Genomic DNA, 124,589 nt, shown 5'->3' with positions numbered 1-124,589 from the left:
ATCGATTGTACCAAAGTTGTCAGATCTAATCAATTAATCTTAATCGTTGAATTTTAAACTTATAAAAAAATCAAGAGAGCTGGCCTTGGCTTGTAACCTTTCACATGTATAGCAGTTGAAGGAATCTTTCTTCCGGATGGCCAACTAAGATTATGTTTGAGAAATAGTGAACAATAAAACTTAACAAGCCTTGGATCTAAATTTTGACTTTTAAAATGACTAAAAAATTACATTAAAATAATTCATTGGAATATTTTTAGATATAATTAAAGGAAAGTTTTAAATTTCAGTTCAAAAGTGATGTAAAATTAAATATAATTTATTTAAATATATTTTTAACTAAATAAATAACTTAAATTATTAATAATATACATTTTTATAATTATGAACATTTATATTTGTTAAGATATTTTAAATTTAAAAAATGAATTTACTATATTAATTTTCATATGGTGATTTTAATTTAATATTTCAATTTCAATTATAAAATTTAAATTTTATATATTTTCTTATATTTTTAAGTAAATATATTTTAAAAAATATTTTATTTTTTAGATAAATAAAAATTCAAAGAAAAAAAAAACCACTCAAAGCAAGTAAAAGATGTATATGAGAAATATATAAACACCATGAATGTATTTTAATAAAAAAAAAACACCAAAAAATAAGTTCAAAAATAGCTGAAAAGCACCCCCACATAATATTAAACTAATATCATGTGAAATGCACTTATAAAAATATATTTTTAATCTCACTCATTAGTTACAAATCTTATTAAACTCATATTTATATTAATATTTCTATCATTGAATCATTAGTATATCGTAATATTTTCTAACAAAATGATAATATTTATTTTAATTGATGAGAAAACCATCTAATTTTATAGCTCACTTCTAAATTTAATTGATATTATTAAATAAAATTATTCCTTGAAATTACTTTTTGTATTTTGTACTTATTAAGTATTATGTTTAATGATTTTGCATCGGAATAATTAATGTGAAAGTAAAATATAAAAGATCTAATATTAAAATAAAGTTAACAAAGTCCCCTATTTTTGAATTTTTTTGTGAGAAATTCTTTATTAAATATTTTTTTAATGCTATTTTCTATTTTTAAAATTTTATTTTATATCTTTTATATTATTTATGCAAAGTGTTATTTTTTTCATTTACTACCATATCCCAATGTCTTTTATTTTTAAGTTTATTGATCTGAAATGTTTGTAAAAACAAATAATCTAATTAGATATATCCATAGTATCAGTATTAGTTTGTCTTGCAATATTCTATAACGTCATTTTCAGTATTTTCTAAGCTAAAAGTATAGTAGTTTTGTTACAGGCAACATGTTATAAAAATCATTAAAAAATATTATAAAAATCATTCCAAATTAGTAGCCATATGAATATGTAACGGTTTTTGGGTCGACCAATTTGAAATTGTTACAGCAACTGAAATATATTTGACACTGATACAAAAATTTTGAGAAAAATTCAATATTTATAATGACTTGTGCTACCAAGTCCGTTCCAAATATCCATTTCAAAAGAGATCAAATTGTAAAACCAGTTCTAATTTTTTAAAAACCCATTACTAAATATATTGACAAACCCATTAAAAAATATATTGACATTACAAAGCCCATTACAAATTTCGAAGAGACTTATCAAACTTATTTCTTTGGTATGAATCTCAATATTCGTAAGCTGGATTTGTACCAAACTTCAACTCATATAAGATTTTATCTCTTTAATCATATCTAATGGTCCGTTTTAAAAATCTTATGGTTTGGTTGAATGTTGAGTACATTCCACCAATTTTTTTTTTGAAATTGTAGCTCTTAATGTTTAATAATATTATTAAGATTTAATTTTATTAGACATATCTTTAACTCTTAAGATTAAAGAACCAACTTAAATTTTTTATTATATATTTAAATTAGATAAGTTTTATAAATTTATTTATAATTTTGATATTTTTTTAAGTTAAGCAGTATGTTAATATTACGTTCATAAGAGTTCAAAGTTTTCATTTTTCATACAAGATATTACATCATACCATATAAAAATACAAAAAAATGGTTTACTTTCTCAAATGATAATTTTACAAACTTAAGGAACTAAAGTGACAAAATAAAACTTAAATTGACCATTTTACCCTAAAAAATGTCAAACTCTAACCTATTAATTTTCATCGGAAAATGATCAGCAGGACCAAAATGAGATAAAAATTAAAGTTTAGGGATGCTAAAGTCAAGAAATGAACTTGAGTGACTAAAACGATTTTAAGCGAAAACTTAAGGGATCAAATAAAACATTTACCCTTTATTATTTTAGGGGTAAATGCTACTTCGATAATAGTTTAGGGGGCAAAGTGTAGAACCCTTTTAAATATTAGGGTGCATTTTGCAATGGACTTGAGACCAAAAAAGTCAATGCTCAACTACCGCAAAATACATCATACATGATGTCACAAAATCCGTCTAGAAAAATCCATCAACATTCCGAGGACGCTTGACGCAAATTTCGTCTCGAATTTGTCCCATCTCTTTGGTATTTGGAACGGAAGCCCGTCTCAAAATTTTGGATGATAAATCCGTCTCAAAGCGGATGCAAATATTTTATGTTTTTATAATTTGTTGTGTTCTAAACTTCATTGCAAATTTAAATCAACAAATCATCCATCTATTGAACAACATTTGTAACGGTCAGACTTATCCGTCTCTAGTCTGTTGCGAACTTGGGACGGTTATATTTTGCCCACCTTAAATATTTTTTGAAACTTTTGATAGTGACAGGAGTTTGCCCGTCCCAAAATGCGATACATCATTTCAAAATTTTGCATATCCGTGCCAAAAAACAATCCTAGAACACAATTTTGTTTGTAGTGCATGAGCGTTGGGACTTCTTCTATGAAGTAGTAAATGATAACATGGCCCTTTTGGCGTTGATAGTATCACAAACTTCCTCTACGTGCAAAGAGAAGATACTACTTACGGAAACAATTTCTCAAAAATTCAGGTGGCTTTGGAGATATCTGCATGAGCTTGTGATTTTGTTACCGTTTCTTACGAGATGTTACGGATCTTATGAGATATTCAAACTATTTCGGTAAAATATTTTGGTAAATTGTGGGTTCGAGTCTCATTAGAAGTGTGGGTGTTTGTTTCATTTTTATGTGAGTTTATTATAATTTATTATTTTATAATTCTGAATAATTATATTAATGTATTAATTGAATTGATGTACTGCTCAATTTATTCAAACATTAATGTAATAATATAATTACTGCTTCTATTTTAAAAACAAAAATGTATGCCATATATAAAAATATGAATGTTGTGAGAGTTTGCTCTGATTGTAAAAGGATACTTTTATTCTTATTTAGTACTTACATCAACAATACATTTAATAAAAATAACGGTAAATAAAAGATTAATCAATTACACTAAAGAGTCTAATATCAACGTTATATAAGTTATTTATGCAATTAGACGTTCAAATAAATAAAACAACACTCATTTATTTGTGTAAAAAGATAAATTTTTTTTAGTACTTATTTGATCATTTTCAGATAACACATTGGAAATTTCAGAGAACACATCATTCATAAAAAATCCGTTACAAATAGTCGACGTATTCAATGTGATATATTTTCCAATGATTAGCGACGGATTTCTCCCCAACCAAATCTTCATCAAACTGCATATGATTTTCCAATGAATTATTAATTCCCAACGAATTCGAGTGTTGAGTTGCCGATTGATAGCCGTCGAAGATCCTTCTAAAATCGTCAGTAATTGTAATGGTTTTTGGCCGTGGAAAATATCAGTCGCTATTAAATTATTTTTTTTTTAGTGAACTCTTTCTACAATCCATAATGCTTTACAAAATTAGATAAATGAGATTTAAACTCCTCTTCGAAATACATCCAAATTAACCACTCTTGGAATAGAGCAAGACCTCACATTAATGATTTTAGCATGACGTTATTAATTGTATTTATCCGTAGCAACAAACAATAACACACTTCATAATGACTGCATCACTCAAAATCTCAAACTAATTACAATCTTTTCTACAACAAATAAGACATACATATTTCGTATCGGAAAAAACGCAAGCAGCTTCCTGTGATATTAATATAAATGAGCAAATTACTCCTGATAAGAAGAAAAAAAAAAAAAAAAGCAATTTATTTCACTGTATTTTTCAAAATGCAGCAATTTACCCCCTCAGTATTTTTTAAAATGAAGCAATTTACCTCCTTAGACAGTGAGGTAAATTACTATTTTTTTTAATCATAATGAGATAATTTACTCATTTACAATATCAAAAAGGGTAAATTATATTAAGCCCTTTTCCTTATAAATCCCTAGAATTATCTTGGAAAAAAGCATTAACTATGAGGAAGAGGAACAAAATGGTATTTCTAACCCAAAAATCCTCCACACCACAACCACCGTGAAAAGATAAAAACCCTCAATTTCAACATATTTTTGCATAAAAATCATCACTTAAGCAATGGGTTGTCAATCGGAAGCATCGCTTTTAGTCATCTTCATGGTGCTGACTGTCCGGGCGTTTTCTTGGAAGCCATCTTTCTCAGCCCCTAAACCTTTCATTTTGCTTCATGGTATAACCCTAATTCTTCTCCTTTTCTTTTTTATTTATTTTTCTCCCTTATCTTTGTACTATTCTTACATCCCGTGTGGGAATTTTTTATTTTTTTGGTAGGTTACATTTTGTCATTCGAATTATGCCCATTTTTATATTTTTGCATTGAATTTTTTAATTTTTTGCGAAATTTGCACTTCGCCATATATGATATACTTTTTTATTGATTTTTTGTGCTGGAAAAACATCACATGCTTTGCATTATGTTAAAAATATCACGTCACATAACCTTCAAATATCACATCATGCGCACTATATGTGATGTTTTTTAGACAAAAATCTTGGTTGAAAAAATGTTATAAATGCACTGTATGTGATGTTTTTTAGAAAAAAATCTTGGTTGAAAAAATATTATAAATGGAAAAGTGCAAATTTTGTAAAGTTGAAATAGTAAATTGACATAAAAAAAAATAGATGCAGAAGCGTAAAAATGATCATAGTTCAGATGGCAAAATGTAACTAACCCAATTCTTTTTTTGGTCATGTATATATATTTAGTCCTATTGCTTATGGAATTTCATAAAATAATCCCTTAACTCGAAAAAGTTCTCACTTCAATCATTCTATCAACTTTCCTTAGGAAATTGATGGAAATATTACGTGCAAGTCAAGTAGTCATTTTCCTCCATTTGAAAAAAATAAAAAAAAAACACCGGCCATGTGACTTGCACGTGATTGTTTTCGTCAAATTCCCTAACAGAAGTTGGTACAACAACTAAAAACCAGAGTTTTTGCAAGTTACTAGATTATTCCCAAGAATGCTATAAACAATAAGACTGAAATTAGATCGGATTTAAATTTTTTTTGTTCTTTTACTGGATCTAAATTATGAAACAAAAATGATAATTTTTTCCATTCCATGTCATTCAACTTAAGTCTAACATCTATTATCTGTAAATAATTAATTTAAAATATATATATATATTTTCCAATGTGCTTAATTAGGGGTGAATACTCAGTGCTCCAATCCAAGGCCTACATGGTACATTACGCGACTAACAGAATGGTCACACTCCAAAGGATTCTGCCTGTATGCTACCTACTTCAATTGTTTCTTCCTTCTTATTTCTTTTCCGGTTGTGCTTTTCTTTCTTTTTTTTTTTTTTTTCTGGAATATTGAGACAGTTCTGTATGTAAAATACTCTACGATATTACATATATTTTAGTACGTACATAGAATTCGGTGATACTTTTAGTACGTACCACAATTTGGGGGTGAAACGGAGTGACTCTTGTTAACAAGAACAAAAAAGTCGATTATTTTAGTTTGATTAAATTGAACTCGTAGCACTTATGGGATGAGTTTAATGCAATTTATCTTCCTGTGATGTTGCAAATTAACAAATTACACCCCCTATAAAAAAATAATGACAATTACAGGGGGTAAATTGCTGTATGTTTTAAATTACAGGGAGGTAAAGTATTGGTTTTTTTTTCTTTATATTCATAGGGAAATAATTTGCTCATTTATAATATCACAAAGGGATTGCTTGAATTTTTTTCCTTTTGGGACTAAAAATTTATATTTCAAAAATTCCTCAATGTTCCGACTGTTGAATTGATAGAGACAATAGAAGAAAATAGGGCTACAGAAATTAAAATAAAAGACAGAACTAAATCTGCGGATAATTTTCACATTTTATATACGGATTCAAAGTCGAGAAATATTTTCGTCTTAAAATTATAAAATAAAATTACAAATCATGGATCAAACTTTTTGACAGATTCGAATTTTCGTAGAAAATCAAAAAATTAAAAAAAAAAAAAAGGATTATGATATTATGGTCCGTATTATCAGTGAACATCCATTATTCATAAATGGCCTCAACTTGCAGGGAGATAGGAAATGGAACTTGGAGTTCATGGTTTATTCCCCTTGAGAAGCAGGTAATTAGTTATTGTTATTTTTTTTTGGGAAAAGTATTATTTTAGTCCGTTAAGTATGTCTGATTTTAATTTTAGTCCGATAACTATGTTCATTTTTGTTTAAATCCAGTAACTTACGAAATTGCTTACGTTTAGTCCTCTGTCAGATTTTCGGACAATTTTACCCCTATGCAACTTTGAAAGGCAGTTTTAGTCCATATATACTCATAGGGGTAAAATTGTCTGAAATTCTGCCAGAGGACTAAAAGTAAGCAATTTTGTAAGTTACTGGACCTAAACAAAAATGAACATAGTTATCGGACTAAAATTAAAATTAGGCATACTTAACGGACTAAAATAATACTTTTCCCCTTTTTTTGTTTTTTCTTGGCATCTACTTATTTTTATTTTCTTCTTGGTTTGATTTTTATTTTCCTCCTCCACAGGTTGAAGAAGCTTGTAAGAAAGTGGGCAAACTCTCTCTCTTTTTCTTTGTGATAGCATTAATTTTTTCAAAAAATTATAATTTTAGACCTATAAATGTAGAGATATTACATTTTGGTCCATTTGAAATTTATCTTGGTAATCGAGGACAATAATTGAAAAAGAGGGTAAATTACGATTACCTCCCCTAAGTTTGACATAATTATGAATATCATCTTATTATTTCAAAAATTATAAATACAGCTATGTAATTATGTCAGACATTAAGGTAATTGTAGTTTATTTATACAATTGTTGCCGAAAATTGCCAATTTAGCTGACGTCGATCGTGTGACACGTACAATGATTCTTTTCTAGCGAAATTAACAATTTGTCTTCAACGTGTCGTTTTTTCAAATTATTGTACGTACTTACTACCGAAATGAATTTTAAGTGAACTAAAAAAGAAATTCATACTTACAGGACAAAAGAATAAATTCTGACATAATTCTTCAGTATTATTAGGTTTTACCCAACTGACAATGTTAATTTTATAGGTGAAGTCGATGAAAGAACTGTCAGGAGGATACAATATTGTTGGCCTTTCCCAGGTAATATAATCAAAAGTAATCAAATTAATTGAAATAGTCTATTTTTAAATAAAAAAAATATATAATTGGACTACATTTTTTCGATTTTAATCTATCATTTATTGATTTAATTAGTTGTAATGCAGTATTTTAATTTGCTGTATTATTATTAAAATTCTACATTATTAATAAAATTATTGCTTCTTTTCAGTTCTATATTATTAAAAAATTTATTAAAACAAAATAACTATTATTAACTATGGTTAAATAAAATCGATGAAAAAATTAGGTTTTTTCATCATAAAAGAATTATTTGTTACAGCGAAGAGTTATGGTAAAAATATTTGCCATGTCTTTTATCCACCCTCACAAAAATCACGGCCAATTACGTGGCCGTGGTCAATAACTATTTGCTACAACTATTTATTATTAATTATGATAATTAACCATAGCTATATATTATATTTCTTGTACCTACTCAAGAGGTATGATCAAAATATGAAGAGCTTATGGATCATCTATGATATATAGTTTACTATATAATAGTTTTTATTTATTATTTTTTTAAAAAAATTCATGATTCGAAATTTTAATATACTTAAGTACCCTTTAAGATTTAAATGATTTATATAAAAGAAACAAGAATAAAATGAATTTCCAAAATAAATAAGTAAATAATTAACTTCATGAGCTGGTGCACTTTGCGTAGGACAACATAAGCAAAGTAAATTTTATTGCTTCTTGATTTGTATATATATAATAATTATATCTTAAAATAAAGCACATATATATATATATATAATATGGTCCAATTTTAATATTTGCATGCTCATCAATTTAACATTAATTCTAAAATGTAATTTGTGTCGTTTTAGGGCAACCTTATTGGCCGGGGCATTGTGGAGTTTTGTGAAGGGGCACCTCAGGTGAACAAAGAGAAAAATGCAAGCAATCCTCATGTGGTATTGTAAATGAGCAAATTACTTTATACAGAAAAAAAAAAAAGACAATTTACCTTCTTGTGCTTTTTAAAATGCAGCAATTTAAAAAATACAAGGAGGTCAATTACTTTTTATTTTTTCTTCGGTACAGAAGTAATTTGCTCATTTCCAGTATCACATAGGGTAAATGGCTATTCACCCAAAAATGTGAATTTTGGTGATGTATTTCTGAATTTTTTTCTGATTTGTGTTTGGCTAAATTTATTTATAAGATATTTTTTGATCTTATAAATTTATCGTGTTTGTTTATGTTTTTATTTTCATTTTTTAAAGAAAAATATGTGTTTAATAACACATATATTATATTCACCAGAATAATTATTATATATGATTTTTTATATTTATATATGCACCAGGTTCAAAATTTTATCTCTATAGGAGCACCCCAAGCTGGAATTGCCTCAGTTCCCCGCTATGTAAGTTGATATTTCCTTTCTGTCTGATTAAATATATGGGAAAATAATCGCCACGTTCCTTGAAATTTAACATAATTATAAATATTTTTATTATTTAAAAAATTAAAAATACCTACTCTAATTTTAACGTTTGTCTAACAACAAGTTTATTTCTTTAGCTTTCGTTAATTTTTATAGTGAACTAGTCAGAATGTCCCTTTTGATTATATATTATAATTTTTATATATTTTTTTAGAATTTTTCAAAATATTTTTATGTACTAGTATCTCCTTATGGAATATTTACTTACTCACCCGCAGCTCAATTTTTTTTTACATTAAGTCAAATGCTTTTTTAAAAAAAAAAAAAATCAACAAGGGCAATATAGTAATTTCCACATCGCCGTTCAGGGTCTACATGATTATGTTCTATTTGAGGGATATTTATACTTTCTAAAATAATGAAACGTATTTGTAATTATGTTACAATATGACAGGAAAGATGTGTGTAATTTACCTTTAAATTTATTGAACATTTATGAAAAGTTATTAGTTGAGAGTAATTTCATCACAACTTTTTAAAACATAATCTTCGCTTTGTTTCTCGGTAATTTCTTGGAATGAATTTTGTATTTGATATATATATATATATATATATATGCAGACAGGGCCCTCTCGTGCTATAGCAGATAAAATAATGAGAGCTGGCATTTACTCCGACTATGTCCAGGTATATACATATATGGGTAAATTATATTTTTTCTTTCAACGTATAGTCGTTTTTATATTATTTCATCATTTTTTTGTATCAACTTATTATCTCAATTTTATAAAATTTATACTTCGCCATATATGACCCTTTTTTTTCATTGACTTTTTGTTGTCGGAAAAACATTGCATATTGTGCATATGCGAAAAATATCACATCACATAATCCTTAATATTACATGTGCAGTGCATGTGATTTTGTTTTAACAAAAAACTTGGTTAAAAAACAGTTATAAATGACAAAGTGCAAAATTTTATAAAGTTGAGATAGTAAGTTGATACAAAAAAAAGTTTAGATATCAAAGAGTAAAAAACGATCATAGTTTGGATAGCAAAACATAATTAACCCTACATATATATATATATATATATGTATTCCTTTGTTTTTTCCCTTGTGAAACTGATATATGCATGGGGTTAAATTCAAGTTGCCTCTGTGAAAATTGAAATAGGTACAATATTCTTCTAAATAAACCCCCTTTTTACTGTTGTAGACTTAAATTCTTAAATTCCAATCCCGACACGCTGAAAAATGAAGTCCGTTGAGATGGATAGAAAACAAAATTAAGGGCTCGATTACTTTCGCAGTTTGGATAAATGGTTTATAGGGCTCGAATGAATTTGTTGTAAGTTTGATAAATTAATAAAAAACTATAAATTATTTACTTGATTAGATTGAGTGATGGATGAAAAAGTTTTAATTGTAACAAAGATAGGAAAAAGGTCCGCCTGTCTGGATTTCTCAATCAAAATCACATGTGGTCTGATTTCATATCAAACCCAATCAGGACTTGTAGGATTCAGACTGAGCCGATATTATGAAAAGAAAATAGTTTACACAATTAAATAAATGGTACAATCTAGACGTATATTTAAATGTTACCTTATATATGCTATGTTTGCACGTTGTACTTAAAAAAAATTACTATTTTCCACGGCTTTAGTGGCTTTGGATTAAATAGTAAATAACTATTATTAATTACAATTAAAAAAATTAATATGGAAAATTTAATTTACTCACAATGAAAATTATTTTTGTCATGGGTTCAAATGTTTCTGTCATGACAAATATATTATCCACATTCACAAAAATCACAACTAACAATTATTGCATGGTCATAATTAATAACTTTTTATTACGACTATATTAACAATTTCAGCCATGATTAAATGCTATATTTTTTATAGTGTCGATTTTTGTAAGGGAAACGAAAAAGTAATACAAAAAATAAAAATATATGAAAAATTAATAAAAACCATGATGCATTTTTTTTTTTTTAAAAAAAAACAGGTTTGTAAGTTGATGTGTTTTTCCTCTAAAAATAACTATAATCTATATATAATTTGCAGAACCGGTTTGCTCCCAGTGGATATACCAAGTTACCACATGTACGTTACCTTTCCGCTTTCAAGATTCATATAAATTATACGTTTACTTACACTTACATCCATCTAAAAATACTAAATTATATTTTTTTTGAGAATTTTTGGAAGTATATTTATACCCCATTAAAAAATTTTCAATTTACATTTGAACCCCTTCGATTACGTTTGGAGGGAAAATACTGATGTGAGCGAAAAAAAAAATTACATAAACTTTAAATTTCGACCCTCATTTTACATGTATATTTTTATACTTATAAAGGGATAATTTTTTTTTTAATTTATTAACTTAGCTCTAAGTCAAAGCTTGTTTTTATGAAATTTGACCATTTTTTTTATTTAAGTATTTATGTGGGAGAGAAGAGATAAAAAATATCGGGTTAAATGCAATTTACCCCTCTGTATTAATTATGTGAAATGAGTAAAAACACCCTCTGTGTAAAAAGAATTAGCAAATTACCCCCTATCAATGGTCTAGATAGGGGGGTAATTTGCTGTTTTATTTTTTATAGGGGGCTTTTTGCTCATTTTTTATATCACAAGGGGATAAATTGCATTTTTTCCAAAAAATATCTACTTTAAGTGCCAAGGTATTCTTTAGTGCCGCATGGGACAAATTAAACCATGGACAAAATTAGTGGACTAAAAAATATTATTACTCAAGAAAATAAGTCCACCTCATCTGCCACATCAGACTTTAATTTATGCATTTTTTTTTCTAATGTAAACATTTTTCGTCTAAATCTTAACAAAATGAGATTTGATGTAAACAACAAACTTTTAAAAGGGGTATAAATATAATTTTAAAAATTTCATTGAGAAAAGTATAATTTTATATTTTTAAATGATAATTCAGATATAATTATACTCATACAGTAAGATATTAAATATTAAATAATTCTTGTCTCGGACAACTTAAACATTTATTTTGACAGAATATTCCAGACTACTTGGAGAAATGCAGGTTTCTCCCAAAGCTCAACAATGAACGTCCTGATCAAAGAAACCCTATTTACAAGAAAAGGTTTAGCAGCCTGAAAAACCTTGTGCTTATCATGGTATGAATGTCCCATTTTCATGATTTGGAGTATGCTTCCTCTCCCTGTCCCTCTGCATGCCTTAATTAAGCTATCTTTTTGTTTCTACCTTCATTTGTTATAACATCTATACTATTACAAAAAGAAAATTTTTTGTCGTCTAAATTTTTAAATACCCAAATTTACCCTTCATTTTATTTCTTCTCTTTAAAAAAATTTGGTCAAATTAATAATTTTAATTTTTTTTAATAATTTCAAAATTATATTTTTTTTCTCTTAACTATCCACTACTGCATATTTCTCTCTCACACTATGCTCATGGAAATCGCGTGTGACAAAAACTAATTATTATAAATTTGGCATTCAAAACTTAGTAGTTCTCTTATTATTTTTAAATTTTAGAAAATTAGATTATTTTTACTTATTTTACAAAAAATAAAATTATCAAATGTAGATTTGTTTTATATGTATATATTTATATACAAAATTTACATAAAATAAAAAACTAAAAAAAAAAAAGAAAAACTGTCGTCTTCTTTCCCAAGCTTCCACCATCGCCTTCTCCACCGCCTCTTCATGGATCTGGGCGACCCAGACTATGTGAGGTCGCCTAGAACCTATTTTACTTGCAGGGGCAACCCAAAAGATTGGCGGTCTTTGTTATAATATAAAATATATATTTAAAATACTGGATTGTTCATTCTTATTTAGTGAAGATCAATGGCTATCATCACAAGAGCATAACGGTCAATTCTTTAAAAACTTAATACCGTTAACCTAATTAACGGAGGAGGAGATTGTGCATTATTTTAAAAAATACAGGAATTTTTTTTTTATAAAATTAACTCAGGGGTTTTTTACCTAAACAATAAAAATATAGGGGGGTCTATGCAATTTACCCAAAAATATTTTGTCCAATCAAACCTTTAATTATCTTTTGTACCTATACATTTATTGTTTCCTATATTACTTGTTTGAATCATCGCTTTACCGCCAATGCTTTTTTGTCTCCACAGAATGCAAATGACACCGTGATCAAGCCCAAAGAGAGCTCATGGTTTGGATATTATGCAGATGGGGGCTTAGGAACAATTTTACAGCCTCAGGAGGTACCTGCCCATCGGATTCAACTTTTTATTCAAAATTTTGTTACATTTTTTATTTCAATTCTCATATACATGTAATGCGTATAAAATCTTTTATTAAATAAAATAAAAAGTTAACTATACTTGCATCATTTTTAAACATACGAAATTATATTTTCTTTCAGAAAGGTTTTGAAATTACATTTGTACCCCTTCTGAAATTCATCGTTTACCCCTGATCCTTTTTGTTAGGATTTGGATGAAAAATGTTGAAGTTAATTAAAAAAGTTGCACAAATTTCTAATTTTACCCCTCAGTTAGTGTTTTCATGTAACAATTTTGAACTTATGAAGAGAAAAATATAATGATGTTAATCTCACTCTATATATATATATATATATATTATTTATCCCTTTATAAATACAAAACTATATATATGAATGTTAAATGAAGGGCAAAACTAAAAATTTATGTAATTTTTTGTGGTCATATCAGTATTTTCCTTCCAAACCATAATGAAAGGTGTTTGGTATAAATTGAGAATTTTCGGAGTCGATTCACCTATTTATAAACTTGGATCTTGTGAAATAAATTATATCCTAAGGCTAGTTTTCACCTTCAGACGAAGCTTTACACCGAGGACTGGATTGGTTTGAAAAGCTTGGACAAAGCGGGAAGAGTGAAGTTCATCAAAGCAGCAGGCGCTCATATTGATATGTCAGATGCTGATATCAAGAAGTATGTTGTTCCATACTTGCGGGGCAGCAGGCGTCGGCCGGATGTTCATGACAGCGCCGCGGCTAAGGAAAGCACTGGCTCTGAGGAGGTCACCACCATCGGAAACTAGACTTTGCTTGCTAGGGCGATCAACGAGCTAGAAAAGTGTTGGTGATGCATGGAGGAATCATGCAGGCAGCAAAGAGCTTCGAGATGTAGGTGTTTAGTTAGGGTGTAATTGTGTCGAATCCGCAATTAAAAGAGTATGAGAATAAGGGCAATGCCATTTACTGTAAGCTTATGGAAAAATCTCTCATCCAAATCACTTGATCTTCAAGCTGAGGTAGCTCTTAAATAGCTGCACAGACGCCTGGAAAAAAAGAACAATCCTAACTGCCGATAACTACCTCTACACGTCAGCCGCCATATAATCATATGAAAAGTGCAATACACTTGTTGTGTGATTAGTATAGTTCAGGTTTGATTGGGCCAAACATGATTCAGACAAAAATTTTCTGCAAAATACAGAAAAAGAGAACAGAGCAGAGAACATTAAGCCTTGCTGCTGGATGGTTGTGTAGGCTCATTTCTCTAACAACAATCTCTTCGGACATTCTACTTATCAATAATACGTTTGGGTGCTAAAAAATGTTCACTTGTGATCATAACTACGCAACACATATATCACTCGTCCAAGAGATCCATGAATATTAAGGGTCTGATGGATGTTTGTGACATTAGTGAAAAACAGATCACACATACAATGTTTTGTGCCTTGGAAGTCACTTAATTTGAAATTCTTGCATCTTCATTCATGCAAAAGCTATGATCAGGGGTTTAATATCAGATAAACCATAGTCAATTATCTGCCTGAATTTTAGTAAAAAGACCCCAGCTGGTACATCACTGAAATCCATCTATACCACTACCCATAATTTGGGAAACAATAAGGGAAAAAACCCAAAAAAACAAAGAAAAAGTATATTGCATGTTGCTTCATTCCACCATTTTCACCTCAGTGTCTTCCCAGCGCGCTGTGCAGTCGATCTTCTGATTGACTCGATTCTCTGTAACCTGATCTGCTCCCGGAATTTCGCTATGAATTCATCAGCTTTCTTGTCCACATCGGGTCCAACGTCGTTAACGCTGTTATCAGCTGCAGCTTCTCCATTGCCTGAACTTCCTTCAAAGTAATCATCCTCAGTTTCAGCCTCAGAGTCCTCATCGGTAGTTTCCATCAAAACGTTATCGACCAATGCGTTCCTCTCCTCCTTCGGGGACTTCACATAGCTCTCTGTTGTATCTACATATCCCTTTTTCTCAAGGGACTTCGTCTTGTAATTTATAGGTTGTTTCTCTGTCCCTATGACCAATTCATTAGGCCTAAATGTCCGAACGGATTTCCCCCCGCTGTCGATTTGCATTCTGCCCTTGAACTCCACCCCATGATTCATTCTTCTCCAGGGCTCCTCCATTTCACTCTCACTCAATTCCTCTGTAGGCACACTCCTCACACTTCGCCTCAATAACTTCTCAGGCGCGGCTGCATTGTTCGTGACACTGGAGTTGGACTTAGTCAGCACTGCTTTCCGAAGAAACGGTGGTGGGGGTGGTGGTGGTGGCGGTGGAGGCGAGGAAAAGTTCTTCTTCCTCACCGCGTCTTCCCTACTTTTGGCCTGTGATTCCGATGAGAACGACGTCGATGGCGACAGCTTCTGAGGTGTCGGCACAGATGGTGAAGGTGACAAATTCTTGGATGATGTATTAGACCTAGATGGCCTAACAGATCTTGAATCAAGCCTACTCAATTCGGGCTCCTCCAAAGAAGGGGAGAGAGTGCCATCCTCATTTTCCTTCATTTCCATCCTTCCAGACCTTGATCGCCACGGAATTGGCGACGGAAGGACGACGTTTTCCTCCAACTTCTCCTCCAATTTTTGAACATTCAACCCTCCAAGCTCTCCGTTTCTTGGTTTTCTTGAATTGCTACTGTATCTCTTTGAGCCTGAACCAGAACTAGACCGAGTAATAGACCCATTTGTCCGGCCAGATTCATCACCTAAATCGGCCTGGTTTTGCTCAGAAACACGCTGTTTCAGGCTCCTGACGGGCAAAAGCAGAGGCTTCTGGCTGATTTCTGAACTGACGCCATTCTCCTGTTTAACGACAGGGCTTTCTTTAGCCACTACAACTACAGGTTCCCCTCTATAGTACTGAGAACTCCACGTCTGAACCTTGTTCTCATCAATCACAGTCTGGTTCTCAGACTCATCATCAAAAACTGATGAAACCTGAAGCAGTTTAGACACGTACGACTGTGCATTATCAAGCTTGGCGCTGTTATCTTTCTCAGTTTCATCGTTTTTCTTGCTGAATAATCCATAAGAAACAGCTATACCCACAAAAATAAGCTGGAGAAGCTCCCAACTTCTTGCATGTAAAGTTTGGTTGATGAATTCAGGCGCCAGTGACGGGAAAAACGGAAGCAAAACTAGAAAGACCGTAACAAGGACGGCCTTGTACAGAAAATGGGTGAAGAACTTACTGGGATTTGCATGCTCCGACGGGAGTTGAGGGGCTCGCATTTGGGGTTTGGAAGTGTGGGAAACTGCATCCGCCATGGAAGAGAAGAGAGAGAAACTTGGGTTTTGGATCTTGGCAATGGACGCAGAATGTGAAAGAAAGAGATGGGGGAGATGAAGGAGAGAAGAAGTCTTAGGCACTAAGGAAAAGTGAAGAAAAGTGGGGAGAGTGATGAGGAAAGTTTTAGGGAGTTGTGAGCTTATTTCAAGCTATGCTTTTCCTCTTTTTAGCCATTTGATGCCCTTTCCTCTTCTCCATTGCACAAATTCAATTTTGATTTAATCCAATCTGCTCAAAAAATTAGGTCTTTTTTTTTTTACTTAATTTTAAATTGGTAATATTTCTTTTAGTTTTGCATAAGAAATGAAAATATTTTTTATTAATATATTTTGTAGAAAAATTCGATGCCATCTATGTGAATTTGCATTTACATAAATTATGAAAGATCGAAATAACAGATGATGATAATATAATATGCAATCTAAAGATTCATAGTTTATGTGTGTACAAATACGCATGGACTGCATCACCAAACTCTATTTTATGACAAGTATTTTTATAAAAAGACCTGATAAAATGTGAAAACGTTTGAATGTTAGATGTTTTGTAAGGTTTTAGATTTAATAGAATGAAAATGAATTTGGATCATAATATTTTGTGATAATTCTTATTAAAAAAAAAGACGTAATATTTTTTAATAGTATTTTTGTACCAAAAAATTGAAAAAACAAAACGAAAGATCCCTAATGTATTTGCGTGCCCCTCGGATAATTTAAAAATAAAACCAAACAAATTAAATGAGAATTCCGAAAAAAGAAAAAAAGGGATAGCTGCACTGTCCTCCCTTAAGATTTGATAAAATTACACGTAGATTTTTTGTGGTTTAAGAAATTACATCTAACATCCTTGAGACTTGCTTCTGTCTAATAAATAAATCCGTTACTCAAAATTTATCGAATTTATTATTATCTAGAAATATATTTATATTTATCCCAAATTGACTTATTACTAATTTATTGCAGGTCAGATAAATCTTTTTATGACCAAATTACCCTTATACTTATTCATAGGTGAATGAACGTGAGGAAGTATATCTTTACTGTTAGAAGGGTAGTTTAGTTAAAAAAAAAAAACTATTTGACCTATAATAAGTTAATAATAAGTCAACTGATGATAAATATTAATTTTCATTCAATTTTTATATTAATATCAACAAATTCAGTGAATCTTGATTAATTGAGGAACTTATTTGTTACACGAAAATAAATTTAAAAAATATTAGATATAATTTGCCAAATCACATATAGCTACGTATAATTTCATCAAATTTTAAATATATATATATATATATATATACACAAAAACGCGTAAGAATATTAGGAGTACGTGGAAAAATAGAATCACACTATAGTACAAGAACACGAACAACTACGCATTGACGTTGTATACAGAATCGAAGGTATTCGTATTGTTCTCTATGCAAACAAGAGTATAAATTAAGAAGTACTTTGTAGGTAGGTAAATGAGATGCCATGGCTGATTTCATGAGTTCAAATGTGCAGCAGTGAGGGCATTTTGGTCATAAAAGGGGTGGGCAAATAGGTTGCGTGGGTGTGGGCAGGATTCTTCTTTTGGACTGCGTACGCTAGCTTTTGCTTTGATTGAAAATTTGCATGTCTTTTGGCACTTTGAAGCGTATCCTTTTCTTTCTTTCTTCCCTTCCTCTCCTCTCCACATTATTCAATTCCTTGGTTTTGGAGTTTGATAAGATGCTCTCAGACAACGAAAATTATAATCCCGACTCAATTTTTTGATCAAATTTATTATGTGGTAAGTGCAGTATATTTTTCTTATGATTAGTGTACGATTAAAGAAAAATGTGCAATCACATATAACAGACTTGTTTTCTAATTGGTTTGATTTGATCAGATCCAGACAAAAAATTTTCCAGTATTGTGTGTGAATGTGACTTGGGAAAAAGGAGACGACATCAGAGAGATTCGAGCAAGAAATTTTATCTTGAAGACAACCATATTGGATAATGAGAAAAAAGAGTTTGAATTTCAATTATGTCGGAAAATAAGGTATAAAATGAATTGAGACTGATTGTCTTTTTACTATTTTGGTTGTGTTGAAATCAATTTTCGGAATTTGGTTCTATAAGTTAGAAAAATTCATAATATTGGTCGGAAATTCCCAACTAGTACGCCACGTTTACTACACATCCTATATTATGGTGCAACTGTTCAGAATTCGTGAGGTTCAAAAAATTACGGGATCAAATTGTAAAAACATATTCGTACAGGGTCATAAAATATCACTCTGCTATACCTACAGGACAAAAATTATAATTTTTTCTAAAGTAATATGTTTTCGACATTGGAAGTTGTTTCAAATTTATTTAAAAAATTTTATAAGTTCGTACATCATATACGATGTTTTTAAAATTTATAAAATAGATATTATATTAATAATAACTTCTTGAAGCATTTAGATAAAAATAAGCTCGTTGAGCTTATAAATTGTCGGGAATGACAATTTTATAATTAATACGAGCAGGATTACAGAATCTTGCTCAAATTTTAAAAATAAGTCATGAACTCGTTACTTCTTCTTCTACTTTTTTTTTTTTTTTTAAATGAGCTTATACTCTTAATTATAATATATATTTTCTTATATAATTCTAATATCATTTTTTTTATAAAATTTATTAAATGCATCGTAGAATTTTATATATTTTATAAAATATTTTAAAGAGCTTATAAACTAAATAGAACAACTTGTTATTATATATAATTTAGAGTAGTGTGGTGTGGGTGATGATGGAGGAGAGTATGGCATATATTTTGAAGAAGAATGTGCAATAGAATCACTTTTGTGCATCTCAAGTAAGCAAGAGATATGCTTTCCACCTATACTTAAATGCTTATCTCTCTCACTAACTCTTAGCTTTACCTTGTGCTTAATCCTCTTCTTATTCTCACATAAAGAAACACCAAACAAATACTTGGAAGACTAATTCTATCTTCTATCTAATATTTCTTCTTTTTTTTGTTTTTGTTTTTTTTTTGGTAAGTCACCGGAGATTTTTCTGAAATTTATTTTAATTACAAATACATTTTTGTTATTTGAAAAATTACAGATATCCTAATAAGTACTCTCTAGAATGAACTATCACAATGGGGTATTTGTAATTTCAGATAGGGTATTTGTAATTTTAGAGGGGGTATTTGTAATTTTTCAAATAATAAAGAGATATTTGTAATTGTAACAAACCACATTACAAAAATTTATAGTAACGACATTTGTAACAATCAAGTTATTATTTTGTAAGAGTTTTTTTTAATTTGTGATGGCCATTGTAACAGAACACCCTAAATCGACTTTTTCGGGCGTTACAAAATATTTGTAATGGCTTTTTTGGAAGCTGTTACTAATTGTAACGGCCTATGGAGACCATTATAAATGTAGTCCAAGTTCAGAAAATGCATTTGGGCCTAGTTTTTTAACGACTTAATCAAATTTAATTTAATTATTATTATATCGGCATTTGTAACACGTATATATATGGTTGTACTTCAATATAGGAGTGGTATTTGGAATACTGTTTATAATGGCAGTTAGTTATGTTTCAATGGTTGTTGTATCGGTTTTTATATTTCTTTCTTCAACTGTTTATGTACCGGCCTTTGTAACTCCTTATGCGTATTGGAAAACTATTTGTAACGGCAGTTAGTTATGTTGTAATGGTTGTTATATCGGTCTTTGTATTTGTTTTTTCAACTGTTTTTATAATGGCCTTGTAACTCCTTATCCGTATGTTGCTTTTATTTTTGCCACTGTCTTTTTCACTGCTTTTTAAGCGTTTTGGACTGCCACTTTCAATATTGATAGCTATCTTTTACGCGATCGTTGCAACGGCCACGTGACCTTATGATAGATATACTTATTCCAAATGTCGTTACAAAAGCAATGACAAATTTTTTTATAACAATTAATTGTATTTAATCTATTTTAATATTTATTTTTATAAAAATAAATTATTGATTTTTTTGTCAAATATGCAATATTATATAAAAAATACATAATATAACAAAAAAATAAAAATAATTTAATTATAAATATAAAAGTATTGTTTAAAATTTGTATCCATACAAATAAAAAAGAACCTAATCTAAATCAGCACCTCCTCCGATCGTGGGTTTTTCGTCGTCGCCGTCGGGTACAAGGATATCAGCTGGAGGCTGGGGCGCTGGAGGATCGGGCCAGGTGGGATCCAGTCGCTGCATCCACTCCACGAGTTTCGCTACTTGATCATCAAGGTCGGGGCGCGACGATTGTGGTGGCGAGGTGATGGAGCAGTGGACCTGCTGGTGTCAGATGATCCAGCAACAATGTGGTGGGTCTCGGAGCCGAGATCGAAGACTCAGCCCCTATTCCGGCCGCTCGCTACTGACAGACACACTTGTCACTCGTTCGGGGTTACCGAGCTTCAAGAGGACAAAAGAGGGTCTTGATTATTGTTGTGCTGACTCTGACGTTCCTCCACCATTTTCAAGAACAGCTCCCGATCGATGACCCATCTGTGATCGGACCCACTGGCATGGTCTATGGCAGGTGCATGCTTCGCATCAATGGCTGGAAGAGGACTGGGCAGGCTATGATCGCAGCCATGACCATGTCCTAGAGGGGACGAACCACCGATTATCATGGATCTACAACTTTAAAAAAGTTATACAATTAAAAGCTTCTAATTGTATTATATTATGTACAAAATTAATTTTTTCCTAATATATTAAAGTGTATTATTATAAAGTATATAAATTATTATTATATTATTATTATATTATTATAAATTCCATAAATTATTATAAGCTTTACTATAATGATATGAATATATATTATTATCATTTTATTTATTATAAAGTATGTTAAATCATTGTATTATAATTTGTCTAAAATGAGACTAAACCCAACATTTTTTTTTCTAAAATCAGACTAAAACCTATCAATTGTTTTAAAATGTGTACTAAATTCTATATTTTTTTTCAAATTTGCATTAAATTTAATAAGTTTTAGAAAATGTGCACTAAATCCTAGTCATTTTTCCTAAAATGAGACTAAAACCAAACAATTATATATGCGTACTAAATTTAAATAATTTTCCTAATTTTTCTACTATTTTTTTGAATTATCCGAAAATGTCTTAATAGTTTGTAAATTACAGAAAATTACCAAAAGTTACAAATAATTATAAAAAGTTACATAAAATTGAATAAAATTATCAAAAAAATAAAAAAATAACAGAAATTAAATAAAATTATCAAAAAATTAAGAAATACTTATTTCAAAAATTTACAATCATTGTTATCTTAAAAAATAAAAAATTACAAGAATTTCACATATTTTCTTAAATATCCTAAAATTACATAAATTACACACATGATTAACAGATTTTCAAAAAATTAACAGAATAAAAAAAAATAAAAAATTATTTTTTTCAGAATATATTATTTTCATAATAATACATTTTCAACAATTTTTTATAAAATATATAGACTTATTTTAAAAAAAATTACAAATTTTCAGAAAATGTGTACTTTAAGAAATTATTATTTTAAAAAAATAATGAAAAAAAGTTTTTATCATCAAAATATCAAAAAAATAATTAACACTAAATATATCAACAATTAACAAACAAATAACAATTAATCCAACAAATTACTCTAACAAATAAAACCCAACAAAATATATCCTCCTTCTCCTCCTCCTCCTCCTTAATAAAACTAAATAGAATTAATGGATAATTACATTCCCTTTTCTTAAAGTTTGATATAATTACACATAGACCCCTTATGGTTTAAAAAATTATATTTAAAACCTATTAGATTTGCTTCCACCTAATAAATAAGTCTCTCCGTCAGTCAAAATTCATTGAATTTGCTGATATTAAAAAAAGATGGATGAAAATAGATATTTACCCTCGATTGATTGATTATTGACTTATTGCAAGTCAAATAATTTTTTATGTGGAATGGTATAATTAATATATATTAATTATCATCAATAACATCCCAATATCATCGATAATATTACTGTATCGACGATGTCATTATATATTATCGAATATATATTTTATTGATATATATATATATATATACATATATATTCAGACCATAGTTATATTGAGGAATTGGAACGGATAACCACTCCAACCCTCCAGACCCAATATTTATTTCATTTTATATGGTCCGTAGTAAAATGTGAGCCCATAATAAAATATTTCGCAGGCCCAATAAGCAAAAAGATCAAATTTTCACTCAATTGCCCCCACCTCTCTCTCTCTCTCTCTATATATATATATATATATACACACACACAATAAAATATATAGATATACTAAATAAGACATTTATCTATTTTCTATATATTGGTATTTAATATATTTATATATACTATACAATAAAATATGTATAAAAGAATATTTAGTGGTTTTAATTAATTGTTATTGCACATTGCAAACATATATACGACAATATTTATCTAAATACTTTTATCAAATAACATATTTTCGACGAATAAAAAGACTGAAATGATAAAAATTTAAAAGATGTAGGACCAAAATACTAAAATACTCAGAGAGCTCTTGTTTGGATCTATTTTCAAATGCTCCATTTTCAGTTTTAAAAGCCAAAACTTGTTTGGATTGCCCATTCTCAGTGAAAATGGTTCTTTACATCCAACAAAGGGAAAATACAATGATTTTCTTGTGATACGAGAAATAAGTAAAAAAGCTCATGTGAAAAAAAAATAATAAAAGAAATTATCCCCTGTGTTTTGAAAGTATGAATAGGGGTAATTTGCTTCATTTATTAAAACACATGGGATAATTTGCCAAAAATATTTTTACAGGAAGATTTTTTTACTCGTTTCACATATGAGATAGATTAAATTGCATTTAATCCCATGCAACGATATCTATTGCCCAAATGAAACCTAACTAAAACACATTTTCAGGCTACTTATAAATCACCTATTCTATAATACAGTTTGATACTTTTTCCATTGAATGCCTTCGTCTGTCTATCAATATTTTACCTTCTTGTGATATTAAAAATGAACAAATTACTCCCTTATAAAAAATAAATAGCAATTTACCCCATTATATTTTAAAAAATGAAACAATTTACCTCCCTACCTGATTTGGACCGTCATGGTCACAAATCAAAATTAGGCCAACACTGTTTACCGAGGTAGTTCGCCCTCCGTCGGCCAGCATAGAAGAAAGTTGGTAAGTTTTAAAACATTAATCAATTTTAATTTAATTTATTTGAATTAATAAATACTTATATACATCCTATCTTTTAGCCTTTTTCATTTTGTAACGTCTAAATAGGGAAAAAAATTTGTCCGACTCAAATTTGGTCGAATCAAATCAATTATAGAGTAGGTGTATCACATTTGCTATGTGATTAATCATTTTTACTGAACTGTACACTAATTACGTGACAAGTGTATTGCACTTGTCATATAATTGATTCAAATTAGACGAGTTGGATTCAAATTAGAATTTTCTATAAATAGGAACCCAGCTAAGCAGGTCACCAAAGTTCATGGAGATTTCACCGAATGTTGGAAAAAGAAGGCCAACATTTTAGCCACCTTAGCTGCCGAGCCTCTAGCCGACTTAGCCCCATCCCAATAGAGTAGCCTCTTGATGAAGACGATTAGAAGCTAATGGACCTAGATAAGGATTTATGTATTCATTTATTTTTTAAATTATAATCCTTAACATACCCGTTGTAATTATTTACATTAATTTAAATTCAAATTTTAAATTTTTTTACATGCATTAACTTTTTTTCTATGGTTAAATTTCTTATGCAATTTATAAATCAATTTTAAAAAATAAAGCAAAATCTGTTGCAAAGTCATTACAAATTTGCAAATTAATAATATGAAAAGGGCAGTCCGTCGCAAAATGAGAGACGAAACTACAACCCTAACCCGTTGCAACATTTACACTATCATACACTATAAAAAATGGTATGGCCGATAAATGTTTTCATCGAAATGGTGGACAACATTAATTTGAATTTGTGAAGGCTTATCATCTCACATTATTGTCGTCCGTTATTTTAACCATCCTCCATTTCAAAAACGTGGTCGCAAAATAAGTTTTTCTATGTCTTTGAAAAAAAAAAAGAAAAGAAAAGAATTGCGAAGGATATGAGATTCTATTGCAAGAAAACATTGTGATAAGGTCTCTTGAGATTTCCATCAGGAGTATGCAATGTGTTTTCTTAATTTTCCTGGGCAAAAGTCGGTTGTGTTATAAATTTAGAGAAATTTTAAATTTATTAGCCTATCACTCCTAGTATATAAGAAAAACAAGATAAGTATTCTCTCCAAATCACTTTTCTTATTCTTCAAAAAGCTTATTTTCATATAGAAGACATAGTGGTATTTACAAATCACCAAAATGGTTGTTACAAACTATACTATTAGGCCACTTTTACTTTAAGTTACTAGTTGGGTTGTTTCACTTAATCACATCTAATTTTTTATTTATTTTATTTTGTATTGGCCCTCTATTAGTATCTAAAGCCCGCTACTATAGCTAATTATGGCTGGATTGCAATTTTAAAGTTATCTATACTACTTAAATCCCATCATGCTAAGTAAAGGAGGCCTAAAAGATTATAATTACAAATGTTATGGGGATACAAAAGGTTATGAGCAGTAGAGGGGAATTCCAAGAGGTATGTGCATACATGATTAATTATATGTATTTACAATATTCCCCCTTAAGTACACACCTCTTATCATATACATACTGCATCATTCAAAATCTTGCCTGAAAAAATCAATAGGATAAAAATCAAGGCTAAGAAAAAGAATACAATTGTATAATCTCCCCCACGATTTAGGCAAGTATCTTTTATACATCGCTTGCCAATATTATGTACGAGTTGTTTGAATACTTTTATTCGTCATGACTTCGTAAACAAATCTGCTAAATTCTGACTTAATAGATACTGTTTAATATCAATTTTGCCTTCCACTTAAAGTTCGTGAGTGGAGAAAAAAGATGGTGATATGTGCTAGGTTTCGATGCCTTCAATATTTTTCTTCCTTAATTTGGTGATGCAAGCCGCATTATCTTCATTTATTACTGTTGGAATTTTCTCAATTGATTTTAGTCCACATGATTCACGAATGTATAATATCAGTAATCTAAGCCGCATATATTCACACCCAGTCTCGTATAAATGCAATTAACTCTGCATGATTTGATGAGGTGGCTACCAAAGTTTGTTTGGTTGAACGCCATGAAATAGCAGTTCCACCATACATGAATAAATATCCAAATTGAGATATAGCTTTATCTGGATCATATAAAATACCCCGCATCTGAATAACCAACTAGATTTATTGATTTGGTATCATTATATCGTTCAAAATATAGTCACATGTCATTTGTTTCACATAAATAACGTAGAATATGTTCGATATTATTCCTGTTTCTCTTTGTTGGTTTTGAATTATATTTTGCTAGTGGATTAACTGAAAAGACTATATTTAGTTGGGTATTATTACCAAGATACATCAATGCACCAATTGCATTGAGATATGATACTTTTACACCCAAAATCTCATCATTATTTGCTCGAGAACAGAACGGATACTTCTTAACAGCAAGCTATCGAACTACCATGGGTATACTTAGTGGATTAGTGTTGTTTGTATGAGCTTAAGGACTTTTTCTGTATAGTTCGATTGGTGAACGAAATTCCACCTTTAGTATGTTCGAACTGCTGACCGAGACAATACATTGTAGTACCTAAATATTCCATCTCAAACTAACTTTTTAAGTAATCAACTGCTTGTCGAATCTCTTCAAGAGACATCAACATACACAATTATGAATACAAATCCCCACTTTGTCCTCTTTTTGAATAAACAGGGACTTTTCTATTATTACAAAACTCTTTCTTTATTGAGCACTCACTAAGACGATTATACTTATTTAAGTTCGTATATAGATCTTTTCAATTTGATGGCGGAATACATGTGATGGGGCTTTGACTTCAATTCTTTGAGCATTTTCAATCCTTTTGGGATTATCATGTATATATTTGTATCTAATGACCCATATAGATATGTAGTTGCAACATCCATGAGTTGCTTTTGCAATTATTCAATTACTACTAAACTAATTAAAAATCTAAGTCTGATTGCATCCACTACAGGTGAAAACGTTTAAGTACAATCAATTCCTAACTTTTGAGAAAAGCCTTGGGCCACACGTCTAACTTCGTACCTTACAACTTTATTTTGTTTATTTTTCTTTCGTATAAATTCACTTATAACCAACTGGCTTCAAACCTTTTAGTGTTGGAGTTATAGGTCCAAGTATTTCTTGCTTATTTAGCGAGTCAAGCTCAACTTATATTGCTTCCTTCCAAGTTTTTCAATCATTTTAGTGTCTACATTCCTCTATAGTTTGACAATCATTTTTACTTTTGCCCATGATTTTAATGGCTATAGAATACGCAAAAATCTCATTTATTTTAATTTCTTTTCGGTATCAACCTAAATTATTGTGAGCAAACTAATAGACATCTCGTAACTGCCTTCGAGATCTTGCTCATTATGGTTAGGTTCTTTAGATAAAACATCGTCAGAAACTTTATCATCAGGGATATTACTAGTGGTCACATTAACATCATGATCAATTGAGAGAACGTGGTTCTTTCTCTTTCGAGGATTTGTATATTTAAGGCTAAGTGGTCTACCACGCTTTCGAGGCATTCGTGATTCAAATGCCTTCTATTGATTAAGAATAATTTTAGAGACTTCTAAACGAGCTAGATTATTTCTATTGGCATATGTGATTTTATCACCTTTTCGGTATCTATAAATGCATCTAATAGCATATTTGCAACACTTTGCAAATGTATGATCTATTGAAGTTCAAGTTCACTGTCATTAGTCTGTGGTACAATAAAAGAAATCGATGTTGCATTCCATACAATATCTTTTTTCTTTTTAATTTCTTTATCTTCTCACCCTAATGGCCTAATGTCTGGATATTATCTCAATGGAATGACAATCCAAGTACCTAGTAGTGAATTGATCACCGGTCATTGATCCAAGATAAGTAATAATCGGGATAGACACAAAACTAACGTAAATTCTCAATCTCCTTTGTGGCCCCATTTTAGTTCGTCGGGGAGTTGTTTGGCCCTAAACATCGTCCCAAAGTGTTGTCCTTTAACAATAGCCTAATTTTTTAGATACGACATATGGACATTTGTCATCCAGATTAACTTGGAGCTTCAAGAAAAGTAATATAGCATCAACGTGATCATATCCAACGGACTAATATAAAATTGGATAGTTTGATCGAATTATTCAATGTAACAATTGTTGATTACAACAACAAGCTCTTATTATAAGTATGAACATTCAATTATCGTATTTATTTTTAATAAACATATAAAAAGAAAAATTAATATGCAATTTGATTGGGTTGCAACATAAATTTTAATATTTCATTTTAAACAATTAGGTTCCCTAGAAGTAATTTTTAGATTTTTTTTTCAAATTTTTCAAATTGCTAAATAATTTTAATAAATTATTTTGGGACGGTTATTGGGATGGTATTATTATATTTTGGATAGGGTTTGGGACGCTTGTCACAAAATGGCACCGTTTTATTTATTTATTATATTTGGGATAGCATTTGGGATTGCTCTGGCCATCCCAAACGCCGTCCAAAAAACCTAATATTTTTTGGGATCGCCCACTCCAAGCACCCTTGACGCATATTCGCCAAGCAACTACTCACTTAGGCTTACCAACAACTTTCATCGGCAGATGCTGGATTCCACAGTCTTAGAGTTTTAGGCATAGATCTTTTGTCGTGCACACTTGTAAATACTTATGGTTACTCATGAGGGACTTTGTGCCTCTAGAGGTGCGAATTTCAACCTTTCAATATCTAGAGTTGTAAATTGAAAAAAAAAATTAAGATTATTATAAGGAGAATAAGTATTCGAAGCTTGGTATAGTCGACGTGTTACTGTTCCCCTCAAGGCGATTTCCTTGCGCTAGCATCGCTTATAATATTTATTACTTTCCCTATCAATGAAATTGACATTCTGAAATTGCACTCAATTTACTACTTTCGTACTGCACCTTACTTGCTTATGTTGTTGCTGTCGAATTTCATGTTGCCATTCTTGTCGGCTCCCTGTGCAAGTGATAATGGGAATTCTGTTGTTGTTGCTCTAGGGCGGAAGTAGTCGTTTACTGTGAATTACTTGCCAAACGATGCCCCTTTCCTTGCATTGTGGAAGGTGCCCCACGAAATCACGTCACCACCTCCTGCTGCACCACACCCTGCTTGTCCCCACCTCTCTCCATCTTCAATCTCGACTACGCTCTTTGGCCCTTGTACTTAAAATGACAAGCGAATTGGATTGAGAACGCACTAGCGAAAGCGAGAGATGAAATTATAGCGTAAAAAATAAACGACTTTACCAAGGGGTGTACTCCTTGATGTTTCCGAATGTTTGATGTAGTATGAAAAACAAGAATAGAAATATTCATACGAGGCTATGATTGTAAAACGAGATGAGATGCATAAACTTAAAAACGAAAATACCTCTTGAAAGATTCAAGTTTCCAACCAGCTAGGTGTGTTGAATTGTTCATCCAAGATTCCAATATAGGAATCCTATAAAGAAATTCCACACCACACCGTAACGAACGAGACCTTGATCCCTTTGCTAGAGGAGACCAAGATCAAAATCTCCTCAAATGAGAGAGGGGAGGGGTGGCCGAATTGTTGGAGAGAGGTAGAGATTTTTGTGTGTTGTGTATTGTGTAATTATTTCTTAAATAATTATATACAATACATATATATATAGATAAGTAGGAATGTGTCTAGATACATTCAACTTATTTATAAGGTAACCCATCCATCTATATCGTATGATCCAATCATGCCATATAGAGAGGGTTCTAATTATGGCCAAGTTTGCACTTTCCAAAAGTGTAATTTCTTGGTCAACTCTCCTTCCATTAGTGGGCCTCAATTACTGTGCCAAATTTATATAAAATAAATTAAAGGTCCAACGAATTTTAATTAAATTCAATTTAATAAAATCCAACTAATTTAGCCCAATAGGTATTTAATCTAATTAAATACACAAGCCCAAAAATATCTCTTAATTAATAAATTCAATTCATTAATTAATCAATACAAGTCCAATTGAATTAATTCAATTAATTTAAACTTGGCTATCCATCCAATAGATCCCTCCGGTGTGAGTAATCTAATTACTTACACCTTGCAGAATTCCAAATTAAATTCTTATTCTTTCTATGTGATTTGTGTGTGACATTTTAAGTTCACATTTCAACTAGACTTGGACTACTGTCCAACACTATCGATTTATTAAATCCAATATAATTAACCGTTCTTGATCAACCCCTTGATCAAGAACGGCAACTATCATGGGTGGTCGTCTAACAACGGTCCATGGCACTAAAGACTAGGTAAATGTCCATGTTAGGCTCTCGATTCCATACATGTGCAGTCCTTCCGTCTACCATCTCCGGCCTTAGTCTAGGACGTGAAATTTGGCGTTTATTCCCATCCTTGATTAGGCGTCTATGCTTTAATATTTGAAACCTCGCCACGCTTAATTTTTCGACATTAAAACTCTTTTTCCTATTCGACCAATCACTGTGGTCGATTCTTAAGGCGTAAACGTATCTCCAAGTGCATAGGAGATATCTCCATCATATACTGACAGGGAAAAGATCCTATTCTTGAAGCTCACCGTCCTCCCGACATACTCTGATTGCACTGGACAAGACTTATAATAATCATGTCTGTAACACAATCACCTCTCATCAGATCTAGATACAGTCGTTGCACGCACGTGACTGTCATGGTTCATCAAGTCTGGGGACTACTCCCATACTATTAGAGCTGGGGATTCAATTCATACCAACCAAACCTCTAAGGCTTCTATATGACGATCCCCGCGAGTCAGTTCCATCGATTTGACACCTAGCCAATCAACCCACTAGGATCCCATAGACGTCCCATATTTGTCGCCGATGAAATGCGGCACTCATCAAATGAATGCGACTCTTAGCGCAAGCCTCCATAGGACACTCAATGCCCATTCTCGAGGTACTCGACTTGGAATGTTTCAAGCCCAATCTCTTAACGGTTGATTTCATAAGCACCACCCAATGCGCGGTCCAACTGCACGATTGTCTAAATGGTTTGTGGCCTCTGTTGTGATGTTAAGCGAATACGAACATACAGAATGAGCACAACAAAGAAAAAGGTCAATTGTGAACACTCATTTTATTTACTGAATAATATCATGTAATATCGAGAATGTCAAAAATAGATTACATCCAAATCAATCTAATTAACTTTTTGATTTAATATTACTTTTTCTCTTTTCTTGTATTACATTTTTTCCATTAGTCTTATTGTTCGATTATTTTTATGTGATAGAAGTTGAATTGTTTGTTGATTAGATGATTGAATTCTGAAGATTGAAGGCGTGATGATTGAAAACATTTTATCAAGAGAAGGTGAAAATTAGGCTGAATTTTTTGTGTATACGTGGTCTGCGATGAAGAGGATTTTTTGTTTCTGTCCGCAATAAAAACATGGTTGTGGCCTACTTTCTAAATCCTAATATGGGTTTTGGATTTCACCGTTGAGCACTTTTCAGCTCTCTGTTTCTGTCCTTAATGGAATATATATAGAATTTCAAATTCAGTTCAAACTCAAATCTCTTACTAAGGTAATTAATGCTATTCTGAAAATATTGTGTCAATGGACAAAAGTTCTGCTGTAGAAGCATTTATAGTATGATGTAAACTATTTTTAACTGATTTGGTACTTATTATTTCTCATCAACTGATTTCTGATATTGCCATCTTATGTTCAGTTCTCTTGTCATACATTTTTCCATTGCTGAAAATCTTCTTATGATAGAAATTTTTGCTGTCTGTGATGTTTAGCTGCTACATATTTGTTTAATCCCTTTCATAGAATGAGAAAATGTTTGTTGTTTTCTCCATCCTGCAGAGCAGTTAAATTTTTGACAAAATTGCAATATTAGTCATGTATGTACGATGTGGCAAAATTGGTCTCGTAATTATAGCATTACTGGCAATTTTATCCTTTATATTTCAAATTTTTAGCAATTTTGGTAGTTACCTTCTCCTTAAGCTAGTTCTTCTTGAAAGCACCTTTTATTCCTCTGGAGGTGTTTCAATAGTACCCACCAGATACCAGATTCATAATATCCATTGATGTGAACATTATTTGTAAAAGGCATAAAGTTGATGTTTGGGAAGAGGAGAATCTAAGTTGATTGGTTATGTTTTCATTTTCAGTGTTTCCAAATGAATTTTCAATCTTGTATTGATTTTGGTCAAGAAAATGAGAATACTTGCTTTGATGCATTATTACATTAAATTAGGCTGAAGTAAACTTGAATTTCAATTGCATGGATTTCCAATGTTTGAAGCCATGTCAACTTGAACAAACTTGATTAATTTCACATTCGGTTTCTAGAAACTATCCTACAGTACAGTTTGCTTGTTTGGATTCTAGAAATTATACAGTTGTTGAATTTCTATTCATTTGTGTATGAGTGTACTCTATCGAATTCTATTATAGACATTTCTAAAATTTTTAAATATACGTACAAGAGACTCAGCTCGACTGCCTAGCACAAGGAATGGAGGTATTCGCTGACTGCTACAAGAAGAAAACAGAAAGCGTTGGAACAGTCCGCGGGTAGAGAAGGTGGCGATAAGTTGCATATCTTTTTTTTTTTTCTTAAAAGAAAAAATTTGATTATCATACATTACTTATTTTTATGAGATATATAAGAAGAAGTTCGAGGAGCATGCCTCGCAGTCGACGCCACTAGAGGGTGCCTCATTAGCTGCCAGTGTTGCACCATTAGAGAAGGAGCAACTTTGCGCCGAGGTAGCCAGGGGGAGGAAATGGGGCCTAGTCTTCGGCATGGGGTCCGAATCCTTAACATCAGATGCTACTAGCCCATGGACCACATACCACAAACCGTCAACATCCACTGTCGCCCTGCCGCTACCTTCAAAACCCTCACTTCTCAACACAACTTGAGTAAACTAAGCTTATGTTGGGCGTGATGTGCGATAAGATGGGGATTCCGATGCTATTCCCCGTCGACCTACCACCGGCAGCCCTACCCCCACCCTCGGCTACTGACACCCTAGTCGAGGAATCCACGCAGCAACCAGCCGAGGATGTTACAGACCCTGAGCCCACTGACCAACACCCTTCCTAACCGTTAGATTAGGATTTTTTCTTTTAGATTCAAACTATAAATAGTACAATGTATTTAAATTATTTTTAATTAATTAGAATTTCTTTCATACAAAAAATAGTTTCTTCAATTATAAATTTAATACAATATTTAAAAAATATATAGAAACAAAAAAAAAGGCAATCAAAAATATTTTTTAAAATTAATTAAAATTTGGGATGACATGCGTCCCAAAGTAACATCCCAAGTTCATAAAACTTATCAAGAATTTGGGACGACAATTCATTCTTGGGAGGGGATTCCGTCCTAAATAAATAAAAATGAAAACATGTCACAGATGGCGTCACAAAAATACTACATTCAATTTAAAAAATGGCGTCCCAGATCATCCCTACGGCCGTCCCAAACTGTTATTTCAGTGGACAAATCTCTAGACAACTTTCCAAAGCAGTCTCTAATTCTATCCGAAATTTGCGACGATTTGAGGAAGCCGTCCCAAAATAATCCCCAAAATTTTAAGACAGATCTTTTTGAGGCGGCCATTTTTCGTCTTAAATTCCATCCCAACATAAAAATGGGATGACCGATCATCACAAAACTCTTCCCAAAATTCGTTTCATTAAACCCTTTTTTCCTGGTAGTGACTTGACACAACTTTGAGATATAGGCATTAACTTTTCTTGTTGTTTCTTGACTGAGATAGATGTTAATTAGTTACACAACCATAAGCACAAAATCCTTGACTATTTTCAACAAAAATATCTCTAACAAGAACGAACAATTAGTACACAAGATCGATCAATCTATTAATCTCACTAAATGATATTGGAGCAAATTAAGTACAAGAGATCCATCAAACACCATTAATTCTATAATTAACCACCATATCTTGACCCCTCCTAGATGCATATTGCCTTACAACATTTCTTCAAATAAGCTTTCCTACATGAAGAAAATCACGATCGAGATTGCAGAGCGTCAAACAAGCGGTGGGGGATAGGGGTGGAAGCAGGCCATGGATTGAAGGTGATAGGCCGCGGCTGAGCCGACCCCATTTGAAGCGGTCGTGGATCCACCGCGGTGGAAAGTTGGGGCGCCGACGATGGGGCCGACGGCACTGCTACTCGCTCACAAGAGGGGCACATCGTGAGGGTTGTTGGAGGGGTCATTTGCATGTAGAGCTGTGGTGATAGCTTGAGCGCCCGGAGTTCTTGCACCTCCTTTTGCAGCCTCCTGTTTTCCTCTGTCAAGTTCTCGCAACATCTTTTCAGGAACTCGCAGTCGACCTCAGTTTGCTTCAACTTTGTCCTGCAAATCATCAGTTGTCTGACCAGTTAGGAAAGCTCTCATGTCTGAAACAAGTTGTGATAAAGGGATTAAAGACAGGTACAACAACTCACCTAGCTCTCCTGTTCTGGAACCACACTTCCACTTGGCGGGGCCTGAGCCCCAATCTCTTTGCCAAAGCCATCTTTTGCTTCTGCAACAAAACAAAGCACAAATGCACCCATATTTCAGCAAAATGGCCCATATATGTCTGATCATTTCATAGCGCGCAGCACAAAGTGGGATTCACCATAGACGTCGTGGCGTCATCCTCACTATTGGTTGGAAATGAACAAGAATAGAGTATACGATTTTCAGATGCTTACCGGGTTGAGAGTGTTGTGCTCTTTGAAGCTTTCTTCAAGAATGGCGGACTGATCTTTAGAAAGCCGGAGCTTCTTCCTCGAGTTCTCGGCGTCTTCTTCGTCGCTGATCCCGCGAGAGGAAGCCCTCTCGATGTCGTGGTCGTCGCTGCCGCCGGTGGCTTCCCTCTCGCTCCGCTTTCCGCTCACGCTGGAGATCGTGCTGTTCGGGGAGGAGACGCCAGCCTCTTCCTCCGCATCCCCCGCCGTCGGCAGGCAGTTGACGTCGATTCCCTTCAGAAAGGACCTCGTCTCCACTCTGCATGTCTCAGAGCTCCGATCTGCATGGAACAAATCACATCAAAATTGAATCTATCAAGATTGAAGTACCCATGTGAGATCTGCACATTCTCAGATCACGCACAAAGAAATCAAAGAAAAAGAAACAGGTAAAAAAAAAAAAAAAGGGCTTCTCTCTTTTCTTTCCCTCCCTCTTTACTGGGCCAAAAATGTGGAAAAACAAAAAGTTGATACCCCATCAACAGATTAAAAGGAAGTGTGAAAAGGGTTGAACAAAGATGTTAAACATGAGATCTGAAATAAACAAACCTGAGGAAGGGAAGGCATCAGTCCAAGAACTTCTGTTGATGATGCTGAATGGAGAAGGAGAAGGCGAAGAGCTGAGATTGAGATGCAGTACATTTGAACTGGGATTTGAAACAGCCCTCTTCTCAGGGAAGCTCAAGCTCAAACTCAACCCCAAATCTTCCTTTTCCACCATCATTTTTTCTCTGAGAAATGAGGAAGAAAACCAGTTCAAAACCACCTTGATCTTTGCTTGACTATACACTTACTTTCTGCAAAACCCGTGCAAAGAGAAGTAATTTCTTGCAAGCTCTTCCGGGAGAGAAGAACCAAAAGGTGTGCAAGTGGGGTTTGATTGAGAGGAAAACAAACAAGACTGCTTTACAGAATGTGGAATGGTGCAACCATAAAGGGCTGTTATTTATAGAAAAAGATGGGGATGGATGGATTATATATGCTAATTATTAATTCTACTGTGTGTGTTTGTGTGTGTTGACAGTGTGTTCTTTGTGGGTGTGTGGGGTTGGGAGAATGAAATGATGATGAGCATGAGCAGGGACTGAGACTGGGACTGCCATATTATCTCATCAATCATGGGCTTTGCTTCCCCCTAAATGCAACTCCATTATTTTTTTACTTCTTTTTTTTTCATTCTTTTTTTTTTTTAATTTTTTTTGGGTAGATGTTCATAGGAACAATAATGAGCCAAAAATGATTTCAGTCAATTCTGTATTTGTTAATTATTACATCTTTCCCTCCTTCCACTCCACCAGTATTCTCAGCTTTAGCACCTACAATAATGTCTCTTAATCCGCAGTCCAACTATTTGAGTTTTAAAATCTCGAAAAAATTACAATTTTAGTAATATAATGAGACAACAAATTTAATTTTGCATAAATTTATTTTGATAATTTTATCTCGTAATTTAAAAAAAAATCGTATATTAAGAACAAAAAATGACAAAAATTTGTCAAAATAGTCGGAGAAGTGCACGTGACCAACTTAATTAGCTTACTTTTCTATCCTTAGTATGCTTTTTTTATCCTTAATATGCGAATTCTTTAAAGTTACAGAACAAAATTGATAAAAATATATTTGTACATAACTAAATTGATATTATAATTTAAGTGAGAGACTAAAAAAAGTAATTATTTATGCACAAAAATAGTACTTGAGAACAATTAATGAATAAATTTTGGAAAAAGTAAAAATTGATAATTAAATTGTTGTGGAAAGAACCCTAAAATGTTAAAAAAGAAATCTTAAATTACCTATCAAACGCTCTTACATTATTAAAGTAGTAGTTGTTTCAATAACCAATGGTTCTAATTAAGGAAAACGCGACGGCTTCAAGCCGATATGCAATAATTAAGTATGTACAATAATAGTCGTATTATTTTCTCCTTATAATTAATAAATTAATTAGACCTATAAATGGATTAGAAGATAATAATTAATGACATCTAATGTTTATTTTTTTTAAATATTCATATATAATGTTATTTCTTGATTCTATAATAAAAAAATTATATTTTATGCCTCATTAGAAACACGTTATTAATTACAAAAAAATATATAAATATTATTTTTTTAAAAATTATACACATGCATCAAATGTGCCCGACTATTAATTAAGGGTGAGACTCCTAAAATAAGTAACTTGATTGTAAAATATTTATCAGTAAAAAATTCTTCTAAACGTATTTATTTATTCACAGAATATCTATTTTTTTATTCAATCAATCATCCTCACAATTTTCTATCATGTATATTTAATATTAAATTTATTTCATCAATTTTGATCAATTATTATATTTATTTAATTTGATAAAATAAATATTAATGTCTAATATTTATGGGTTGGATCTTCTATTAACTATTGACCATGACCCCCAAACTACTATAACAATAATAAATTTCTCCCATTTATTATTATTATTATTATTATTATTATTATTGATTAATTAATTAATTAATTTTGTTGGCATTTATTAATTTATGATTGTGTTTGGTGTGTGTTCCCCCCCAATCTGCAAGAAGTGCTATATGAGATGTAGATATTATTGGATGTCTATGACATTAATGGGAAAACATTAATCACTATGTTGACATTTTTATCATGAAAAATAATAAATATATTTTTTTATTAAAAAAAAAAAAAGAGCTTCCTAATTCTTCACAAAGAGAGTTTTTGCATGTGCTTTTTGAAAATAATGCAATAAGGGCTTATTTATTTATTGGTATCGATTCTGATATTTCTTTTTAATTTCACTCTATTTTATATTTATTTAATTTTGACCCAACTCAGTCTAAAGGGTTCTAGTCGGGCATTCTTATCCGACTCATGAGAGTGGTATTAGCTATTCCCACCCGTCCATTAAGTTGATATAAATTTTAGTTACCCAATTTCATCCTCGTAGCATTAGATTATTTCTCTTCTTTGCCCCTCATTCTTTCGAAAATTACCCAGCACCCCGGCTTGGTTCTTTATGACATGTTAGAAGCTGGTTCAAAGTCGTGGTATCAGCAATAACATCGGTGTGTATTGTTTCACATCTGTCACGGTGTATCAGGATATTATCAAACGATACGAAGCAAATACGTTATAAGAGCAGAGTTGATAATTTCATACCTCTATTTAAGGATCACATAATTTCATCAAACATGATGAAGGATATTTATAATTTTTTAAAATACGAGAGGTTTCGTAATTATTCAAACCTCAACAGAAGTCGTCTTAATTTATCAAAATAAAATTATTATAAAAACACACATATATACCTAAATTTGTAAAACGAACATATACAATAAGGGCAGAGTTGATAATTTCATACATTCATTCAAAGATCAAATAATTTCACCAAACATGAGTAGGAATATTTATAATTTTTTAAAAATATAAGAGGGTATTCGTAATTATTCAAATCTCAACAGAAGTCATCGTTATTTACCCAAATGAAACTATTATAAAAACACACATATATACCTAAATTTGTAAAATTTATACATACAAATTTTTAGGATACCTCAATCTTACAATTCACGAAGTCTGATCAGTCAAATGAACTTTCTCCAAAATGCTACCCCCCCCCCCCCCAACCCCAATCCTAGCCCCCATGCTACCAAAAGAAAGGGTGAAAAAAGGGCAAAACAGAAAACATGTGTAATACATCTTTACTTTATCTTCTGAAAAATCTTTGGTATGGAGATTCGACAAACTTCCCACGCTCTTAACCTCTTTCATCTGTCGCATATTTCTTTGCAAGAAAATGATGATGGCATCCTAGGTTCTATCTAATTCGACCAAACCCAATTAAAATACCACAATCATCGTTATTAAACTAATTAGCCGTGGTTAATAACTATCTTGGTCAAGAGGGTGGTTTTATATATTTAAATCTTGCATGCGGAATATATTTTAAATTCATTTTAATTGTGTATATTCTGCATCAACGACATGCTAAATAGGGATTACCATATTATATATATATATATATATATATATATATGTCGAACATGCAAATGGAGGACATAAAGATATATCTTTTTTTTCGTTTAATAGAAGAGTACATTAAAATTTTAAAAATTAATAATCAAGCATATAAATTTATTTGAAAGCATATATATATATCAATTCGAATAATCTTATTCAATATTACCTAGAATTATTGAAAAAAAAACCCATAAATATTCTTGATTTAATAACCGGTTATGACATGATGTCCAAATTAAGGATTAGGTAGAGGGGTTTAGGTCCTATCCTCGATTCAGGTGATGGTACCTGCACAGGCAAGGTTGGTAAATGCAATATTGATCACTATGTCGGTTTCAATACTTATATCGATAAGATTGGTACAAAAAAATAGTTCGAAAAAAATTAATGGAATAAAGAAATGTACATAGTATTTTACAGTTATGTACTTATGAAAAGGGACCGAATTGTACAACCTTATGTAAATCGTTAGCCTGTGAATGATTAGATAATTGGAGATCAGGTACATCACTGAATCGGATTTGAATCGCATTTACCAGGATGAAAAGTATACGGGCCGTTAGGATATTTGACCATTTTATCGGCGTTTGAGAGCACTGTAATCCTCACATCAAGTTAGTGGGTGGGATTTCTTATTACCTCTTATGGATGAAAAAATATACTGACCCTTACGATATTTTATATATATACGTTATGTGTATAAAGATTAATTTATTCTATTTACATATTTAGTTCTTTTCTTGAACGGATTTAGTTTTGAACATCTCACATTTTGTCTTTTTTTGACAATTTGGTCGTGTGTGAACAATTTTGATCCGAACGGCCTATAATTGCAGGACAAAAGTTAAGATGTATTATAATGTGAAGAAGATCAAAATTGTCAATACAAGACTAAAGTTGTCGAAAAATATCGGAACCACATATAGTTACAGGATCAAAAATTAGATGTGTTACAGTGTGAAGAAGATCAAAATTATCAACACATGACTAAATTTGTCCAAAAAATACCAAATATCAGATGTTCATGACTGAACTCCTAAAATCCAAAAAAGACCAAATACGTAAATAAAAATAAGTTATAAGTCAAAAATGCTAATAATCTAAAATTACAGAACTAAAAATATAATTTTGGGTGCAATATAAAATAAGAATAGCTAATCCAATCAAACCAAGCCACAAAAAATGTGTTGGGGGAAGTGTGTGTTATCACAAGTTGAGGGGCCAAATGTTTGAGACAAAGGAGAGTGGAGTTCACGTGGGACAACCAACTCAAGAAGCCACTCTTTCACTCTATAAAATACTTACACCTTTTTTATTTTTCATTTTTTTTAATTCTTTCCAATTTAAAAGCAATTAATTTGGCAGACCTCACGTGGACCTCTCACCTCATGCTCCCAACACGTGCTCTTACATATCTATGTCTCCTCTCTTTCTCTCTCTCTCTTCACTTTCTCTCTCCTGTTTTTGTGTAATTATTTTCTTTTTTTTATTATAAAAAATAAAAATAAATTATTTTTTAAAAGTAATATCTTTTCTAAGAAAAAATAACTATCACATTAAGTTGATCTTAGAGCAACATTTTTTAAATCATATTCTTTATAGAATCTTTCGTATATTAAAAAATACAGAGAAATAAATTAATATCTTTTAACAGGAGATAATTTGCTCACTTGCAATATTACAGAAGATTAAACAATCAAAGAATTATATTTATGTCATTATTTTATTTGAGACAATAATCGAACAAAAAATAATTCTAGAAAATTAAATTTTAGTTTAGGAGGCCAAAATAGCAGAATAATAAAATTTAGGGTAGATTACAACTACCTCTCCTGAAATTTGGCATAATTACAAATACTCCCTCGTTGGTTGAAAAATTTTAAATACCCTTCTAATTTTAATGATTGTCTAACAATTAGACCGATCCGTTAGGTTTTCATCTATTTTTTTATGGTGAATTGACCAAAATATCCTTGTGGATTAAAAATTCTAATTTTATATATTTTTTTAAAAAATTATTTTTATGGACTAAATAGATATTTTTTTATAATTTTTAAAAATATTCATCCATCTCATTCAATTTTTTTATAAGTTTTTAATTTAAAAAAAAATTCAATAAGGGCAAAGTTGACAATTTCACATCTTCATCTAAAGATTACATAATTTCATTAAACATCAGGAAGGTATTTGTAATTTTTCAAATAACAAATGGATATTCGTACTTATGTCAAATCTCATAGGAGGTCGTTGTAATTTACCCTGAAATTTAAGAAGAAGAAAGGAGAATTATTTTTTTGAATTATATTTAAAGTTTCCAATAAAGTTTACATACAAAAGGTACATATTTTGGTTAGTTTAGAATAAAAAAGAATGATGGTTTTCTTCATCATTTATTTAATTATAGGGTAAATTACAATGTACCCTTTTGAAATTTCTCTCGATTACAAAAAGCTCGTTGATATTTAAAAAATCACAAATATCTCTTTTAAATTATAAATACTCTAACAAATATCCCTTATGATGAGTTGTCATAAGAAAATATTTGTTAAAAAGTATACGTAATTTTTGATAAATATTTATAATTTTTTAAATAATAAAAAATATTTATAATATATAACAAATTTCAATAAAGCCCGTTATGATTTGTTTCTTTTATTTTACTCAAATTTTAGTTAAAGAGAATAAATAAATATATATATATATATATATATATATATTTGGAGTGGCATCCAAATGATAGGGGCATGAGAAGAAAGAGAGTTGAGAGTGTTGTGGGCAAGAGGATCCAAAAGGCAGGCGTGCGTGTGATGTTGTCTGTAGCTGGGGCGACAGCCACACTCACTACAATCATTTGAACTCAATCATTCTCTGCATCATCACTTATTTATTTAAAAAATAATGCAAAACAAACCAGAAATTACGAAATTGGTGTTGTTTGACTTGCTAAATTTTATTTTAATTTTAAATTAATCCCTTTAATAAATGATTTTTCTATATTATCTTTCTGAAATTATATTTTTAATTATAATTTTTATTATGTATTTGCAAATTCAGAAAAATATGATCGTTTTAATTGGAATAATTTATCATTGATAATTATTCAGATCATGACTTAATTAATAATATATTATTGTAATTGTTGTGGAGTTAATGAATTTATTGAATTTTTTAAATAAAAGAGCATTTGAATAAATAAATTGGAGAAAAAAGTTTGAAAAAAAATAAATAAATATATTTAAAATAAAAAAAAACTCTAAAATTAGAACATAATAAAAATAAATAAATATATAGACTAAGATATTAAAAAATGGGATATATAAAACTCATCCCAACGTTCTTTTATTTGAAAATTTCAATAAATTCACGATGATTATGTTGATATGTCATTAATTAAATTATTATTTATATTTTTATAAAATTTATTCTATTCAACTTTTTTTTTCTATTTTTAAATTATTTTGTTAATTTGTATTTTTTTGTCTGATCCACTTCTATTTCTCTAACTCTTATTTCAATAATTTTTCATAGCTTTCTTCTACTTTTTATATTTTTTTATTTATCCAATTAATATAGATTTTTTATAATAATTTTTTAAAAATTATTTTATTAATTTTTATTTTTCTCTCATTCTCTCTCTTCTCAACTTCCTATTTTTTCTGTTCTTAACTTTCACATCCCTATTTCATGTATAATTTTTTTCAATATTTTTTCATAGTTTCTTATAGTTTTTAATTAACATTTCTTCATTTAATTAATATAGTTATAGTTTTTTGGAACGTAAATTAATTATACACACATTTCAATATCCCACATGTACTAATTCCATAGAACCAATGATGTCATCCTTTCTCATGAATCAGTCAACGATTCTTTTATGCATATTTTATTTTATTGCAAAAATATGATAAATATTGATATTGTTATATACTTTGGAGGCCAACGAATTGATTCAGATGATTGCGGGTATATAGAGGTCCGGGCTACCATATCACGACCTTTATACAAAATGAAATGGACAGACCATAGACCGTGCAGGCCAATGGTACCGGACACGTTGAAGGAACTGCCAATTGTTAGAATATTTATTTCTTCAAAACGTTCGCGGGTCAACAAATTGAGTTAATAACATTGTCATAACGAAAACAATAAAATACATAAATATAAAAATCAAATTAGTAAAGTCGATGATAGTGTCGCGGTTCTCTAGTAAGAACTTTTCTACATTGTTGGTACTAGTAATATTACATGTAATAGCGGTTCTGTATAAATTTTTAAATATTTTAAAACAATATTTCGGGTTTTTTTTTTGTATTATTTAAATAATTTCCCCCTTCTTCCCTCTATCTCAACAATTTTGTACTCCTTCAATTTTTTATAATAAAATAAAGCAAGAACAACACCCATAAATTCGTTAGAGAATAATAATATATTTAGGGCTCGCTTGGTTAAATTTTGATTAAATTTGAAGCCGACTCTGACCCACCCCCGATCCTCCCTACTTCCACTGTCAATGGAGTCGGAACCCACTCCGCCCCTCCTCGAACCCAGTCCAGACCTGCCCTGACTCTGGACTTCCTGGGTCGGACTCAGATAATTTGGTTGAATTTTCTTTTTTTCTCAAATTAATGGATATATCTTGTAAAAGAATAAAGTTATTGTTCATGAATATTTAGCAAAATATTATTATTTAAAAATATAACTATATGATAAATATAAATATTATATAGAAAAAGTTAAAGGAATTAAGTATATCTAAGGTGGGCCCGTCATAGATTTTGAAAAAGATCCGAAACTTATCCCAGACAGAAGTTAAAATCAAAACTCGTCATCAAAATCAAAATCAAAATCTAATTACATGAAAATTAACACAAACAGATAACATATGTTTAACCTAATCTAATAGCTTGACAAGAATTCAAATCTACAATAAATGTGTGCCAATATTCAACCCTAACCCAATGTTTTGCTGGTTTCTATCCCTTTCTCATAAAGTTCAAATTTCAATTGAGCCAGAGAATAAATGTAGGTGCATTTATTGGTGCTTTAATCTCCTTAAAATATATGTTTAAAAATAGTATTCACATCACTATTATAATTATTTTTTAAAATTAAATAAATAAAAGGCACATTTAGTCCAAATATCATTAGAGCAAAAATGCAACATCAATAAAACTGGCTATAAAATTAAAAATTCCCGAATTAAAAGGGTAACGTGCCAAGTATATATGTGCTAATTTCCCTTAAATTTAGCATTTTTCTGACGACATCTAAATTAAATGTACTAATTCTTTTTTTTTTCAAATACTAGCCCTTGTTGCACGTCGTTCCTACATGCATACAGTAAATAATCTTTCACGTTTTAAAATATATTATAAGATAAGAGTAAAATATACAAATCAGTACATTACATTATTAAAAAGATAGAAAGAAAGAAATAATAATTTAACAATTAATGTAAATTTTAAAAAGTTGAATAAATTAGTTATTTAATCATGAAGGGTATTGTTAACTTCACAAAAATTGATGGGCCGGTGTCATTATCCGCCATTAGTGAATGTGGAGGGATTTTTCTTTTTATATTAGTATAGATAACCCTCAACCGCAAACTCAAAATTCGAGAGAACTAAAAGTGTCATGCACTTTCTATAATTATAGGACCAAATTGTATTTTTCCTACAAAATTTTCCAGCCACACTCACCTACTTATTTCCTATTTCAGTTTAAACATATATACTATATTAGGCCTTGACTGGAAAAACCCAAATTAACATATGATTTGATACTTCTATTCAACACTAAGTTGTAAAAGTACCTTAACATTATTATCGTTTTTTCTACTTACATGAGATTTGGTTCTTATACATACCACCAACAGTTCAAAGCTATGAATTATTATTAATTGAAATAACTCGATTATATTCTTGTCAAATAATCGTTCCTGATTAACAATATCAAATAAATAAAATCTAAACAATACCTACTGTACGGTAAAAAGACATTCCACACATGTAGCGGGGTTCGAACTCATAACCTCTAAGGTCATAAAGCCTCAACTTCGCCAATTGAGCTAAGCCTTATTGATAATTTGCAATATTAGTTTTATTTTAGTCATGTCGTTTTTTGGTTTTTTTTTTTTTTTGTGGTTACAAAATTTATGAAAATTAAACATATATGATATGAGATCAAAACAAACGGACAAAACAACCTGAAACTAAAATCAACTTCAATTTTGAACATCATTGATGTAGGCAAAGTGTTAGGTATTGGTTGTAGACGATAAGCTTAAGTAGCTTATAAGCCGCAATACCTCTTCCCTAGTGACGCACCTTTTCAAAATAAATTCGTGAGGCTAATACAAAGCTAGAGCAAACAATAAATTTTTCAATGGGACACCAATTGAATCACAAACCGCATCATTGATATTAGCACAATTATTACATATAGGGATAATTAGAGTCCCGCGTGTGTAATTACAAGTAGACCCCTTATTTGAAAGATTACATCTAACACCGCTAATTTTTACTTCCATCTAACAAATAAATCCTTCCCATTAATCAAAATTCATCAAATTTGTTGATATAATAAAAAAATAAAAAAGAAAACTGAATAAAAATAGATATTTATACTCAATTGATTTATCACTTACTTATTGTAAGTCACATATTTTTTTTCAACTAAACTACTTTTATAACGGTGAAGATATGCCTTCTCTCATGCATTAACACATAAAAACATATAAAAGTAATCTAATAATAAAAATATTTATTTGATTTGTTGTAAATCAGTAATAAGTGGTAAAAATATAGATTTCTTATTAATTTTCTATTAATATCAGCAAATTCAGTGAACTTTAACTCATACGGGAACTTATTTATTAGATGAAAGCAAACTCCAAAATTGTTAACTATAATTCTGCAAATCACAGAAAATTTACATATAATTACACTAAATCTTAAACTAAAAAAGTATAATTATCCTTAAACTAAAATCAACTTCAACATAGAAACCTCAAGATTAACACAATTATTAAATATATTTTCTTACTTTATAATTATAGCTGTCTTTGAATACAAAGTCTATGAGATTATGAGTACATGATTGTGTCACCTCAAACCAAAAATTAAAAAAAAAAAAAAAAGATAAAAAAGGAAAATGAAATTCTTCTTTTGAAGTGAAGATAATTGTAGATTCCCAATAGGAAGATGATTGGGTATGATGAAATGATTGTGGAATAGATGCCAATTTTGAATACTATAATTGACGTGGTCCGACAAGATGTCGGGTGATGATTGAGTGTGGCCGCGTGCAAGCTGTCCCACGTGTTCCCTACAACTCTCCCAATCATGACTCCTACTCATCCACTGTGTTAGGGTCTTCCCCCACGTGAGGTGCACCTGAACTCGCTCCCCCCCTCTCTTCTTTCTCCTGTCCCTCCACTCATAATTCTTGATTTGATTTCTCATTATTAATAAGTGTCCGCCCAACCATACATCTTCACATGCTCTCCCAGCACTTGTTATGCTACATTTCTATTTTGTCCATTTGTGTCAATAACATCACATCAGCTTGTAGTTCTCGTCTATTATTTTCTACGCTATAAATTATTTTTAAAATAAATTATAATAATTATTATTAAAATTTGATATAATTATAAATATTCGTTCGTTATTTTTAAAATTATAAATATTTTTAATATTTTATGACATTATGAAATTTTTTAGTGGAGGTAAGAAATTGTTAATTTTGTTTTTACTTCTTTTTTAAAAAAAACGTAAAAAAATTGGATGGGGTGGATAGAAAAATTTGAAAAATTATAAAAAAAATTATCCACTTAGTCTATAAAAAATAAATAAAGTTATAGTTCTAATCGCATAAGGGCATTTTGGTCAGTTCACCATAAAAAGTGGATGAAAATCTAAAGAAGACTAATGAATTCGGCTAATTGTTAGACGTCCGTTAAATTAGGGGATATTAGTAATTTTCAAACAACAAGAGAGTAGTCGTCATTATGCAAATCTCAGAGGAGGTCGTTGTAATTTACTCTTATTATTAAAATTGTAATAAAGTTATACTATCTATTTAAATATAATTGTTGTAGAAGTTTAAACTTTTTTAACTACGATTAATTAATATTCACAGTGATTTTATATATGGGCAATGCCATAATTTTTAGTTGTAGCTAATGTTTTAACTTCACTTGTAGAAACAACGACTAAAAAATCGTTGTGCACTCATGACTAGTATTGTCACAGTTTTTACCTTTAAAACATCGTAACTAATTAACCATAAAAAAAAAATCATTTTTCTTCTAGTGTATTGAAGAGAAAAGAAAAAATTATTTTAGAAATTAGAACAAAAAATGTATAGTTTATGTTGTTTGAAAAGATTTTAATGGAAGAAATGTATAATTTTTTATTGTAATTAATTACTATGATCAAAAAGTAGAAAATCTAAATCACAATGTGCAACGGTTATAAACAGTTTGTTTTTGCAAGCTGGGGCAAACATTGGCGGTTGCTAAAAATCATTACAAATATTTTAATTATAATTAAAATTTTGACAAATATTGATCAACAACTTTCCGAGCCTTGATTTTGCAAATCATCATCTAATCCGCTTAGTCCCTTTTTATACCTGGGTACTCAGTTAGTACACTTGTATTGCTTGTTATGCAAGTATGAATGTGTCATCTTTTTGGTACACCTTTTTTAAGTTTACATCAACGAGGTGATAGCATGGTGTACCTTCATGCCTCTTATTGGATCGAACCAACGACACTTGAACAAAACGATGTACATGTTTTGAATAAGTGGATATGTCAATTGAATGATCTCTCGATAATTCCATAGAAGTCATTGTCCTCGTCTGTATATGTGAACTTTTGACACACACCCCACAATTCATGATTGACTTGCTGGCATTGTGACGTTCCATATGAAGTTGTACTCGTTCACAAAATATCAAGGGACCGAGGCCACTTCTACACTTGGACCCCAATAATGACACTTCAAGAGCTCATTGTTTGTGTAGTTCAACTCGGGATGTATCTGCAAGGTCATATATTAATCAGATATTTTGAATTTGGATACAATATACTTTTAAGAATTAAAAAAAAATGTATTAACTTACACGTCTTTTGAACCAATCCTTGAACTCAATTGATACAAGTCAATCAATAATTGAATTGACCGAATGGTGGTGCTGGTACAGTTTGTTCAAGTATGATTTGTACATATATTAATCAGATAAATTATATATATACATATATGTATATTGAAAATAATAACTTAATCATAATATGGCGTGACTACTTCACAAGTGGTCAAAATGTACATCTCGATGATGTGCCATTCTGGTCTACTGAGTCATCTCTTCTTTGAGGCACCATTAGCTCGACGAGGATAGCTGAAAATAGACACTTGATTTCCATCGCCACTACTCGTACTCTCATCATTTCTACGAGGCATGCTTCGTTTGAATAGCACGTCCGGCTCAAAGTACTATGAAGAAAACAAATCGATTTCCTCAGTAATGTATGCCTCGACAATTGATGCTTCAACATGTGTTTTATTTTCACTTTTTTCTTCAACTCACATATGAACATTTCAAATGGATACGTCCACCTATACTGCACTGGCTCCCCCATGCGAGCTTCATGCGACAGGTGAATAATGATGTGCTCCATTAAGTTTTAAGTCCATCCTCAAACTCCGGTGTAAGACCTACCCTCCTTAGGAGGTTCTATATCACTGTATTCATATATATGTATATATATAATTAATTTTCTAACTTGACGACCAACGAATTTATAAATATTACACTACACTATTTAGGAGAATACAAACCATAAAATTAAAATAAATAAACTATAATTAATTTAATTAAACACAATAAAGTATTAAATTAGTCTCTATTACCTAGTCAACTAACTTAAGTGATGATCAGCATTAGTTGATAGTCCAAAATTTGAGTAATAATATACAAGCTAATCGAATGTATATGCACGAAAATCAGAGTATTGAGAGTGTGTATGGTTAGTAAGAATTTCTACAACAAATGAAATAAAATGAAATGAAAATAACTTGCACATATATATAATTTTTTTGTAGCGGCTTTTGTAACGGCCTTTGGAATTCTTAATATAGTCATTGAAAACGAGCCGTTAAAAAATATAGTCGTTATTTTGTGACGAATTTTGTAACAGTCATTACAAAAATATTGTCTCTAATGTCACAATTTCTGTAACACCATTTTTTGTATATTTTTTCACTGCCATTGTAACGGCTCCTTATTTGACCAAACAACCGTTACAAAAATAATGAGCCATTACAAAAATCATAGTAAATTAGTAAGGCCAATAAATTATAACGGTTAGGCATACAGAAACTTGTAACTGCTATTGTGATGGTGTTGGCCGTTATAAATTAAATACATTTTTATTACCCCCTCAATAACGTCAGTACGTCCAATCTATTACAAAAATGTTATAAAGCCCATGTGTATTGTAACTGTCATATGGCCGTTACAAAAGAGTCGTTACAAATCCTGGAATTTTTTGTAGTGCAGTAACCCTAGTTTTCTAGTAAGAAACCATGATGAGATAAAAAGATGTAAACTCAAGCTAGTAATTAACTATCAATGTATCAATAAGATATTAAAATTTGATGGTTATTACATTTTGAGTATAGTCCACTTAATTGCATGCATTAAAAGGTGCAAAAGTATTCTCTAAATGTGATTACAAATTTGATTTTTATCATACCAAGATGAAAAATAATTCAAAAAAATGCACAACATTTTCCACACCCCAAGAATAATATATCTGGAATATACTTCCCATGGGACTTGCAAATGTACCTGAAATATTTCAGAGAAAGATGGATAATCATTTCAAAGATTATCTAGAGTTTACCCATAGGCAATATATCTTGATTGCAACTTGAATTATGTAGGATCTTATTAGACATCTTGAAATATTATCTGACACATGGCATAAAGAATGATTAGTGATTTTTAAAAAGAAAGTCATTAGAGCTGCCAATAAGATTGAATTTTTAGGAATTCTTATTGACAAAATATGTATCAAATTGTAGGAGCATATTGTAGGAAAAAAATCATAATTTTCTTGATATTCTTAAAGGTAAAAAGCAACTTGAAAGTTTCTTGGGAGTTGTTAATATTGTAGGAATTTTCATTAATGATCTTGCGAAATATCTTAAGGATTTCTGACCGCTTTTTAAAGGAAACTGAAAGCTCGAAGTGGAAATGAAAGGAAATTCACACTCAAAGGGTTCGTGAGTTGAAACATATTTGCAATAACTCATCAAAGTTTGCAATCACAGTATGAGAATGAATTGGTAGTATATACAAACGCCAACAACTACACATGGGCAACATTTCTCATGAAGAAGACAATTTTTGCTAAAGAACCATGTAGATTTACAGGAGGGGTTGTTCAATGAATAACAAGTCAGAGTTTGGCATATCAATGAGAAATAGTTCTTTGTCGTTCGGGAGACGTTCAAAAAAATGGTGTTTATTTCTACTAGCCTAAAATTTTACTTTAAAAATTTAATAATACGGATGTTAAATCTTTCCTGAAAAAAAAATTTGAATCAAAAATTGAGAAAGCTCGTACTTTTAGATGGCAAGCAGACTGCCAGTATTACTGGTAAACTATTGTCGTTGTTAAATCTCATGAAAATATTCTTGCGAATTTGTTGACAACAAATGAAAGCATCTAAAGCAAACTTCATCATCCTGAGGCTTAGGCGTTTTAGAAAAAATCTTAAGGAGCTTAATAAGAAGTTTGGATAACTGACGGTTAAAGCCCAACTAGCTAGATAAGTGCAACAAGCTGATCTTGATACTGTCCAGATCACCATTAGGAGTACCAAACTTGCTTCTTGCACACTATAGGACTCATTACTAGAACCAATTTGAAAGGCAACAACATTGGTGATGACCAGAGAATTGCGAGGGCAGGGCTCGAAACCTGCACTTAGAGAACATGGCTCTCAACCTGTAGCGGCAAATTCAAGTACTGCTTGCACGAGGCCATCATTAGACTCTGGTAGAAAGGCAACAATTGAACTATAGGAAGTGCAAACTCCTAATAGTTCAAATTAATCCAGCATCTCTAGAGCTAAAGAGGTAGATATTAACCTTAGACCAGTTACAGGTACCTCTAAGGTTAATACTAACGATTCAAATTTGTTTGGCAAGTAAACCAAACAATGTGGGAAAAACTGGTTTTCATGCCAGAAATCAATCCAAGCAAGACAATCATGTAGACACATCCGTAAAATATAACAATCCTTAGATGCTTGAAGGGTCCAACCCAAAAGAAGTGAGAGAATGGTATGATTTTGGAGCACTCGAGTTGGTTCATACTATGTCATTAGGATTTTTCAAAATTTCAAAACTTTCGAAATGGATCAATGGGGCGGTTTATGACTTATGGCAAAATAATCCCCACCTTAAAGGAGGAGATATTTTGAAGCAGAAGTTTATTTTAATGGCTCCAGAAAAATGGTCTCATCTAGCATTTCATTATATCAAGTTACTGAAGAACCTGACATGGTAGCATTTAATAAAGTCAAAGCTGCACAAGAAAACCTCCCCCAGTATCATTCCTCGGTGAAGATGAAATATCTATTAGAAGAGCTTGGGGATTTTGATCTTTCTCACTGAGATGGACAACGTCAATTATCCATTTAAAATATTTTGAATAAATTAAATAATCATTCCTGTAAACTCCATGGTAGGGAAAACACGAGCTTGTAGAAAGTTTATTTGAAAAGAAAAGATGCTCGTTTGAAAAAAAAAAAAGAAGAAGTTGCATGCAATGGAGGTTATAAGAAAGAAAGCATGCAATATGATGTATGTCGGACAATACAATAACCACATATGCCCTTATTGCAAAAAACAGGAAAAACATGTTCAAGACAAAGATCCGGGTGACCCTAAAGAAATCCCAACCAAAACTAAAAGAAAAGAATTTTACAAAATGAGGTAAAAACCTCAAATGTAAAAAATCTAAAAGGAGATTGCTAGCAGAAGAGGACATAGGCGCCAACAAGCACAACAACAAAGGACACCAGTTGACAAACACTTGGCTGACAAGCCATATTGACTACGGTTGGAAAGTGGAGAGCCAAAATAGGTAATGAACGCAATAGCGCCATCTAAGAAAGTTTGAAGTCCGTGTTTTGAAGTTTGCGGACTATTATAAATAGAGAGGTTGGAAGCAGATGGAGGATATTAGAAAATTTTTCCAACGTTTCAAAAAATAAATTGAGTCTTTACATTTTCTAAGTGTTGGGGTTCTTCACAGTATGGAGATTTTTCCAACAAGTCATCTTTTTTATGAAAGGCTAAATAGTTGTCTCCTCCAATAGAGTAATAAATACCATGTAACATATTAGATAAGCTTTTCAATAAATTAAAGGCTTTTGTTTAACTTGATTATCCAAAATTTTATCAAGTCTCTTTTTTGGAGTATCTTTTATGCCCTAAGATAGAAAATGAAATAGGCTCTGCAATTTGTTGCTAGATGAACCAAGTACTTGCGAACCATCTGCTGCAGTAGTGTGGTTGGAGAAAGTTCATAAAATCGAGAACTTGGAATATCCGGTGGCAAGACGGTCAAAATAAAGTATCAATTTATGAGAACTAAATTTTATTTCAAAAGCATGTTCGGCCTGATCAATAAATAATGTTAGTACTATTTCTGCTAGGAAAAAAAATAAGGACCAAAACTGATACTATTACAAAGATTAGGGGCTAAAATAAAAATAAGATACCTAAAGTGCAAATATCTACAAAGTACAATATCAAAATCAACTATTTTGTAAAGTATGATCCCAAACTTGCAAAGTCCCCTATATTATAGAATTAAAAATATAATTTTCTTAATATACATATATATATATATATATATATATGGAAGGGATTTGACAGTCCATCCACAAACATTGGCCCGGATTTCCCGGGGTACACCTAAAAGCTTCAACATTTATTGGACATATTCTATTTCCTCTCATCATTGCATTGCCCACCCCACCCATTACTTTATTACAAGTGTGCAATTGCATCATTTTATAAGGACCTGTTCGTTTCTCATTTTTCTCTTTTAGGCTTCCCAAAGCCTCTACTCCTCAATATAAAGCACCAGACAAACAGGGATTTAAAAATTGGATACAAAACCTGGTCACATGCATGCTTTAAGGGTCAACTTAGTAATTTGACCCACGACTCCCTAGCTATCTCAATCATCTTACTTACTTCCCCTTTCATTTCCTCATTTTAATATCATGTTCTGGTTGTTTAAATGTTACTTTCACACACACACACACACACACAAAATATATATATATATATATATTCATATTGGTTTTGAAAAAAAATACTTCAATAATATTTTGAGATAATTACACTTGTCATCTTTGAGATTTGGTAAAAGAACACGTAAATTATTGATATTAATAAAAAAATTAAATAAAAATTATTATTTATTCTCGATTGATTTATTGCAAGACAAATATTTTTGTTTTTAACTAATTAACTACTCTGATTATAAAAGTGAAGATATGCCTCCTCATATGTATTAACGTGTAAAGATGTATAAGAATAACTTGATCATAAAAAAATTATTTGACCTTAAATAAATCAATAATAAGTCAATTGGAAAAATATAGGTTTTTATCTGTTTTTTTTTTTAATATCAGCAAATTCAGTGAATTTTGACTAACAAAAGGAACTTATTTGTTAGAAGAAAGCAAACTTCAACAGTACTAAATGTAATTTTCCAAACCACAAAAAATTTATATATAACTACACCAAATATTAAGATAGGAGAGCATAATTATCCCTAATATTTTTAATTTGTGTAGAATTATGAAAAGTATATATATATATATGTATATATGCTTCAAGCATTCATTGTGTCATGAAAATCAATGAGATTACGTTTGGATGGTATGCTTTGATTTTGTGGGGAAGGATTTAATAAATATATTCCAATACCTCCATATTAAAATAATTTAAAATTTATTGATATTGTATAAAATATAATTCAAAATGAAAGACGAATGTACTAAAATTCTTTATAATAAACGCCTTCCCCGTTCGATAATATTTTATTTTTAGAAATTGGGTAGTAATGTTTCAATTTAAATGCAATTAAATTTTAAGATACAAATAAAAGTATTTATTTTCAAAAAATATAATAGTATTTGATTCAGAATATTTAAAGAAACAAAATTAATTTAATAACGGGCATAAATTATAATCACAAATATAATTTACACACACGTACTACACCTTTGATAACACAAAAATAATATTATAAATAAGTATTCGATCGTAGTTTATAATACCAGCTAGCACAAAAACAATATATATATATATATCAAGATTAGACAGTGAAGATTCGAAATATCTTTTGTAATTTACTGTTTATAGGAAAATGAGATTTTATTTCCATAAACAAATCATGGTACCTAATCATATGCAGGTTTAGGGTAGTTAAACGAGTCTTGTAACACATGATTACCTCTCATGTGCGTCCGAGGTGGCTATGCCAGCATCCCCACAACAGCCCAACTACAGCAAAGCACACGTGTATCGTGCGTGTACCCACACGTGCACCTGCGGTCAAAACCCACTTTTTCCTTTCTGGATCCGGTCAAAGGTCCGACACCTCAATTATTTCCCTATTCTACCCTCTACTTGCCATTATTATATATAAATAAATATCAATTTGTAATAAAATATTTTATTATTCTTTATGCTGATCATATACCGTTGTTATTGAATTCAATTATTTATTGATTTTTTTTATTTAATGATTTAGTGAAATAATTCTAAACTCATTGTATAAGTCTACGTCATTTAAAAGGTGTTTGGAATAACTTCTATTTTATAATAGGAATAAATTATAAAAAAAAATATAGCAAGTTAAGCAGTAATAAAAATAAAGCAATTTATCTCCCTATTTAATGCGACTTGCGATTCGATCAGTGGCTCATTACGCGAGGCATTATCTGTTTTGGCTTAGCATGAGCCTTACGAGTTGGTCGTAAAAGGCATCTCTCTATGGAGAGTAGGTCTTGAGGCTTATAAACCACTCAACCTCCTTATTTGCAGTTAATGTGGGAAGTTGGCCTATATCATCAACCCCCAAGACGAAGGGCTTGGTAGAGGCACATGACCTCGATTTCCACATATGACTCCGAATGATGTAGTTTGTGACTCGATCGGTGCCTTGTTGTGCGAGATATCATTCGCTTTAGTTTCGTATGAGCCTCAATAGTTTGTCCTAAAAAGGTGCATCGTTAGGGAGTTTATAAGTCACTCAAGTTCCTCGTCTGCAGCCAATGTGGAATGCTTGCTTATATCACTATCTACAAAGGTAAATCGCTCATTCTAAAAAATATAATAAGGTAAATTAAATTTTTTTTATAGGAGGTAATTCGCTCATTTACACTATCAAGGGGAGTAAATTACATAAAACCTAAAAAATAAATAAAATTTAATTTAATTAACAAAATTAAAACCTCATAACAACGAAACCACGAGTATAAATCCCCCACACACACATATATATATATGAACAATAATTTAGTTTAATTTTATATGGTCTATTAAATAATAACAATTGACTATTAAATTTCCAATATCATTACAAATGATACATTCAAAATTTTGATAGAAAAGTGAGAGCAAGTAATAACCAATGATACAACAATTCACAACCCACCCACACGTGCAAGCAGCTACCATGTGGAGAAGCATTACCTCGAAGCAACCAATGGGGGGGGTAGTGGGGCCCTCCCATGCTTGGGCATTCGTGTGTAACGTGGGTCCCGCATATCTGGCTGCCATGTGACTGCCGAGCTGGCAGCCATGTGATTATACAGATATTAAACACCTTTAACAACACAGAATCTCTACTTCAATCCCCTCCAAATTTAGGGCTAATCAAATCACAACTTGAGTTCGGTCCGCACGTGCGATTGGTACGGACTGCCCCCCCCTTCTTTTGAATGGACGTGTTTGCCCCTATGGGGCCAATAGACGGTACCCTCAAGGGGTAGGGGCAGTTTTGTAATATTGGGCCGCCATTATGTGGAAGGTGGGGGAGCTTACATGAAAAGCATGTTTGATAGGTTGGAATATAAGTATATGATTAGGGGAATGATTTAACATAATTAGATATGATTATTATGTGATTAATTTAATTTTTAGCCCCTAATTATTATTTTTTTTGGTGCCTAATGATGAGAAGCAATCCCACCTATAATTTTTAAGTATTTTTTATGATTCTATTCTTTATTTTTTTTTAGACTATTTCATAATGACACGGGTTGTATTTTTTGAAAAAATCAGTGATTTGAAGTACGCTCGATCCGTGTGCATAATTTAAATTTCTGTTACATTTATTTCATTAAATAAAAAAAGTAAGATAAAAACGAATAACTTATCAGAAGTGATAAAATAAATTAAGATTAGATGGTATGAATAAAAAATATTAATAAAATTAATTAAATGAAAAATAATTAGTTAAATAAATAAGTATAATTAGAGATGTTTTAAAAAAATATTTTATTTAATTAATTATGGTAGTTATTGTAGGGGTTTTTCCCTCAATAATTGTATAGACAAGCAAACAAAATTAAGAGGTTTAAAGCATAGAATGATTATTAAAAGATGATGGACCAATTTGGATTAGTCCATTAATACCTCATTGAAGGGCCAAGGTGTGGTTCTTGATATGTTGATTTGGGCCCCTTAGTTGAATAATATAGCCCCATTTATGGCTGTCAACCAATATAAAAAATAAAAAATCTATATTTAAACTCTGTACGTATTATTAGACCCAAGCCCAAATCTGGGCTAGGAATCGTTAAAAAAATATAGATTGGGGTAGGGTTGAGTCTATACTTATTAAATTGGACCTAAAAAAATAATTGTATTTTTTTTCAATTCAATTGGATTATTATAAAACAATCTATTTAAATTCAAGTGAATAAATTTAAAATGCTTAAGATATTGTATAGTTATTTATCGTATAATTCTTGAACTATGTATATTTTTAATCTATAAATAATTGAATAATTTTTATAAGTATTGATACTTTCCCAACATTTTTCTCCTTAAGGCCCAAAGAAATGGGTTCCTATCTTAGGTAGCCCAGTTGGTCAAGACTTGTTGACCCACGAGCAAGGTATTGATAATTTTTTTTTAAATATTTAATTAATTTTTAATAAATACTAAATTAAAAAATTTAGAATTAAATACATTTTGCCTCTAAAGTATGTTACCCTTATCACTTACCTCTCTAAACAAAAAAAAAAAAAAAAGGAAAAATCTTAATTTACCCCCTATCTTTGTATAATCTTTTAAATTAAATAAAAATTGATAAAAATACTATTGACTATTAATAATATAATACATTCACATTAGCACTCTTTATTATTAAATATATCAATCAATTTGAAAAGTTTATTCAACTACAATATTTATAAATTAATTAAGTATAAAATAATTACTTTAAATTTGAGTATATAAATAGTCGTATTGATAAATTCATTAATTTTAAATTAACAAATAAAGATGTATTTTTCCATATTAAAATTTTACCCACAAGTATTTTAGGGTATAGGCTCTACCCAAATCCAAAAAAAAAAATTATTACAATAGTGTGTTCGCGTCTAGGTATTGCACACTAATTTACAGACCTAACATGTTAGGTCAAAAGAGGTGACATATAATTATTACATGAAAAGACAAAAAAAAAAAAAACCTCAACAACTCCCAAGTTACCGCACTTGACATTTGAGTGTCAAAACAACAGGCTCGACGACCACTTGTAATATTTTTGTTATTAAAATTATATGCCGTGTAATGCACAAACATAAATTTATAAAATTATTTTAATTTAAAAATACTAATGTTGATCTTATTGATATGTGATTAATCCAATATCAATTTATTAACATCATAAATGAATAAAAAAGTTGAAGTCAAACTGATTTATATATTTAACTACAGAGGACTTTAAAGTGAATATATCATATTATTAATAGTTAAGTTTTGTCCATTTTCATTTAATTTGAAGGATTATCAGAAGATAAGGGCGGTAATCGAAGGTCTCTTTAGTTTAGGGGGTAATTAATGAGGGTGGTATACTTAAGGGGAAAAAATGTATTTAACCCAAAAATTTACATACATATAATAGAAAGAGTAAAAATTATTTTGGTACCTGAGTCTTAGCATTATTATCAAATTGATACACGAGTTTTTGTAAATTATCGAATCGATACCCGAGTTACTTCATAAATATCAAATTGATACACGAATTTTTACAAATATTTGGATTGATACTGGAGTTTCTCCACAATTCTCGAACGGATACTTATGTCTATCCTGAAATATTTTGTAAAGACAAAAATATCCTTTAATCTAAAGGTAGTTTCTCTTTTTCTCTATTTGAATTAAAATTAGTTCTAAGTATGTATTTATTATGGTACATTTAATTAACATGATGTAATATATAAACATTTTGTCCTTTACTGACCAAAAAAATTAAAATTGCACTTGATGGGAGCCACTAGTTTTATAAATAAAAAGGCTACAATATTTTAAAACTAAAAAAATATAATATAAATTTTAATTACTTTAAAGTTACAACTTTTAGAAAAAATAGTAGAATAATGTAATTTTATTATTATATAAAAATAACATAACGAATTACACGATAATAAATAATTAGATTGAGAAGTATAATTAAAGTTCACAATTTAAAATAATAGATAAAAATAAAGTCACCTTCATAAGATATTTATTCAAAATATAAAAGAATAGATATAGGAGATAAAATTTTATATTTAATTTCTAAAAATTAGAACATAAGAAAAAGATTGGTGAAATTATTTTTTTATTATTTTTTTGTTTGTCTTACTATATTTTTTTCTTAAATTATGATGTTTTAGAAATTAAATTCAAAAAATTATATTTGGTTAAAATGTTTTTAACTTTTATTTTGGAACCATCATTTCCTACCCAATCTATTAAATATTAAATTTTAGTTATTGAATGAATATCCACATATATCAAACTAATTTACTATCATTCATTGTTATCATTGAAAATTGTTATAATAATATAATTTATTTAATCATAGGACTATATTGTGCTATAAAATAATGAATATATACAAAGATTAATTTATATTAAATGGGTAATTTTGACATTATAAAATATTCTAAATAAAGATATGCACCTATTTAATTTTTATGTAAAAACTCAAGTACCAATTGGGGCATTTATAAAAACTCATATCAATTTAATAATTATGGAGAAACTCAGGTATTAATTATATCATTTGTATAAACTCATGTATCAATCTGACAATAACGCAAAAATTCACGTACTAAAATAATTTTTACTCATAAAAGAAATGCAATCAAGTATTGACTTCATTATTTTGCCGTCTACGACCAGCCATGCTAGATCGCCCCCGACGAGTAGAGCTACGAAGTGTAGTATTGTGGACCAACTGAAAGTATGGGATGTCCAAATATTCTTTTGTCATTAAAGGTTGGAAAGACTTATGTCATTCTATAAGGCTTTAAATAATAGTATTGCTTACCCATTGATGCAATATTAAGCTTATATGCATACCTTTTGAGCATGAGAGCAAGAAATTCCAAACCAACTCTATTTGCCACATGAATACTTCCGCGTGGCAACTTTGACAACGTAAATGTTACGCCCTTATCCACGATATTGTTTTGTAACCATTGAGTGGACTGTTCAAACTGAATGAATGAATCTCATTACCGCACACCTTAAAGATACTTTAGACCAATGTTTCAACAACTTATATGTATAGTCTGTTCATAGTTGATTGTTGTGTAATATTTCATTACTCTTCGCCATCTTCTCACAAAAACAAAGGACGGAATGAATAAATATCATTTGGCGGCGAGCCCTTTTCCAAAACTCCACAGATGCATTCTAACATGTTGGTTGTCATAATACTGCACCGCCATCCACCATCACGAGAAACTGTCCACTTTTCCTTTCCAATCTAGTCTAAGTACATGAATGTTTCTAGCTTTATACTTCTTATCTCGTCCATAATTCAATTAAATCATTCAATTTGATATTTAGAAGTAGCTTCCAACAAAGATCCTTGAACTGCATCTTGTTATAACGATCGTTAAAGTTAGAACACATATACATCAAACAATGTCGGTGCACACCTAAGGAGAAATAAAGTCATAAATATCGTCTATTGCTCCCATAGGACCCTAAGGACGGACAAAAATAAGGCACATCTCAGACATCTTTCTTATATATATTGTTCAATATTTTGAAGAAACCATTCCAAAAACAAATATGTTGTACCATGGCTTGGTGACCTTGCAGTTGAATTGCTTGACGAGGGATTTTGCCAAGAGCTACTCATATTAGGCATTTTCTTAAAACATGATTTAATATATAATATAAATTGAAAAGATCATATAGGAGTAACGCTAATTCCATTGTATTGATTTAATTTTTCATTTGAGTTCGTTTTTCGAGGTGTTTTCTCAGTAAAACTGAATTAAATTATTGTGTAAAAAATTCGATGGCCAAAATCGCATATCGAATACCAAATTGGAATGCTCGATAAAAATCGAACAAATGACTTTGATTTTTTACTGAATTAACCAATTTTTGTCTTAAAAGATTCCTAAATATTTATATATAAGTATATAATATTTTTATTCATAATTAATTATTTATTGTATTTCCATATATAAATATTATATATGATTATCATATATTCAGTAGGATATTGTATATTGATATAAAATATCGACACCATATTAAATACTAAAATTCGCCAAAATTGATTATCAAAACTAGTAAGTATCGCATATTTTATGTATGTTCATAATTTTTATTAAATATTTAAAATAACTTTTTAAATTATATATTTACTTTTTATAGAGTTAAAAATGACCTAAAAATTATATAACATAAAAAAAACTAATAGAAAACTATCAAAAGTAAATTATAAAAAAATATGATGAATGACAAAATTAAATATAATTAGTTAATTAAAAAATTAACACATTAATAAATTAAAAATATCAATTATATATAATATAGATATCAAACGAACGGATGGAATTTTTGTTTGGATTCGGGTCGGTTCGATTTACAAAGAGTGCACACCCCTCGCATTGCTCGGGTCTGACCCGAAAACGAACCCGAATACTCCAATTCATGATAGTAAGGTGGAGAACCCGTTAAAACCCCACTACGTTCTAAAAATTTGGTTCAGTTCAAAAACCCTCTCTCGTTCTCTTCCTCTCTCTCTAGGCAATTGCTGCTTCAGTTGTAGCAGACTGAAGGAGCTCTTACATTTTGCCTTTGTTAAAATTTATCAATTCGGTCTGATTGTTACTTCTGTTCCCTGCGGTTTGCCCAGACATGGTTGGTCGGAAGTTCGACGAACCGACTGCCTCTAGTAGCCAGGTATTTTTCCATTTGGAAATTTTATCACTGAATCAGTTTTGTATCGATGTCCATTTTTATTTCTTTTCCAGTGTTGTGCTTCTGTTTTCCTTCTTGGAGTGCTGAATTTTATATGGGTTTTATGATTTTGGCTGTTGGTCAACTTCATATGTTACGAGTTGCTTGACATTTGAGCTATTGCAATGGTTTTAGAAGGCATTGGTTCGCTTGGCTTCGATTGATCCAATTGAGCTGTGCAATGAAGCTAAACTGGAGCGGTGTAGGGCGACTAGGGATTTGAGAAGCTGTGGACGCTGCGTGCAGAGGGTTCTTATCTCTTGTGGTCATGCTGCATTGTGCGAAGAATGTAGTCAGAGATGTGATTCTTGCCCCATATGTAGAATAGCCTTGCCAAAGGGAGCAAATGAGCTTCCTCTTCGTCTTTACTATGAGTGCATCGAGGGAGGTCTTATCTCCAAGAGGTGTGATGACAGGTTGCAAGATAAAGAAGATGCTGAGAATCAACTGATTGCTGATGTGCAACGGCTCTATTCTCTATTCGATGTTGCATTGGAGAACAACCTAGTTTCTCTAATTTGTCATTGTATCCTACACCATCTCATACTTCCTTATGATTGAGTAGATGCATAACTTTTACTCCGAATGCAGGACACTTATTTTCTATGATGGAGATTCATTTCAGGATTTCATTTCTAATTAGAAAAATAAACTTGTTCTACACTCCTTTACAATGCTCTCTTTGTTCGCATTAGCTTAATTGTCTCGGAACTAATTTGTTTTGGTGGCATTGCTGGATAAGGTGTTTTTCTTTTCGTAAGGCTGTAACTTTCTGGAAGCAGGTATATTGGCAAAATAGGAGGCTAAAATCGTTGAGATGCTTCAAATTGCTACTTGTTATTCTGAGAGTTAGGACCCAGTTTTGGGTTTTTCTTTATTAGTGTTTTGATAGTGAGACTACATTGTTCAATCCTTTTCCCTTAATAAGGATACAGATGTTACGGATGTATGTATGGATGAAAGTGCTGTATCAAGTGATCCAGTTATAGCATTCTTGCTTGATGAGAAGGTCGTCAAAGACTGGTGCAGGCGGACATTCAAAATTATTTTGACAGAACTGCAGGCAATATGTATCCTTTAGTTTCGACCCTGACAACTTTTAAAACATTCACTAAAATGCTGCACCACCAATTTGGCGCACCTTAACATTCTTAACAGATAATCTTACTGTACTAGAGATGAAAGGAAAGTTGAGTTTGCTTCTGAAAATTTCTTTGAAGCTAGCAGGTATGTCCAATGTTCTTGAAGTGTTGGAATCTTCATTCAGAGGCTCTGCTTCAGCAATGCTTGTGGACCTGAACCATCTTCAGGAGAATATAGTGAAGACAAAGCAGGTAAAAACATCTATAGTTCTTGTTAAATGTAATATCCCAGTAATATGCTACTTCAGTATTAATATCATTCCAGGAGATAGACAGGATAAAAATATAATCAGAAGTATTGTAGAAAATTATTTTGTACTGCATTTCATCTGAGTTTCTTGGGGGTTTTGTTCATAATATGCCTAAATTTTCAAATAGATTTTGGACCGTATCTGATATTGCATGTCACTAAAGCTGTTAAATTGTTAGTTTCAAATACTGTTCTATTGGTCTTGACTTTTTGAAAAGATAGTTGCTGATTAAAAATAGATCTATTTTGGTTCGTGGATTTTGTGCGTTTATCTCTTTGGTCTTAGGATGCTGGCTTGCTGGCAAAACGTCTTTACCTATGTAAGCCATTAACTAAAATTTTCTGTATCTTACAGCACTTGGATATCATGATGTGGTGCATTAGACATCAATTTCTGGAGAAAGTGAGATCTAGGTATTCCGATTTTGCTTTGTGGCGTTCATCTGTTCGTGAAAGGAAATCTGCAGCAATTAAGCGAGCATGGCCTGATCCAGTGAGTCGCATATTGGAGTCTAGTGAGCAGAGTGCGTCTAGCCTCTTTATTGAAGATGCACTTGCAAATCTTGATACAGAGCAAGAATATGCTGAAAAAGATGAAGGTGAAGTATCAATTGCATCGTTGCTGACAGGCGGGGGTGATTTATATTTTCGATCTAAGTTGCATGGAATGCCTGGATGCTACCCCTTTGAAAATCTCCGTGCTGCTGTTGACTTGCTCTTTCTACGAGGAAATTCTGATTTAGTCATCGCCAAGCAGGCTATTGTATCCTATCTAATCTCAAATACAGTGTGGAATGTCTTGCTTGATAGAGTTTTTTAGTTTCGGATGATTAATGTTGCTTTCATTTTGCTTTTCCTTAAGCTCAGCCTCAGTTCTTGTATTTTCTTTTTGATCGACACTGGACAATGCCTGATGAAGGTTGGCGATGGATTGTTGATGACTTTGCTGTCACATTCAGTATAACCAGGCACTCTTTGCTGGAATCTTTTGTCTTCTATCTTTTGGATGACCACACTGATGAAGCTGTGAAGGTAGACTATCATCTTCTGGTCTTGTTAAGATGAATTTCAACCATTTTCTCTGTTCAGCAGCTGTATGAAGTATGTGGTGACACAGGCTTGATGCTTCTGGAGATTTTTTGAACAGTGCTCGGAAATGATTAGTTAGTTGTCCAGAGCACTATGTTCTTTTTCCTGTTACTTCTCTTTCGTGTTTTTCACTGTACATCTACTGCCCTTTTCAGTCTTGAATTGTTTAATGAAATAATCAGTTAATTGTTTTACTATTTTCCAGGGCGATGTAAAATTTTATATCAACCTGTGTGTTAGAGTGGATCGTTTGGTTTTTACTTTTCTCCAAGCCACAGTTTTAGCATATATTCTAGTCTTTCTGCAGTTTTGAGGAAATGTTTAGGAAGCTCGTCTTCCCGAAAAAAAAGAAGGAAGAAAGAATGAGAAAGAAATAGGTTATAGACCATTGCATGTCGAATACAATGGCTATGAACTTAGGGGGGAGGGTGTTCCTATAAATATGTGGGTCATTAGAGGATATATGTAGCATGATCTAGAAGTCTGTGCTTTGACGAATTAAAAGCATTTACTGGAAAATGAAAACTTAAAGTTTTCTGTTTGTTGGCTTGGTTGGTGTAGTGTGGATCGTTTTCTTGCCAACAGATTGACATTTTCATAGACAAATATCCATGTTGGGGATCCACAAACTAAACATATCTGATACTATGCATCTCTGCTTCATCAAGTTTTTAGTGGGCCCGTCCCATCTAAAACTATCAAGACAATAATGACTGAAATTTTGTTATGTTATTTTCTGCTCTAGATCTGTTATTGGCTGAACTGATTATTCTTCACAAGTTGTATTGCCAGGAAGCATCTCGCCTTCTTCCTGAAATCGCAGGCCCGAACATTCATCCTAAGGTTGCACAGGCACTATTAGAGCGACAAAATCCTGATGCAGCTCTTATGGCTTTGAGGTGGTCAGGACGAGATGGGGGAGCAACATTAGTTTCACTTGGGGAAGCCGTCACTGCTGTTCGGGTTCGGGTGGAATCTGGGCTTCTGACTGAAGCATTTATGTACCAGAGAACGATATGCTCAAAAGTCAAGGATAAGAAACTAACTGGCACATATGATGAAATTAAAGAACAGTCTTGCAATTGGACACTATGGTTGGAGGTTCTGGTAACCGAAATCTGTTGTCTTTGTATTCGGAGGAACTTGGTCGATCGGATGATTGAATTGCCGTGGAACTATGATGAGGAGAAGCATCTTCATAAATGCTTGTTTGATTTTGCAACAGAGGATTGTTCATCAACAGTCGGAAGTCTTCTTGTGGTTTTCTATTTACAGGTACTTATGCTTTCCTATCTAGGTTATGGCTTGCCATTAATCTTCTTTATCTCCGGACACTTGTGCTGCAACACTGAGCATGCATTCTTATTTGCAGATTTATCTCAACTGGAAAATAGTTTTTACTAATTGTTCTATAATCCCATAGCAATACATTGGAGACAACTGGCAATTATGCGGCTTTCATTTTATATGGTTATAGAATGGTTTGTTCCCTGTTCCCCACCCTTTGCTCTTTCCTTGGTTGACAACACCTATACCCATAGCAACTTTATTTAGTTGGTTTTTGGTGTGGGTGGATGACCCTTACGATCACGTAATATACATGAGCTATGTGTTTGGCCTAGGACCTAATTGGCATAGTAAGGCACTTGAAAAGTTATTCAGGAAAATACTTATAGTAAGGAATTGGAATTTGGACTTTAGGTGAGATTGCTTCAACACTCTATTTTCCTTCATTTGTACGTCCTAACAAAGCAAAAAGAGTGTGCACAACTTTCACTGCTCTCCCCTTGGCCCCTCCTACCTACTGAACACAGTTAGAATAGTTTATTTATGCCTGAAACCAAGCCCAAAAAAATTCAATTGGGTGTGGAAGTGATTCCAGCTGACTGAAGTTTTCTCACATCCAGTTCCCAAGTCCAGTGCAATTTTATTGTGTCTTCGTTATCCATATAAAACATATTCCAAGATTTTAGTTTGTGATCCAACATAATTTTTATATAGTTTTCTTATCCGTCTAGAAAATCTTTATTTGAATCATCCTAAAATGGAAGGGAAAGGTTCCAATTTTGAAACTAAGTTTCCCATATACATCAGTTAGATTATTTGTGTACTAGTGCTTGTATATTTCAACTTACATGTTTAGTTCTATTTGAAGTTCATTACAGTTTGTTTAGGTGGAGTTTATGTTAGGCAGTTAAGGTGCTTGCTGGTTATGTATCTGTATCTTCAGTCATCCTGTCTCAGTCTTTATGGCTTAATTAGCAATCACTACATCATTTTCATTCTTTACTATTACAGCGTTATCGCTACGTTGACGCATACCAAGTGGATTCTAAGCTTCAGATTCTGGAGGAAGATTTTATTTCGAAAAATCGGAATGACGAGATCGCATATAAAATAAGATCGATGAGCCACTGGAGAAAGGGATTAGTTGTAAGTCTTCTCGACTTTTTAAGTTATTACTATTTCTTAATATGCTAATAATTTATTTGTCAAGAAATATTTGAATAAAGTACTGCCAATGATGTCTAGGAAAACAGGAACTTGCCGTGGTATGCTTGCATTTAATGTTCCATATGCTTGATGCATATTTCTTGGGGTCTGATTTTCTATTCAGAGTGACTGCTGATTGATTTTTGAAATTAATGTTTGTGCTTGAACTTTTTGCTGTATGTGTTTTGGATACAATGAAAATACCCACGTTGGCCAGTTTTGTTCTTTCTAGTCATTTGACTATTTTCTGGATTTTGCTAAATCGTTTTTCAAAAGGCAGCAAATAGTTATAACTAAATCACTAAATTGCATGCTGCTTAAATGTCTTTGCCAAATATTAGAAACACATTTCTGGATATCCTCCTGCTATTTAAATTCTGAAACGTGTTTGTTCTTAGACCGCTTTAACCAATATTAATGAGCATTTTCTGATACACAGAAAGTTAACATTTAAGTTTCTCAGAATTCATTCCCTGTGTCCATTTGATATTTGGATCTGGGAACACATTTTGTTCTTGTTCCTTTTAATTAATTTCACTAGAGAGAATGGGAATGTAGTTTCCAGCTGTATTCATGCTCGGCTTTTAGTTTTCTTCACTGGAAATTTTGTTGTCTGTTCCGGTAGAGGCTGAAATTTTTCATGCTCTCCGTCTCGTCTAAGTCTGTTCTTTTTACTTTTTTATTTTATTCTTTTTGTGATAGTCTTGGGGGATAGAAGGTTGTGTTGGGGGTCTGGGGTGATTGAAGTTATGGAGTTCGAGGTGTCTAGAGTGTCAAATAAAGGGTTTGATGTTAAGCAAACTGGTTCGTCTTTTTCCTTGCAGGGCCAAAGTGTGGATTTGTTGCCTGATGTCCTCCGGCAACAACTGAAGACCGGAACCTTGCCAGAAGTTGTTTTTACCGGTAACGAAAATATTCCAGCAAAACCGGATATTCCAAAAGTACAAGAACCAGTGCTCGGAAAGTTGCTATTTAGAGCTCCACAGGTGCAATGGGAGGGCAATGGCTTTTTACATCCTCAGCTGCAACCATAATTGCTAATTCTGGGATGTGAAACTTGGCTAAATACAGAAATCACTCTTTCTGGCCTGTCTCGTTCTATCATTCAAGCTACAATTGAAAATATCAAGTCCGAGCAGAGTTTTGTAGTCGACTGACATCTGTCTGCCAACATCTGTATACTCGTAAGAAAATGAACACAAACACGGAACACTTGGGTATATGAATATCCTAACTTACTGTTACTGTGTGCTTTATGATGAACTATTGTGAATTTTGACTCATGAAACATCAGCGTTGATGATGGAATGGACATCAGCGTTGCGCAAAGTTTATATTATGTTCTTAAGCGATTCGTTTAGTATAAATGGATTATAAGAAAACCCATGGTGATCTCTTTAGTTAGGCCAATGGAATTGAGCAAACAGATCCTGAGAGCTGATCCATTGTGCTCCATAAGGCCACATACCATGTCAAGTACTGCAGGAAATATATCAGAACCTGACTCGCGAAAATTTTAGTTGTCAAATTTGGCAAAAATTTCAGTTGTCAGATTTAAATTAATTATATAATAAGTTTGAAGACTTAATCATATGTGCGTTCCCGGGTCTGAAATCTGTAATGCAAAAGGAAAATATATCTTCTCTACAAGCAATGTAACTTTATGCTTCATCCATTTTATTTTTCCTAGCCAAATTCCAAGAGTCAACCATAACACTGCAGAGTTGGTGATCCAATCAAATGTATTTAACTAAATAAACTGACATACTTCCTCAGCAGCGAGAGAAATTGACACTCTTACTGCCTGAAGTGCAAGAGAAGCGCCATGCCTGGAGCGACTAAGGGTTTCCTTCAGGAATACTTTAAACACAAAAGTGATCTAAAAAATGACCAAAACTAGGAAGAGAAGAGAATGATAGCAGAAATGAAACAAATATGAGGTAAATAAATTGAGGGAATGGAAATAAGAGCTTTGGTGCTAATTAACAGGTGAAAAATATGTGTGCATATATATCGAGTACTAAAACTGCAATATATGCACTGGAGAACATGTCTTGCCCTAAAATCTTCTGAAGTTCCTCTCCCTCCATATATGGTAGATCAGTGAGGCAAGTAAACACATAAATGCTGCTTTACCAGGTGTTTGCCCCTCCAACATTTGGTTGCCCATAGTACCCCCTGTTGCTAGTGTGGACATGGCCACCATTGAAATCGACCCTGTAGGGGGTAAATTGCATTAAACCCCACAAAACGCAGTTCCTATCCTCTTGTTGCATCCACAGTTTGTCTATTGTAGTTAGTTTCTCCAGAAATAGCAAGTCGAAATAAATGTATTCGTGGTATTTTGAACAGCCCCTGCAGTAAAGCGTACCATGCCACCTTGCTGGAATGAAGGTGGAATAACTTATAAGAATCTCTGCTGGACTCCATAGAATTGAATCTGACCCTTGCTGAATGAGTGGCAGATGCTCAAGAGTTGCATCACCTCAGCGGTTCTATTAGCCAGCCATTCCCATTGTCCTGCATTAATGACAAAATGCAACTTAGCACATCATAGGGGATTCCTGTAATAAAGGGGAGTGTAAGGTAGTTGTGTAATAGAATTCATTCCCCATGCCAAGAATCTGACCAGATTTTGAAGGTTTGTCCTTAACCAACCCTGTAGTCCACCCCTGTTTGGAGTTGGGTTCTCAACTTTAAAATCTTCCTCTAGCTCCAACTTCCTTTGGCCTTGCAGTTCATATTGTAAGCTTTTTAATTATGTGTTGTAATATCCATGCGACCCAAATTGATGTAGAAGTTGCTGCATTACAGCATACATATGCCTGCTCATTGGTGCGAAGTTAATGTCCCCAACATCTATGATGCCAAGGCCATATTATTAACAGGTTGGCAGATTTGTCCCTAAACCACTTTGGCATAGCCTGATCTGGTGTTCTCTTGCCATAGAAAGTCCTCAACCTCCTCTCAGTGATCCTGATCACTCCTTTAGGGAGCACAAAAGCTGCTCTCCAGTATATACACATAACACACAGCTCAGATTTGATAAGCTGAGTCCTAGCAGCAAAGGAGAGATTGATGCGAGTCCATCCAGTGATTCCTTGTTCCATGTTCAATAATAAAGGTTCGTAGTCTGCCATAGTTAATCTAGAAGATGTAAGTGGCAACCTCAGATACTTAACAGGATGTGAGCCCTCTTGGAACCCCAAAACAACAAGAAATTCTTGTTTATTTCACCCTACTGATTTTGAGAGGATAATTTAGCTCTTTGCTGGATAAGCTTAGAGCCCTCATAATTCTCCAAATTGATCCAAAACCTTTTTGAAGATCCTTAGTGAGTGTACATTTACCTTACAAAAATATAGTAAGTCATCAGCAAACATAGATGGAGTAGTTTCAATTCCTTGTGCCACCCAGTGGTAAGAAAATAAATCTGGCTGATCCACCTTCGCTCTGCAAATAAGATGAAAAGTCTCCATGATAGGAACAGAAAGGTAAGGGCCATGGGGTCCCCTTGCCTCTGTCCCTTTGCCCCCTTGCCCGTGCAAAGAACTCACGTATAGAACTATTAAAGCAAACAGGAAAACTAGTTGTTGAAACACATTCATCAACCCACTTGAAACAAATGAACCGCAACCACAGTGTAGTCCCACTCCACCATATAGGTATGGTTCGGGAAAACATATACGCAGCCAAACTTTAAACTTAAAACATGGAAAATCATAAAACCATGTAGGGATCAAAGTTCATCACTAATTAAATTAAATAACATTCACGTGGTTAGATTTTGAAAACCAAAAAGTTACATGGAACGTAAAAGGAATTACTTCTTGTAGTTTTGCCTTCAAATGGGTACAAGCGTTGTTCCATTCTTGGCGTTCATGCAGGAGTTAAACCAAGATCCTCTATTTTATCGACACCACACTTAAACAGATGTGCATCAAAAAAGAAAACACAAAACAACTAGTAATATTGATTAGTATAATTATTTTGTTCAACGTTGTTCACTTGCAAGAAGAACAAAAGAAGGACCAAAGAGTAAAGAGGAGAGGTGGACGGCTACACACAAGAGAGTGTATTGTATCTTTTGTTTCACAAACATGTACACACACCACTACACATGCTAACACATCCACAAAAGCATGAAATGTGTAATTTTCATGCACATTTATATCCTCTCTCAACCTCCCTCTCACGGATTTGGACTTGGATTTAATTAAATGTCGGCTTGGGCTTGACTTTAATATAATTTTTAAATTAGTACAAGCCTAACTACATTTTATTAGGCCAACCAATTAATTTTATTAATTTTAAGGCCCAATTCAAATTTATTTAATCATATTAAATAAATCAAGCTTGAACCAATTAATTAAGTTCGATTCAAATAAATTGATCTCATTAATTTAATTTAGACAAGGCCAAATTTCAATCAAACAACATTAGGTAAAAAACTTGGGCTCCCATCTCATAGAATTAATTTGAACATTTCAAATTAATCATTTTCTTTTAGAATTAATTCATAAGTAATTCCAACAAAATCATAGGTAATTTGTGTGTGACTCTATAAGTTCACCTTCAATTAGACTTAAGTTTGTGTCAGTACATAATTTAATTGGCAAATATTTAATACTAGATTAATCAAATCACTTTTAATTAATTGCTAAGTATCTGTTATCATGGATTGCTGTCTAGTAATGGTCCATAGCAATAGAGACAGGTGAAGATAGCGTGAACTTGTTAGTTCCCTAGTGGATACAAACACGATTCTTCCACCAATCATGTCCTGGCCTTAATCTAGACCAATGTATCGGTTCCATCTTGGACTAGGCAACTGTGTATCAACTCTAAATTCATATCACACTCTTAATCAACATAGGAAACTATTTCCTATTTGTTTAACTGTTATGGCCACAGACTCAATAGAGGTGATGGACTCTGTCTTGGAACTCACTAGTCATTCTACGCCTTTCGACTGCATTGGTATAGCACTCATAATGACCGTGTAGAAACACAACCACCTTTTGCCAAGACCAAGATATAGCCACCCGTGCAGGAGACTATTATTGTCCTCAAGTCTTAGGATTGATTCTATACTATCAAAATCGAAAAATTTTAGTCATACCAATCATGCCACTTGGACTTCCATATGACGATTTTCCATGATCTCTAGGTGAATGTGGAAAATGTTAAGGCAACGAGATCATGCAAATAAGGTCTTTTCATCAATTATCTCTGAATTGAGTCTAATGCATGAATTGCGAGTGGAGGCCTTGTTGACTAAATAACCATGCATCAACTTTCTTCCTTTTCTTGATTAAGAGGTCAGCCTAGGAAACCTATGCCTAGTTGCATGATACCTTAGCCAAGGATTTGTTAATCAAGAAATAGTTAAGAGTATAGAAATTATCCTACTCATTAAGGTAGGTTAGTGAATTATTGACGTGCCACTTATTAGCCTTCATATTAGATGGCTTGTACTCAAAAACAACCCCTTTATGATCACTACAAGATCCCTAATATAAGATCACTATTGTGCTTCACATCTAAGGACTAATCTCGCACTATCGCATTCGACAATTTTTAATTCAATGTTGTCACTATGATAAAGAATTTCCTATGGAGTTATTTGGTGAACTTATTCACAAGCACTTCATACAAACATTAGAACTCCACCCCCGACATCCATGAAATGAGATGTTCTCCTAAAGGATTTGTGTTGTGTGAGATCCGCTGGATCAATAATATCCACATCTTTTTAATTCTTGACTTGGAACATTAAAGCGAAAACTTTGGACGCATATTTCATAATCACCATCATATGGGTGACTATGCACCATAGTCATGTATGACCTAGGGATGTCATTCTATTACATAACAAAAATTAATGGCATAAGATTTATTTATGTTAAACAAACAAGATTGTTTATTACAAAGGTATTACAACATGCTAGCTAGCTAGCATCCTATATATCAACAAGGTAGCACACCGGGCACTACCCTAATAGCCCCTTCATCAATTATCTTTAGATTGAATCAAATACATGGATAGTGAGTCGAAATCTTACTGACTAAAATACTATACAACACCTCATTCATTTTCTCGAGTAAATGATCGACTTAGGAAAGCCATCGCATAATCACTGTGATACCTTGGCAAAGAAATTTCTTAATAAAGAAACACAAAAAACACAGGAGATCTTCTACTCATCGAGGTAGGTTAATGAATTCTTCGAGTATCACTCATTGACCTTCATACTAGATAGCCTTATAAACAAAATATTCTTTCTATGATCACCTGGAAGATAATGCAATATCACTATTATGCCTCAAATCAAACTACTAATCTTAAATTATCCAGTCAGACAACTCTCAATTCAATGTTGTCAATCCAAGAGAGAGTTTTCTATGGGGTGTTCCAAATATGCACCCTCACGGACAATTAGAATCTATGCACTGATGTTTAAGAATCGAGACATTCACTTTACAAATATGTGTCATTTGAGCAAGTTTTCACGAGATTATTAATATTCACCTTTCAGTGACTCTTCACTTGGATTAATCAAGGCTAAGTTTGTAGACCTATATTTCATTATCACCATCACACCCGTATCATGCGTCATAATCATGTATGATTTAGGGACTTCATGCTATTCTAAAGTTTGTAACACAGATATAAATAAAGAAAAAATTGCAATTTACCTACCTGTGATACAAGAAATAGGCAAATAACCCCCTTGTGAAAAATAAAACACCAATTTACCTATCTCATTTTCTAAAAAATGTGCAAAATTCCCCCTTCATGCAGGTGGTGTGCACCACGCGCCTTTGATGCGATTTACTTAATTTTTAGCTATAAAATAATTTTTATATTCCTAATCATACACCGTTAGATCTTATTATATATATATATATATATGTATGTAAATGGTTCTAATTTAATAAACAAATTGATGGTTTATATCTTTTCTAATTCATATCAACGTTTCATATTTGATACACAAATCAATGACTCACATTCATTTGAGTTAGATCAACGGCTTAAAATTTATTCAAGTTACAAAAATAAATTTATAACAATTATATAACTAAAATTATAATTTATTCAAGTTGCAAAAATAAGTTTATAACAATTATATAACTAAAATTATAAAATAAATTATATACGAATACATATACACAAATACAGATACATAATATGTACATACAATATTAGTAAATAAATACACAAAAAATATGAGGGTGGCGGCGCAGCACAGAGGGACAGTGGGTGGGGGGGAGCGATAGTTGCCGATCTGGAAGGGGGAGGAGAAGGGGAGGCAACACAGGAAGTGGTGAGGAAGAGGGGAGATGAAAGAGGTGGGAAGATAGTGTAGGTTGGGAAAATAGGGTGGTGGCGAGGGTGGAGGTGGGGTAGAGAGACGGGGGGAGGCCATCGAAGGCGGAGACAGGCGGGTGGGGAGTGTGAGAGAGACAACGGTTAATCTTTTTTTATTTTATTTTTATTATTTTTATAGCCTGAAAAATAAAGAGAAGATGTGTACTGTGTATTTTGTTATAAAATAGGTGAGGATAAATCTGAACCATTAATTTGAAAAAAATAAGATTGATGATGCTCCCACAAATATTTTTCCTCAAAATCCAAGAATAAGGAAGTGAGCCCCCACCAGCTCAATGAGTTAGGTATTGTTGTCCTATGAGTAATGTATTAAGCTTATAACTTGTCTTATCTTTACTAAGGCTCAAGAAATAAGCCTAATCCTACAAGGTGAGTCAGCATATAGCAGGAAGACACGTCACATCGGTCATTGACACCTTAGGACATGTTAAACTAAAAGATCCTAACGAACTCCAAACTATCCGGCTGAAATCAAATATTTAAGCAGCAGGTAACAGATTCTCGGATTCTCCGACAAGTTGGGCAACATTTAGTCAAAAAGTCATATCTTCGCCTAGATAAACTCAAAGTATGAACCAATTTTTCTGATGGGTTCCTAACACGTTCAACTTTTCAAGGTGTATGATTCGCCATAACAATGTTTTGAGTCTTGCTTCATGGTCGCCTATAAATGGACCCTTTCTGTAGTCATTTTGGGAAGACAAGTATCATACTCTTACTCTCAATCTCTCTCGATTTTAAGCTAGTTTTAGCTCACTTTTTGTACTCCACATGAATGTATCACTTTAACACTATTCTCAATCATTATTCTCACTTTGATTCAAATTTTCCTTTCATTTCTTCAATAAACACGTTATTGACTTAACCATCTATTTTACAAGTTACTCCCTCAATAATCTTGATACGCATTATTGGCGCTATCTTTGGGGACACTTGAGTTTAGAAATGAGAAATGGCATTGTTCAGACCACGGAGGTGAGAATGGATCTTTCAAGGGGAACACTTCCCTCTTCGCTGTAGCAGGTCCCACTATCCACCTCCAGATCGAGCAGACGACAGAGGGCCCTCACTCCAACTTTTGACCCGAAAACTCTGCCTATTGTTGCCAACTCGCTCTTTTATGAGCAGCTCAGCCAATTCATCATGGAGACCATCAACTCAACCCTCCAATACCTTCCTACTCCCGCTACAAGCACAAGTGCAAGTTATATGCCCCTACATATTGTTGTCAACTCATTCCATATGAGCAGCTTAGCATTGCTGCTACAGTCAACTCAGTCCTCCAAGAATCTCCTGCTCCTACTCTTCTCTAACACGATGAACTTCACCCTGGTGATCCCTGTAGCAAGGGAGGGACGAACCAGGTATCCCTCGAGACTTAGCGAACACTCCGACAAGAGATGTTGGAACTTCCTTAGTAGGTAAGAGGACAGACTCCTCACCTAAAGCAAGGAATCCCCTTTAGCAAAGGGTGATGGATGAAGAATTCCCTGCTCTTCTTAGAGCACCAACAAATCTACCATTTTATAATGGTACAACCAATCCTACTGAGCACATCCATAGTATGCAAATGATTCGCTACTGCACGGGTACTCTAATGGTATAAATGTTGAGTCTTTCTTACTACACTAATTAAATCTGCCTAGTAGTGGTTAGACTACTACCACCTGGTTCAATACACTCCTTTGTAGAATTTACTTCACTCTTTGTGCATCTGTTTGCAAGAAGCAAAAAATACCGCAAGACGGCTATATAGGAATGAAACAAGAGAAAAAAAAAACTTAAAGGGCGTATATACAACGTTTCAACAACACCATTCTCAAGGGACCTTCTGTCCACCAGTGCTTTCACAAAAGGACTGAGTGTCGGAGCTTTCTTTGAGACATAACTAAAAAACTAGATGTCAGTTTTGATAATTTGTTTGTCCGAGCTGAAAAGTATGTGAACCTAGAATACATGTAACAAATGAAATGTCAATGGAGCAATAAACAAAACAAAGATACGAGGCATGATGTTAATACACTTAAAAGATTAGATCCGAGTCAAATGAGGGGGTCAACCATTTTTTTCCAATCAGAAGCACTACACCCTGCTAAATGCAACCCAGTACATGTGTTGAAAGCCATTGAAGAAGAAGATTTGCTGATGTGGCCTAAGAAGGCTCGCGAAGGACCTACCATGCCTAAGTCTGACAAGTTCTGTCAATTCCATATTAGTATGGTCATGATACAAATGAATGTTTTCACTTGTTGGACGAAATAGAAAGGTTAATTTGAGCAGGGCACTTAAAAGAATTTAAACTTCTTGATCAAGAAAACTAGCAGCCTGCTGGATAAGATTCTTCCATGCTATGATAGCACGATTATCCTATGTTTTAGAACTATGCTTTTGATGAATGTTTTTGTATTTCTTTTATGATGGACTTGGTAGTTATGTTTTCCAAATATTTTATTTACTTGCTTTTATTATAACCTGAAGATGAATTGTTTAGCTACTCATGGCTACCGCCTGTGAACTTGCTCCTACTGACGGGACTAACAGACTTTGACCTACCCTACTAAATAGTCGACCCACAGTGGGCCAGGCCTCGCACTGCTCCATAAGTAGGTTCTTGCACCATGAGGTCTGTTACATTTCTTTGTTTGTTGTGATTATCACTTACCTTTTGCAGATATGCATGATTCGCCCAAATTCGCATGCGTCTATGAGTTGTTCTTAGCCACCAAGATTCTTCTTCATCAGCAAAGCAACACAAGGCTCGAACATCCCTGTATGATTTCCCCTACCAAACAAGCACGAATAGGATCTTTTTTTAGGATTATTTCTTCCTACTCTAGCAGTTCAATACCAAGTCTTGCACGCCTGGAGTGAAGGAGGGGGGACTGATGATACCCCCTTAAATATTTTTCTTCAAAGCTAAAGAATAAGGAAGTGAACCCCTATTGAACAACCCATCAGGTCAGGCCTTTCTGGCTGTGAGCAAGGTATTAAGCCCATAACTTGTCTTATCTTTACTAGCTCGGCAAGCCCAAAAGACGAGCCTAATCCAACAAAATGGGTCAGCATACAATAGGAACAACACGTCACATAAGTCGGCGAGACTTTAGGACATATTATACTAAAATATCTCCAACTAACTCCAAACAATGGCTGAAATCAAATCTTTAAGCAGTAGGTAATAGATTTAGGATTCTCGGACAAACTAGGCAACACTCATTCAAAAGGTCATATCTTTGTCCAGAGAAGTCCAAATCACGAATTGATTTTTCTGTTGAATAGCTAATACATGCAGCTTTCAAATGGTATATAATTCACCATAACCACTTTGCGGATCTTGCTCCACGGCTCGCCTATAGATGGACCCTTTATACAGTCAATTTGAGAAGACAAGTTATCACACTCTTACTCTCATTTCTCTCGGATTTTAAGCTATTTTAAACTCACTTTTTGCACTCCACACGAATTATATCAATTTAGCACCATCTCAACCATTATTCTCTCTTTGATTCAAGTTTTTCTTTCATTTTTTAAGCATCAGAGTGTTAACATCTGTTTGCAGGTTAGTTCCCCGATAATCTTATGATTTTTGTGAAAGTCCTTCGACCAGTGTGATGCTGCTGGACCTCGGTACGCATCAAAGATATTGACAATTGATTTGATTAGGATTTTATTTGGATCTTCGGTTACTAAAGATAAAATTATAAACCATTGATTTATATTAGGTAAGATCTGACAATTGTAAAATAAAAATAAAAAATAAAAGAAAGAGATAGTGAAAATGGTAAGATCTGACAATTGTAAAATAAAAATAAAAAATAAAAGAAAGAGATAGTGAAAATGAGAGAGAGAGAGAGAGAGAGAGAGAGAGAGAGAGAGAGAGAGAAATCGGGCATACAATACATCACTCGCATGAAGGGGGTATTTTGCACATTTTTTAAAAGTTGGGAGAGGTAAATTGGTGTTTTATTTTTTTACCAAGAGGATTATTTGTCTATTTTTTACAGCATGGATAGGTAAATTGCAACTTTACCTTAAAAATATCAAGTTTAGTGATGCGAAATGAAAAAAAAAAAATAGTTTTTACTATAGAGTATTAAAGCATGCAACCTAACTAGTATCCTACGATATTTACATTTATTCAAAAAAGAAATACAGTACATTCTTTATGACGATGATAACAAAAATGAATAAAATTTATTCAGTACTGAGTTTATTGATAATTTTTTTTTTTTTGCTTATTTTAGCCATTTTACATTCATTTTTACATTTGATTATCAAAATTATTATATTTTTTATCATTTTGGTATCTTTTTACGTTCTTTATGTCAACATTACTTGGAACTCATTATTTAAGAACTTAATTTAATAGTGAAGTTCACTCAAGGGATACACTTAAAGTAATGGTTTTGTTTTATGGATATACTAATAATGTAGGACATAATTTTTTATTCATCATAAAAGGTAAATGTTTGCATTCAATCCATATATTAAAATTCAATTTTACAAACTTAAATTTAGATTAAAAGGTTTAAATTTTAAATTACATATTTTCAAAAATTAAAATGCAAATTGAATTTACCTGGGTTGAAATACATTTCGAATTTGGCATTTCATATAACTAATTATTAAGTAATTAGTTATCTTATAAATTTTGATAAACAAAATTAGTCAAATTAACAAAATAATGGAAATATTATCATCAAATATAAAAATAAAAGTCAAATGGTTCAATAAAAATAAAATATATTAATTAGAATTTATGCAATTTCCTTCGATATATTTATTATTTTACTATAAAGGGGTAAAATAACTACTACATAAAAAGATAATAGAAAAAATTGAACGAAAAACATTAATTGAGTACCAAAATAATAATAGTGATTACCAACTAAGTTATTTGAAATTATTGAGATACCAAAGTAACACTTAAGTCATAAATTGGATACTAAGTACATTAATAAATTAATTCCATTTGGATTTAAATGGTTCCATTATATGTTTTAGACTATTGAGTAGGATTAGATTGTTTATGATTTGCAGATGAAAAGTAAGATAAGTTTACAAACTGAAAGGTGAGATGTGAGTGAATGAGTAAAGCCTAAAGCATTGGTTAAAATATTTACCCACTTGAGGGAAAAAGCAAAAAAGTTGGAAATCTTACTTTAGGGATAACAAATAGGGATAATTTTTTTTTTTTTTTTTTTTTTTTTTTACATGAGGTTTGATACTGACGTCGTAAAAAAGTGAGATCGATTAGATTTGTATTATAAAGGCGCGATTCACACGCTTCACACGAGAGTTCTAAAAAATTCCCTTCTTGAATGAAGATGGATATTTATACTACAACAAAAAATACGTTATTTAGGATAAGTGGAGACAAAATACAGTTTAGGCCGTTACCTACCCCTCTTACATGGTTAGAATTTATTGACTAAGGGTATTTCTGTAATTACGAAGTTACAACGGTTTGGTAAGTTTGACTTCGAACTTTTCTTTTGAAGCGATATCATCTTTTCCTTGTTGAAACAATATTTCATTTCATAACGCGATTTGTTTCTCCTCCATCAGATATAATTACATGTAAACTTCATGTGATTTAGGAATTATATACTGCACCTCTGAAATATTAACAAATAAGTCTCACCTGTAGTCAAAATTCACTTAATTTGTTTATATTAATAAAAGAATTGAATGAAAATTAATATCTACTTTGATTATTATTAACTTATTGCAGGTCAAATAATTTTTACTAATTTACCCTTACGACAATGAAGATTTATCTCCTTACACGCATTAATACATGAAGAGGTACGAAAGTAATCCGATCGTAAAAAATATATCTGACCTGTAATAGATCAGTAATAAATCAATTGAAAACAAATATATTTTGTTTTCCCGATTTTTGCTAATGCTAGAAAATTTGATGAATAAACTTATTTGTTAAACTAAAACAAACTTTAGAAGTGTTAAATATAATTTCTCAAATTATGGAGAATTATCGTATAATTATACTAAATCTAAGGGAAAAAGAGTGTGTATATCCCTAAGAAATTAATTTGGGGAAAGGTATATGTTTAGAGTGGCAACAGATAATAACTTTGTCAAGTCCATGTACAAAATTTCTGGGGGAAAAGATTATGTTCTAAGGAAAAAAAGCAACTGACTTAGACTCTTATCGCCATCACGGGTAAACAACTCTATCATGATTTCCTGTGGAAACAGAAAGCTATAACGCAATTCTAACACAAACTGGATGCTTTTGGATGCGCTTAATTTTAACTATCAGAAATGCTAGAGAACAAAGAACTATATACACCACCAGAACTTGATCAACTATATCGGACATAAAACGAGTATCCATTTAGATAGCTTCACAAGGAAAAATTCAAGCTTAGCAAATAGCCGTTCAACCGACGCAGAAGCTGTGAAAGATCCAACAATCTGAGAAACGAGTTTCTGGTGCCTACGATGTAAGATGCTGATGTTTTGAGTAAAATGAAATTATTTATGACAACCTAACAAATAGAATTATAACTTACTGAAACCACTCTAAATGCTATCTTCTATTAACAAGAGAATCTCCAGAGCTCAACGGCACCGAGGGATCCCAGACCATAATAAAATTTTCTTATTTGCTAGACAGCATGAATTGGATCATGACTAGAGTTCATGCCTGAACTGCCAGAAGCTGGATTAGCATGAAAAGCAGATGGCCTTGTAGAGCCTTCAACAAGTTTAAGTGAGAGGGTTGACGGCCCAGCATCAGCAAGAGATTCCCCTAAGCTTAGTTTCGACATGCCAACGAGCTCATCCACATTAATTGGGCTCTTTGAATGCACAGCCGTTGGCTTCACCACTTCGTGTGTTTCCTCTTTAACAGGTTCTGTTTTATATCCTGGCCAAAATGGGATGGGCAATGTGAAGAATGGAGCAACATAAGCAGGATAGACAACCGGGTAAGTATATTGTGAGCCCTCTGGCTTGGGAAGCATGTTCTCGCCATCATTGGAGGTTGCAGATTCCATAGATTCACATTCTTCATCCACAGCTGGAGGTGGCACAGGGGTGCTGCTTTGTGTCTCAGCTTGTGAAGGGTTCACCGGGAAAAATTCTCTTGACACCACTGGAGTATCGACTGACTACAGAAAATGCAAAACAGAAAATTAAAAAGTGTATGCGTACTTTAGTGTCTAAAAACAAGACATTTGTTGTGACCAATGTTATAATTGGTTTAGCTTCATTTTGTACTTCAGCTTACTTAAAATGATCAAATGTATAATTAAATCGAAATTGCATAACCACAACCCCCACAAAACATGTCATAGTGTATTTGAAGCACATTTAATGTTAGCACTGATGGTCTATCATCATATATTTTCCAGTGATCGATGCAGCCAACTTACTAATAACCTTTTCAGCCATGGTGGAGAAGTAAAGTTATCTATCTCACATATCCACAGAAGTTTTATATGTAAATGTCCCCCAAGTACATCAAAAGCTAACAATCAAATTACTTACGTCATCAGCAACAATATCAAAAAGGCTTGAACGTCTTTTCCTCCTTGACACATTACTTTGCCGTATGAAGTACTTTTGTGCATGGCTAGCAACCTGAGTAGGTGTTCTGGAGATCACAAAGTTCCGTGCAATGCCGCGCCAGTCACCTTTACCTAGCTTTTGCAAGCCAAGCAGAAACATCCTATGTTCCTCTTCTGTCCATGGAACACCTGGAAATAAAAGTAAAGACCATTTCAAACACAAAATATACAAAGCAGTTGCAGAAGTGATAAATGGAAGCAGCACCAATGTTCAGAATAATGCTAAAACCTAACAAGGTAATCCATCAAATGTGAGAAAAAACACCCAGCAGGTAGCATATTCCAGTCCCACTGTAGAATTCTAACACCACCCATCCTACAAGAAAAGGATTCTTTGCTAGGCCACATCATCATATATCACAAATTCATGATTATTTTCACTTGTTTTCCTATCTAACTTAGTTATGAATATTAAGATTTTAGCTTGCAAGTTCACAGTTAACTACAATGTTTTTCCCTCTTTCTTCCACTTCCCAGTCACTTAATCAAATCAAAACCATAATAATGTAGCAAACTCATACGTATTTTCTCATTCATTCTCAATACGAAAAGAAATCCTGTGACTGCACACTTGAGTACTAAAACATAAAAACTGGGCCTATCAAATTCCATCCATGTATCTGGACGCCGAAAGCGCTAACACCAGTCCCATTGTTTCGAGTTTGTGTCCAGTTTAAAAGTAATCCAACAGCATATAATGGAAATGTGAAAACATCAAAGCACACCTAAACTCCTTAAATGCAGGGAAAAGCAACAGGGTAACAGAAGAAATAATCACCTAGATCACAGAATCAGTTCTTCACCTGATTGCCAATTAAATAAACAAAACCAAACAACCAACGAACCTTAAAAATTGAGCACCAACTACATATATCACACTGTATACACACATAAACTATGGCTATACAATCATATCTTTAGGAAGTTACATACAATGCAAATAACCATTATAAAAATTTCATACAGAAATCACATAAAACATAAACTTACTCCGAGCAAATAAACACAAACCATTATTTTCTACTCTCCCTTTCTCTTGTGGGGGTTGGGGGGCATAAAATCAATCCTTAGGAAGTTATACACAAATAAACCTTATATAATTCTCTAGTAATTCAAATAAAAGCACAAGCTTTATGGAAGATGCAAATGATCAATCAGAAACCATTTCTTTTTCTTCTGCTTCTTTTTTTTTTTCCTTTTTTAATTTCTGATTCAATTTCTCCAAATTATCAAAACCCCACAAATTTATCAGATCCAAATTTCAATTAAACCATAAGAAGTTAGTCGAGTAACACACCACATGCAATACAACATAAATTAAAATCTCAACAACACACGCGAATAACAACAGAATAACACAAAAAAAAAAGAAAGTAAAGAAAAACTCGGTTCAAGTAAAAATAGTAAATAAATAAATTTGGGGGGAAAAAAAAACCTTTCTTCCTCTCACGGCTTGAGGAGGACCCGGCAACAAAGTCCTCAGATGCGTAACCGTCGGCGCCGCCTGAGCCAGCAGAGGGGTGGTCCGGGGTGTCGGCGGGGGAGTCGTGAGTTACACCATTTTGAGGGGTCGCACTCCCGCTTCCACTACCACCACCACCACCCCCCATATAGTGGGTCAAGTTACCCATACTAGCACTCTTCCGGATCGACCCATCAGTCAATCTGACCCCAAATAGCTTCACCCCTCGATTCGGGCACGTCCGAGAATTATGCCCGTTATGGCTGCAATGCGAGCACCTCCTCGTCATTGCCCCAAGAAACTAAAATAATCAACCAAAACGAGTGGAGATTAAGCAGGAAACCACAACGAAATGGTCCGATTGATGTGAATCGGATTCTTTGACAAGATCCGTCCGACCATGCGATTTGTTTCTTGGTTTGATGGGTGCCTCTGTTTTCTTGAATCGTTTTTCCTAAACCAAAGCCACTGTGTGTGGATACTGATATAGATATAGAGAGAGAGTCTCTTGAAGAGAAACGTGACTGTGAGAGAGAGAGAGAGAGAGAGAGAGAGAGAGGAGGAAGACTCGGGAATGAAAGGAGAAGAAAATTGTGTGGGAGAGGGGTGTGTGTGTGTGTAATAATATATGGGTGAGGTTTGTTGTGTGTACAAATGAATAAATGTAGGTGTGGAAGCAAAGGCCGAGGAGATAAAATTAGCTAACATAAGTAAATGTGGCCTCTGCTGTCGGCCTATGTGCTTTATTTTACACATTCGCCTATTCTTATGGATATTCTTATGCATATACATACATATACATATACATATACATATATACGGTATTGTGATGTATGGGATAAGATAATTGATTCTTGCTTTCATTCACGTTCCTAATTATTTTTGTCAAACTCCAATATCTTCTCATTTTTATTCCAACTATTTTGTGTACTAATTTTCTTGAGGGAAAAATGTAAGCAACATTTTCAGCGATATTGTAAATGAGCAAATTATTTTTTATAAAAAATAATTTATTTTTTAAAATACAATAATTTATCTTTTCGTGATTTTTAAAATGAAGTAATTTATTTTCTTGAGCAGGGAGGTCAATTACTTATTTTAAAAAGCACAGAAGGTTAAAATGCTATTTTTTCTTCACAAATGAGTAATCTGCTCATTTATAATATCATATGAGGTAATTTGCATTAAACCCATTTGCTCGATCTGTATAAAGATATGGACGATGTAGTGTGTTGCAATAGTAGATTAGACAAAAATGAGGGACTTGGGTGCTATATAAGTTTCAAGCTCTTCTCGTTGGGTGTTTTTTTAAGACAAATGTATTTAGTTTCGGTCAAAACGGACGCTCAATATCATATTAAAGCGGTTTGTATCTCGCAGGTGGCAATCGCAATGTGCAAGTGTACGCAGGAGCATTTGGCCAAAATAGAGAATATTTGGCACAGGGCCTCTAAAAGCGCAAGCATGGATCATTTAGCGTCATTCATAGGAATTATGCCGGATGCGCTTCCGATGTTGCTTGCATTGGGAGCTTGTGGTGGTAAATATACTACTATCACAGATCAGGTAGAAACAAAAAATTTACGCAATATACGAATTTCATATGGGATTAGACTGTTTGTTCCTCTTATGTCACTTGTCCGTGGGGCTTATGATCATAAATATACTATCATCCACGTCATACGAAGACATGAGACATAAGTACCATACAAGTTTTAAGCTTCGATATGCTAAAATTCTACAATTTTAATTAGAATGAATAGTATCATGTACCGAAACTCTAAGAACGACATGCGAACAACCATCAGATCATTTATAAGGTAAAAAACAAATAAAAGGAATTAAAATCAACAAAATTTGTACAACCCTCTAAGGTTTTTTGATTTCCTACCATGGTTTAGGTGTTTGGTCCACTTAAGGGATTTGATTTAATATAGAAACATTAATTAATAGAAATATGTTGCAATCATAAAAAGAAATATATAGAAACATAAACTAATAGAAATATGTTGCAATCATAAAAAGAAATGGTGATAGGGGAATCCTGACAATATGAGTAACTTGGGGGGTCAATTTCGATAAGGATAAGGCACAAAATTGTAAATAAGATAATTCAAATGTTTTAATTGAGTAGAGACTTTGATGGATAGACATTACTTTATGGATAGATAGACCTCAATCAAGAAAAGGTGAACTCACAATCAACTATCAAGGGGAAAAGATTGCACAAGTTTTATTTTTATAAATATTGATATGGGTGTTTTAGTAAATAATAAAATTGCAAGTAATATCTGTCATATTGAAAATGAGTAAATTATTTTTCTAAAAAAAATAATAATTTATTTTGATATATTTTTTAAATTGCGATATTTTATCCTCCTATATTTTTCAAAATGAAGCAATTTATGCCCTTAGTCAGGAAGGTAAATTGTTTCATTTTCAAAAAGCAAGAAATACAAAGAGGGTAATTTGCTTGTTCGTTAAATTCGTTTTATGTTTATGAAAATATATAATCTATATATTACTATAATTAAATAAAATATTGTGAAATATATATAAGAATGTATACATATTGGACACAAGTACATACACAAGCATATTATAAATTGTATAAAATAATTGTGTAACGTTCTAAAATACAAATAAAAACACAACTCGTCAAATGTGACAAAATTAGAAAAAAAAAGACATTGTTCAAGTTATTTTTGTTAGATATAAATATTTAATAATTAATTTATTTTTAAATAAAGTAATAATAATTTATTATTTTTACCTTTAAAAAAAAGTGATATTTTACGGTATATCTTTACAACAAATTTCCGATGAAGAGGAATAGAAATCCCAACATAATATTATTTATATGTGATGTGGTCGAGGTTTTCACGAAGGGATAAAACTGAAAAATTTTACCCGCTACACGATAACTCACCAGGTGCAAATACGATTTTTCGAGGGACTATTTTAATAAGAGCGGTCACTATCAGTGAGTAGTAGTTAGGTTAAAAAATAATATTTTCGGTATTTAGTAGTGCTGGGAGTTATATTGTGCGGTGGGTTGCATTTGTTTAACATGTACCTCGTATATGTTAAATTATTTTTTTACCCTTGTAAGTTAATATTTTTTTCGATATACATCAATATTCGGGCCTTATTTTTATAAATATATACTTTCTCCAATTTAAGATCATCCTATCAAAAGTTAAAATACAATTAAATTCCCAAAACAACGTAATTTGTTGCCAACCAAACGTAAATCTCTGTGTATATATTCTCTTGACGTTCCCTCTCTCGAAATTTTTGGATGAATGAGATGTTACGGGAAAATACCTCCCATAAATTAGTTTGTTTTGTAATTTTGATCTCATTATTTTTAAATAAAAAAATATAATTTTCGTTCTATAATTTATGAAAGTGATATTTTTTGTCCTGCACGAATATATTTTCGTAATTTAATTTTGTAACTTTAAAATTTTAGCAATTTTTATCCTTTGGCTGGAAAATTGCATGTGACTTACACATGGCCCAATCAAAATTGCAATTTTAGTCTTGTAACTTAGAAAATATTAGTATTTTTAATCTTATCACCTAGAGGAGTTGGCATTTTTTATCCTGTATGAATGTATTTGCAGGCCTAAAATTGCAAGTACATAGCAATTTTCAGCCAAAATTGACCAGAAATTGATTAAAATTGCCAAAATTATAAAGTTATAGGACTAAATTGTGAAAATCAATTTGTACAGGATTTAAAATGTCACCCCGCCTAAGTTGCAGTATAAAAATTATAATTTTCCTTTTTAAACTCATCATATTGTGTTCCATAACTCCAAAAAAAATTATAATTTTAGTCTCAAGTCTTAATTTTGTTAAATTTCTAATGGAAACAACTTTAATTCCCCTTGAGACTTATCGAAGCTCGTGTACCATGAATGTGTTGTTCTGTAAAAAAAAAAAAAAAATTAGATTAAAGGATTGGGACTAATATTATAATTTTTTTGAAGTTATAAAATGCAACATGATGAAATTAAAAATAATATGGCCAAAATTGCAAAATATCTAATTTGTAGGGTATAAAATGCAATTTTCTCGAGATTCATTTACTACTATTAAATTAAGAATAATTAGATAATGAAAGCTGTTCATTCGTATAATTCAATGATTATGAGTGGATAAAATGTATTGCACCTTATCCACCATAAATAATCTCATTATCTCTATTGGTTAATTTTCCTGTCAATCAAGACCGTACATTTTTTCTATCAACAATTAAAGGCATTATAAATAAGTCTCCAACATTTATTAGGATTAAATGCAATTTATCTCAATAATATGAGAATGTCCAAAAAAATATCTCTTGTTAAAAAAAATAACAAATTACCATCTTGTGTTTCCTTTAGGGTGAATAGCAAGTAAATTGCTTCAATTTAAAAAACATAGGGAGGTAAAATTTTTATATTTTATATTTTTATATTGCTTCAATAGATGATTGCCTCAATAGTACGAGCACAAATGATGGCTATGACCTAGGTGCCTATGGTGGCCCTTGCAGCTATAAAGGCACCAGGTGATGGGAACAGACCCCCGACTCGAGGGCCATCACTTCCCCCTAGGGAGTAGTGCCTGCCCCTACAGCATTGGAAGAGATCCCCCTCAATAGGTGGCCTGTTTTGGATGCCTAGAGAAGGGACTTCAGGATATTCAGCATCATGTGGTAGGGTCCTAATGGAGGTGCAAGGTGGTCTCCCTTTCAGCGGGAAAGTCATGATGGACGAGCTCTCCCTAAATTGTCGAACTCCTGTTATCACAGAATATATGGTAAATGAATCCCTAAGAGCATTTGTCCCGATTTGAAAACGGGATCACATGTCGAGTATTTCTCACCACCTTTGCTAGAGATGCTCAGCAATAATTCAACTAGTTGTTGGAGTGATCAATTGGGAACTTTTAAGAGTTTCAATCCCTATTCTTGCATCAATTTGCTAGTAGCAGGAAAATTGAAAGACAGAGCTAGCCTCTTCACCCCTTCGCTTTGGTGGTTACAACTCAGGGTTGCGGCCATATTTTCGAACCTCCCGGTAGGAGTAAAGACCAATCGGCCCCTGGTATAGACCCTAGGAAGCCTAATACTTCAGAGAGACTAGTAAAATGGGCTATCGAGTTAAATAAATATGATATCTCTTATCTACCCCTGACAGCCATTAAGAAAGCATAAGCTTTGGCTAATTTCATAATCGAGATGACAAGTCTTTCCCAGCAAAGAGGCATAATTGTTGCATGTAGACGGTTTAACCACCCTCCAAAGGAGTGGGGCCGGGGTAGTTATCACCTCCCAAAAGAGAGAGGACGTAGAATTTGTAGTTAGGTTCAATGTTAAAGACTCAAATAATGAGGCTTAATATGAAGCCCTCACGTTACGCATGAAGAGAGCTTGGGAAGCTAGAGCAAGATACCTCATAGCTTATTCAGATTCCCAACTTATGACCAATTAGATCTAAGCAGTATATGAGGTCAAATCTTACCTGGAGAGAGGATAAAATGTCTTTATACCCTAGAATCGACGCCCCCACAGAAACTCGAAAAATAGTGCAGATTCTCCTTCTTGCTCTGGCATGACTGGTACATATAAACGCCCTAGTTGGGGGAGAAATGTTGGCTCTTCAGGAGAAACTACCTGCGTCTCAAGAAGGAGGATGCAGAGAAGGGGGGGCGTGGCCATGGATTGAGTGACCACTTGAAGAGGAATTCCTGATGAAGGCTAGCTGGAGGAACTTTCCTTGGCCCTTTTAAAGGACTCTTGGTGTTGTAGGCTGAGTGATTCTCTAGAAAATTGTTGAATGCCAACGTCTCCATGAGAGCCCATGATGAGAGAGTCGTCACCGGCCATCCTCCAAGACTACGTTGGATATCCTCCCACCATAACTTATTGAGCATGATTTCTCTACAAATACGAAAATGGATAAATCAGTTAATAAACAAAAAAAAAAAAAAACAGAGAATGCGTGAAGGGAAGGAGACTAATAATGATTGTACCTAGGGGCTCTTGAGGAGTACTTCCTTGGGGCCCAGACCAAAGTGAGAGAGGAGTTTCACGTCCACCAACGTCTGACAGTCGTAGTAGTAGGGATTTTCAAGTCCTCAAGAAGAGCAGAAAGCCCTGCACTCCTCTCCCTTATGGAGAAGGAAGTGATGAGTGGAAGATAAGAAGTCCACACATGGGGAAACGGCTAGCGGGTGGGAGGAAGAACTTAGAAGAGTGCTTGGGAGTATTATGGACAGGAAGAAAACGAACCCCACGGCAAAGGGAGAAGTGGAAAATACAAGGCTCAAACTTTTTAGGCTCTACCTCTGAGCCCCTTCGAAAAAGACAAGCCACGGTCTGTCCCTCTAAAGGTAGCTTTAGAGGAGTCATGGCTCCAACAAACCTCACTGATTTATCTGAGAATACCATCAACAAAAGTATCCTTTTTTTTTATAGGGCTAAGCACAATATTCAAGAAATCTTGATTTCATTTGCATCAAATCATTAGCTTTCCACCCAGAAAGTTGCACTAAGAACTAAAGAGTAATTACACTAAAACAAGAAACACTAATCCATCCATCTTTACCCTTTTTTTTTGCATTTGTTTTTTCTTCACAGCGACTTCCGTTTCCCCAACCAAAACACAAAAGTGAAAAACAATAAACCCTAAACTCCTCTTCAGAGCGTAAACTAATCTATGGCAATTACAGTCTTTCTCCTGGCGTGCTCGATGTAGGTAAGGAAGATCCTGAGAACCCCGCACGTCTCCTCGTAGATCAGCCCAAAAATACCTTCGTGTTTTAACGACGCTTTTCCGCCTATTTTTTTCTGATTTTCTTGATTCAAGATTTTCTTGATTCAAGATTCAACGGCTATTTTGTTTTTTATTTAACGGCTAATTTTTCATTATAAATAGGAACACCCCAGTTTCTCGCTTCAGTCGTTTTTGCTGCTTTTCTTCTTCTAGCATTTCTTTAGTGCTCATTCAACTATTTCCGTTTTACACCTTTCGTTTTAATCTTGATTATTTCTGTGTTGGTGGTTTGTCTTAGATCTTTGCAACAATTGCCGCACTAGGCATGACTGGTACATATAAATGCCCTAATTAGGGGAGAAATGTTGGCTCTTCGGGAGAAACCACCTGTGTCTCAAGAAAGGGGATACAGAGAAAGGGGGGCGTGGACATAGATTGAGTGACCACTTGAAGAGGAATTCCTGATGAAGGCTAGCTGGAGGAACTTTCCTTGGCCCTTTTAAAGGTCCCTTGGGTGCGGGAGGCTGAGTGATTCTCTAGAAAATCGTTGAATGCCAATGTCTCCATGAGAGCCCATGATGAGAGAGTCGTCACCGGCCATCCTCCAAGACTACGTTGGATATCCTCCCACCATAACTTGTTGAGCATGATTTCTCTACAAATACGAAAATGGATAAATCAGTTAATAAACAAACAAAAAAAAAAACAGAGAATGCGTGAAGGGAAGTACTTCCTAGGGGCTCTTGAGAAGTACTTCCTTGGGGCTCAAACCAAAGTGAGAGAGGAGTTTCACGTTCACCAACCTCTGACAGACGCAGTAGTAGGGATTTAAGTCCTCAAGGAGAGTAGAAAGCCCTGCACTCCTCTCCCTTACGGAGAAGGAAGTGATGGGTGGAAGATCAGAAGTCCACACATGGGGAAACGGTTAGCTGGTGGGAGGAAGAACTTAGAAGAGTGGTTGGGAGTATTATGGGTAGGAAGAATACAAACCCCACGACAAAGGGAGAAGTGGAATATACAAGGCTCAAACTTTTTAGGGTCTACCTCTGAGCCCCTTCGAAAAAGACAAGCTAGGGTCTGTCCCTCTAGAGGTAGCTTTAGTGGAGTCATGGCTCCAACAAACCTCACTAATTTATCTGAGAATACCATCAACAAAAGTATCCTTTTTTTTTTTTATAGGGCTAAGCATAATATTCAAGAAATCTTGATTTCATTTGCATCAAATCATTAGCTTTCCACCCAAAACGTTGCACTAAAAACTAAAGAGTAATTACACTAAAACAAGAAACACTAATCCATCCATCTTTACCCTTTTTTTTGCATTTGTTTTTTCTTCACAGCGACTTCCGTTTCCCCAACCAAAACACAAAAGTGAAAAACAATAAACCCTAAACTCCTCTTCAGAGTGTAAACTAATCTATGGCAATTACAGTCTTCCTCCTGGCGTGCTCGATGTAGGTAAAGAAGATCCTAAGAACCCCGCACGTCTCCTCATAGATCAGCCCAAAAATACCTTTGTGTTTTAACGACGCTTTTCCGCCTATTTTTTTCTGATTTTCTTGATTCAAGATTTTCTTGATTCAAGATTCAACGGCTATTTTGTTTTTTATTTAACGGCTAATTTTTCATTATAAATAGGAACACCCTAGTTTCTTGCTTCAGTCGTTTTTGCTGCTTTTCTTCTTCTAGCATTTCTTTAGTGCTCATTCAACTATTTCTCTTTTACACCTTTCGTTTTGATCTTGATTATTTCTCTGTTGGTGGTTTGTCTTAGATCTTTGCAACAATTGCCGCACTGGGCATGACTGGTACATATAAATGCCCTAATTAGGGGAGAAATGTTGGCTCTTTGGGAGAAACCACCTGTGTCTCAAGAAAGGGGATAAAGAGAAAGGGGGGCGTGGCCATAGATTGAGTGACCACTTGAAGAGGAATTCCTGATGAAGGCTAGCTGGAGGAACTTTCCTTGGCCCTTTTAAAGGTCCCTTGGGTGCTGGAGGATGAGTGATTCTCTAGAAAATCGTTGAATGCCAATGTCTCCATGAGAGCCCATGATGAGAGAGTCGTCACCGGCCATCCTCCAAGACTACGTTGGATATACTCCCACCATAACTTGTTGAGCATGATTTCTCTACAAATACGAAAATGGATAAATCAGTTAATAAACAAACAAAAAAAAAAACAGAGAATGCGTGAAGGGAAGGATAGTAATAATGATTGTACCTAGGGGCTCTTGAGAAGTACTTCCTTGGGGCTCAAACCAAAGTGAGAGAGGAGTTTCACGTTCACCAACCTCTAACAGACGCAGTAGTAGGGATTCAAGTCCTCAAGGAGAGTAGAAAGCCCTGCACTCCTCTCCCTTACGGAGAAGGAAGTGATGGGTGGAAGATCAGAAGTCCACACATGGGGAAACGGTTAGCTGGTGGGAGGAAGAACTTAGAAGAGTGCTTGGGAGTATTATGGGTAGGAAGAATACAAACCCCACGACAAAGGGAGAAGTGGAATATACAAGGCTCAAACTTTTTAGGGTCTACCTCTGAGCCCCTTCGAAAAAGACAAGCTAGGGTCTGTCCCTCTAGAGGTAGCTTTAGTGGAGTCATGGCTCCAACAAACCTCACTAATTTATCTGAGAATACCATCAACAAAAGTATCCTTTTTTTTTTTTATAGGGCTAAGCATAATATTCAAGAAATCTTGATTTCATTTGCATCAAATCATTAGCTTTCCACCCAAAACGTTGCACTAAAAACTAAAGAGTAATTACACTAAAACAAGAAACACTAATCCATCCATCTTTACCCTTTTTTTTGCATTTGTTTTTTCTTCACAGCGACTTCCGTTTCCCCAACCAAAACACAAAAGTGAAAAACAATAAACCCTAAACTCCTTTCAGAGCGTAAACTAATCTATGGCAACTACAGTCTTCCTCCTGGCGTGCTCGATGTAGGTAAGGAAGATCCTGAGAACCCCGCACGTCTCCTCATAGATCAGCCCAAAAATACCTTCGTGTTTTTACGGTGCTTTCCCACCTATTTTTTTTTTCTGATTTTCTTGATTCAAGATTCAACGGCTATTTTTTTTATTTAACGGCTAATTTTTTACTGTAAATAGGAACACCCCAGTTTCTCTCTTCAGTCGTTTTTGCAGCTTTTCTTCTTCTAGTATTTATTTAGTGCTCATTCAACTATTTCTCTTTTACACCTTTCGTTTTGATCTTGATTATTTCTCTGTTGGTGGTTTGTCTTAGATCTTTGCAACAATTGCCGCACTGGGCATGACTGGTACATATAATGCCTTAGTTAGGGAGAAATGTTGGCTCTTCGGGAGAAACCACCTGTGTCTCAAGAAGGGGGATGCAGAGAAGGGGGGCGTGACCATGGATTGAGTGACCACTTGAAGAGGAATTCCTAATGAAGGCTAGCTGGAGGAACTTTCCTTGGCCCTTTTAAAGGTCCCTTGGGTGCTGGAGGCTGAGTGATTCTCTAGAAAATCATTGAATGCCAACATCTCCATGAGAGCCCATGATGAGAGAGTCGTCACTAGCCATCCACCAATACTACGTTGGATATCCTCCCACCATAACTTGTTGAGCATGATTTCTCTACAAATACGAAAATGTATAAATCAGTTAATAAACAAAAAAAAAAAAAAACAGAGAATGCATGAAGGGAAGGATACTAATAATGATTGTACCTAGGGGCTCTTGAGGAGTACTTCCTTGGGGCTCAGACCAAAGTGAGAGAGGAGTTTCACGTCCACCAACCTCTGACTGTCGTAGTAGTAGGGATTCAAGTCCTCAAGGAGAGCAGAAAGCCCTACACTCCTCTCCCTTATGGACAAGGAAGTGATGGGTGGAAGATCAGAAGTCCACACATGGGGAAACGGTTAAAGGGTGGGAGAAAGAACTTAGAAGAGTGCTTGGGAGTATTATGGGCAGGAAGAAAACGAACCCCACGACAAAGGGATAAGTGGAATATACAAGGCTCAAACTTTTTAGACTCTACCTCTGAGCCCCTTCAAAAAAGACAAGCCAGGGTCTGTCCCTCTAGAGGTAGTTTTAGAGGAGTCATGGCTCCAACAAACCTCACTAATTTATCTGAGAATACCATCAACAAAAGTATCCTTTTTTTTTTTTATATAGGGCTAAGCATAATATTCAAGAAATCTTGATTTCATTTGCATCAAATCATTAGCTTTCCACCCAAAAAGTTGCACTAAAAACTAAAGAGTAATTACACTAAAACAAGAAACACTAATCTATCCATCTTTACCCTTTTTTTTGCATTTGTTTTTTCTTCACAGCGACTTCCGTTTCCCCAACCAAAACACAAAAGTGAAAAACAATAAACCCTAAACTCCTCTTCATAGTGTAAACTAATCTATGGCAATTACAGTCTTCCTCCTGGCGTGCTCGATGTAGGTAAAGAAGATCCTAAGAACCCCGCACGTCTCCTCATAGATCAGCCCAAAAATACCTTTGTGTTTTAACGGTGCTTTCCCGCCTATTTTTTTTCTGATTTTCTTGATTCAAGATTCAACGGCTATTTTTTTTTATTTAACGGCTAATTTTTTATTATAAATAGGAATACCCCAATTTCTCTTTTCAGTCGTTTTTGCTGCTTTTCTTCTTCTAGTGTTTCTTTAGTGCTCATTCAACTATTTCTCATTTACACCTTTCGTTTTGATCTTGATTATTTCTCTGTTGGTGGTTTGTCTTAGATCTTGGCAACAATTGCTGCACTGGGCAGCTTGTTCATTTACACAAGCTTTGGAGTTCCTTACTCCAGCTTATAAAGGTCACCCACGAGTTAGTGTTGAAGTTCCCCCACATTTCTGCCAAGAAACCGGCCTCTATTAGAGCAATTACCCAATAACCATCACCGGAGGTATGGTGGGGAGTGGGATGGTGGCGACCACCGGAGGTATGGTGGGGGAGATGAAAAGAAATATATAAATATATATATATATATATATATATATATTATAAAAATTAATGTATCTAATATAAATATATAATATATATAAAATAATATTTTTATTGTTAAAAATCATACAAACACTTTAAAGGGCGCATGCATATAAGAGGAGATTTGCTGACTTTCCACATCACAGGGAGAGCGCTTCCACTTTTCCCTACTTTATTATTCTCATATTGTCGTCCAACATAAAAAATTTTATGTAATAGAGTAGAATCTCTTTTTTTCTTTTTTAAGAATTATTATTCTAATTAAAAGAATAATGTGATATCATTAAACATATACCATTAAAATTTGTATTTCTCAACAACTATCAAAACTCATACCAAAATCAAAATATTCCCATAATTTTCGAATTTGGGTGGAAAGAATAAAGTCTAACGATAGGCCCTGAGAATTGAAGTGATATAACTGCTCATGCTCCAATGATTGAATCATATGTTTAGCTCACGTGATTTTGTTCTTTATTTCTATCATCACATTTTTAATAATTGAACACTTACAACCAAACCAATACACTTTTTTAAGGATGACAGATTTGTAAGAGGCTGAAATTTATGAGAATACTTAATTATTAACTTATCAAAAGAATATGACGTATGAGTTGTTGGATTCAATAATTTCACATAACTAGTGTCCGTACAAAATTTCATGTTTGTATACATAAATTACAAAATAAAAAATAATATGGACAAATAAAATTAATTAATTTAAACAAGAAGCAGTTACAATCTCTGTAAATGTAGATAACCCTTGATTTTTCTCTTTGAATGTCGATCCAAGAACTTGAAACTTACGATTGAATGCAAATGCATAACCTCTTCTAATTTTATGCACCAAATTACGCGTCACCTTGAAATCTGATATCAAGACTTGAAGATTTGATGCCAAGAAAGACATGAAATCTTTGCGGTTGTAGGGCTTTGCCGCGGCATATAGCTTTTAGACTTGAGTCGTTTTTGTTGTATGTCTGTTGTATTTTCTTGTTCTTGTGTTATGAAAACCCTAATTTTTAGGTATAAGCAGGACTTCAGTAGCTTCCACTCACTTCTATTTGATATTAACACTACGAACTTCAGCCCGGATCAGTCTCTGCAGGAGGGTACTGAATATGTTTTGACTCATTTAGTCGATGCAAAATAAAATAATAACATTGTATTTTATCTTGGATCAAACCGCCATAACTGCTTATTAAACCCAAATTTGGTATGCGCTTATTGTGAGTTTGTCGTCTTGAATATATACAAAATTTAAATTTTTTACGGACTTTAATTCAAAACTCAATTATTAGCCAACTTGTTTGGCTTTTTAATTGATAATTTATTCTAAACCTTTTATGTCAATATCATAATGTTTTGTTTTCTGAACTTATCACAATTAATGGATATTTGCAAAATTTTCTACTTTTATGATGAGAATAAGTTGTAAAAAATTTACAGTTTCGTTAAAGAGAAAGCTGACAATGTAAATAAGCTGTTTGGGGACAATTTTAATATATACAATTTTATGATAAGCTACGCAAGTTGGTAGGGATAAGCTTTTGAGTTATAAACTTAATTTAGAACGCATGAACACTTAAATTAAATTATTGCAATAAATCCAACGATTTTAAATAAGGTTATAAATATAATTTTATAAGTAAAAATTTAAAATTTAAAAAAATAGAGCGTGCAATAGAAGTAATTACATGAGCGCGCCTTTTTTCTTTATTTTGAGAAACACAGGGAGTTATAAATTGCTCTTTTTTTATCTTTTAATAGGAAGGGTTTTTGCTCTTTTTCATTAACAAAAGAGGTAAATTCATTAATTTAACGATGTCAAAAAGGTAATTTTGCATGTTCTTCTTTCAATTTTTATAGGGCTTTTTTTAAACTTTTCAAATTTCAAATTTCAAAGATACGCATCAACTACAGAAAATTAGATTATTTCCTAATTATAAACACAGCAATTTAAAAATTATGATAAATTGATACTTTTTACTAAATCTAATAAAGTTAATATTAAACTTTAAATTCGAAAATGATTAACTAATATTTATCATAATTTAACTTAGTTTTGGACCTCGTCTGCCAAAACAATGTATATTAACTGTTATCCAATTATGATTAATTAATATTTTAGAATACGATATTTTACTTTTAACTCATGTAATTAGTCATGAAAAAATATCATATTTCTCCAAGTAATAGTTGATATATGCGAACACCATTAATGGAGAAATTTTTTAATTGCAAATGTGCATTTAATATTGAACTTTCCACATACATATCATATATATATATGTAGATATATATATAATTTTTTGATTTAATTACAACGAGTTTCTTTGATGTTGGCATAATAATAAGTACCCTATCGTTATTTAAAAAATTAACAATACCTCCTAGTTCATAAATTTTTATGATAGACTAACCAAAATGCTCCTGTGAACTAGAAATAATTTATTTATATTTTCTAAAACTTTTTAATAATGGACCAGAAGAGTAAGAAGGAAATTTCACCCGGTAAATTTTTCTATAACTTCTTTTATTTTATTTTAAATAAAAAAAAAACAGTAAGCACAAAGTAGATATTTTCAGACTTCTATATAGAATTACATGATTTTATCAAACACCAAAGAGGTATTGATAATTTTTCAAAAAACGACAATTAATTTATAATTGTGCAAATTTCAAGAGAACTCGTGATTTATTTTAAAATTTTGTAAATATACAAATAATATAAATTTTATACACACAAAATATACTATGAGAAAGATGAAGATAAAAGATTTGGATGGTGTGAACACAAGTCCCCTTTGCAGAAGACAACAAATTCAGAGATAAAACTGTGCATTTGTTGGGAAGGTTTTGTTTGTGCTTTCCTTGTCCTATTTGGCACAAACACAAATAGAAAATGGGTATCCAACTACAAATTCTGCATTGCTCCCAACTTGTTTGTGAGATCAATAATAGAGGGCCATTCAAAATAGACCAGCACCAATCCTCGATAATTCTAATTCAGACCCAATTCGATTGATATTGAATAAATTATATGAAAAGTACAAGGTACATATAATTTGATTGATGTGTACAGTTCTAAAAAAATGATCAATCACAGAACAAGTATGATATACTTAAATTGTGATTGATTTGGTTCAACGAAATCTAATTCGGACGATTAATATTCCGAATCCTCCTAGTGAAGGATCTTCCCACGTGACAAAGACTTGTTAAAATTGCATAATTGCTCTATTACTTGGGGATCTTCAACAGGAGTTCATGGCAGGCAAGTAAGCTACCTAACCCTATTCCTTTCAAATTTACAATTGATTATTTTATGGGATGTTCATGGAACCTATATTTAAATCAAATAAAAGTAAGATGATTTGGTTGGGGAATCGGCAGTGATCCTCCTTATATTAGGGGGAAAAATGTGATTTGGTGAAAATTTGGGATCGGAGAGAAATTATTGATTGCTTATGAGTATGGGTAAATTATTGGGAAAGTTGTGTTGTTATTTAGAGTAGGTATGAAGAAATCAATATACTTATTATTTGAATAGTCACTTTATTTAGGATAAATTATAATAAATTTTTTTGATGTTTTTTTTTTTTATAATTATAAAACCTCCTTGTTGTTTGAAAAATTACAAATACCCTCTTGAAATTACAAATACTTTAACAAATGCTCCCTTGTGACAGCTCAGATGGGTATTTGTAATTTTAGTGGGATATTTATATTTTTTTAAATAACGATGTTGTATTTGTAATTAAGGCAAACCTTAGAAGAGCTCCTTGTGGTTTACCCTTATTTATTATATATTACTCATACAACAAATACATTATATTTACTGTGTGATTAGCTTAGATTTGATAAATTTAATTTTGGACAAGAATTCTCCCGACTAACTATTAGTTATTCTTTGTTTCTAATGTAACACCTATCATAATGATTGTGGTTTGAAAACTACTATTGAGGGTTCACATCTACTACTAGAAAATTGGTTACTATGGAGGAGGGATATTCCCCTTTATAAACACCTCTGGGACGCTTTCTTAGCTAATATACGATAAAAAATTTGTAATATTCTCCCCCATCAAATTTATGCACGTTTTTGGGTCTACCAACTATATATGGTGGATTTGACTCAATGCGGTAGAGGGAAACGACGGGCAAGATAACCTCGATTGAGGCTTATAATTTATTCCATCACGAAGCCCCGAAAGTGATATGGGAAACGTTCTTGCGGGGACTTTTCGAAATTGAGAGGAACAACTTCATTTATTGGTTGCCGCTCCTAGGCAAATTAACTACTATGGATGTTCGGTGGCTCCAATTTGACAAATAGAAATTGTATCTTATTTGAGGATGGGCTCTTGGAAACACATGTGCACCTGTTCTTCCAGTGTGCTTTTTCTGCTAAGTGCTTACTGTTGCTGGTCAATGAGGTCCGTTTTACCTGGCTAGGTCTACCTTGGTATGTGGCTATAGTCCGAGTATCTAAACAGTGGAGGAGGAAGCATGTTATTAACGCATCAAGAAGGGTTGTACTAGCTTCCCTAGTGCATCATTTGTGGATGAAGAGCAACAATAGAAGAATCCAATATACGACGACAGAATCGGAAGTAATTGTGCATCAAATTGTAAACCAAGTCCGATTTTGAATTATGAGCGATAAGTTAGTATATTGCGTGGGCACTTGTCTATTCTTAAGAATTTGGAAAATCCCATGGAATCAAGGATAGTTTGGCAAGCAAGATGAGGTTTGAAAGATGCACCTCGATATTGTATGATTGTACTCCTTTTCGATGTTATGCAATTTACTTTTTTTCGAAAAAAAAAAAATCTATGCACGTTTTGATGTGGTATGAGCTCCGTATTGGCTGATCCTTCATTGAATACTTACACATGTATCCCATTCTATATGTGGTAAAATCCACTTTACCCATCAATAATTTTGCATATGTTTAGTACATTTCTATGTGTACATATGTTTATGTATGAATATCTATTGTAAGGGCATTACTATGACAAATATGGAAGGTCTAAAAGAATGAACCTAAGTGTGATATTGGAGAATGCTTCATCCTGTTCAACATTGGTAACTAAATTAGCCACTTGTCTAACATATAAATTTTAAGGGTTTTTTTTTTTCCCGAAAAGTGCATTTAGGGATGAAATCATACTGCTACAACCAAAGCCGACAATATACTGTTGGGTGCGGAAGCTATAAGAGGTAGAAAAATGTAGGATATTATAGAAGAAAATATTTGAGTAGCTACGGCACACTCAATTTTACAATTGTACTTGGATCGCTCTTGTATTCTTTTACTCTCTTTTCTTATTTGACTTGTTTTACAAATCACACAACACCTATTTATAGTGTTGAATAGAAGTTCCAAAAGTTGAATTTTTTTTCCAAGAGTTGAATGAGTTTTCCAAAGCTTGAATAAACTCAAGCCCTGTTTTTTTTTTTTTTTTTCAGGGTAGTTTTTTAATTTGAAAATGATGAGGCTCCGACAGAAAAGACATGAGCTCCGACCACAATGTTCAAGTACATGCTACATGATTCGATCCCGTTTGTGTGGACATTGTCATATAACACTCGATAATACTGGCTCCCATCCTTCATCGATAGCAAAATAAGAATTTGTACAACTTGTAAACTCTAATGTCTCTTTTTATTTGTATGATATTTTTCAAAACAAAATCATGCAATGATCAAAGTAAAAAATACCTCATACAAAACTTCAATCAAAACTTGCCGGATGCCTACAAAGACTGGATCATAGCACTAGGCAAAAGCTAGTCCAATCCCCAACATTTGTAGCCTTTCTTTTATGAGATTTGATACAATTAAATATAAATTTATTATAATTTAAAAAATTATATTTAGTATTTATTAAGTTTACTTATATTTAATAAATAAGTCCTTAATTAATCAAAATTTAACGAATCTGCTGATATTATTAAGATATAACCAAATTTATTATTGATTTATTGCAGGTTAAATAAATCTTTTTATGATCAAACTACCCTTATATATCTTCACACGTTAATACATGTGAAGAGACATATCTTCCCTATTATACAGGTAGTTTAGATAGAAAAATTTATTTGATCTTCAATAAATCGATAATAAGTCAATCGAGGGTAAATATCAATTTTCATTCAATTTTTTTATTAGTATCGACAAATCCAGTGAATTTTGATTAACGAATGGACTTATTTGTTAGGCGGAAGCAAACTTTAGGAATACTAAATGTAATTTTTTAAACCATAAAGAATTTTACGTACATTACACCAGACCTTAAGGACGGAAAGTGTAATTATTCCCTCCGTATATTGCAAAATGTAAATCATACATCCGCCAATGCAGTTATTGCATGACCTTTATGGTGTCAATAATTAATAAAGAAGCCATCAACTTATCAATTGATCAAGTTAGCATCACTAGACTCGTTAAAGAAAATGGTCTTGAATTCAAATCTAGGTGTCCCCCACCACCATTGTATTAAAAAAAAAAAAACTATAATTATTAGAGAAATTCGGCCACAATTATGAAATAAGTTATACAATAATCAATTATTAATCCATGGGGCTAAACTCAAGTTGTACTTGAAAAAATTGAAATAGATATAAAAAACCCCCTTAAATTAAAAAAAAAAATAGGTGAATAATTTATCCCCGTGATATTGAAAATAAGCACATTACCCCCTTATGAAAAAAATATAGCAATTTACCCCTTTGTACTTTTTTAAATGAAGCAATTTACCTCCTTATACAGGGAGGTAAATTGCTTCATTTTAAAAATCATAGGGGGATAAATTATTGTATTTTAAAAAATACAGTAAGGTAAATCGCTATTTATTTTTTCATAAGGGGGTAATTTGCTCATTTGCTATATCACAAGGGGGTTGCTTGCATTTTTTTCAGAAAAAAATAGGTATTTTAACATTTTTGTATCAATTATGCAAATATTAACTACTTTTCATGTTTTAACCTATATATTATCCGTTTTATCTTTATTTATTAATTAAAAATTCAAGTATTTAAAAATTAAGTACTAGATGAATATTTGAGCTCTTATAACAAAATAAACAAAATCCAAATCAGAACATGAAATGAATTATAAATTGTACAGGTGAAAAACACCACAAGGCAGGGGAAGGGAAGTAGTTGTTATTTGCTCAGAAAATTTAGTATAATTATAAATACTCTCTTATTATTTAAAAAATTATATATACCTCTTCCAAATTGAAAATAATTATGTCGCCCTTAAATGGTAATGTAAAAATAATACTTTACCATTGCTTTTATTTTTTATTAAAAATAAAAGTATTTACGAAATAAAAAATTGCTTAAAGTAAATAATCCATTGAAAATATTAGTTCATAAAAATATTTTATAAGATTCCAAAAATTATATAAAGTTATAATTCATAATTCAAAAGGGTGTTCTGGGCAGAACCCTATAAAAAATGGATAAAAACCTAACGGAACGGGCTGGTTGTTAGACGGACTTCAAAATCAGGAGTAGTTGAAATTTTTTCAAACAACAAGAAAGTATTTGTAATTATGCTAAAACTCAGGACAGATGGTTGTAATTTGCCGTGTATGCTTATTTTTCATAAGCTTACCAGGGTTTTATGCTTATCTCAATTTAGTAGGAATTTAATTTTAATATGTGATAATAAATTAAAATAAATCAGTATTTATGATATTAGAAAGACAAGTTATAAAGTGGGAAGGTGATGTTTTTTTGTTTGGGGAAATGGTCGGTGAGATTTTCAGACTTTGCAAAAAGACAGAAATTCCACGTGGAACCCTCTAAAGGTCCAAAGTATATTCTGCAGTATAAATCCACTTTTATTTATTTCTTAAAGTTTGCGTTCGAGTATTAAACCTTATCCCCACGTCTTATCCCCATCTGCAGCCTTCTATCCGCCCATTTTGTTTTATACTAAATTACAATATGTTATCATCATCTAATAAATTATAAATATTTTCTTGATTTTAATATCCGACTAATAATAAATTCATTCTATTAGTTTTCGTTAAATTTTTATTTTTTTATGAAGGACGGATCGAATTTTGTTTTTGAATTATAAAAAAGTAAATATTTTTATGGCCTAATATAACCTAATAATTATTACTTTATATAATTTTAAAATTTTATATTTTTTTTGACGTGCTTTTAAATAAAAAAAAAACAGCAAGGGTGAAATATTTGTAATGTTCAACTCACCGTTTAGGGACTAGATAATTATTTTTCATTTGGGGGAGGTATTTATAATTTTTCAAATAGTAATGGATTATTTGTAACTATGTCAAACCTTAAAGAATGTAGTTGTAATTTATCCATTTTTTTCTCTGTACACATTCGCTAACTTGTCAAAACCTCCATCTTCTTGCTTTACAAGGTAACTTCTATATATGTCAAAAATTATGAAAATTGTATTTTTGGTCTCATATGTTAAGTTTTTTTTTTATTATTATTTATAATTTAGTCCTTTGTCATATTGCATCTCATAATTTTCCAATATAAGCGTTGACACACTAGAAATAGTCTGTCAGTATGGCTTGCGATCCGGCGATAGAATGGTCAGGAAACCTAACTCAAAACTGTTCCCAAACCTAACCAAATCCCACCAAGACAACATAAATGCGGTAGTGTACCTTAACCGAATCATCCTAAGAGGCTTTTTCTTCTTTTTTTTCGGTAAAGGTAAATTTCATTAAGTAAACGAAGTATAATAGTACAATATATTTTGCTTAATTTAAACGGTTTCCTCGACAGGCCAAGGAACTAAGAGGCTTTTTCTTCTCTTTTTTCTAGCAGTAATTATGTAATTATTATATCAACATCTCAATAAATTGAACAATATATCAGTTCAATCAATACAATAAATCAACATGACTAAAAATAATATACAAATTACAAACACTCTGTAATGATTATATATGTTTTTTTTTTTGAAATATTTAATTTATTTTTTAGTAATACATCGATTTAACGAATATATCAATACAATTAAAAATAGTAGCAAATTACATTGTTTTAATCAATACATCAATATGACTAAAACCGATAACGAAGTACAACAACTCACATAAAGTAAAGTAAATATTTATATAAAATGAGAAAAATACCCACACATCCAGTGCAACTCGAACCCTAACTTCAAACTTATTCATGAAATCCCACTCTCAACCTTAATCAGTATATTAAAAAATCACTGTTCTCTAATTATACATCAACTATAGAAAAAATTATCACTGTAGATGGAGAATTAGTAGTTATACATCAACTATAGAAAAAATGAATTTTCTTTACACGATGAATGACTACGATATAAAAATTATAATAAATAAATACTATTTAACACGACCGAACAAAATTAATTTAATTTTTTTACCACGATTCCATTGATCAACACTTGCTAAATTTAATTAGGATCAAAATATTTGCGACTGTTATTAACTATGTCTAATATTATGTCATCAATTGTAAAAATAACGACTAATAATTATTACGTATTCATAGTTAATTTATACTCATCATGATTTTTTATTGTGACTACGGTAATTAAATGTGACCAGAAATTATACTTCTTTTGTTGACAATCCAAAACTTATTAGCAATAATTTTTTTAAATATATATTTAGGCCCAGTAATGGCATAATTGATTATGAAAAGTTGATTTTAAGAAAAATAATTATAGTGTTTTGATTCACAATTTTAATAAATAATGGGTATATTACAACGACTCTCTGCGACTTGTCTTAATTACAAATATTTTTTTATTATTTGAAAAATTACAAGTACCCTAACAAATACCTCTCTGCATTGAGCTGTCACAAAAGGGTATTTGTTAGAGGATTTGTGATTTCCGAGAAGGTATTCGTAATTTTCTAAACAACGAGAAGGTATTCATAATTATGACAAATATCGAAAGAGCCGATCCTCATGTTAAGTGATTTCAACAGAATTTAATGGGTATAACAGATAATACTTACATTAAAGTCTGATTTCGGTTTAATTTAATCCCAAAAATAATTTCAAGAAAGGGGTTAAATAGTATAAAAAAATTGTGTTCCCACTCGGGACGTAGATTTAACCTGATCAATCATAGATCGAACATCGGTATCCGTATGGTTAATTAATTAATTAATTAATTAATTAATTACCAAAAGAAATGTTTATTGTTAGTATATGGAAAGCAAGGGAGAGTGTCACGTGCCAAGACATACAGTTGGTCGGCTCACATTAGAGGAGGCCCCATCACAATCTTTAGCAAAGGATAATGTCCCTCATCTTCTCACTACCAATTTGTCCCCACCTAAATACATAAATGCTTTCTATTACCTCATAATTGTGCATTTACTTTCATTTTCAATCTACCTAATTAATTAATTAGAGATAGCCATCCATTTCAAGCCCACTTATATGGTCCCATGGTCATGGTCCAAAGGTTGGACCTCAATATATTTCAGGATAATTACATTCTTTTTTCTTGAGATCTAGTGTATTTATACGTAAATTTTTCATCGTTTGGAAAATTACATCTAGCACCCCTGAAGTTTGTTTTTATTTAGCAAATAGATCCCCTCCATCAGTCAAAATTTACGAAAACTTTTTATATTAACAAAAGACATCTATACTTACCATCGATTAACTTATTACTGACTTATTAAAGGTCAAATAAATCTTAGTCCGAAAAAATTATTTGACCTGCAATAAATCAGTAATAAGTCAATTTAGGGTAAATATCAATTTTCATTCAGTTTTTTTTTTTTTTTTGTTAATATCAGCAAATTTAGTAATTTTTGACCGATGGAGGACTTATTTGTTAGATGAAAATAAACCTCATAGGTACTAGATGCAATTCTCCAAACCAAGGGGGTTTATGTGTAATTACACTAAATTTTAAAAGAAGTGAGTATAACTATCCTTATATTATGAAAGGTCTTGTATTTGTATTTAGGTGTTTGCATTTAAAAGAAAGTTCTACTTATATGAAAAAAGATATATTTGTTATTGTATATAAGATGCTGCTTGCGATTCAATTGGTATCCCCATTATGCAATGTATTTCAGTTCTGCCCTTTTCTAAGTATCGTGGTTTTGTCTTGAAAGCTCCCTTATTAGGGAGAAGAGGCCGCTTAATAATAACTCACTGAAGTTTTTCCTTTGCAATCAATATGGGACGTGTATTTATATCAATATAGATATGTATTTTTGCATATGAAATATGCATATAGTATACTAAATAAGAAAATAACACTGACAATCGATTGTACTTTAAAAATAGGGTAAATTAAATCGACACTCACTAAGGTGAGGTCTAAATTACACTAATACCTCCTATCATTTAAAAAATTACAAATACATCTTTTAAGGGATGTCGATATAATTTAATCCAAAAAGTGTACTTTAGTAAGATTTTTAACACTCAATAAGGGGTGTATTTGTAATTTTATAAGGGATAGAATTTGTTTGTGCAATTAAACATAACCTGAGGGGATGTCGATGTAATTTATCTTAAATTGATAAATGAAGAATGATATGTTTCAAATTACAATATTCAGAAACCAAAGCACACATGCCATGACTATAAAATCATGCGTCTGAATCTCATTATACGTAGATTATTATTTTACTCTAATAATAAATATTAATTACGAAAATTCAATAATAATGATTAATATATAAATAGTTACAATAAAATATGATTGTAATCAATTTGCTAAAAGAAAAATGAAATAACCTTTGAGCTCTTGTCTTTCTCAATGAAAAGGTTGCATTTATAAATCATATTATACAATAATTATTATTAATTACAATATTTTATATGTGAATTATTAATATTTATTAAAATATAAATAAATAAACAAAAATTATGATGTTAATGAAATTAGAAGAGATAATTAAGCAGAAAAAGAGAGCCGGCAAAGTTGACCGGATAATGTGCGTATCGGTAAAGTCTTGGTGAGGAGAGAGAGAGAGAGAGAGGGCCGACAGCGTACCCAACTTTTTATCCTCAACTACGGGAACCCACATTGTCCACATGATGCTGTACAATATATAATATGATGATAGTGAAATCAAAATTTGACCAAGGGGCAGAAATGTAATTTCGTATAATATTTTGATCATATTAAAGTAAAGCAAGAATTCCAGCCGCAAGAAGAGTATAAAGTGTTGTGGATTAGGCCCAGGCTGGCGATAGGCATTGCCTTTTTGGACTTCCAGTTGGGTCGGCCCAAAAATCAGAGGAATTTGGACGTTTGATGGTCGGACACATGGCAATATTCTTAAGACCCCACACACACTCTGTACATTGACTGTAAGTTGTAAATACTTCTCAAAATACCGAATATTTAGCTGTCTTTAATATTTAATTGTTACTATCTTCTTCGACCTTTAGATGCCCGCATGATCGTACTGCTATTATACTTGAGCGTTGTAGTGTTTTTTATGGGAGCTACCCCAACACCTCCGACGTGTGTTGTTAATTTTCAAACTTATTTCATTCCATCGCGAGGATTGCTAATACCTCCTACCTGCAAACCTTATCAAGGACAAACAAGATTCCATGATTGTTATGCATGGTATAATGTATTAGACTTATTAATAGAGGACAAAAATGGAAATTTATATTATTCGCGTGATGGGATTTAATAAGTATCAATTCATATTATATTTTATGTATTTATGCGGCCTATTTATAATTAATAATATTGTGATATTTAATTAGGTCATTTGATCTTTTACAACTATTATTAGCTTTATCATTTGGCACATTGAAAGAATGAATTTTGTGTTGATAGTTTATGCATTTTGAGAAACACTTCATATTCCCCTATAAGCATTTTAGAGTTTTGCAACGTGATTCTGGACTATTTTTAGTCAACTCGTGGTCGTGCACATGGAATGAGACACTGCTGAGAACTAATTGTGTTTTATCCTGGAGTTATGATCAGCCGTTAAAACCTGCACGTAGGAGTCAATCATTGATCTAAAACAGCGACAAGTGTCAGACTCTCTATTGGTGCAGCTTTTTAGTTTCAAACGTTACGGTTTCTTTCTTCTACTATGATCGAATTATAGTTTCTCTAAGATGATATCTGTGTCTGTGAATAAACAAAAAGAAAGAATTATTCTTCTTGTTTTAATTACCTTATAACCTAGTTAATGCAATACTTGCATAAGGTTATACTTTGTTCACAATGACATTTTGATTATACTATCACAAAAAATGGATGAAACCCTAATGGAAACTAACGAAATGAACTAATTGTTCGACGCTCGTTAAAATCAGGGGGTATTACTAAATTTTCAAATAATAAGGGGGTACTCGTAATTATGTCATATTTCAAGAAAAAATCATTGTAATTTACCATTTTAGGTTATTTATAATTAAGAATTTTAATTGAAGACATTTTAAAAAATAGGTTTGTATGTACAATTAATTAGAAAGAGTTGCATATTTACCAAATTTCATATTTTATAAAAGTTATTTTTGAGGAGATTGAAGAAAACTTTTAACTTGGTATGAATTTTATCATTTTCAGTGCATGATTATTTCCTTATCATTACATGTTATTTTGATGTGGATATTTATTTATTCGAAATTTATTATTACTGATATTAAAGTTACACTACAACGGTTAATTGATGTTGAAAAGCATTATAAATAAAATTTTCTGATAAATTCTTATGTGAGAAAATTATAGTCACATTTTGTTAGTATAATATGTAAAATTAGAGAAGCAAAAGTTGGAACTCTACAAAAATGAGGCAGTCGAACTCGGTGAGATAACGCTTGGAAGCATTTCATAAATCATCTTTATCAATTCGAATGTGAAAGGTATAATCTAATTAATCATTTCACGCATATTTTTTGGTCAAGCATGATGTCGTAATTTGAAAGGGCATACACTATATGTATAATCATTATGCATCTTTGATCTGACTCGAAATACGTGATTTCTATTAAAGTGTGTTAGCTCGCTATGTCTTCGTCCACATATTGAAGATGAGTCTTGAGGATGAACCAAACACGTTAGTCTAGTCGGGTTCGTCGCCAGCTAAGATCGTCTGATGCTCAAGTTAGTTATGTTCGAAGTTGGATAATATGCAATTTTGAGATATAATTGGGTTAGAAAGCCTGAATATGTCTTACCTTAAATGTTTTAGATTTGAAGTATTTATAGTGCCCACTTGTGCAGAGTGGACTGGGCAACGTGGCGTCATCTTAGGGTCCTTTCCGCAGGATCGTGCAGTAGGGAGTCGAATTGCTCATATGGATGCAGATTTTGGGAACTGGAGCAGGTAGGCTCTTGAGAGCCCAACCTGCGCTTGACTCACGCGAGTTAGTTTGATTTTGGGTATTTTCTACCCCAGATAAAGGGCTTTTTTGTCTTTTTCTGAAGGACGAAGCAACACCCTTACCAATCTTGGTTTAATAGTGAAATTGGCAAATACTTTTTTCATTATAAAATATTCTAAATTGATATGCACTATTTAACTTTTATGAAAAAAACTCGAGTACGAATTAGGGCATTCGAAAAATCTCATATATCAATTTTATATTTATGAAAAAACTCAGGAATCAATTATATCATTTGTATAACATTTCGTATCAATTTGCATTAAAAGTCGGGTACTAAAATAATTTTACTCTTATTTGTGTTACTTTTCTCTCGTTCCTTTTTTTTTTTTATTGTGAATAAAAGACAAAATGACACTTTTCATTAGTAACTTACAGCCTTTTCAGTTTTGGTCTGATTGGTTACTAAATTTTCACTTTTGGTCCCATAACTTTTAAAAAATAGCACTTTTGGTCCTATAACACATTTTCATTATATATTTTAACGAAAAGCATGTGGTCATTAGAATCTTTACACTTTTGGTCCCATAACTTTTAAAAAATAATATTTTTGGTTCCATAACTTTTAAAAAGTAGCACTTTTGAACTCATGCACTTGACAAGCACGTGATCTTTTCTGTTGAATATCTTAAAAAGAAGGTGTCATGAAACTAAAACTATTAATTTTTTTTTAAAATTACATGACCAAAAGTGACAATCCCGAAATCAATAAGATCAAAAATGAAAAACAACCTAACTCCCCCCCCCCCCCCCCCCCCCCCCCCCCCCAACTTGCTCATCCAACCACTCTTAAACAAAGGGGTATGACCAGCTAGTTTATTGAAGGTACAAAGTTTGAGAAAAATGGTGGTAACTACAAAATAGAGTATTCTGTCAGCTAGAAAAGCTCTAAAGGTGTGGGACTTTGAATATTAATTTTGCTTTGACTTGCGGCTTGAAGATAAGCTCTTTAGGTTTTCCCTTCTCTTGAACAATGGTCCAAGCAGCTTTACATAGTGGTTGGATTGATTTTTTCGATATGTTGTTTTATTTTGTAGAGATAAAAGAGAAAATAAAAATAAATAGATATGTACCGGAAATAGTGTATGTTTGTATTTATTTTTAAAGATGATTTAAAATTATTTAAAATAAATATTGTATGTTTGATATTGTGTTTTTTGGAGACAAAAATTACTGTTCATTGTCAAATTTATCTCTTTTATATATTATATATATGTATGTATATAGGTGTTGTATATTTGATGTTGTGTTTTATGGAGATAAAAATAATTGTTTATTATCAAATAATGTCTCTTTTATATTATATTTATATATATATGTGTGTGTTTATGTATATTATATATAGAAAGTCCAAAACAAAAAAATTCACATAGATAAGGTGAAAAAAAAAGCAGTCAAATATTTGGTATGTTTTGGTTCATCTCAAAGATCCCCCAAAAATAAAACCAAACAAAGCCTTTTTGTCAAAGCTGTTCCAGTCTTATGTATTTTGAAATAATGCAAAAGGGCCAAATTGCATATTATCCTCATGTATTTTTAAAATTCAGCTAATTTTTTTGTTTTAAAAATAATCCAAATTTTTTTTTCTGTTTTCTTAAATATAGCACACTTATCCCTCATCGTTAATTGATGCTAACGGCGTCATTTTTTTTTTGTCAAAAACCAACATGCCCTAATCTATTATATATTATTTCTTATTTTCATAACTGTTGGATTTCTTTTATTGCATAATAGCTGTAAGATTTAATCAATCCATCTCAATCTTTCGATCTTAAACTATTTAGGGTCAATATTTAATCAACTTTGATATATATTATATTTATAATTATAAAATATAAATTATTATTTATAAAAAATAAAAAATTACAAAATTTCTCCCCCTCCCCCACCCCCACTCCATCCACTGCCCACCCCAACCCCCTCATGCTGCCCAACGTCGCCTCCCATGTTTCTGGTGTGATTTGAAGAGTCTCTACCTTGAGGTTTGGTATAGATAAACACTGGAGAAGAGATCTACACGTATTGTCTATTGGACGAGAAATTGAGAGGTATTTTCATTTTAAATTAACGCTCTATTTTTTTCTTTTATTCATAAGCCTTGTACATGATTAAAACTTCATTTCATACACCGAATGCCCCGAAAAAATCAAGGGCACACCCTTTAATTCGAATTAATTGCTTTTAAATACTTTTTTTTCACACTTCCGCCGTGTTCTTAAGTTGATCCTACAGTGTATTTAAAAAAATAAATAGGTAATAACTTAATAATTTTATTACCAAATTGATGAAATATTTTTTCTAAGGACCCATTACAACCCAGTGATAAATCCACTAATTTTCAAGTTTTATTAGAAATTGAAGATTCCATAGCACCATTCACCACTGCTTCAAAAAAATAGCATTAGGTGATAAAAAAGTTTCTTTCAAAGTATTAGGGTCACTTTCAATATTGAAAATATAAAAAGTAGGACTAAAATCTTTTTCTACTCTATTTCTTAGTTTGACATTAGTTTTCTCAATTTTCAAAATCGAAGTGAAAGAGCTAGGTAAAGATAAAATATTCTTTTCAATATTTTGTCTTGCACAATTCTTAGAGTTAGATGGAATTTTTTCTTCATGCAAGATAACGTCACTTGATTCTATAATCACATTATCTTTCAGATTTAAAAATCTGTAAGTTGTATTACTAGAAACAACCAAAATAAGCACAAATTGTAACTTTTACTCCTCGTTTTGAAATTTTAGGATCTGTAAGCCTCACAGAGGCTAAACAACCCCAAACTTTAAGGTATCCCAATTGGCTTATAACCTCTCCACACCTCTAAAGGTGTTAATTTAGTTTTTCTTTTTTCTTTAAGTGGCATCCTATTAAACAAAACAAACTGTATAAAATAACCTCACCCAAAGATTTGAAGGTACTGCACAAGATTTGATAAGCATGACATTTGCAAAGTCAACCAATATTGTATTTTTTTTCTCTTAGCTAAATCATTAGATGCAGGAGAATACAGTAGAATAATTTCATGAATTGTTCCCAATAACTTAACAAAAGAATTAACTCATTTGACTCATATTCTGGGCCTCTATCACTTCTAATTCATTTATTTCCTTACCAAATTAATTTTTAATTTCGTGAAGATAATCTTTAACTTGTCAAAAACATTACTCTTATTTTTCATTAAAGAAACATAAAAGTCACAACATAACGATTTTCTCAATGAGTTGAAATTCCTCCAAGTTCATAAATATCATCGTGTATTTAATTCTAGTAATTTTATTTTTCTTGCAACACTTGGATAAGACCTTTTAGTGATCTTGGCTTTACTACAAAATTCACATTTCTCAAAAATTCTTTTTAATTAATCCTAAATTACTCATGATTCAAGCATAACAATTATTAATGTGCAAAAAGTTAATAGCTAAGAGCATATAAACAAAAGTAGAAGATATTTTATTCATCTCAAAATTTAATTTAAACACTCCATCACATGCATACCCCATACCCAGAAAAATTCTTTTTTGTAATTACATATTTAAATTCTATAATCTGCTATACATGAGTATACAACACATCTTTCAAGGTCAGTACCCTTCCTGAGGCAAATTTCAAGAAAACTACTCCCATCCAAGAACTTGGATATAGCATGAGAATCACCAAGCATAATAGTTCTCGACTCCTCAAATGGAGTATACACTCTGACCCAACTTTTCTCATAACAAACATAGCAGTTTGCACCAAAGTCCCCCCACCACCCGTCAACACTTTCAACCACATGTATGTCTGTTATCATTGTCGCAAGTGGCTCCTCAATTACATTAGCTTGCAGAGTAGGCTCACATTTACTATTATTACAAAATCAAGCAATATGCCCACTCTTGCCACATACATAATATGCTTTTGGATTTTGATCTAGAGCTTGGTTATTCCCATTATTTTTCTTGGAAAATTTATCATAATTTTTCATGAAATTCTTCTTTTTTGACTTCAAATAGGTACTTTTGTGAGAGTTGGGTGCAATATTATTTGATGAAATTAAATTTACATCTGTTATGATGGATTGTGCACTACTCTTAGGAGCTGCATGAGTGCATCTTGGCCCCTTGCTTCTTCTTCCATGTGGATTCACATTATCAACATTTCATGAGATGGTTCCTTTTGCTTGTGGTGAATTGTTTTTTGAAGTTCCTTCCATGAAGGCGGGAGTTTGTCAATGATGCTACAAACAATAAGGTTATCTCAAATTTTGATGTCCTTCAACTTGAGTTCTCCCAAAATTATGATAAAGTCTTAGGTTGGTCAGCAATTGATTTATTATCCATCATCTGGGATTAAAAAAAAAAAAAGAAAAAGAAATCCTCTACCAACATAATTTTTCGCACCTGATTCTTTGGTATCATAATTGCTCTACAATGCTTCCCAAAATTTCTTTGCAGAAGAGTATGCTCATCATAATAATCATAAAAATTATCAATGTTGTAGTTTTCCACTTTCTCTTGGTGGATAGCATAATCTTGTTTGGATCCTTTTTAGTAAGAATATCAAAAACTATGAGAAGGCTTAGTTAAAAAAGCACTTTTCCTTCCATCTATCGAAATGGGTACCACTGAAAAGAAAGAGCTTGTTGAGATCTCCCATGTTGACATTCGATAGTTTTTCAATTATAGCCATTTGAACCTCCTTAAAATTGTTGTAAAAATAACAATTACAGTTAAAAAATAAAAACAAAATACCTTTGAGGCAGATATCTCACTCTCTTTAAGGAGATTCAAGCTCACTGCAGTAAAATATTCTTAGTGGTCCAGTAATATTACTCTTGACTCGTCACCTGCAGGATACAACAGCCGGACAACGTCGTATAACTCTAAGTCACTTTGGACAAGTTGTAGAGTCTAATGCTCCACCAAAAAAGAGCACCTTCCTACAACTAATATAATTCTCTTATAGGATAATTTCATTTAGAATATCTTGTATGTGTGTGTGTCTCAATAGGAAGAAAGATGTCCTATTTGTTCATAGGTGCAAAAATCATCCACTATTTTAATGTGAATAAATGGACAATAATGTGAATTACAAGTGAGGATAAGTGATTAGTAAGTGGTATAACAATAAGTATGGTATATTAGTTGGAAGATGATATTGAAGAAGAAAGGTTACAAATATAATGGCCATAAAACGTCAACCAATACCACTAATCAACATCCATGTAGGAAAATGAAGAGGCATGTGTTGTAATTTAAATATTAAAATGTAATATATAGTAACACGAAATAATTTCATTCTTTAAGGGGGTTTTGCAATAACTTCTTATTTTATGGTGAGAATATTATAATAAAAGTTGTAAATTAAGCAGTAACAAAAGCCGAGAGTACTTGAAAATAAAATTTAAAAATAAAAAAGTTGAAGTTGAAGTTGGAATGTTACGAAAAACAACACAATATTTTCAATTTTTTCAGTGTAAAAGTTGGTAGGGAGTTACTTATAGCTTTTAACTTAAACCAACATATTTTATTCTAGTAATTCAAAAGTAAAAATTGTAAAACAAAAATATTTTTTAATTTATTTTCAACATTAGGCTAATAAGCATTTACTTTCGACATTTACAAACACCCTCTAAACAAAGGGATAATGTTAAACTTGGATTTATTTTTGAGCCATCAACTTCAATATAGCACTTTCAAAGTACACGAGATCTTGAAATGGTTTGAAATTTTAAGGGTTTTTTATATTCGCATATAATATCTAAAAAATAGTACGTTGGCGCATCAAAATAATGATGCAAAGTAGTTTACATTTTTATATATATAAAAGTAATGAATATTTTAAATTTGTAACTTTTTAAAAACTTAAACATGCATATATAAAATTTATAAAGAAGTCGTGGTTTTCATATAGCATTGTTTTTAATATTTTGATGTGGTAGTGATTTGAACAGTGGTGAAAATTCTGAAATTGCTCTCGATACACTTGATCACTATATTTGTTTTTATTTTTAAATTATTTTCGAGACAAGTCAAAATATATTCATTGTTTGTCATCATTCAAAAACACCTTATTTGGGTGCTTTTAACTGTTTTAGTATGCATTATACACACACACACACATATACATAAATATATATAAAAAAAGACATGATTTCACAATGATTTAATAATGAATAGTAATTTTTATCTCCAAAATACAATATTAAACATACAATACTTATTTTAAATTATCTCCAAAAACAAATCCAAACATATATACTATCTCTAACATATACCTATTAATCTTTATTTTTCTCTCTTTATCTCCACAAAACACAACAAAACACTCAAAAAACGAATTCAAATATTATGAATGTGCTGTAAGTCTTTTTTAGAGAAATAACTTTTTATAGGTGAGGTGGCATGTGTCATGTTTTATCAAAATGAATAGTAATTTGATTTTAAAGTTGATCTTTGTGGTATTTATAGGGTGTTGAGCATATTTTAATATTATTGATCGATAAACCCCGTAATATTTTAAAAATTAAAATATTTTTAAAATTTATTAATCGTTGTAGCATATCGTTCCTATGCATATAATAAATAATTTTTTACGTTTTAAAATATATCATAAATGAGAGTAAAATATATAAATTATTACATTATATTAATAAAAAAAGAAAGAAAAAAATAATAATTAAATTAATGTAACTTTTGAAAAGTTGACTAAGTTAGTTATTTTTTCATGAACAATATTTTCGACTTCACAGAAAATTGGCGTGGCGGTTTAATTAATCGCTATTAATTTATAAGTGTGGAGTAACTTTTCTTTTTATGTTAGTTTAAATAAATCGAGTTTAATGATTTATTCGTTCCATCCAGTCCATAAAATTACGGGCACAAAGAGTTTCAATTAGTCAGCTCTTAAATTGCCCCAACTTCGATACGTTATTGTTTCTAGTTTGAACATTACAAAATAGGGTTCAATTCATTTTGACCCCATATGTAAAAATATAAAAAGCCCTCCTATGAAAATTTTAATATAAAAAATCACCGCTATGTGATGAATAAATAATCACATCACTCATAGTCAACTTGAGTCTATTTTATTTGAAACAATGACTAAAATACCCCTCCTAATCAAACTAGGCCTATTAATATATAATTATTTTAATTTATAATATATATAATTTATAACTATTAAAATATACTTATAAAATATATAATTATAATTTTATAAAAATATTCAAAATAATAATTATAACTCACCCGTAATCCCCGCCTCCCCCCTCCCCCGCCCAACCCCAACCTCCTCCCCCTTCGCACCTCCCAGACGTTGTTCAAAAGTGGAGTGCGACGACCATCGCCCTCACTACGTTGGGTGACGGTCATCGTCCAGAGGTGAGGAGTGCCCCCACCCAACCCCGACCTCCTCTCCCTTCCCTTCGCACCCCCCACTTGCCCGTCTGGGCAACAGACGTTGTTCAAAAGTGGAGTGCGACGACCATCGCCCTCACTACGTTGGGTGACGGTCATCGTCCAGAGGTGAGGAGTGCGCGGTTGCGCGCTCCTGTTCAGCAGCGGCGCTGCCGTAGTTGCATTTTTTTAATGTATAAATTAATTTTTAATTAATTTAATTAAAATATATTTAATTATTTATATAATTAAAAATAATTATTATATAAAATAATATATTATTATTAATAAATATATATAATAGCATATGGCCTGATTTCTATACAATTTTTATTAAATTTATTTTATATCACAAAAATATTTAATACTTTAATTTTTATTGAGAATTTTTTAAATATTCCTATTGGTACAGAGTGTCTGAATTTTTCCCCTAAAAAACATATGGGTCAAAAATTGTGGGCAGTTGTGGACGGTCAGTTGGGGGCGGTTGGTTGGCAATATAAATGTGCGTGAATTTACACACGCACTATTGTATTTGTGTGATTGGATATTCTGTGTATTCGTATACAGATACACATAAACTTCTATATATATATCACCGAGAACACGAATCAAATTTCCTCGGGAAGGTCGATACGACGTGTGCAAAATTCTTTCCGCAATTTTTTTTCTTTTCTAGTGCACAGAAATACGCCAACACTGTACACATTTGAGTATAATTCTATATATATACTGATTTCTCGCGCCATCGGGGAATATATCTGTTAATCTGTAAATTGTTATCACTATCGTTGTTGTTGACCGAGGGAAAATGGAGGGAGTTGATTATCTTGCTGATGAGAGGAAGAAGGCGGCGTTCGATGTGGAGGCCATGAAGATTGTCTGGGCTGGCTCGCGAGACGCCTTCGAAGTTTCTGATCGTATTTCCAAGCTCGTGGCCAATGATCCTGTAACTTTTCTCTAGCTTTCTTTTTTTTTCTTTTTGTGTATGTGGGGTTGGTGGTTGGTGGTGGTTAATGCGGTCTATGGATGAATTTAGGGCACTCGATGAAATTCGACTTCGTTTTGCTCGAGTTTTAGTAAAATTTCGGTTGGTGATAATTGATATAGTCCTAAAAATGTTGTTTTGCTGTCAGGAAATTAGTGCGCAAATGATGATGAGTATTCTATTCCACTGTTTTTGTTTATTTAAAGATGAACTGAATATTTCTACTTTTTGGAATTTGAAATTTAAGCGTGTGAAAAGGGACGAATACTGGATATTATCTTGAAGTATACAATGGAAATATCAAGCTGAGCTAGACTGAACTCTTATGTTGTGTTTGTACTTCAATTTGTAGGTCATAAAATTGTGTATGAAGGAAGATGAGCTATAATCTCATAATGTATTTGAAAGGAAGGGATACAATTTAATAGTAAATGCATATAAAAGAGAGAAGTACAAAGTAATAAACTACTTAATGATTGAATTGGCTTATTACCGACAATTAGTACTTTGTATATTATTTGTCAAAGTCAGAAGACTCTTCTTTTTTCTTCCTATAATACGGCTTTCCTAACCATAGGAGGCATAAGATCGTGCCTATAATTTGAGGATGGATAGCTACTCAAATTTCAGTTTTTCTTCAGATTTAATGATAAGTTCATTTCGTGGATAACGGATTGCATTTAAATAATTAAGTTGCATCCAGCAAATGTTATATTCAATAATGAAGAGTATTTACGGTATGTTTGGCTTAGGTGAACGGTAAAAGATTAGTAAAGTAGAGTATTAGTGAAGCATTTTGTTCACAGCCCAATTTCTACTGAAAAGATGAAGGATAAGGTTTTAAAATGTAATTTACCCCAATTTTATTTTATTTTTATGCACAAAACAAGAGGAAAAATGTTAATGTCAGAAATGAGTAATTTCTGGGTCAAATAAACCAGGAGATGCATTAGAGGTGTACTTCCTTTTGGTAATTTCAAACAATTTGGATGAAAAGTACTAAACTTACCCCAGTAAATTTAAATTTCTTTCTTCTCCTTCCCATTCCCTTGTCATTGAACAAACAAAGCCTTGGTCCACCACAAGAACTCTAGACCACCTGATGGATGGATGTTAACATGAGTTATTTCATGGTTGGAGTTAGGCATTCCGGAAGGACAACAGAACTATGCTACCGAGAAAGGAACTATTCAAAAATACCCTTAGGAAGGCTGCTCATGCATGGAAACGAATTCTTGAACTTCACCTATCAGGTGAGCTCTTTTCAGATTTTGAAGCGATTTTAGCTGCTTTTATCTCCATGTGAATGAATCTAATATCATTTGATTTCATGGTTGCAGAAGAAGAGGCATCTAAATTGAGGTTTTATGTGGATGAACCAGCTTATACTGATCTTCACTGGGTAGCTTCCACTTTTAAATTTTGATTTCTTGTCTATAAAATAATTTTCCAATGGTACTGTATGTTGCTAAGTTGAAATTTTCATCTCGAGTCTCTAGTCTGAATGTGAAATAATTGGCTGTTATGACCTTCTTGCACTTTTTCCTATTTAGGGGATGTTTGTACCAGCCATAAAAGGCCAGGGCACTGATGAACAGCAGCAAAAATGGTTGCCCTTGGCCTACAAGATGCAAATAATTGGCTGCTATGCTCAAACTGAACTTGGCCATGGCTCCAATGTGCAAGGTCTTGAAACCACTGCAACATTTGACCCTCGTACAGATGAATTTGTAATTCATAGTCCGACATTAACTTCAAGCAAAGTAAGTTATGCACAACGAGTTTGCTGTGTGCTTTTATTCTGTTGGACAAAATGAGGCATCATTCTGCTATGGTCTTTGGTTATCAGTGATATTGTTGTGTTTATATTTTCACTGCCAGAGTTATACTGTTTTTTCTATTCATTGACCTCTCATATGGGTTCTTAATCTCTGACTATCTTCTACATAGTGGTGGCCTGGTGGACTGGGCAAAGTGTCCACACATGCTGTCGTTTATGCTCGTCTCATTACAGATGGTAAAGACCACGGTGTTCATGGTATGGGCAAGCACTTCTTTCTATTGTTTTATATAGTTCATCTCCAAATTCTTCTTTCATAGGATAGTATAATAATGCTTGCCTTTTAGGTTTTATTGTCCAACTACGGAGCTTGGAGAATCATAGACCTCTTCCAGGAATAACTATTGGAGACATTGGAATGAAATTTGGAAATGGAGCATACAACACCATGGACAATGGAGTGCTTAGATTTGATCATGTCCGTATTCCACGAGATCAGATGTTGATGAGGTATGTTGTCATCCACCTCTGCCAAAGTACTTTTTAGTTTCTTTGTAAATCTAGAATTATTTGTTCTTCTAAGCATGGTTTAAGCATCGAGTCATTTCTGTAATTTCGGCTGATGCGTACACCCACAGTTTCCAATTTATGAAAATTTGCTGGTAACTATTATTTTTCAATAACGCTGATAATATCCTATAATATTGTATTATGCTGCCAAGACCATCATATTACTGGCTATATTAGCATATTATTAGCCATAATATACGATAACATCTACTATCACAAATGTTACATCCATTAATAAAATTTATACTTCTTTGTATAATACTAATACTCAATGTATTATGACTTGTACAATGAATATTTCTTGTTGGTATTCTTAATGAGCTGCTTCTGTTACAACTTCAAATTTCACAACATTATTCTATAATTTACTAACATTTTAGATTTTTTGCATTATATAATGCATTTCTTCATGTTGCCCAATATATTGTGATATGTTTTGTCCGCTGGGAAATAACACATATTAATCTTATGTCAATGCTGTCACTTTGAACTATTCTTCTAAGTTTCAGATTTAACTAGATCTGGATGTATTTGATTGAATGACACTACTAATCATGTGAAGTCAATGTTTAGTCTTTCTAGAAGCAACAAAACATGTTAATTGCACATTTTTACATGATATGGATGATGAAGAATACAAACCCCTTGAAATGTAAGTAAATGATTATCTGAGAAAGTCAAATAGTATCCATCTTGGTTAAAGTACTTTCTTTAGATTATAATATATTTCTATTTCTTACAGAACAGTCATTATTTTCTATGGCAAAAAACATGAAATACATTGGTTTTCTGTTCTGTTCTTCTTGTATCTAGATTAAGCAAATTGGCTTGGACCAAATTTTATCGAACTTATTGATTGAAAGGATGGCTGCTGGGTTGGACCGGATAAAACAGAAAAATGGCTTTTTTTCTGATTCCCTTTGTTACCTCTTCCTTGTCTTCCCTTTGCCTCTTTTCTCTCTTCTCATTCCAACTTTTTAGTTCTCCATTTTCTTCTGTTTTCTTCTGGTTTTCTCGTTTCAGGAGATTTTTTATGATGTTACCTTTATAGGCAACTGAAGCTCACTCTTTGAAGTTTGGCTTTTGGTTATACGCTGAAATACTTTATAAATCTCCTAGTCTAATATTATCGTTAATTTATGGAGTACACAAAGAGAGAATGCTCAAAGGTATGTGTTCTTTTCTGGATGTATTACATATTCAAGAATTAGGCACATATGCATATTGTGGGCGAGTGGGTAGATGGGAAAGAAACATATCATATTGCACCAAAGAGAAGTAGTGTTAACAATATTGCAAATAGTAGTTGGAAGTTCAGCATCTCATCATGTGAAAATATACAAGGGGAGATGTTTTAAGCAATGGAAAACTGCTAAGATGATGGCATGGGGAATGGGGATGTTATTGCTGCCAACGGCTGTGCTGATCAAGCTAAAGAGAGTTGTTGATTTATGATAAGGTACTTTGCCAGTCCATCATTTGTCAGCACACAATTGATGTCAATTTGTGTCTGTTTAGCAGTTTCACTGTTGGAGTGACGAATCACTCATGGTTCCAGGACCACAATGAGTTGCACCTGTCTGTTTACCGTTTCAGGCTGCGAATAATACCCAGAAGAGCAGCTTTAGGGGAAAACAGAGGCTGTTTTTGTTATTATGTTAAACGATCAGCCTTTGCAACAAGTGGAAGTATCATGAGAAGATTAGTAGAATGTTACAACTATGAGAAAGAAGAATAACTGCAACAAATTAAAAAGAGAAATAAAGGTCAAGGAAGAGGGGACACCATTTTTCCTTGCAATAGCTGAAGCAAATGAATGAAAGAAAGCATGACTTTATAGTTCTAGTCAAATAAGAAGATAACATAACTACTTGTAGGCCTATTTGGTCTCTCTGACCCTTTTCAGAGAAAATGTAGCCGAATTTTGACTCTTTGAAAGATAAAATGGTCAATAATTTTGATTTTATACTTTAGAGTATGTTTGGTTGGGGTGAAAAGTGGGAGTATAAGAGAAGTGGAAGTAAAAAGGAATATATAAGAGATTGTTTGGTGTTTGGTTAAGGGAAAAAGATGGACGGGAAGTAAAACTCGATGTATATGGAACCCGTCCACAGTCCAATTTCGGTCCAAAATTGGGCGGAAAAGTGAATGTATAAGACCAAAAAGACAAAAATATCTTCTATTTTTATTTACTTAATTACCCATATATATAATAATTTTCCTCCAATTCTTTTCTCCTTCCCTGGTAATATCATACATAATTGCTAGAGAAAAACTATTGTATCAAAGTCAACGATGAATATTTTTATTAATAAAAAATATTCTTGTTCTTGTTTGATAAGTATTTTTATTATTAATGTTTTTAAAATTTTGATATATTAAAATTATATAAGTATAATATTAATTTATTAATATTTTAATACAAAATAAAGAGAAGTGTCATTCAGTAAAATTTCAAAAAATACCTTTCTTCTCAATCTGTTTTTCTTGTACCAAACAAGTGGAAGTATTTGAGATTTACTCCCTTCCAATCATACCAAACAATTTGAAGGAAAACTATTATTCTTGCCCTCCCCCTCCCCCTCTCACTTTTCTTTTCTTGTCCCCCTCTCACTTTTCTTTTCTTGTCATTTGAACCAAACAAAGCCTTAGATTCTTATTTAGGAAGTAATAATAAATTCTGAACCTAATCTTAAATGGTTAAGGACTCAAAATACAACAAACGAAATAGAGGACTAAAGAATAGACATATCTCGTAATCAAAGATATATGATTAATACTCATAACATTTTTCTGTTTTTGTATAGAACTGGCGCAACATCTTAGAAGAGAGTTGCAAAAATATAAGTTGTGTATCTTACGACTTGCATTAGTGGTTTAATACCCCACTAGCCTTACGGTATTAACTTATTTCTTTAAGTGAGAGAGATTTATTTGGAAAAGGACTTGGAATTTCATTTTTGGGACATCCTAGGAAAGAAATAGAAGCCATATATTTTGGGGTAGAGTATTCATGAAAATTGAAAATCACCATACGATTCCTCAATCATAAAAATTAGGGTTAATTACAATTGGACCCCCTCTAAAATGGGAAACTACACTTTGCCCCTACAAAGTTTAAAAATTACAATTACCCCCTCTTAAAATTCTCCTTTTACAAAGTAGCCATTGATGAATGAAAGAATGCTTTATTTACTTCACATATATGAGGCCAGGTTAATAACATTGTTCATCTATATATTTAAATGTGTTGTGCAAGTACTTCATGTAGTGCGTCAAGCAATAGATGCAACATAAGTGGACACCTCGCTCCATATAGGAAAAAAAGTACAAAAAATGACTATGTTTTCATTCATAAACCGTAAATGGCTACATTTTATTTGATGGCTATGATTCGGAAATAATATTATATTACAGTTACACTATTTTGATTTTATATGTATAACATTTACCCCCTTATAAGTATAAAAATATTAGGATGGGAATGTTGAATGAGGTGTAAATGAAAGTTTATGCAATTTTTTTGGTGACGTTCTAAATATTTCCCATATAAACCCTAACGGAAGGGACCCGTTGTAAGCTGAGAAGTCTCGGAAGGGGTGTAAGTTTAACTTTGAAACTTTTCAGGAGGAAAATATCATTTCACATTTTTGGAGGGAGTTTAAGTGCAATTGACTCTAAAAGTTAAAGAAACTTAAAGAATAGATTCCTTTTGATCAAAAAGCCTCCTTCTTGTTGGAGAGCTTCGAATCTTCAAGCTAGAGTCTTTGCCAATACCATAAGAATATTCACAAGATTGGCTCTGGACTGACAATAACACAAAGTAGAAGAGAGAGGTTCATAGTTTTTCCGTGTGTAACCTTTTAGGAATTATATATTATTTTGTGAATCTTTAATATAGTCAGCACCAATGTGGAAAGTATAGTGCTGGTTTTTGGTTTCATTTTGGAAGTTCCGGAATGTTTTAGATGAATATATTCCATTGCGAATGTAATGGTGAACATGAAAAGAACAAATCTGTGTCTGTCTTATTTATGGGGAGACATTTTGCAGTAGATTTCTTATAAACTTTTTTTTGGATTGGTGATGTTACATCAAGTGTATTATGTTTCTTAATATGATTGTCTTAAAAAATATATAAAAGTTGATTGAAATATATATATATATATATCGTGATTATCAGGCTTAATTTCTTTAAAATAAGTATTTCGAGGAAAAATTTGGACATTAAAATTAAGTGTTCTATTTTATTTTGGGAAAAACGCTCCATTAGAACAAAAAACAAACATTGCCTAAACTCTTCTATAAAGTTCCTTTCAAATGTCTCAGGGTTTCTCAGGTGACGAGGGAAGGAAAATATAAACAATCAGATGTGCCGCGGCAGTTAGTTTATGGGACTATGGTATATGTCCGCCAACAGATTGTTGCAGATGCTTCTTGCGCTTTATCACGAGCAACCTGTATTGCAACGAGGTATAGTGCTATACGGAGACAATTTGGATCGCAGAATGGTGGACCTGAAACTCAGGTAGGAGTTAGGAGTAGGCTATTCTGTTAAATAGTTCTAGTTCGTAAGTCTTGGTTTTCATGTTGTAACTTAAAACCATTCACAAAGGTTGAATATTGTTTTATGTCACAAAATACTTGTTTTGCACCATTGTCTAGCCAGCAGGTGAGATGGTAAGCCACTTTGGTCTTGTTTACCCCACTATTGATCAAGGTTGATAACTTCTTCTCACCCTTTACACAATAGGACTTGATAGTTTGTCTAGAAGTCAACCTCAAATACCTGTATGGTTGATGGTGTAATAATTTGGATCCTGTCTGCATATATATATATATAGAAAGATTGTGTATAAAAGTACAACATCATGCAGATAAGGCTTATTTGAAAAATTATGAAGGCACCATCACCATAAAGTGGTTCACTGATATCGCATTGCTGTTTGTGGATATAGGTCCTGTTTACTTGTTCACTTTGTTGTACTTCCTTGTTGCTTGCCTTTTGGTTTATCTTTCAATCTGAGTAATCTCATTTCTTCATGGAGTCATGGACTAAATTTACTCAAACATGCTTTATGCACTTGGGAGGTGGAGCCTTGGAGGTGTTCAGCCTTGTTTGAAGCAGCATT

At 32.3% G+C, this 124,589-nt stretch overlaps 6 protein-coding genes across 8 annotated transcripts in view; 3 read left to right on the top strand and 3 right to left on the bottom strand.

Moving 5' to 3' along the window:
- On the top strand, positions 6,500 to 14,280 carry LOC105164448 (palmitoyl-protein thioesterase 3). Its single transcript, XM_011083099.2, has 9 exons — positions 6,500 to 6,568; positions 7,528 to 7,581; positions 8,436 to 8,486; positions 8,918 to 8,977; positions 9,620 to 9,685; positions 11,074 to 11,112; positions 12,042 to 12,164; positions 13,160 to 13,252; positions 13,851 to 14,280. Exons 1-9 carry the CDS (start codon positions 6,500 to 6,502, stop codon positions 14,073 to 14,075), a joined length of 780 nt encoding a protein of 259 aa, XP_011081401.1. The 3' UTR covers positions 14,076 to 14,280.
- LOC105164357 (formin BNI1-like) lies at positions 14,732 to 16,760 on the bottom strand. The gene has a single exon (XM_011082990.2). The coding sequence runs from the start codon at positions 16,564 to 16,566 to the stop codon at positions 14,956 to 14,958; it is 1,611 nt and encodes a 536-aa protein (XP_011081292.1). The 5' UTR covers positions 16,567 to 16,760; the 3' UTR covers positions 14,732 to 14,955.
- On the bottom strand, positions 33,620 to 35,543 carry LOC105164355 (homeobox-leucine zipper protein HAT4-like). Its single transcript, XM_011082989.2, has 4 exons — positions 35,130 to 35,543; positions 34,545 to 34,861; positions 34,293 to 34,372; positions 33,620 to 34,200 (listed from the first exon to the last, which is right to left on the bottom strand). Exons 1-4 carry the CDS (start codon positions 35,302 to 35,304, stop codon positions 33,849 to 33,851), a joined length of 924 nt encoding a protein of 307 aa, XP_011081291.1. The 5' UTR covers positions 35,305 to 35,543; the 3' UTR covers positions 33,620 to 33,848.
- On the top strand, positions 60,931 to 67,504 carry LOC105164354 (E3 ubiquitin-protein ligase HOS1). Of its 3 annotated transcripts, none has more exons than XM_011082987.2 (9): positions 60,931 to 61,134; positions 61,330 to 61,717; positions 62,127 to 62,261; positions 62,350 to 62,525; positions 62,939 to 63,346; positions 63,457 to 63,615; positions 64,453 to 64,947; positions 65,971 to 66,105; positions 66,990 to 67,504. In XM_011082987.2, the coding sequence occupies exons 1-9, from the start codon at positions 61,090 to 61,092 to the stop codon at positions 67,197 to 67,199; spliced, it is 2,151 nt and encodes a 716-aa protein (XP_011081289.1). In that variant the 5' UTR covers positions 60,931 to 61,089; the 3' UTR covers positions 67,200 to 67,504. The 3 variants fall into 3 exon arrangements, with proteins under 3 accessions (XP_011081289.1, XP_011081290.1, XP_011081288.1); XM_011082988.2 differs by having other exon boundaries at positions 61,327 to 61,717; positions 64,465 to 64,947; XM_011082986.2 differs by having other exon boundaries at positions 61,327 to 61,717.
- On the bottom strand, positions 80,059 to 83,260 carry LOC105164353 (transcription factor MYBS3). Its single transcript, XM_011082985.2, has 3 exons — positions 82,595 to 83,260; positions 81,080 to 81,288; positions 80,059 to 80,700 (listed from the first exon to the last, which is right to left on the bottom strand). Exons 1-3 carry the CDS (start codon positions 82,908 to 82,910, stop codon positions 80,197 to 80,199), a joined length of 1,029 nt encoding a protein of 342 aa, XP_011081287.1. The 5' UTR covers positions 82,911 to 83,260; the 3' UTR covers positions 80,059 to 80,196.
- Positions 116,663 to 124,589, top strand: part of LOC105164352 (peroxisomal acyl-coenzyme A oxidase 1) — a 12,697-nt gene continuing 4,770 nt past the window's right edge. Inside the window, exons 1-7 of the mRNA XM_011082984.2 lie at positions 116,663 to 117,068; positions 118,252 to 118,360; positions 118,448 to 118,509; positions 118,661 to 118,870; positions 119,058 to 119,145; positions 119,235 to 119,397; positions 123,787 to 123,985. Coding sequence (XP_011081286.1) covers positions 116,931 to 117,068; positions 118,252 to 118,360; positions 118,448 to 118,509; positions 118,661 to 118,870; positions 119,058 to 119,145; positions 119,235 to 119,397; positions 123,787 to 123,985 — 969 coding nt within the window. The 5' untranslated portion in view covers positions 116,663 to 116,930. The remainder of the gene's footprint in view (positions 117,069 to 118,251; positions 118,361 to 118,447; positions 118,510 to 118,660; positions 118,871 to 119,057; positions 119,146 to 119,234; positions 119,398 to 123,786; positions 123,986 to 124,589) is intronic.

This window comes from Sesamum indicum, linkage group LG6 (genome assembly GCF_000512975.1).
Source record: "Sesamum indicum cultivar Zhongzhi No. 13 linkage group LG6, S_indicum_v1.0, whole genome shotgun sequence".
Taxonomy (NCBI): Eukaryota; Viridiplantae; Streptophyta; class Magnoliopsida; order Lamiales; family Pedaliaceae; genus Sesamum; species Sesamum indicum.
The sequence above is the reverse complement of the archived record's forward strand: the minus strand, read 5'-3'. Positions and strand labels throughout refer to the sequence as shown.

Bases quoted from the DNA above. Each gene is read 5' to 3' on its own strand.
- LOC105164354 (XM_011082986.2), top strand. From the start codon at position 61,090: ATGGTTGGTCGGAAGTTCGACGAACCGACTGCCTCTAGTAGCCAG. The intron at 61,718-62,126 runs GTATCCTACACC...ATAAGGATACAG, and splicing joins AGTTTCTCTAATTTGTCATT to ATGTTACGGATGTATGTATG. The intron at 63,347-63,456 runs GTATCCTATCTA...GCTCAGCCTCAG, and splicing joins TCATCGCCAAGCAGGCTATT to TTCTTGTATTTTCTTTTTGA.
- LOC105164448 (XM_011083099.2), top strand. From the start codon at position 6,500: ATGGCCTCAACTTGCAGGGAGATAGGAAATGGAACTTGGAGTTCATGG. The intron at 7,582-8,435 runs GTAATATAATCA...GTGTCGTTTTAG, and splicing joins ATATTGTTGGCCTTTCCCAG to GGCAACCTTATTGGCCGGGG. The intron at 12,165-13,159 runs GTATGAATGTCC...TTGTCTCCACAG, and splicing joins AAAACCTTGTGCTTATCATG to AATGCAAATGACACCGTGAT.
- LOC105164355 (XM_011082989.2), bottom strand. From the start codon at position 35,304: ATGATGGTGGAAAAGGAAGATTTGGGGTTGAGTTTGAGCTTGAGCTTC. The intron at 34,862-35,129 runs GTTTGTTTATTT...TGTTCCATGCAG, and splicing joins TGATGCCTTCCCTTCCTCAG to ATCGGAGCTCTGAGACATGC. The intron at 34,201-34,292 runs GTGAGTTGTTGT...GATGATTTGCAG, and splicing joins TTCCAGAACAGGAGAGCTAG to GACAAAGTTGAAGCAAACTG.
- LOC105164357 (XM_011082990.2), bottom strand. From the start codon at position 16,566: ATGGCGGATGCAGTTTCCCACACTTCCAAACCCCAAATGCGAGCCCCT.
- LOC105164353 (XM_011082985.2), bottom strand. From the start codon at position 82,910: ATGACGAGGAGGTGCTCGCATTGCAGCCATAACGGGCATAATTCTCGG. The intron at 81,289-82,594 runs GTTTTTTTTTCC...TTTTATTTCCAG, and splicing joins AAGCCGTGAGAGGAAGAAAG to GTGTTCCATGGACAGAAGAG. The intron at 80,701-81,079 runs GTAAGTAATTTG...CATTTTCTGTAG, and splicing joins TTGATATTGTTGCTGATGAC to TCAGTCGATACTCCAGTGGT.